Source organism: Vombatus ursinus, unplaced genomic scaffold, assembly GCF_900497805.2.
Source record: "Vombatus ursinus unplaced genomic scaffold, bare-nosed wombat genome assembly UNPS02014784.1, whole genome shotgun sequence".
In the NCBI taxonomy this organism is placed as follows: Eukaryota; Metazoa; Chordata; class Mammalia; order Diprotodontia; family Vombatidae; genus Vombatus; species Vombatus ursinus.
Genome location: NW_020954562.1, coordinates 28,729,701 through 28,873,879, shown reverse-complemented (window position 1 = coordinate 28,873,879; position 144,179 = coordinate 28,729,701). Strand labels below are relative to the sequence as shown.

The window sequence follows — 144,179 nt, the reverse complement described above, 5'->3', positions numbered from 1 at the left end:
TAGCACAGTGTTGAAGAATGCTGACCTGGGTTCTATGGGCAATCAATCAATATACCTCACCTCTGCCTCTTAGAATCTACAGTTTCCTTCAAAGCTGCTTAAATGTTATCTCCAATACAAAGCCTTTCCTGATCTCCCTGAGATCTGCCAGAGCCTACCCCTCACCCCCCAAATTATATTATTTCGTATATATTTTGAACATAAGTAACCCCAATCCCAAAGCTCATCAGTATGAGAGTCTCCTTACTGATGGAGATGAATGCCCTGCCTTGAGTGAGTGCAGAAGGAGTTGGTGAGAGGAGAAGAGAGGAAAACTTTTCAATTTCCTTCCAACCTTTCACAATCAAGAGTCAATTTGGATTTTGTAATCACTTCAGATGCATCTGGCTTCCAGCTTGGAGAGAGAAGATGGACGACATCAACCCCACATCAGGAAAAGACTCTGGGAAGACAGAAGAGGAGCTGGCAGTCCCCTTCATCTCTGTGTCCCCAGCTTGCTACATTAGAGACTGTGGGAGTTTCCCCTTGGGTGAGATCCAGGACAATCTCTCTCAGTTGAGCTGAGTTATCTTGCCCCCAACTGGAGAGCCCTTTCATTCTGTATTGTCTAGTATGTATTCTCCTTTGTATCTCTCTGTATCCCTTCTCTGATTTCTGTTTGGGGTTTTCTTGGCTAAGTGCTATGCATGTTCATTATGGTATTTGATAGGAAAGGGGTCAAGCCTTGGATATAAAGCTTAGGGTCCCGCTTCCCCCCGCAATAATGATTAGACATTATCTTGAACTTGAAACTCTCATCCCCTATAGACTAACAATATTTAAGGGAGGAGAAAGATATCATTTTAGCCTAGTACCTCTTAACCCTTGAGAGGAAAGAGTGGCAGCCTCAGGTCCCTGCCCTCCTGGCAGCAAATAAAGTCTTCTTTGGGAGCATAGGTGGGAGAAAAGGCTAGTGATATCTTTTCTGTCTCCCCTCAAGGCACACAAAGATACCCCCATGCCACTTACGGGGGACAGCCTTTGCCACACTAATATGCACACATACTATCTACCCACTAGACTGTAAGTTCCTTCAGGACAGGGACTGTTTAATTCTTATCTTTGTATTACAGTGCTTGGCACATAGTAGGCACTTAGTAGACTTATTGATTGATTGAAGACAAATATTTTTTAAGTTTTTAGCATGTAAGTTACAGGCAACTGTGATAGAAACTGGGGAATAAGCCCTTTCCTGATTCTCCATTGTTAGTACGTCTATGAATAATAATAATAATAGTAGCTGACATTTATATAGAGCTTACTATATGCCGGGCACTGTACTAAGCACTTGACAATTATTGTCCCATTTGATCCTTACAACAACCCTGGGAGGTAGGTGCTATTATTATTCTCATTTTACAGCAGAGGAAACTGAGGCAAAGAAGTTAGGTCACTTGCCTGGGGATTACACATATAGTAAATGTCTGAGACTGGATTTGAACTTGGGCCTTCCTGACTCCAGGCTTGCTACTCAACCAGGAATGGGGTACCTTCGGCCTCAAGGCCTCATGTGGCCCTTGAAGTCATCAAGTATAGCCCTTTGACTGAATTCAAACTTCACAGAATAAATCTCTTAACTTCTATGAAGTTGGAGACTTCAAGAGCCACATGTGGCCTTGAGCCCGCAGGTTCTCCACCCCTCCTCTAAACACTATGACACCTAGATAGCCTAATGATTGCATATTTATTTTGTGTGTGTGTGTGTGTGTATAAATACATACACACACATATATGCACTTTTATTTACTTATCTGTGAATGTATTATATATTCCTTGAGGGTAGGAAGAATTTCACTTGTATTTTTGTATTCTTGCAAAGAGCATTAATAAAAGCCTATTAATTAATTTACTGGGAATACAAATACAAAATTGAGGTATCCCTGTTTTGGTTTAAAAATCATTGGAAATTAAATTTGGAACTCAAAAAATTTTTAAATGAATGTTAAAAATTGTCTTTACATGTAACAGAGGAAAAATAAATTTTTTTAAATTATTGGAAATTGATATAGAGATTTGGTTCCCAGTGAGATAAGGGTAAAGTTCACCTTTCAGAGTCAGAGGACAGAAGGTTCTGGTGGGATGAAGTAGAGGATGACTGCTGGAGTGGAGGCAAGGTCTGGAAATAACTGGATATTGTAGTAAACAACATTTTCTACTTATTGCTATATGTTCAACTTCATGGTCATTTATTATTTATGGTCCTAGGTTCTGTCATAAAATTATAATTGAGAAAATTAAATTTAATTTTAAATAAAAAGTTATAGAAGTAAAAAGTTCCCTTTTAGTCTTCCTCTGGCACTCTCTCTCATTTTCGTTCTCTATTCTCATTTTTTTCTTCCCTCCTTTCCCTTCCTAAGCCCTCCTGTTAGCAAACTGTCCCTGAAACCGAAAACTTTTGGAATTGCGCCTTGGTGGCCTCCTTGTATTTATCTGGTTCAGAGCTGATTTGTGCAATGCCAGAGACATCAGCTCAAGTGGGCCCTTAATCATGCTAATCTAAGCCTCAGATGAAGCCATCCGGATGCAGAGCTTGCTCAGGAGCTGGAGGAGTGTGGAGAGGAGGAGGAGGAAACAGAGATGTATCATAGCAGCTAATGTTTCAACATGGAATCTTGGACAAGACTTGCGAGCTCCTTGAGAGCAGAGACTGTTTTTTTTTCTTTGTATCCCCACTGCTTAGCACAGGGCTTAGGACACAACAAGCACTTAATAAATGCTTTCTTTTTTGTTTGTTTTATTCAATTTTATTTTATTTTCATTCCAAATTTTGTCCCTTCCCCTTGAATGCTCTGGGCAATTATTGTTTTGTTATAAACATGAATCTAGGTTTCTCAACACCCCTTTTCAAAAAAGGTCTAACATACCAGATCAACTTTGACATGAAATCGGCATCTGTTCTTTCTCTAAAAATGAAATGCGAAGGTTGGTGGTTGACTAATGGACAGGCCTGACAAATATTTGGGGCTATGTGGTCTATTGCCCTTCTGCCAACGTTTCCTTGGCTTTGGGATTTTCTAAAAAACATCAGGCATTTAAAGCTTCCTAGTAGATTGTGGAGTTCATGACTACCCTACAAATATGAAATATGCCAAATTAAAAATATTTACACCTGCTTTTTACTTATAACTCTATATTTTGCCTTGCAGATAAGAATAGTACGGTATGTAGAGAGGATCTCTCCCCTACCTCACCCCAAGTCAAAGCAAACTATCAATAATATTTCATTAACCCTTACTGCCACCCTGTGGTAAGGTGTCGATTTTTCTTTTTTAAATTGAGAACCAAAACACCAGGGAAATAAAAGCAGTTGGTCAAGGTCACAGGCGTATCAAGATAGAGACTGGAAGTAGAATCCTGAGCTAAGGAATTCTCATTTTTCTCCAGCGAAGTCAGCAGCATATGTATTTTTGATTGGCCATATACAATGTCTAGGAAGCTATTATCTGTAAAAAGAAAGGTTACTTTATTTTAGAAGCTGCCACAAAGGTGTGCCTGAGAGAAAGACAATTGCCTCCTAAAAAAATAGCTGGCATACCCAAAGGCTTCAGGTCAGGAAAAGGAAGACATTTCCACGCCAGCTGTATTCCTTTAAGAACAGGGTACCCTCTTGAAATGTTCTTGGTCGTTGAATTACCAAGCACGATTTCAATGCCAGAAATATGTTGTAGGCTGGCACTGGTTTCCTGTATTTTTGGCTGTAACTTGAAGAAGTCTTCTGTTTAAGGCTGCAAAATATGGCTCTCCAGGAGGGTAGAAATGGCTAGGATGGCAGCTCACCCTGTGGAGCCTCTCTTGGGGCATGTGGTGGTGGCATTTTTTGATATTCCAGGGTATGAAACTGAAAACACGAAAGACCCGGGTCTCTAAAGGCTACCTATGATGTAGCCAACCAGTCAACAAGCATTTAGTAAGCACTTACTGTGTGTAAGGCACTATGCTAAGCACAGTTTGTCAGGATAACATGAGGCAGCATCTTATAGTGCATAGAGGAAAAAACTGGGAAAATTTCCTTTTTGCTCTGCACAGTTCATTTTTGATTTCTTGAAATATATAAATCTCCAAAAACAGGCTTTGAAAAAAAAACCATTGTGTTTTGAATGGAGCTACCTGACTACACCTTTAAACCCAAATTATTCTGGCTGTCATTGAATGGCCAATACCAATAATAGCCCCAGTCCAAGCCTCTGTGGCTCATTGTTTAGATTCTGATGGCTTAAAATAAGAATTTTTTTTGTTCTGGACAGAAACTCTGAGGGTCTTCCCCTCTCAGACTGACATTTTTGTGATGGTAAAGTTGGCTATCTTTTGTCTCAACTCTTACCTAGCCCTTACTCATTGAATAGGCACAGCCTCAGACAAACTGAGACCTGGGAAAGGCCTTAATTTAGAAAGACCAAGGTCACCTACTGTCTCCTGGGCCATTGCCAGTCATCTTGACTTTTGTCTTGCCACTGGATTCCAATGGCTCTGGAAGAGAGATTGAGGCTGATGACTTCACACAGCTGCAGAGCCAATTCACTCACAAGCAGAGGTTCCCAAACTTATTTGGCCTACCCCCCGCTTCAAAAAAAAAATTCCTCGGTGCCCCCCTAGAAATCTTTCTTTAACCCTTTAACATTTTTCTTGAAATTTGTATCTTTTCAAAACAATGTAAATTTTTTTTAAATGATGCATCTTAAATTTAATAATTTATTATAAATTTATGGGTTTTTCTGCATTGAAATTTTGATGATACAATATTACATTATGTAACTGCTGTGGAAAATGGTTTTTAATCATTATCTTGCAGAGTTGGAGCTTTCCCCAGCCCCTTCTTCTAAAGTTCAGTTTTTCTTCAGAAGGAATGAGATTGCATTGATTCTCTTTATCCTGGTCAAACTCCACTCATGCTTGCAAGTAATTTAATCTAAGGCAGGGAAGATTTGGTGGAGACAGATTCTTTTGTCTAGATAGCCCAAATCCTGGGGGTAGTCTGATAGAAGAGGCATTTCCTGTCTGGAGACGAAATGATGATGAAATGATATCAGCCCTTGTTGGAAGGGTTTAAAAACTATGTACCCCAACTCCAAAGGGAGCCCAGTTCCAGACTGGCTCCTATGCATGTGTGTCACCAGTTTTGAGAGAAATAAAATGATGGACACAACCTAATCATGTTTGTCCTTCTTAGACCAAACTCTAAAGTTGACATTTTTGGTGCCTTAAGACTCAGATTAGGACAGGGAACTAGAGACTGGACCCTTCCCCTGATAGCACTGGGACTAGGAGCCAGGTCTTCTCTGAAAGAATATCCTCTGCAATTAGGTAGAGGTAATTGGCATGTTCTAAATTTGTTGCTTATGAATTGGGCTTTTAGAAGACTGTGGGAAAAAACTAGAGTAACTACACATAACCCTAAATTTTGTCTGGTCTAAAACTAAATTGGTTTATTTTAAAAACAAACTAAGCCTAAAAAGCCAACAGGAAAATTAGATTTGTGTGCTTTGTTGTTTGTGTCTATCTTGTCTACATGTTTGTGCTGAAAGATTTAAAATGCAGCCAGCCAGAAAACTCCTAAAGAGTTATAGAGAACACTGGGAAAGAACTCCCACCTTAGGTTTTCAGCAGGAGATTAAGACTTTTTTTGGGTCCCAACATTGGACAAATTGGGACTACAAAAAAATAATGCTCCTTAATCAAAATTGTAGAACTGTTAAAACATCTTAGCAGATTCTGGACAAAAGATTATTATAAATATGACCTCTTAAAATCTTTCAGATTATGGATTTAATAGTTAAAAGACTGATATAAAGAAAGTAATAACCAGTAGCAGATTAATAACTGATTTAGGGTGTTAGTATTTTATAATTTCAAGATCTAAAACCAGCTATAGCCTAAGAGTTAGATAATCATCTAGTTAATCATGTCCACCTACCTTTCAGGATAAACCTGTAGGAAGGCCTTATTAAATCTAATACTACATAAATACTGGCTGTGGTAAAGATATTGCTTATTGTGATTTGTGATTATTATGTAAAATCTTAAATGTGTCCTTGTATGTTCAATTATTTAATTATTATATCTGAAAGCTCTAGAGGTTTCTTCCTGGGAAACTAGCCACACCCTGTCAGCATTAAATCAAATTCCTTAGGTCTCTTTGCCTGGGCCAGAAGCAGCAGCACAATTTAGAGTCTCAGGATATTATCCTAGCACATTTTAAGCTAACTTGGTGATAACAAGTGTGATTTCAAACTGTTTGTAAAACTTTATATGCATTTCCTAGTACATACATCCTGAAATTCCCAGGAGGATGGAATAAGAAGCTGAAATGTTTAGGGCAGCTCTTCATCTGATAAGTCTCAAAGAAGATGGGACTCTAGCTTTTTAAGGATGTACAGGAAAAGGTAATTTGGAGCTGGGAACTGTTACCACGTGTCTCAAAAAAAAAGGATATTTATGACTTTATGAATAATAATATTTTCTTTTAAAAAGCTAATGAGTATTAGGCTTTTAGTTTTAAAAAAATTTAATTAAAAAAATTAAAATGTTACCACTAGCAATTATAAATCTAGAGTCTATTTGATTTAAGTCAAAATCTGTCCTGAAGGAAATAAGAACAGCATTTGAGAGTGCTCTCTCTATCAGAATTAAGCACAAAAAGACATTGCTATTTGGCATTAAGAAACTTATTAATTGTATGGCCCCAAGAAAGTTCTATTTACCTCAGTTTACTGTTCTATAGGGAGATAGTGGTGGAACCCACTCCCCAGAGTCGTTGTGGGGATCACACGATTGTCAAGTGCTTGGCACAGATCACATAGGACAAACACTATCTGAATATTAATTGTTTTTATTAGATGTAATTGCTTCATAGTTGGTAACTTTATATGGGGTTTTAGATGTGGTCAGTATACAATGCCAATGGTGATGAAATCAACAGTTTTCTGTGTAAGATAATTTGGAAGCACATCAAATTAAATTAAGGTCACCCGATTGGTAATTAATTGGTTTAAAGTTTTAAAATAATGATGTTGTTTATGGTATTGTTATATTTCTAAATTTTCTTATATTGTGTAATTTGGTAAACAATTGTATCACCTATGTTGTTAGAAAAGCAATTTCTCTTATAATCTAGATGTTGTTAGATTAAGAATTGTACTGTCAGAAAAAAAAAGAACAGGTTAGGAAGCTGTTAGGTCGTTCTATCTGACCACGTGCTGTAATACTCTGAAGTACTGTAATTTAAGAGATCATAAACTTCCAAGTTGTCTATATTTAAAAGGAAGTTTCAGCTAAAAATTATGTGGCTATCACTTATGAAAATTATGAGATTGTTGACTAAGCTATCTGGAGTTACTGTTTTAATCGAGTATTTACAAAAGTGTTTTTGTGAAAGGAAAATTGGTAATTATACAAAGAAAAGAGCTTACAAAATCTCCTTTGTAATTCTTATCAACCCTGTGCAAGAGCTTTCTGTGTTGTGGAATTCTTACTGAGTAAATGGGAATCCTTGCACAAAACAGTGGTGTGATTTTCAAATCTGCTTCATCTAAGGATGTGTGCGTGTCTCTGTGTGTGTGTGTGTGTGTGTGTGTTAATTTGAAGGTATGTGAACTACAACATTCATTATCAATTTGAAATTCCAGAATGTAATTATTTCCTTAATTTCTAGAGATACATTTAAACTTTGTGATTGTGATAAGGCTAATTTAATTATGTTCTTGGCTTATAGAAACTGAATCTCCTCCCCATTACAAACATCTTTTTGACTAGAGAATTTAGGTAACTAGGAATTTTGTGATAGTTAGGTAAACAACATTTTACACCAACTTACTTTTGACAAATTGCAAATTTAAAGATTTATTTTTGCTTTAAGGTTGAATAAGAGAAATACCTGTCATTTTAGAGGTTTTCAATTAGTGATTATTCCTTTAACATAACATAAATTTTTAGCTGTTTTTAAGAAAAGGAAATACTTACAAAGAACTGTTTTGTAAAAATCTTTGTGTGATTTGTAGGATGTGTCCAAATCTACTGTGAATTTCAGAGTTTCATTCCTAGGTTTGTTATGTCCTTGGACCAGCCTTAATTGGGTACTTTCAGAGAAACAGCGTGACAGTCAGCAGCTCAATGGAAGCAATATTAGAGATCTAAGGGTAGTGATTAATGCTAAATCATCTGAATTACTATAATGAGTTGTAAGTGGGAGAGAGCTTGCTATTTTGATATGAATTTATAGTCATTCCATGGCCTAAGCAAGAGTTAAAATTAGCGTTTGAACTTATCATATGTATAAGATTCAATTCCTGAAGTATCTCATTCTTTCAGATTGAGTATGATTAGAGAAGGGTGAACAAGCTTGAGAAACAGTGATGTAAATCTATTGAGTTGGGAGGTTGAAGTCTGGAAACTCTTATGTTTCTGTTTTAAGGAATAGGATTTCAGTATAGACAGTTATGTTAGTGAAGAGCAGTAACTTACGAGCTATCTTGTGTTATCTTTTTTTTTTTTTTTTGCTTAGGCAGTTGGGGTTAAGTGACTTGCCCAAGGTCACACAGCTAGTAAGCGTCAAGTGTTTGGTCTGAGGTCACATTTGAACTCAGGTCCTTCTGACTTCAGAGCTGGTGCTCTATCCACTGCGCCACCTAGCTGCCCCCATCTTGTGTTATCTTAATGGGAAATTTGATTTCTTATGTTTGTTATTTAATTGGGAACTATAACATGTGTAGGAATGTATGCAGACTGCTTAAAACTCACCTTAAAGATGTTCCTATTTTTAAGGGATTCTGAGAGCAGTAGTATTTCTCTATGATGAATGTTTTACTGTTACCAATGTGGAATTATAGTCATATATATGATCCTTGAGAGCTGAACCTACCTGAAACTCTGGAACTTGCTATTTAAGACTTTCTGGGACTGTTTTGTTGTTGTTGTTGTTGTTGTTGTTGTTTTGTTTTTGCAAGGCAATGGGGTGAAGTGACTTGCCCAGGGTCATACAGCTAGTAAGTATTAAGTCACATTTGAACTCAAGTCCTTCTGACTCCAGGGTTGGTGTTCTATCCACTCTGTCACCTCGATGCCCCCATTCTGGGACTGTTCTGAGTCCAGATTGTGATCATCAAGTAATGCTATTGAGCCAGTGATCCATGATGAGAGCAATCCCATGGCATTACATTAATGAACTGCAGAAGGTGTTCTTATGGGAAAGGTTGGGAGAAGGACTATTTGCACGAGCTGAGGTAGGATTCTCCTGACTCAATTTCCTCAACATGACACCTGGCCAACTTTAAACCTGGCTCAATGCAATTGTCCATCTATGTAACTTTTCCTTGGAACTGACATGAAGTTAGGGAAACATTGTTCCCTTACTATAGTTATGTCCCTATTCTTTTATAGAAAATTTCTATAATCAAAAAGTTTTGTAAGAACAATATTAAATCTATTAAATAATTGATTGATTCTGAAACTTCTGAGTTACTATAGTAAGATGCAAGTATAAGATTGAGCTATTTGACCTAGAATTTAGTCCAAACAATTAACTAATTAAGTATTTAGCCTTGGCATCTATTACTAGTTATATATTTCTGTGTAAGTTAAGGTCCTTTAATTCTTCATAATGGTATGGGAATAATTAGGTCAAAGACTTGTGAAACCAGAATATGATTCTGTTATTTAGTTAATATCATAACTGTCTCAGTTCTGTAATAATTAGTTAATTTAGAAGAAGAATGGCTTGGTCTATCTTGTAAATGCCTTAAAAGAAACAACCCCTTTAATTAGGGGTAATTTATCTAAACATGGCTAGAAGTTAGAAATTTTTTATTACAAATAACTTACTTGATACGCACTGTTTTAAAATTGATTACTCAATGTATTTATGTATGCCATCCCTGAATCTTTTGTTACAATTGTAGTTAATCTGGCCAGATTGATGTATGAGATGAGACTTCTGAGTCTTAAATGGAGAATTCTATTCATTGTTTATTTTTTCCCTTTGCATCTTTCATCTGTAAAGTCTACTTACTAAAAGGGGACTTTCAATTTTGTCAATGTGTTCATCAATTTCTTCCCTTTCCCCCTCCACATTGATAGCCATCATAAGTCCCAGAACCCTTGATGAAATGTTGGCCATATCAGTTAGTGATTAATTGAGGAGGCTATGCCTCTCATTAAAACCAGATGGGTGAAAAATTATTTTTAATCATTATCTTGGAGATTCAGAGCTTCCCCCAACCCCCTTCTTCCAAAGTTTAGTTTTTCTTCAGAAGGAATGAGATTGCATTGACTCTCCTTATCCTGGTCAAACTCCACTCATGCTTGCAAGTAATTTAATCTAAGGTAGGGAAGATTTGGGTGGAGACAGATTCTTTTGTCTAGATAGCCCAAAACCTGGGGGTAATCTGATAAAAGAGGAATTTCCTCTGTCTGGAGATGAAATGGTGATGAAATGATATCAGCCCTTGCTGGAAGGGTTTAAAAACTATGTACCCCAACTCCAAAGGGAGTCCAATTCCAGACTGGCTCCCATGCATGTGTGTCACCAGTTTTGAGAGAAATAAAATGGATGGACACAACCTAATCATGTTTGTCCTTCTTAGACCAAACTCTGAGGTTGATACCATAAATGTCATATTGTAAACATGTCATTACACACACATATTCCCGTCAATGCACGCTGAACTTCCCAACAATGCACAACATGCTTGCCGGCCAACACTTGCTTGTTAAGACCTGTCAGTGGACTTGACCACTGGTGACTTATAACTTACATTTTGTGTATTTATTTGGAAAATAATGTAATCACAATGACTTTAACTCTGTTACACAACAGATAAAACATGTACGAATGATTTTTTTAAATGTTCTTATCTTCTTTTCTTTCCTTATGCTTCCACCTCCTCCTTATTTTTAATCAATGCCTCCCAATTGCACCTGAGGCTACTACTGCCCCCCTGGATTATTCCAGCTCCCCCCAGGGGGTGGTATCACCCACTTTGGGAATCTCTACTCGAAAGTCAACCCATCACAAAAGTGATGTTTTTGGTCTTCTTTGAGAGGATTGATATTGGATAGAGTAGAGATTCCTTTTGTTTATAGGTTGGACAAGGTGGCCACTGAAATAGGTTCCAGCTCTCAAAGTTTGTGATTCTGTTTCAAATACTGACTCTGATACTTATTAAATATGGGAACATGGGCAAGTCATTCAACCTTCAGGTGCACCCACTCCATTAAGATTTTAAATTGCAGATGAGTTGGCAATCTGCCTCTGGTGCAGGGACTTTGCACACAAAGTGCTTACTATGCGAATCAAATCATAGGTTTAGACAAATAATAGCTGTAGAACCAGTCCCACAAGGTTACTTTGAGACTCAAATGAGATAATATAACTTTGAAAATTTCAAATCACTGTATTTTAACAACTGTATTTTAACACTGTAATTAATGAGCATTTATTAAGCACCTCCTATGTTGCAAGGATAGTGGTAGGGACAAGGAATACAAAGACAAAAATTAAATAGTCCCAGCCCTCAAGGATCTTATATTCTATCAGGGGAGATAATGCAAATATAAATAAATATAAGTTAATTTGGGGAGGATGAGAAGGGCACTGGCAGCTGGAAGTATCAGGAAAAGCTTCACATGAAAGATAGCACTTGAAATGAGATTTGAAGGGTATTAGAAAATCTGTGTGGAGGAAGTACATTATAGCTTTTTCAAAGGCACTTAGACTGGAAATGGAGTGTCATGTATGAGGAGTGGCAAGGAAGTCAATTTGACTAGTTTGTAGAATAGGTGAATGGGAGTAAAGGATAGAAATGAAGACTAGAGGCAGATTGAAAAGGGCTTTGATTGCCAACAGAGGAGTCTATATTTGATCCTAGAAGGAGCCCATGTTTTAGGACTATCACTTCACAATTATACAGGGGACTGACTGAAGAGGGAGAGGACTTGAATCAGAGAAACCAATTACAAGGCAATTGCAATAGTCTAGGCAAGCATCAGTGAAACACTGAACTAGGGTCATGGCTCTGTGAGTAGAGAGAAAGGGAATGAGAGGAAAGGTATGGAGGTAAAACAGACAATATTTGGCAAATGATTGGATGTGTGGAGTAAGAGAGTATGAAAAGCTGAGAAGGACTTTGAGGTTGTGAACCAGAGTGAGTGGAGGGATGGCAGTGCCCTAGAAAAAAATGACAAAGTTTAGAAGAAGGGCGGGATTTGGGGAAAAGATGAGTTCTGTTATGTGCAAGCCACTGAACTAAACACATTGCAATTATTATCTCATTTGATTCTCACAACAATTCTGAGAGGTAGATGCTATCACTATCCCTGTTTTACAGATGAAGAAGCTGAGAGAAGCACCCCAACCATTCCCTTACTCATTGCCGTGATGCCTAGCATCCTCAGAGCAGTCCCTGAAATACTAAATCAACTGACAGGACCCTTACATCAAAAACCAATTCATCCCTTTGTTAGTGACATCTTGGTTCTGTTTTCTAACTCAGTCAGAGGATGTCCTGGAAGTCTTTTAGGGAAATGCAATCTACTCTCTAATTAATAGCTAATTCCCTATTCAGTACAGTGAGTTTAATCAAACCTGATTAATTTAGAAATTATAGTACTGTAGGGTGTAGTAGCACTGAATGTAGTTCTCACACAAGCTGGGATGCTCCTAGGTCCAGGCATGCTGTTATTTGCAGTCATTGTCTATGTGGCCAATATGTATCAATGATGGGTGGATTATGGTAAAACTTACACACACACACACACATTTAATATATATTTTCAACATTTATTACCAACTTGTATGACCTGATACAGAATGAAAAAAGCAGAATTAAGAGAATAATTTACACAATAACAATACTATAAATACAAACAACTTTGAAAGCTATAAGAATATTGAACAATGCAATACCTAACCATGATTCTAGAGAACCCTTAATGAAACATACTACCCTCCTCCTGAAAGAGAAGTGATGAACTCAGGATACAGAATGAAATATTCACATGTATATTTAATTATAATTTATACACATTATACAATATATGTATACATTTATGTGTGTATGTGTGTGTGTGATTGTATATGACACAGCCAATTTGTTTTACTTGACTTCATTTTTCTTACAAGGGGTTTGTTTTTAATTTCTTTTTTTAGTGGTGGCAATTGGTGGGAGGAAGAAAAAATAAATTTTTGTTCAGTGGGGGGAAAATTTAATATTAAGATGTATTGTTTTGTTTTTACCATATAGAAACATACCTCCTCCCACTCCTTTGCAGAGGTGGGGAAGGAGGGTTCTTAGATTATTGCATATAATGTCAGATTTCTTTTGATGCACTAATTGGTTTTGCTGATGTTTTTTTCTCTTTCTCTTTTTCCATAAAAAAAAAAATCTTTGTGATGAGGGACAGCGATCTGGGAAGAGACATAGAAAGGGAAATTTGGGTGACAAAAACAAAGGATGTTTACAAGACTATTAATTTTTCTTAAATTTTAAAAATGTTTGCTACTTGGTATCCTTGAGCATTGTAACTTCATTGTTTTCAATACTATTAACACACAGAGCTATGAAAGATCCTTGCATAAAATATTTGCAATCTGTTTTTTAAAGAAAGATGCAAAGAGAATTGGTTTGCTTTCCTGTTGATTTCCTTTCTCTTTCAGTCTTGTGTACCCTTTAGTACTTTAAGGTAAAACTAGTGACTCTTGGGGATTCTCAGAAAAAGATCTAGGGATCATCTGTTTATATATTTTATCCCCCTAGTAGAATGTAAGCTACTTAGGGGCAGCTAGGTGGCTCAGTGGATAGAGCACTGGCCCTGGATTCAGGAGGACCTGAGTTCAAATCCAGCCTCAGACACATAACACTTACTAGCTGTGTGACCCCGGGGCAAGTCACTTAACCCCATTGCCTAGCCAAAAAAAAAAAAAAAGTAAGCTTCTTGAAGATAGGAGCTGTTTTATTTTTGTATCCACAAGGCTTTATATATTTTTTATGAGGGCGGTGGGGAAAGATAGGTTGAATGTGTGATTTCATCAGTAGAGAGATCCCTTGTTAGGAAATTCCCTCTACCAGTGCAAATTACTCTTGTTCTGTAATTTATCATCTTAGAGAATTGTCTGGGACACTGATAGGTTAAACGATTTGTCCAGGGTCTCACAGTCAGTATATGTAAGTGGCAGTAATTGAACTCAGGTCTTCTTGACTCTGAGGTGACTCTATACATTTTGCTCTGCTCTCTCTCACATACAGTAGAAATTTAATAAATCCTTATTAAAATTCTAATAAGGGATTGGACAAAATCAGTACAAATAAGAAAGAAAATGGTGGGATAGGAAACTTTGTATCAGATATCTCAGATAAGGGTCTGATATCCAATATATCTGGAAACCGAATGGAAATACATAAGAGAAAAAGTCATTTCCCAAATAAAAAATTGGTCAAAGGATATGAATAATTCTCAAAAGAATGATTGCAAACTATTAACAATCAAATGGATGAATGCTCCAAATCCCTATTAGAGAAATGCAAATCAAAATTACTTCCTGGTTTCACTTCATACTCAGAAAAAATTACAAAAGACAGGAATAGTCCATATTAGAGAGGTTGTGGATAGGCTAACACATTATTCATGAAGTTTCAAATTGTTCCAACCATTCTGTAAATGAATTAGAATCACATGAAGAAAATGAGTAAAATGTCCATACCTTTTGACTCAAAGATTCTGTTGTTAGGCATTACATCCCAAGGAGGTTAAAGATCAAAAAAAGGGGGAGCAAATAATGTACACTAAGATATTTTGAGCATCTCTTTATATGGTAGCAAAGTACTGGAAACAAAATAGATGCCCATTGATTGGTGACTGGCTAAACAAATTGTGGCACATTTATGTAAAGGGATACAAACCCTCAAAAAAATGATCAGCATTTCTCTATGATAATAACAAAATCCAAGAGGCAATAACAAAGGGAAATTCCAATCCAAAAAAGTACAAAATGCATTAAATATCTGTCAATTGATCCATTAAGGTACACAGAGTACTTGTAAGATTCAATTACAAGGTGCTTCCTAAATTAGGAACAACTTAAGTAGTTGAAGGAGTATTCAATGCTCATGATGATATTTGTGCCAAATATTGCCAAAGTTAATTTACAATTTTAATGCTGTACCAATCAAAATATCAAAGGAATATTGTAAAGAACTCAATAAAAAATAGTAACAAATCATTTGGAAAAATTAAAGATCTAGACTATCAAAGGAAATAATAAAAACAGGTAGAGATTATAGAACCCCAATTTGGAACAGAGGCTGTTCTAAGAAAGAGACAAACAAAATTAGGGTGCATGTGTCCACATTTTTATTTTTCTCAAGCTGGTTTGACATGCATTGCATGGGAGTTACAGTCCATAACTAGGCTCCCCTAAGAGGGCCAGTCCAGAACTAGCTCAATTTGGAGGTTGGAGGCACAGGATTATATGCCCTTCGAAGAGTAGGTGTTCCAAAGGGGAGCCAATCTACTCTGATTGGTCTACCCACTGGGAGGTGGGCTATATTAAAATGAGGGTCTTTGAGTATGTGATTTAGGTCCCTTAATCCTGGTCAAAGAGACATCAATGGGGCAGCTAGGTGGCACACTGGACAGGGCACCAGCCCTGGATTCAGGAGGACCTGAGTTCATATCTGGCCTCAGACACATAACACTTACTAGCTGTGTGACCCCGGGCAAGTCACTTTACCCCATTGCCTAGCCAAAAAAACAAAACAAAGAGACATCAATTTCCTTATCACCTGTCTTGACAATAGGGAGGAATTAAGATTTTCCCAGATCTGTCTGGGCAACACAATGAGCAGGAATAGACCCATTTAGATTAGATCTTAAATTCCTTCTGAAGAAGAAACTAAACTTTGAAACAGAAGGGGATGGGGAAGCTCTGAGTCTCCAAGATGCTGGTTACTAAGAAAAATCATTTTTCACATTCCCCCATCTGATTCTAATGAGAGGCATAGCCTTCTCAATGAATCAGTAACTGATATGGTCAACACTTCATTCAGGGTTTTGTAAACAATATGGGAAGGGAGGGAAAGGTAAGAAATTGATCAATGCATCGACAAATCGAAGGGGGCAGTCCCCTTAGTAAGTAAGCCATACAGATAAAAAGACACAAAGAAAAAAGTAAACAATAAACAAATTGTCCATTTAAGGCTCAGGGGTCTCATTTCATACAGCTGTCTGGTTTTTGGAACATCATCTGTTTTCTGTTCTGAGTGTGGTTTAAGCAGTCTCTAACAGTCTGTCTTCTTTAAGACTCCTTGTAGATATATACTCTTTCCTTGTTAAAATCTCCTACAAAATTGATCTTAACACAATTTTAAAATACAGTGCCAATAACCAGGCCAAATAATGAAAGTTAGCTCAACCCTTACATCTTTATTATTATAAAAACAAATTTGGAACCTTGGACAATTGTCATGGTGGTAAGAAACTCAAGTTAGGAAAAAAAAAAAAGAAACAAAAATTAGAACCCAGGTTTTATACTTTGCATTGATTCATTATTCATTTCGCCCTCAGGAGGATCAGATTCCACTAAGGAATTAATAACAGACGCTAATACATACATAAATACATTGAGTAATCAATTTTAAAACAGTACATCTCAAGTAAGTTATTTATAATGAAATAATTCCAACTTCAGGTCATGTTCAAATAAATAACCCTTAATTAAAGTGGATGCTTCTTTAAGGCATTTACAAGATAGACCACAAGCCATTCTTCTTTTAACATTAACTAACTGTAACAAAACTGAGACAGGTATGATATTAACTAAGTAACAGAATAATATCCTGGTTTCACAAGTCCTTGACCTAATTATCCTCATACCATTATGAGGAATTAAAGGACCCTAACTAATATAGGGACTATATACTAGTAACAGATGTCAAGGCTAAATATTTAGTTAGTTGTTTGGGCTAAAATTCTAGGCCAAATAGCTCAATCTTATACTTGCATTTACTATAGTAACCTCAGATGTTCCAGTATCAATTACTATTTAATATTGTGCTTATAAAACTTTTTTATTATAGAAATTTGCCATAAAAGAATAGGTACATAATTATGGTAAGGGAACAATGTTCTCTAACCACTTTAATTCCAGGAGAAAGTGATGGGGATGGTCAACTGCATTGAGCCAGGATTAAAGTGTACCAGGTATCATAGTGGGGAAATTGAGTCAGGAGAATCCTACCTCAGCTCATGCAGAATAGTCATTCTCCCAACTGTTTCCATGAGAACACCCTCTGCAGTTCATAGACTCCTCCCTGCCCAGGGTTGCTGGCATCATGGGATCAGTGGATCAATAGCATACCTGGAGTCAGACTCAGAATAACAGTCAGTTAACAGTACCGTAAAGTGTTGAATAGCAAGTACCAATAATCAGAGTTTGAGATACCTGACTAAAATTTTATATAGGCTGGGAACATCTCTAAAGTGAGCCTTAAGTAGTTTATATACATTCCTACACATGTACTAGTTCCTGACTAAATAACAACATAAAATCAAATTTCCTATTAAGATCATAAGCTACTACTCTATTAGATTTGCATCTCTGTTTCTCAGACTTATTTACCCTTCTCTAACCATACTCAATCTGAAAGAATGAGATATTTCAGGAATTGAATCTCATACATATGATAAGTTCAAACACTAATTTTAACTCATGTTTAGGCTGTGGAATGAATTCAGATCTAAACAGCAAGATCTTTCCCACTTACAGCTCATTACCTCCCATTGAGCTGCTGACTCTGACCCTTGTTTCTGTGAAAGCACCCATTAAGACCAGTCCAAGGACACAGCAAACATAGGCATGAAACTCAAAATTCACAGTAGGTTTGGACATAACTGTCATCAACCTCAAATTATTACTGCAACAAATTAACTTGCAAATGGAAATTTAGTAGGCCTTCTAAAAATCACACAAAAGATTTTGCAAAACATTTCTTTGTAAAAGTATTTCCCTTTCTTAAAAACAGCTTAAATTTATCCTGATGTTGCTATAACAAACTAAATTAATGACAAGATTTTACAAGGTCCTTTCTTTGCATAATTACTAAGTTTCCTTTCACAAAATACTTTTGTAAATACTTGATTTAAGCAATAACTCCAAATAGCTTAGTCAACAATCTCATAATTTTCATAAGTGATAGTCAAATAATTTTTAGCTGAAACTTCCTTTTAAATATAGACAAAACTTGGAAGTTTATGATTTCTTAAACTACAATACTTCAAAATATTATAACACATGGTCAGATAGAATGATCTAACAGCTTCCTGACCCATTCATTTTTTTCTCTGATAATACAATTCTTAATCTAACAACATTTAGATCATAAGAGAAATTGCTTTTCTAACAACATAGGTGATACAACTGTTTACCAAATTATACAATATAAGGAAATTTAGGAATTATAACAATACCATAAACAATTATCAGGTATTTAAACTTGAAACAAAATCAATTAATTACCAATCAAGTGACCTTAATTTAAACAATTAACATTCAAGCAGTAAATTATTACATTCAGATAGCATTTGTCCTATGCCAAGCAGTGTGCCATGCACTTTATAATCATGTGATCCTCACAACATTTCTGGGAAGTAGGTTCCTCTATTATCCCCTTACAGAGCAATAAACTGAGGTAAATAGAACTTTCTCAGGGCCATACAGTTAAGAAATTTCTTAATGCCAAATAACAATATCTTTTTGTGCTTAATCCTGATAGGAAGAGCACTCTCAGATGCTGTTCTTATTCCTTCAGGACAGATTTTGATTTAAATCAAATCAAATCTGGATTTATAATCACTAATAATAAACATTTAAATTTTTTTTGAAGTCCAATACTCTTGACTCTTTAAAAGGAAATATTATCCATAAATTCATACATTGCCTTAAAAAGACACGTGGACTAGGAAATGCATATAAAGTTTTACAAACAGTTTGAAATCACCTGTTATCATCAAGGTTAGCTTAAAATGTTTGGCCCAGGCAAAAAGGACCCACGGAATTTGAATTAATGACAGGGTATGGCTAGTTTCTCCAGGCAGAAAACTCCAGAACTTCCAGAGTTAACAATAATTGTACAGTACAAGGAAACATTTTAAGATTATATATAATAATCTCAAATCACCACAATATCTTTACCATAGTCAATATTTATGTAGTGTTAGATTTAATAAGGCCTTCCTACAGATTTATCCTGAAAGGCGGGTGGACATAATTCCTTCTGCCTCCAAACCATTTTTTCCCTCTACTCTTCATATTTCACTCAAACCTTTATTTCTCTCCTCATCTTTCAAACCCATTACTCAGACTGCCCCCACTTTCCTTTACATTCCAAATTAAAAATTATACTCACCCCAATTTTGTCCTGCTTGTCTTCATGCTTTAAAATCTGGAGGAAGTTAAGGCCTAACAATTTACAAATCAAGAGTACTGCATTTCTCCCACACCCTTCACAAATAGCTTTTATAATATTAATATACATTTGAAACAACTCACTGAAATCCTAAAGTGATCTCTTAAAAGACATAAAAACCTTTATTTTTGCAGTTTAAAACACATTGCCCTGATATCAGATACATTGGCAGGAGGGGTGCAAAGATAGATCTCTAGATTTAATTTAAACATAAAGTACAAACTTTAGCTTTAGGATCTAATTAAATCTGGATTCAAACTCTCAGTTTTCTCTCTCCCAGCTATTTTAGGCTCCCTGGCTTAGATTCTTATCAGTAAAAGGCTGGTTGCCACTCTGATTTCATCTTCCACTAACTTCTGGGATAGTCACCCTGCTTTTTAATTCCATTACTCATTATCTAACTTTATTCTGGTATCCCAACTTGGCCAGTGTTGGGACCCCTCAAAAGAGAGTCTTAATCTCCCACTGAAAGCCTAAGGTGGGATTTTTTCCCCAATGTTCTTTCTAATTACAGAACTTAGAAGTTCCTTAGAAATTTTTCTGGCTGCATTTTAAATCTTTCACCACAAACATGAAACATTTTATAAACACACAGAGACATAAACAGAATGACAAGACAAAGTGTGTATGAATCTAATTTTTTGGTTGGCTTTTTTAGGTTTGGTTTGTTTTTAAGATAAACCAATGTAGAATTAGAATTATACTGGTCAAAATTCATAATTATCCTTTAGTTCCACTTCCTTCTAAAAGCAACCAATTCAGTTTAGAATACAATTTATCACATGCCAATTTACTCTGACTGCCTCATAGCCAAATTACAGAAGCTATCCTTTCAAAGGAGACCTGTCTTGAGGCCCCCATCCCCAGAGCCACTTGGAGAGAAAAAAACAGACTGCAACCTCATATGGGGAGTCTGATAGATAAGGAGCAGGGATAAGACTCACTTCAGGGCTGGGACAAAGAAAGTCCCGTGGACACCCAGTCCCAGCACTGTTGGGGGAAAGAGTTCCCCCAAATCTCAGTCCAAATCTGAGTCATGGCACCATTTAATTGTCAAACCCCAGTTTGGAACAGAGTCTGTTCTAAGAAAGAGACAAATGAAATTAGGGTGCATGTGTCCACGTTTTTATTTTTCTCAAGCTGGCTTGACATGCATTGCATGGGAGTTACAGTCTATAACTAGGCTCCCCTAATGGGACTAGTCCAGAATTGGCTCAATTTGAGGGTTGGGGGGCACAGGATTATATGCCCTTCAAAGAGTAGGTGTTCCAAAGGGGTGCCAATCTACTCTGATTGGTCAACACACTGGGAGGTGGGCTATATTAAAATGAGGGTCTTTGAGTATGTGACTTAGGTCACTTAATCCTGGTCAAAGAGAAATCAATTTCCTTATCACCTGTCTTGACAATAGAGAGGAATTAAGATTTTCCCAGACCTGTCTGGGCAACACAATGAGCAGGAATAGACCCATTTAGATTAGATCTTAAATTTCTTCTAAAGAAGAAACTCAACTTTGGAACAGAAGGGGATGGGGAAGCTCTGAGTCTCCAAGATGCTGGTTACTAAGAAAAATCATTTTTTACAAGACTAAGGGTAGAGAATAGTGTTTCTAGACCTCAAACCATATGATAAAGCAGCATTCATCAAAATCATCTGATATTGATTAAAAAATAGAGAGATAAATCAATGGAACATACTAGACATGGAAAAGTCAGAAACAATGGAACTCAATAACCCAGGGCTGACAAACCAGAAAACATAAATTTCTTAGGAAAGAACTCCCTGACAAAAACTGATGGGAAAACTGGAAAGTACTCTGGGAGGAATTAGCATTAAATTTACATGTTATACTATATTCCATAATACATTCTAAATAGACATGTGACCTTAATAGTAAAGATTATACTATGAAAAAAATTAGAAGAAAAGTAGATCACATACCTCTCACAGTTATGAGTGTATTTATTCTTTTTTATTATTTTATTTTAAACTTAAATACTGAAACTTATATACAAACTAAGAAAAGAAAAATGTATTGCCATGTACACCGCAGAAATGAGAGGATTCAAAATATATAGCAACACATTTCCATTTCAAGAAAGCCTATATAATAATAAATACTACACATTGTGTTCAGAGTTGTCCAGCTTTTCTTTGCTTCCTTGAAAGTTTTCTTTTACTCTCTGCTATGTACTTTTTACTTTGTTTTTTTCCCCCTTTCCTCCCCTTATCCCCCAAGATGGCTACAATTAAGTACAGATACACACACATATATATAAACACATACATATATATATATACCCACAAATACATACATACACATACATATACTTAGATATAGATAATCATGCTCATATATATATGTGTATATATATATATATATGGAGAGAGAGAGAGAGAGTGAGAGAGACATATACATTCATATGCATCTATGTAAGACCGTACTATACTTGTTTGTATTCTATGTCTCTGAGGCTGGATAACATCTTCCTTCATAAGTTCAAGTTTTTCCATATTTTTCTAGGTCTACCAACTCATCATTTCCTATACCACAGCAATATTCCAACCTTATACTGTCTAGTTATTTTAAATGGTCTAAAACAATATTAATATGGCTGACATATAATATGGTTTCCCTACTTTTCTCTTTTGATTAAATCTATTTTAGCTTTGACTTTGTCTGAAATCATGGTTACTACCCCTGTTTTTTTTCCTAATAAATTCTGCTCCTGATCTTTATTTTATGTTTGTGTAAGAGATTTATTCTTAACCAAATGAGGGTTAGAGTCAATTAGAGAAGATAAAATGGGTAACTTTGATTACATGCAACTGGAAAGCTTCTGCACAAATAAAATTAATGCATTTAGGATAAGAAGGGAAGCCTTTGAATGGGAATTTTTTTTTCTATCAAATTTTTCTAATAAGGATTTGGTATCTAAACTATATAAACAAGCAGAAATCTATAAGACCAAAAGTCATTGTCCAATAGATATGTGGTCAAAGGATATGAACAAATAGTCCTCAAAAGAATTGCAAACTATTAACAACTAAATGAAAAAATGCTACAGATCCCTAATAACAAAAGAAATGCAAATTTAAACAACCCAAAGGTTTTACCTCACACTTTGTAAATTAGAAAAGATGGGAATAATTAATCTTAGAGAGGTTGTGAGAAGATAGGCCCACCAGTGTGTGGTTGGTGGAGCTGTGAATCAATACAATTATTTTGGGAAACAATTTGAAAGTTATGCAAATAAAATAACAAAAATGCCCATAACCTTTGAACCAGATTCCTTTACTACTAAATCCCATTTCTACTAGCTTTATGCCAAAAAGAAACCATTATAAGAATGACCCCATATATGCCCAAATATTTATAGCAGCATATTTTTATGATAGCAAAGACATAAAAACAAAGTAGATACCCATCTATTGAGGAATGGCTAGAAAGATTGTGGCATATGAATGTAATGGAATGTTACCATGCTATAAGAATTGACAAATGGGTTGGGGGGAGGAAGGAGGAAGGGACAGAATTTGGAACTCAAAGTTTTAAAAAAGAAAATTATGCTCAAATTTATTTTTACATGTAATTGGGGGAAAATAAAATACTAAATAAACAAAACAAAACAAAAAAAAGAGCTGACAAATGTGATTGATGGGGTAATGGGACCTCCTGACAGGAAAAGACTGAGTCTTTGAAAACAACCCAGGCCCTGAATTTTCCCATACATTTCGATAGCCCAGATGACTGGCACCTCTGTCTGAGGCATCTGGCCCACCCCAGCCCACCTAGGTCACTTAATTAGCTTACTTGACAGTCCTTTCACTATCACTCTGACCCACCCCAGACTACTTAATATTCCTTTCACTAATGTACCTTGCCACTCCAGACTACTTACCACTCCTTAATCCCATCCAGATCCTTTCATTGTCCATTTTGTATATAAGTAACCCCCATTAAGTTGCAGTTTCATTAGGAACCTTGCACACTCCTATTGGCCTTATGGTGAACTTTGACACTGACTAGAAGATGGTTTGAGTGTGTGAATTCATTCCGGGTAGATGCCACCCTGTACCCTGAGATTTTAGGGTTGCATCATGATGAATAAAAAGAAGCATGGAAAAATCTATATGAATTGATGCAGATTGAAGTAATCAGAGTAAAAAAAAACAATATATGCAATGACTGCAACAATGTAAACAGAACTGCCAAAAAAAGTGAACATTGCAAAATTATAAAAAAAAAACAAACATGGCTCAAAAGAAAAGATATGACAAGATACCTACACCTCATCCCTTTGCAGGGGTGGGAGGTCCATGACTTTTGTACATTGCACATCATTTCAGAATTTGTTGATGTATTAATCAGTTATGCCAATTTTTTGTCCATTTTTTTATTTTAAAAAAATGTTATTGGTTATAAGGGATGGCTCTCTAAAAAGGAAAGAGGGAGGGATGCTTGGGGAAATTGTGGTGACACAAAAAAAGACAAAAATAAAAATTTATAAGAAAGGAGTGCTGAATGTGATGAATACAAATATTTTAAAAGAAAAGCAAACTATACATAATAGAGTTTGAAGTTTCATGTTTAGTCTTCTTTTATATTTAACTATGTATATAAAAATGTTCCTTGTATTTAGTGTTTGCAAAGTTCAGAATTTTAAAAGTAAATTAAATTTTAATGTGAAATGAATACAGAGAAGCATAAAATGTATATATTAACTGATACAAAGTGAAGTAAATAGAACAATGAAAACTATATATCATGAGGGGAGGGAATAAATATTTATCTAACACACACTATGGGTCAAAAATATGTGCTAAAATAAATATGACCTCATTTGATCCTCTCAATGTTCCTGCCAAGTTGGTGCTGTTATTAACCCCATTTTATAGTTGAGGAAACTGCGGCTAATAGAGGTTAAATGTCTTGCCCACACAAGGTCACACAACCAGAAAATGTCTGAGGCCAGATTTGAACTCAGACCTTCCTGCTTTCAGGTCAGGCACTCCATCTACTGCACTATCTAGCCTTTAAGTCCAATGACTATAACATTGTAATTAGAAAAAGCAGAACAGTGGAAACTGGAGCTGCAAAATTATAATGACAAGCTTGATCTGAAGGAAGATATAGGAGAAAGTGCCTCACCTTGCTTCTTCGAAGAAGTATAGAATTATGGGTGTGGAACAATGTATATATATCAGACGTTTTGATATATTAGTTTTATTGAACTTCTTTTCCCCTCTTTTAAAAATTAAACAAATCCTATAAAATAAATAAATCCTTGTTGCATTGGATTGAGAAGGCCTTTGAGGGAGAATATTAATAAGCACTCAGCCCAGTACAAATGCTTGTTGAATTAAGGATCAGGTGTTAGTGTCTTCTGCCCTTTCGGTTCAAGATCATTGTCATAGCAAAAAGTGGTCAAATACCTAAGGGAGGTCCCCTAGTCAACCAACTAAACAAATAAAAAGGGGTGATATGGATTTTATCCTCTCTTTTTTGGTATCATTAAAATTATGGAACATTGAATTTAGGGCTTTTTTCCCCCACTTCCCTTTACATTGTTGTGATCATTGTGTATGCATCTTCTCAGTGTGTACTGTTTTCCTAGTTCTGCTTACTTCACTCTAAATCAGTTCACTGGTTTCTTCCCATGCTTCTCTGAATTCTTCACATTCATCATTTCTTATAGTACAAGCATACTATGTTACATTCATGTGCCAACATTTTTAGATTTTCCCCAATCCTTTTTACCTTATGTTTCTTCAGGCTCAAGGTACAGTATTTCTTTAAAATTCCTGAAAGAGAAAGAGGTTGAAGGGATAGGGATAGGGATTGAATCTATACTTTCAAATTATATAAAAAAACTCTCAGATGAGGTAACTCCCTCAAGCAGTGCAGATGGGCACCTTCTCTACAAACTTATTTTCTTGGAGAGATTAAGCCTGGAGTCACACAGCTATATGTGTCAAAGGTGACACTCACAGGATCATAGATTTCAAACTGGAAGAGACGTTAGAGGCTAGGTGGTGCAATAAATAGAGTGCTAGGCTTGGAGTCAGGAAGACTCATCTTCCTGAGTTCAAATCTGACTTCAGACACTGACCCTGGACAAGTCTCTTAACCCTGTTTACCTTAGTTTCCTCATCTGTCAAATGAGTGGGAGAAGGAAATGGCAAACCACTCCAGCATCTCTGCCAAGAAAACCCCAAATGGGGTCACCAAGAGTCAGACACCACTGAAATGACTGAACAACAATAAACATCCAACCCCTCCACTTAGAAGATGAAGAAACTGAGAAACGGTTTAAGTGACTTAGCTAAAGTTACACTGTAGTTACAATACTAATAAATGGAATAATTTGGGGGCATATATTCAAAATGTGCTAACTTTCTCTAGGATACTATGAAGGTCATGGTTTTAAAAATATTTTCTTACTGATCCAAACCAAAAAAAAAAAGAGTGAACTTAAGGTGTTTTCTACACTGCAATCAATCTTTTGCCTTGAATACCCTCTGTTCTTATTTGTGTTGATCAAAAATCATTAAGATGGGAATCAAGCAGTTAAAAATGTAATATTTCCGGGGGGAAAAAATTGCTACCTAACTTCCAGACTTGTTATGTAACCAGATGTTTGTTCTGTAGGCAAACATATTGAAGGATGAGAGTCTGTTAAATTTAAGTGGGATTGTGACCATGATCTGTGTGAGCTTCACTAACTTCTTCTGAGGAATAAAATTGCTAGTATGGAAATGATCTGAGAAATCAGAGTGGAGGGTAATTAGATTTTGCAAACTGCAAGTTTCTATTAATAACTTAAAACAGCTGTATATTGGAAGACTAAACAAGGAAATAGCAGCTACATCTCTCCATTTGCCTTCATTTATGTAGTCTACCAATGAGAGAGAATTTATAAGTGAAAAGGGGAATGCAGAAGAGCCCAAAGGAACTCAAGCATAAATGTCTCATTCTTTCTGCCACATTCACTCAATCTGTGTAGAATGAACTAGCCCTGCATGCTCAGAAATCCTTCAAAATGAGAGGTATTTGAGATAACAAAATATGACTCAATTCAAGCTATCAAATGTTTATTGCCTGCCTGACAAGTAGAAGTGATCGTATCCAACTGTATCTTATAACTGAGGAGACTGAAGCAAATAGAGGTTAATTATTTTCCCAAGGTCACACAGATATTAAATATCTAAGGTGGGGTTTGAACTCAGGTTTTCTGACTTCAGGGCTCCTGCTCTTTCATTGTTTTTTGTCTTAATATTATTTCTCAGGAATCTTAACTTAAAATTCAATTTCTCAGAATTAGAGAATCTCAGAGTTGAAAGGGGCCTCAGAATCTGTTTAAAGTCCCATTCACATGTATCTTTTCTGCAACAATCCCAACCAACAAGTGGTCCTTCCTGAAGACCTCCAATGACTGGCAACTTGTTCTGTCTTTGGATAGCTCCAATTTTCCACAAGTTAGCGTCCTAGTTCTGCCCTATAAGTTTACACGAAACAAGCAAATGCCCTCTCTATTTGGCAGCCTGTCAAATATTGGCAGATAGCTATTTTGTACCCCTTGAGTCTTTTCTTTTTCCAGGCTTAAAGTTCCCACTTCTCTCAACTAATTGCTGAAACTTGATTTTGAATACCTTCATCAATCTGATCATCCTCCCTGGACGTAATCTTCCTTGCCAATGTGTTGTTCAAAACTAGATACAGTAACCCTAGATGTTGCATGGCCAGGGCAGAATAACATAACTACAAACCTTCTCATTTTAGACATTTTTCTATTAATGTAGCCCATGGTCATGATGCGGTTTAGGGGCCCAAGGGTCCTGGGACCCCAAAATCACAACACGTGGGTCCTGCCCAAAAGAATTCGACCCAAGCCTTCTTTCAGCCAAAGTTTATTAGACATCCATCATATTGGGCAGACTCTTAAGGAGACTGAACATGGGTAAGCAGTGGCTAGATTATAAGAATCCCAGCAGTGGCTAGATTTTAAGAATCTGAACTGTGTCTAGATTTTAGGAATCTGAGCAGTGGCTAGATTTTAAGAATCTCAGCTGTGGCTCGATTTTAGGAATCTGAGCCTTGACTAGATTATAAGAATCTAAGCATCTTAATGGAGACAAGATGAACCTTACATACAGAAAAACTGTGGGAGGGATCTAAGAGTGGCCAGTAAACTGGCGTGAACAGAACTCCTGGGACCCAGACCTCATGGCCAAGGGAGAATGGAGCCTTGGAGGGGAGATTGGGTGTAGCCACAATTAAAGGCGAGTTGATGGGATCATAGCCTCAGGCGAACAGAGATTTGGCCATGTGGGAAAGTCCAGGGTTTTTCCTTTCTGGGGCCCAGATCCCAACCCCATCAGTCATACTACCTTTATTGACTGCCATGTCTCCCTATTGATTCATAAACACAAACAAAAACCTGGAGCTGTTGTTTCACTGATGTAGCAAACTCCCAAAGCAGATTAACAACTGGTCTGCAACTGTAGTCTCAGAGCGGTTCTTAGCGCAATAAGAGGCTAAGGGACTTGCCTTTTGTCAAACAGCAGTAGTTATCAAAGATAGGACTCAAACCCAGGTCTTCCTTATTCTAAGGTGAGCTTTCTATCTGATGTAACATGGCTAGCTCCCATGCTGATTCATACTGTGCTTATAATCCACTGAAATCCCCCAATTTTTCCATATGAACTGCTATCTAACCAGATATCCTGCATGTTATTCCTTAACAATTGATTTTTTGTACCCAAGCATGTGACTTTACATTTAACTGTATTAAATTTCATTTAAGTATAGCAGGTATTATAAATGCCAATTGCTGCTGTCAAGTATCAACCTCGGAGTTTGGTCTAAGAAAGACAAACAAGATTTAGGTTGTATTCATGTTTTTATTTCTCTTGAAGCTGGTGACACACACACATGGGAACTGCAGTCTAAAACTGGGCTCCCCAAGGGAGCGAGTCTGGAAATGGGTTCATTTTGGGGTTTGGGTGCACAGTTTATATAGGGTGCATAGGGGTCATCATCCCATCATCATTTGGACAGAGGAAATATCTTTTATTAGACCACCCCAGGATTTGGACTATCTAAACAAAAGAATCTGTCTGAACCAAATCTTCCCTACCTTAGATTAAATTACTTGCAAGCTTGAATGGGTTTTGACCAGGATAAGGAGAATCAATGCAATCTCATTCCTTCTGAAGAAAAACTGAACTTTGGAAGAAGGGGCCTGGAAGCTCTGAATCTTCACGATAATGATTAAAATTCTCCCATCTGATTCTAATGAGAGGCATAGCCTCCTCAATGAATCACTAACTGATATGGCCAACACTTCATCAAGGGTTTTGGGACTTATGAAGGTTAACAATGCGGAGGGGGAAAGGGGAGAAATTTATCAACACATTGACATAATCAAAGGGGCAGTCACCTGTAGTAAGTAGATACACTGACAAGACCAAAAGGGGCAGTCCTCTTTTGTAAGTAGACCTTACAGATAGAAGACACAAAGGGAAAAAGTAAACAGTGAATAAAATTGTCCATTTAAGGCTCAGAAGTCTCATCTCAAGGAGCTGTCTCCTTTGTTCTTGGGACACCCCTGATGAAGTTCTCTGGTCTGGGTGTGCTCTGAAGCAGTTTCCAGCTGAGTGTCTTCTTAGACTCATTGTAGAGATCCTCTTTCTTTACTAAAAATCTCCTACAAAATTGGTCTTAACACAATTTTAAATTACTTTGCCAATAAAGAAGTCAAATAATGAAAGTTAAGTCAACCTTTATGTCTCTATTATTATAAATCAAAATTGGAACATTTTAGACCAGCGAACTTAGATTTTTTAGTTTGGCCAGCTGTCATGTTGATATATCTAAGAAATTCAGATAAAAACAGAAAAATCAGAACTCAGTTTTTGTACTTCTCATTATTCATTCTCCCATTAGCAGGATGAGATTCCAATAAAAAATTAATAACAGAACACCTTTTATAAGAAGATGGACTCTAATACATCCATAAATACATTGAGCAATAAATTTTAAGACTGTATATCAAGTAAATTATTTATAATAAAACAATTTCATCTTCTAGTCATGTTCAAATAAATAACCCTAATTAAAGTAGACGTTTCTGTTAAGGCATTTACAAGAGAGACCACAAGCTGTTCTTCTTCTAAATTAACTAATTGTAACAGAACTGAGACAGTTATAATATTAACTAAATAACAGAATCATATCCTGGTTTCACAAGTCTTTGACCTAATTATCCACATACCATTATGAGGAATTAAAGAACCTTAACTTACACAGGAATATATAACTAGTAATATCTGTCAAGGCTAAATAAATACTTAAGTTAGTTGTTTGGAATATAGAAAGGACTAAAATTCTAGGTCAAATCTTATACTTACATCTTACTGGAGTAACTCAGATGTTCCAGTATCAATCGATTATTTAATAGATTTAATAATGTGCTTATAAAACTTTTTGATTATAGAAATTTGCTATAAAAGAATAGACATACTATAGTAAGGGAACAATGTTTCCCTAACTTCATCTCAGTTCCAGGCAAAAGTTACATAGATGGCCAGTTGCATTGAGCCAGGCCTAAAGTCATCCAGGTGTCATATTGGGGAAATTGAGTCAGAAGAATCCTATCTCAGCTCATGCAAATAGTCCTTCTCCCAGCTTTTCCTATGAGAACACCTTCTGCAAGATCATCAGTGTAATGCCATAGGATTGCTGGCATCAAGGATCACTGGCTCAATAGCATTCCTGGAGTGAGAACAGTCCCAGAAGGTCCTGAATAGCAAGTTCCAACAATCAGAGTTTCAGATGGGTTCAGCCCTCAAGGATCACATATACGACTATAATTCCACATTGGTAGTAGTAAGAGATTCATCACAGAAAAATACTACTGCTCTCAGAATCCGTTAAACAACGGTAACATCTTTAAGGTGAATCTTAAGTAGTTTGCATACATTTCTACACCTTTTCTAATCCCAGATTAAAAAATAAACATAAGTAAAATCAGATTTCCCATCCAGATAACATAACTCGTAAGTTACCACTCTTCACTAACATAACTGTCTGTAATGAAATCCTATTCCTTACAAAAAAAACAAAACAGGTTCCTGAACTTTAACCTCACAACTTAATAGATTTACATCTTTGTTTCTCGAGCTTGTTTACCCTTCTCTAATTATACTCAATCTGAAAGAACAATATACTTCAGGAATTGAATCTTATACATATGATAAGTTCAAACACTAATTTTAACTCTTGCTTAGGCCACGGAATGACCATAAATTCGTATCAACATAGCAAGCTCTTTCCCACTTACAGCTCATTACGGTAATTCAGATGCTTTAGTATTAATCACTAGCCTTAGGTCTCTGGTGCTGCTTCCATTGAGCTGCTGACTCCGACTCCGTTCTCTGGAAATTCACAGCAGGTTTGGACATAAATCGTTATGTTATTTGTTATGTTGCATCACATTATTTTGCAATAATTATCTTGCAAATGAAAATTTAGGAGGCCTTCTAAAAAATCACACAAAGAATTTTTACAAAACCTTTCTTCATAAAAGTATTTCCCTTTCTTAAAAACAGCTTAAAATTCATCCTGATGTTAAAAGAATAATCATTAAATTTCATGAAGTAAATTTCATGAGTTGGAAACCTCTAAAATTGGAAATTATCAAAACTAAGTTGGTGTGAAATGTCTTCTAAGTAACATAAATAAATCCCCAAATTACTATAACAAACTAAATTCCTGATTACCACAAAATTCTTAGTTACCTAAATTCTCTAGTCAAAAGGTATTTGAAATGGGGTGGAGATTCAGGTTATAAGCCAAAAACATATTCAATTAAGTTAATTGGATTATAAATAATAAATTAATTAGCCTTATCACAATGACAAAATTTACCAAGTCTTCAGAAATTTACTCAGTATCTTTTCTTCCCTTTGTCTTTAAATATATCACTAGAAATTAAGGAAACAATTACATTCTGGAATCTCACATGGATAGTGAACATGGTAGTTCACAAACCTCCAAATTAACACATATACACATAGAGATAGATAGATAGATAGATAGATAGATAGATAGATAGATAGACAGATAGACAGATAGACAGATAGACAGGTAGACAAGTATATCCTTAGATGAAGCAGATTTGAAAATCACATTCCTAAGTGATAGCCAAATAATTTTAGCTGAAACTTCCTTTTCAATATAGACAAAACTTGGGAGTTTATGATTTCTTAAATTACAGTACTTCAGAATATTGCAACACATGGTCAGATAGAATGACCTAACAGCTTCCTAACCCATTCATTTTTTTTTTCTGACAGTAATCTAACAATATCTAGATTGTAAAAGAAATTGCTTTTCTAACAACATAGGTAATACAATTGTTTATCAAATTACACAAAATAAGAAAATTTAGAAATATAACAATACCATAAATAATATAAACATTTTTTTTAAACTTGAAATAAAACCAATTAGTAACCAATCAGGTAACCTTAATTTAGTTTGATGTGCTTCCAAATTACGTTACACATGTGTGGAACAAAAGACCCCCCACCCAAATTTGAATCAGAGTCTTGACAAGTTGCAAAAAGGAAAGTTGCTTTATTGGCTTTCTGGAGAAAGGACACCCCCATGTCGCCCAAAATGGCATCAGCCAGAGAGTGCAAGAGTGCTTTGTTCAAAATAGGTTTATAGAGATCCTAGCGCAATAGCCCACCCTAACTCCCTTCCCATTGGCCCACTGGCTGAGCCTCAGGGGCAAATCTATTTGCGTAAATCTTCCCCAGCAGAAGAGAACAAAGGAGTACAGAAATCACAGCATGTTCCCCTTTTCAGGGCCCCATGGTTTCGACAGTCTTCTACACAAGGTCATATAGCTAGAGGATGAGATAAAACAGGATACACTACAGTTCAGGAATTTCTGCTTACATAACTAAAGAAGGGGGGGGGGGTCGTGTCCTGAGGGGTCTTCACTGGTGCTGGTACCCATGTACCACTCACACAGAAAATCAGTCATCTCATTACCATCGACACTGTGTACTGATCACATCTAAAAACCCATATAAAGATACTGAGTATGAAGCAATTACATCTAATTAAAGATATAATAAAAACAGTTAACATTCAGATAGCATTTGTCGTATGCCAAACACTTTACAATCATGTGATCCTCATATCAACTCTGGGAAGCAGATTCTATTATTATTTCCTTATAGAATAGTAAATTGAGGTAAATAGAACAAATTTCTTAATGCCAAATAACATATCTTTTTGTGTTTGTATAATCCTGATAGGGAGAGCATTCTCAGACCGTATTCTTATTTCCTTCAGGACAGATTGACTTAAATCAAATCAAATCTGGATTTATAATTGCTAATGGCAAATATTTTAATTTTTAAAATCTAATGCTCTTGGCACTTAAAAGAAAATATTATTATCCATAAATTCATATATTTCCTTCTTTGTTTAAAAAAACACGTGGTGACAATTCCCAGCTCAGTCCCTCTCCTTTAAGACAAAGAATATCCTTTTGAGTTAAAGAGCTGCCCTGAGGATTCAAGCTCCCCATTCCATCCTCCTGGGAATTTCAGGCTGTATATACACTAGGAAATGCGTATAAGGTTTTACAAACAGTTTAAAATCACATTTGTTATCATCAAGTTAGTTTAAAATATGCTGGGCTAATATCCTGAAACTCTAAGTTGTACTGTTGCTTTTGGCCCAGGCAAAAGAGACCTAAGGAGGCTATAAAAATGTGCATACTCTTTGATCCAGCAATATTACTTCTAGGGCTGTATCCCAAAGAGATCATAAAAATGGGGAAAAGACCCACATGTACAAAAATATTTATAGCAGCTCTTTCCGTGGTGGCAAAGAATTGGAAATTGAGGGGATGCCCATCAATTGGGGAATGACTGAACAAGTTGTAGTATATGAATGTAATGGAATACTATCATGCTATGAGCAAGCGGACTTCAGAAAAACCTGGAAAGACTTTTATGGACTGAGGTGGAGTGAAGTGAGCAGAACCAGAACACTGTACACAGTAACAGCTACATTATATGATGACTAAATTTGTTAGACTTAGCTCATCTCAGCAATGCAAGGATCTAAGACATCTCCAGAAGTCTCATAATGGAAAATGCTGTCCACTTCTAGAGAAAGAACTATGGAATCTGAATGCAGATCAAAGCATACTATTTGCTCTTTTATTTTTCTTCAGTTTTGTTTTGTTTCTTCTTTCTTGTGGTTCCTCTTAATGGTTCTGATTCTTCCTTAAAACATGACTAATGTGAAAATATGTTTAATGGGAATGTATATGTAGAACCTACTTCAGATTGCATGCTGTTTTGGGGAGAAAGGTGGGGAGTGAGGAGAAAACTTCAAACTTAAAAGCTTATGGAAATGAATGTTGAAAACTAAAAATAAATTAATTAATTAAAAAAAAGAGACCTAAGGAATTTGATTTAATGCTGACAGGGTGTGGCCAGTTTCCCAGGAAGAAACCTTTAGAGCTTCCAGCGTTAAATAATAAATAATTGAATAGTATAAGGAAACATTTAAGATTTTATGTAATAATCACAAATCACAATAACCAATGTATTGCAACAATCCCACTCTTCCCAAGCAATGGAGTTAATTTCAACCCAGGGGATTCTCTTCATTAATCTGCATATCACAAAATTTGGGTGTTCTCTAGGACATCAAAGAGCTCCAAATCTTTCATTCTCCCAAAAGGAGATAGAAACCTGCACTGTTTATTCCTAGTCCCAATAAAGGAAGAAGTTTGTGAGACAAATCCTTAAAAAAAATCCATTTAGATGTTTTTAGTGATTACAAAAAAAATTTTTAGGAGACATGCAGTTCCTGTTAAAACACAAGAGGGGGGTTCTGGCTAGATTACAAAAGGTATGATTGCCTAATTAACACAGTTTTCCAAATTAAAAATCATACTTGCCCCCCTGTTTGTCCTGCTTTTCTTCACCTTTTAGAGTCTGGAAAGAGTTAACACTTAATAATTTATAAATCAAGAGAGCTGTATTTCACACCCTTCACAAACATTACACACACACACATATGTAAACAGCTTTTATAATGTTAAAATACATTTTAAACAAATCATTGAAATCCTAAAGTGATTGAATTTAAGGCTATGATATAAGAGACCTGATCAAAGTCTCTTAAAAGAAAAAAAAAATCTTAATTTTGCAGTTTTAAACACATTGCCCTGAAACATAATCTACAAACTTTAGCTTCCGGATCTAATTAAGCCTGAATTCATCTAACTTTGGAGTAACAAAAAACTCTCAGCTTTCCCTCAACAGCCCTTGCTATCTTGGGGCTGCTCAGTCTAGATCTTTATCAGTATAAAGCTGCTGCTAGCTGATTCCACCTCCCAAACTAACTCCTGGGAAAGTCTCACCCCACTTTTTCAGTTCCATTATGTATTGTCTAACTTTATTTTTATAACCCCAACTTGGCCAGTGTGGGGCACCCACCCCGCAAAAAAAAAGTCTTAATCTCATGCTGAAAGCCTAAGGTGGGAGTTCTTTCCCAGTGTTCTCTCTAACCACAGTCTTTAGAAGTTTTCTGGGTATATTGCAGTTTGGGGTGCTGGGAGCCCCAAAACACAAGGGTACAGGGCAGTTCTGCCTCAAAAGAATTCAACCACTCAAGCCTTCCAGTCAAAGTAGCGAGTCTGTTGGTGACACCAACAGAAGTGGGTGAGATTCTAAGAATCTGCCCAATTTAATGAGGGTAAAATTGGTACTTTTATACAGATAAAAACTGTGGGAAGATCTGGATGGGATTAAGAAGTGGCAACTAGCCTGGGGCGGGCCAGGTGCAGATGATGAAAGGAGTTAAGTGGTCTGGGCCACAATGAAAAAACAGTTAAAAGGATTATTGAGCATCTCGGTAGAAATGTGTGGGAAAGTTCAGGGGCAAAAACATGGTCTTTTCCTTTTAGGGGTATAGGTCCCATCCCTCATCACCTGGCTGAATTTTAAATCTTTCAGCACAAACATGTCACAGACATAGACAGACTCAAACAATGAGAAATGTGCAAATCTTATTTTCCTGTTGACTTTTTAGGTTTAGTTTGTTTTTAAGATAAACCAATTTAATTTTAGATTTAGATTTAGACCGGTCAAAATTTAGGGTTATCTTTGTTTACTCTAATTTTTCCCACATCCTTCTAAAAGCCCAATTTGTAAACAACAAATTCAGATTACAATACAATCTATCATGTGCCAATTACCTTTACCATTGCAAAGGATATCCTTTCAGAGAAGAAAGACCTATACAAGTAGTCTTCATCCCCAGTGCCAACTCAGAGAGAAAAATTCAGACTGCACTGAGCAGGAGTCCAATGTTAGGAGCAGGTAGAGAAGGTACCTCTGGCCCTTTGAGGGCCAGAAATTTCAGGAGAATAAGTCCTGGGCACCTAGTCCCAGCACTGTTGGGAGAAAGGCCCAGAAGGGTCTAGAAGTGTCCATTCTCTAGGTCCCTGTCCTAATCTGAGTCTCAAGACACCAAAATGTCAACCTCAGAGTTTGGTTTAAGAAAGACAAACAGGATTTAGGTTGTATTCATGTTTTTATTTCTCTCGAAGCTGGCGGCACACATACATGGGAACTGCAGTCCAAAACTGGGCTCTCCAAGGGAGACAATCTGGAACTGGGCTCATTTTTGGGTTTGGATATACAGTTTATATAGGATGCACAGGGATGATATTATCCCATCATCATTTTACCTCTGGACATAGGAAATACCTCTTTTATCAGACCACCCCCAGGATTTGGGCTATCTAAGGGGGCTGAAAGCTCTGAATCTTCAGGATAATGACTATTAAAAATCATTTTTTTTCACATAAGACTGTGTTCTAAAGATGTGAACTAAGAGTAAACTCAGCTGGTACTCTTCAGGTGGATAGTCTGGATCTGATTTTGCAGTCTGCTCCTCTTATGGGCGCATGCTGTGAAAGGGCTTAGAACCTCCTCAAACACCACCAGCACAATAATAACATAAGAAAAAGATGTCCAGGAGCAAAACCACAGGGCCTCCCATGCTCTTTGGTTCACTCCCCTAGATGCACACACTCTGCTAATTCTCACCAAATTAAGTATGACCCTCTCTGCTATGTCTAATCTATAACATTAGATAAGCACTATCCTCTATATACAAGCCAGACTATCTATATACTAGCAGCATTCTTCTGACATCCTAAATAAAATTCCCATGCCATTAACTTGTGCTTGCTTCAACTATTCCCTAAATGGCAGGAATAACCCTTCCCATACAATATAACTAGCCTCAAAGTGCCCAGGACTATTGATACTATGTCATAGTCACAGGACTTTCTCCTGATCTAATACTATGGTCTAGTAACCCTATCATAAAACCTTGGCATGACATCATTATTATTATTTCAATTCTGAACTTAGACACCCCCCAAAAAAGGATTTCCATACACATAGCAAAATTCAAAATGAAAATTCTAGATGAAATCATTAATCTCCATTCTATACATCTTACTTTCTTTTTGAAATATAAAATAAATTTTACACATTACTTTCAAACTGTCCTACTTCTCTGTGCTTCCTTCTGAGCTTCCTTCTGTTCTTTTCTGTGAATTAAAAAAAAAAAGATTCATAGCATCACTATTGCTATCTCCTCCTTCCTTCCCCCTCCCCATTAAAAAATCAAGAGAAAAGAGGGGAAAACAACCCTTGTTGCAAATAAATATAGTTAAATAAAATGAATATATACAGTACCTATGTCCCAAAATGTATTTCTCTACACCTTGTGCCTATCACCTCTCCGTAAAGTGCTAAGTAACATGTTTCATCATTGGTCTTCTTGAGACATGGCTGGTCATTGCATTGCTCAGAGATAAAAAGTCTTTCAAAGTTGCTTTTTTACAATGTTGCTGTTCTTGCATAAAATTTTTCTCCTGGTTCTGCTCATTTTACTGTGTCAGTTCAAGCTAACAAGATTCTCTAAAATATTTCTTTCATCATTTTTTATAACTCAGTAACATTTCATTATACTCACATACCACAATTGGTTCACGCATTCCCCAACTATCTAAGATGCAATCTAAGGCACTCCTTAGATTATACTTCTTTGATTTTCTTCCTTTTTCCCCCTTTTAATTCCTTCTTCAGGCCAAAAATTTGATTTGCTTACAAATATTTCCTTCCTGGCATTATTTTCCCTCTTAAACACTCCTACTCCCATCACTCCCTATACCCATTTATTTCCCTGTTGAATTGGATGTATTTCCACATCTGTGTGTGTGTGTTCAACCTTCCTTTGTCTATTACAGATAAAAGTGAGGTTCATCTTTTGTTCACTTGCTCCTCCCTTTCTTTCATGTTTGTATGTTCTTTTTAAAAGGCATCCCCAGTTATGAGAAAATGCTTTTTCCTCCTTTCTTTACTTTTTATCCTCCCTTCTCTTTCTCCTCTTCAGACCCTTAGAACAAAACCAATCTACTCCCCTACCAAAAAAAATGTGTTTTTTTTTTCTTATTTAACTTCAACAATATTCTTTGAAGACATTATGGTCCTACAGATGTTAGCACTACATCAACATACACAGCTCCTTCCAATTTCTCAAATGAACATTTTAGGTTTCTCTGGACTCTTGAATTTGTATTTCAAAGTTCCTACTAAGCTCTGGCCTTTCCATCAGATAGGTTTGATATTCCTCTATTCCATTTAAGATCCATGTTTTTCCATATAGAATTTATGTTCAGCTTTGCAGGATATATTATTATTGGTTCTGTGCCCCTGTATTTTACCTTTAGGAATACTATATTCGAAAACCTTTTTTCATTTATAGTAGAAACTACCAGGTCTTATGTGATCCTGACTGTGGTTCCTTGGTACTGGAAATGCTTCTTTCTAGATGCTTACAGTATTTTATCTTTGATGTTGGAACTTTGAATTTTGACTGTGACTTTCCTGGGCCCTTTTGATTTGGTGTGTCTTTCAGGAGGTGATCTTTCTATCTTTATTTTGCCCTCTGGTTCTAATAGATTTGGGCAGCTTTCATTTATGCTTTCTTGAAATGATACCCAGGTTTTTTTTTTTAATTATTGTTTCTAGGAAATTCAACATTTCTTAAATTATCCCTCCTTAGGTGGTGTTTTAGGTCAGTTGGTTTTGATATAAGCTATATTGTGTTTTCTTCTATTTTTTCAGTCTTTGATTTTGTTATAATATTTCTTGCTCTCTCATGAAGTCATTGCTTTCTATTTGAACTATATCAGTTTTTAGGGAGTTTATTTCTTGGGTCAGTTTATCACTTTTTCTTCTAAACTACTTGTTCTTCTTTCACTTCGTTTTCTCATAACTTTTTTTAAAATTTCTTGCTTCATCTTTTTTGGTATTTTATAGGCCTTGTAGAAATCTATTTTTTTTCCCTCTGAGTCTCTGCCTGCAACTCTTATAAAGTTACTCTCTTCTTCTTTGGGGGTATCTTAATCTACTAGTGTGAAGGTTTGTTTTTTAGTGAGTTGTGATTTTTTTTATAATTTATTTAGGCAGGAAATCTTTTTGTGACTTATTTTTCATAGACCCATAGTTGCTTATAGTGATTGCCTTATTACTTTTTGAATGCTCACAAACCATCCCTTTGATAATCTATCTAATTTTTCTAAGAATTAATCTCAATCTCAACAGCTATTTCCATATGGTCAATACTACTCAAGCATTGGAGTTGAACCAAGGAAAAGACCACTACGCTTAACTAGTAATAGATCAAATCTGACTATTTATTAGGCAAAAATGTTCAAGGCAGGAATATGTGCACATGTTGTCTCTATGATAGAGTTTGTTACTTGAGGGTGAAGACTGATTCATTTTGTTTTTGTTTCCTCAGTGCCTAGCACAGTGCCTGACTTACAGTAGATATGTAACAATTACTTGATTGATTAATTTGATGCATCAGTCACAGTCACCTCTAGATCACAGAATTCCTGAATTTGGATACATAACAACCTAGGTGTCATTCGTACATTCACCAACTCAGGAAAAAGGCAGGATTAGGACTCTGAGTGAGGTATCCAAAGGACTGACTAAGAGTGCAGGCTTTTTATAAAGTTTCAGGTAGCATGAGTCAACATAAATTCTCTTCTGGTCAGTCCTCAACTCCAAAGAATGGCTTAATGGAGATCAAAAACATGTGGCATGATCAATAGTAAGCAAACATTAAGGCTCAGCCAGCCAAGACAAAGGAATTCATTACTATCTGCTTAAGAAAGAATAGGGATTACTTGAGCTGAAGAAATGTTTCCAGGGATACAGGGAGGGGCAAACCACAAAAGAGAGACAATCGACAGAAAATAAGCTACACAAACCTCAGCAGTCAGTAGGTGGCTGCAGGGTCACTGGCCTACTATATTAATTAGAAGTATCTAATACATTCCCATTTTTAAAAATTGAAATATCTGAAAAAAATTGGAATATCTGCCCACCTCTAGTCCTATTTATTGAATAGCCTTCAAAAGCTTTGCAGATTCAATAATCACTAAAATATCCAAAATATTTAGGGTCAGTTTTAATTGAATTATGGACTCCATTCTTTTTAGGTATGTTAAGAAAGTCAAACAGGTTTGACTAGCTATTTTCCCTCCAGTGTTGATTCCTTCCTTGTTATGATTGAAACTGTACCTGAACCTGACAGACATTGATAGAACCACAAATAATAATCCTAATAATAACCTAACAGTTATATTTCACCTGAGGAGCACAATCCAAGGCAGCAGGTCCCCAAGATACAAGATATTCTGTGGGCTTGTATCCCCTAAAACCATAGATCACAAGTCCCCACCAGCGTGCTTACCTGTAATAGCCAGATGGCATAATTAGTTCAAAATAACAGCAATCATATATTGCAAGAAAAGTAAGGAAGCAAGTAGCTGAAAAATATTTCCCCCATAAACCTGAGAAACACATCCACAAATACATTAGAACAGACACACATAGGGAAGGTACAAATGGAGAAGCATATGTGGAGGGAACATGTTTGGCCAGAGCTCACAATGAGAAAAGCAACTCGCGCCTAAAGCTGCAGGGTTGCTAATGTCTTACAGGAAGAGCTAATGATGATTTCTAGTGATATCATTACAGTAGTTAGAAGGCATATACAGAGGGCATGGGTGTGAGTTGAATATGATGGGATAATATCTAGAAACATAAAATTAAGGGCTGAGAAAAGGAATACACTGGGAGAAGGGGAAAGGGAGAGGTAAAATGGGGTTAATTATTTCACATGAAAGAGGCATAAAAAGCTTTTACAGAGGAAGGAAGGGAAGAAGGGTTTAGGCAGCACTTGACCCTCACTCTCATTGGAATTGGCTCAGAGGGAATAACATGCATGCTCATATGAGTGTAGAAATATATCTTACCCTACAGGAAAGTAGGGGGGGAAGGGGATAAGGAGAAGGCTCATAGAAGGGAGGACAGATTGTGACAGGCAGTTGTCAAAAGCAAAACACTTTTGAGGATGGATGGGGGAAAGGAGAGAGAGAGGATGAACAGGGGGAAATAGGAGGGAGGGAAATACACAGTAATCATAACTGTGAAAAAAAATTCATAGCAAGTTTCTCTGATAAAGGTCTCATTTCTCAAATATATAGAGATTTGATTTAAATTTATAAAAAGAAAGTCTTTTCCCAATTGAGAAGTTATCAAAGGATATGAACAGGCAGTTTTTAGATGAAGTAATCAAAGCTATCTACAATCATATGAAAAAAAGATGTTCTAAATCACTATGGATTAGAGAAATACAAATTAAAACAACTCTGAGGTACCACCCCACATCTATCAAATTGGCTAATGTGACAGAAAAGGAAAATGACAAATATTGGATGGGATGTGGGGGAAATTGTCCATGAAGTTATGAAGTGATTCAACTCTTCTAAAGAACAATTTAAAATTATGTCCAGAGGGTTATAAAACCATGCATATACTTTGACCTAACAATACCACTACCATGTCTATTTCCCAAAGATGTAAAAAAAAAAAAAGCCAAAAAGGAAAATATTTATATGTACACAAATATTTATAACAGCTCTTTTAGTGGTGACAAAGAATTGTAAATTGAGGGTATGCTCATCAATTGAGGAATGGTTGAACAAGTTGTGATTTATGATTGTGATGGAATAGTATTGTACAAATGATGAGCAGGATACTCTCAGAAAAAAAAATGAAAAAAACTTACATGATGCAAAGTGAAGTGAACAGAACCAGGAAAACATTGTACATAGTAACACCAATATTTCACAATGATCAACTGTGAATGATTTATTTATTCTCAGCAATATAATGATCCAAGACAATTCCTAGGGACTTAAGATGAAAAATATTATCCATCTCCAGAGAAAGAACTGATAGAGCCTGAATGCAGATCAAAGCATACTTTTTTAAAACTTTCTTTTTCTTTCTTTCTTTTTTCTTATCCCCATATTTCCATACCCAACTGATGTTGGGTATGTTATTCCCTCCTTAAGCCAAATCCGATGAGAGTAAAATTCACTCATTCCCTCTCACCTCCCCCCTTGACCTCTCCACTATAAAAGCCTTTTCTTGTCTGTTTTATGAGATAATTTACCCTATTTTACCTTTCCCTTTCTCCTTCTCCCAGTATAATCCTCTCTCACTGCACCACCTAGCTGCCCCAGAGTTAGTCTATTTTTTAAGGTGTTATTTTCTTCAGTATTTTTTGGGGTCTCCTTTAGCAAGCTATTGACTTGTTTTTCATGATTTTCCCAGTTTTTCCTCTATTTCTCTTACTTGCGTCTCAAAATCCTTTTTGAGCTCTTCCTTGGCCTGAGACTGATTCATATTTTTCTTGGAGGCTTTGGATGTAGGAGCTTTGACTTTGTTGTCTTCTTTTGGTTGTATGTTTTGATCTTCTTTGTCACCAAAGTAAGATTCTATAGTCTGACTCTTTTTGCACTGCTTGCTCATGATCCCAGCCAATTACCTGAGTTATAAACTCTTTGTTAAGGTAGGAGTCTGCTTCCAGTGTGGAGAATGTACTGTCCCAAGCTTCGGGGGTTTTGTGTAGCTGTTTTCAGAGATACTTCTAGGGACCTGTAAATTTTCAGTTCTTCCAATGTGGTATTATCAAGGGCAAGGTATTTACTCCTTTCCTGACCTGTGCTCTGGTCTATGAGTGACCACAAGCACTCTTTTCTGCCTTGGAACTGTGAGGAGGATTCTCTCTCCACTGCCACTACAAGCTCCACCACGCTAGTGCTCCTCCTTGCCCCAGGACCGCCACCCAGAACTGTGACCCAGATCCAAGCACAAGCAAAGCAAGAGAATCTTGCCTCAGCACCAGTAAAGAGATCCTTGCAATCCCCCTCTGATCAGTCAGTTGATTCCCCCTCAGTCTGTGGGCTGAGAGCTCCTGAAGCAGCCACCACCCCAGGATTGCACTGGGACTTGGGCTGGGACCGAGATTCTCTCTCGCCGTGGTCACAGATTTTTCCTACTGACCTTTTAAGTTGTCTTTGGTCTTTATGGGCTGAGAAGTCTGGAAACTGCCACAGCTGCCCATGATTCAGTCCCCTAAGGCCTGCTCCAGGTTCCCTGAGGCCTAGTCTTTACCTGCACACCCACACTGAACTGCAATCTTCTCCCAGTCTGGCACAATAGACCTTCCCAATCAACCATCCAGGTTGTCTTGGGCTAGAAATTTGTTTCACTCTGTCTTTTTGTGAGTTCTGTTGTTCTAGAGTTTGTTTAGAGCCATTTTTAGAAATATTTGGAGGGGTTTGGGGGAGAGGTCAAGCAAGTCACTGCTTTTACTCTGCATCTTGGCTCTACCCCCTTGCCAAGATCTTTAGAGTAAAGAGCAGGGTCCTTCCAGATAGTTAATGCCTTTAAGCTTTTGCCTAAAGGATTACAAAAGAAACTAATGCTATTAGAATACAGTTTCAAAATGTATAAAAATATTTTCACAAATACATGATTAAGAGCCCTTCAAATATACCATAGCTGTATATAGAGTGTAGGCCAGTGATACAAACACACATTGGAGACCATTCCTGTTAACTTTTGTCCTAAAGGTGAAAGGAAAAAGTCAATGAAAATACTCCCCCCAGTGTACAATGATACTTCTGGTCTATCCTCTGCATGTCTATGGTGCAACTACATAGCTGCGACAATTCAGATTGAGTTGTTTGCTCAAGGAAGAAAATTTTCTTTTGCCAGAAAAGAAACAAAATCAATGATGAGTTAGCCCAAGAGAAAAACCAAAAGAAATTATAGTAACTTAGAAAATTACAATGTTTTACATGATTGCACATGTATAACCTATATCAAATTGCTTACTGTCTTGGGGAAGAGGGAGAGAAGAGAGGGAGGAAGAAAATTTAGGACTCAAAGAATTAAAAAAGACAAATGTTAAAAAGTATTTTTAAATATAATTGGGGAAAAAATAAAAAATTATTCTAACATGTTTAAAAAAGAAAGAAAATTACATAGCTCCTCGAGGGCCTCTTCAAACTCCAGGTGACTTTAATTTCCCTCTTGTACCATCCCATCATTAAACAATCTACAACAGCAGCAACTGAATGTTATCATTTGCAATAGGTCATTTTCCTCTCTGCCTTATCCCATCATTGTTCTCCTTGACGTCCTGAAACAGGACATTGTATATTTTTAGAGTTAGTAAGGATCTCAAGGGCCACATAGTCCAAATCTCTCATTTTATAGAGGAGGAGCTGAGGCCCAGAGTGGTTAGTGACTTGTCTAGCTGTCTTACCCTCTCACCATTTTTTTGTTCTTTAAGTGACTCGCCCAGGGTCACACAGCTAGTAAGTGTCAAGTGTTTGGATTGAGGCCAGATTTGAACTCAGGTCCTCCTGACTTCAGGGCTGGTGCTCTTATCCACTGCGCCACCTAGCTGCCCCACCCTCTCACCACTTTTGAAAAGGTGGCCCAAAACAAAATGAGTACTCACTGTCTAGAGAATGGCTGAACAAACTGCGGCATATGAAGGTAATAGGATATTATAGCACTTAACAGAAATTAAAATTTCGGAGAAACTTGCAAAGACCTGATGCAGGTCTCTTGGAATGAACTGATGCAGAACAAAGTAAGCAGAACCAGGAGGACAATTTTCACAATGACCAAAATAATGTGAAGGAAAATAACACTGAGCCATCCATACCCTGATCAAAATTAGCATTTTCTAGCATTGAGACACTGAGATGGACTTAAAGTCTGAAAGACCTAGGTTTGAATCATACCTCAGACTCTTTGAGTTAACCTCTCACAGAAGAGATAACACCTAATATGAAGGATTATTGTGAGGATTAAATGACTAATACACTTTATAGCAAAAATGATGATAATCAAACAGTGACTAATCATCAGTTCAAGGGAATGATGGTGAAGTGCGCCTCCTTCTTCTGGACAGAGAGGTGGGGGACAGAAAGGTATAGAATGAGGCATACATGTGCAGTGTGTAACTTTATTTTGCTTACTGCATTTGTTTGTTAGAAGGAATGGTTCTGTTGGTGGAGAAAATTAATTGGGAAGTGTCAGCCATTCTTAAAGGAAAGCAACAACAAAATAAAATAAAAAACATTCCAATGTAAATGCAAATTCTTCAAATTTTGAGACCCTAATTTAGTATTTGGGGAAATAAGTTTTCTCTTTGGCTGCAAATGCAGTCAAATTGTACAGTACATGTTTCATACAATGAATATGGAATGCTTTAAAATTCTCAGTGGTAGATGTTATTCCAGCCCTAACAGTATTATGTATAGTGTATTAAATATTTAGCTTTTGCTGTGCTACACTTTACCTTGATTCAGGTAAAATAGGTGCTTTACAGAGTCAACGTGAAGAAGCTACTATGTTCCTGAGAGTATTAAGAAAAAAACAAGGAAGTCATAGAATTACTAGTCAGAAGATTTGGGTTACAAATCTTACATTTGATTACAAATCAAATTTGAAGCTGGTCAACAGTGGGTAAATTTAGGATGGTGTACCTTTGTCTCTATCAGAGCCCCAAATGAGTGTTTTCTCCCTTCAGTTTTTTGGGGGTTGGGAGAATTCTATGATTTAGCTGACATAAGGTGTAGGGAATTTATAGTGTGGAAAATCCCACCAGTGATGTGGATTGGCAAGTGCTAGTCTTGGGGAGTTTCCTGGGGCACTGAAAAGCTAAGTAAGTTGCCCAAGATCAAACAACTAGCCCAGGTCAGATTGCTCTCTACTTTGCCCAGCTGCTTCTCTAGCTCTGTAATAGCACCTGAAATATCACAATGCCGTGTAATTATTAATGAGCCTCCTTAATGTCCCCATAGCACCTGATCATGGAATCACGCAGCTGAGAATTCATTTAGTTCATCCTTTTGCCAATAATCCCTACTTAAATCAGCATTTATTACCAACAGAATTCTATACATGTGTGGGAAAAGTAAGCAACTCAGTCACTGAGCCAACGTTTGGGAGGAGAAAAGAATTTAAGGTGCTCCTTCCTGGCTGCGTCCGTCTGCTGGAGATGAGTGATCACAACAACACAGCTGATTAGGCTCTGGTCATGAGTAAAGTCTATGGGTATTGCTAGAATGAACTCATCTGGCTTATCCTAAGCTATTTTTTTCCACGTTTTCAGACCTAGTCTCTAACTCTCTGGCTTTTCCTTACACAACCAGGACACTGAAAGTAATTTATTATTAAAGCATTTCAGATTTTCACTGGTACGAGAGTAAACCAGATGGCATAGTGAATAGAGTGTTTGGCTTGGAGTTGGGAAGAACTGAGTTCAAATCTGGCCTCAAACATTTACTCACTGTTTGACCCTGAGCAAGTCACTTAATCTGTGCCTCAGTTTCCTCAACTGTCAAATGGAGATCATAATTGCACCGACTTTGCAGAGTTGTTGTGAGATCAAATGAGATAATATTTGTAAAAGTGCTTGGCACGTAGTAGGGACTACATAAATGTGTGTTCCTTTCCCCTACTTATACCTGCCATTCTTATTTTCTGGGACTTGAAATACAAGTGTGCTATCAGTACTATTCTCAGAAATAATATAACATCAGTAGGGTTTGTTCATCACATAACAGGCAAGAACACTGCTTCTTTAATGGATCAGTAACTTCAGTGAAGTATTTCTTCTATAACCCATTCTTCTATCTGTTCTGCTATCTATTACCTCTGTGACCTTGAGCACAATTTACCTCTCCATCTTATTTTTTCTAATCTGTAAATAAAATTGACTCTAATTCTATGGGCCTCTGGGTTCAGGTCACAGCTTATCCTCAACTTCTCCACCTGAGGGATTTTTTTCCATTTCCTTTTGTTAGTCCCCAACACTATATACCTTTCCCTAGGTTTGGTAATATTTTGTAGATGACACTCAGTACATTATTGGGACTGTCCATGTGTTATTCTTTGTTCATGCTATATAATCAGCCTACCTCTTTTTATGGTCATTCTTACTATTAATAATCCCAAATATTTGACTTCTTGCTCCTAATAATAATGGCTAAATTTTTATGGTGCTTTAAGGTTTGCAAAATCCTTTACCAATATTATCTCATTTAATATAACCCTGGTTGTTGCTGCTATCATTGCAACTCTGCTATCATTATCCCCCTTTTGCAGATAAGGAAACAGATGAGGCAGACAGAGGTTAATCCTAGGGCTTTCCTCCTGTTAATTATTTATTTTTTTATCCTGTATAGAGCTTGCTTTGTATATATTTGTTTGTGTGTTGTCTCCCCCATTAGATTGTAAGCTCCTTGAGGGCAGGAACTGTCCTTTGTCTCTTTTTGTATCCCCAGTGCTTAGCATAGTGCCTGGCATGTAGATGGCACTTAATAAATGTTGATTGATTAACTTACCCAAAATCATACAGCTAATAACTATCTAAGGTCATAACTGAACTCAGGTCTTCCTGACTCCAAACTCAGCAATGATGCAGCCTGGTTGTTTTAACCATATTTTAACCATATTCCTCTCCATTACCCTTTGGTTCATTTACAATTTTGATTTTCTCAAGATTATTGTGTTCCATGATTACCAACCATATAGCATCACTAGGCATATTGGTGTTGAAAAAGCAAACTTTGGTGTCAGGAAATGGCTTAAGATTATGAAAAAAACCAACAGTTTCCCAAAAGCAAATCAGTCTACTATCCTGGATCTAGTCAATTCTGTACTCATGGCAAAGCTCTTATAGCTTGGAAGAATCTGCCAGAGCCAGTGATCTTCTGAGTTAGACTTTAAGAATTTTGGGTGAGCTCCAAGTCATAGAGACTCCTGTGAGTTGACTTTTTGTGGCGGGCCAAAGACTATTAGGTGAGAGGGCAGGTAAAGGATACCAATGAGGGCATAAACAAAGCTAATAAAGCAATTCTCTTAATGCCATGAACACAATTGGACATATGTATGAATATATGTGTATATACAAATATATATGTGTATGAATATATACATAGAAATGTATTATATAGGTATAGACATAAAGATATAAATAGATATGAAGGCCCCTAGTTGGCATAGTGGTTAGAATGTTGAACTTGGAATCAGGAAGGCCTGCATTCAAATCCTGCCTTGGGTGTTTACTAGGTGTGTGAACCTGAGTAATTCACCTAACCTCTCACAGACTTAGTTTTCTTATCTGTAAAATAGTGATAAGGATAACACCTACTGAAAAGCTTGTTGTTAAGGATCAAATGAGATAACATATGCAAAATGCTAGTTGTTGTTATTATTATTATTTTTTTATTATACATTTATTGTAAGCAAGAGCACCTATTGAGTAGAGTACAGAAAGTTCTACCAATATTGCTGAGCCTTTGGAAGGAAGAACAGCTTAGAACAACAAAACAGAGAGCTCCATTAAAGTGTCTTTAGAGTTACCACAATACAGATCCATTCATTACGTCTAAGTGATTAATTTCCTTCTGTTATTATTGCTATTATTATTTTAAAAGCATGAAACCTAAGCAGAGGCCCATGAATCAAAGCGATTACGTATTGTTTCATTTCCTTTTAATCTGAACAAATCATACTAATTGCATATGATTTCACCCTTTACCTGACATTACTTTATACCTCCCCATTTTCATAAACTGCCTACACAGGCAGAAGGGAGAGTCAAGTCCATTATTCAGATAAACCAGGCTCAAAAAACAACAACACAAAACACCCTACCTATACCTAAGCAAAAATACTTTTGCTTTTAACCATATTTTATTATTTGGGCAGAAATACAAAAGGGCAGAAATACAAAAAGTATACAGATTGGCTTTCTATATAGTTCACATTCACCTGATGATTACTCATCCCTCTACTTGTCTTTGTCAGATAAATTACATTCACCAAGCACTCACTGTGTTCGTGATACTATTCTAGGCCTTTGAAGACAAAAATTACAGCTAGAAATACACAAGTAAGATTGAATCAGGGTGAAATGAAAAGATTTAGTCTTACTCATTGGAAGTAATTCTAATGGCATTTGAGCAGTGGAGACCAGCATTTCCTTCTACCTGCCTATTAAGTAAATATTATTGTTGGATAAATAAATTTCAGCAAGACAACTGTTTTGGTTTTGTTTAATTTGTCCCAGTTTTACAGATCCAGGTCTGGGGCCCATTGAATCAAAAAGAGAACTAGAACGAAGTCATAGAGAAAGCTAGCCTTAGCTGAAAACCTAAGAATGTAAAAGTGAGGCTTTGGGAAACTAGAAAAAAAAAGGGGGGGGCAGCTAGGTGGCCCAGTGGATAGAGCACTGGCCATGAAGTCAGGGGGACCTGAGTTCAAATCTGGCCTTAGACCAAACACTTGACACTTACTAGCTGTGTGAACCTGGACAAGTCACTTAACCCCAATTGCTTATTAAAAAAAAAATCAAGATAACAATTTGAATTAATAATTGACACTAAGAAAAAAAGGGACTAAAGACTCTGTGCTGGGGGCAGTTGGAAGATGGGATGAAAGATTACTCCCTAGTTCAAGGGTTCTTTACCCTCTCACAATAATACTTTCAAATTTAAAAATTTTAAATTAATTATCCAATTAATTGGATAGTTTAAAAAAATTTTTTTAAGTTCAAGATTCCAGTTTAAGAACCTCTGCCAGTCTTCTCTCTAGATGAAGACAGGAATTCCAACGGAAAAGTTAAAACACTATTAATTAAGACCACAGGTCATTACATAATTTAGAAAGATTGGTTAGTCAAGAAAGAAGCCTTATGGGACTTGCTTGTAGCTACATCTCAGAACCTGAAAAGAATTTCAGCACCCGAGAGGAAATTGTCTTGAGCCAAAAAGGATTTTGAAATCCTTAGAGACTTGCATTTGTTTGCCAGTTCTAGAAGAAGCAGGATCTTCATGTCATGATAAACTGAATTACTGAGCCAAGAACAAGTTCATAGGAAAAAGAAAGAGATTGATCACTGTAAGCTGGGCCTTCACACTACAGCCTGCTAATGATTTCTAGCCAGTCCTCATAGACCAGATGAGATCAAAGAGAAGAACCCAAAAGTTCTTTTGACTAGCCAGTTGTCTATCTCACTGACCTCCTTGAAACCTTTTCCCAGGCAGAACTGTAGGATTTTTCAGCTATGATTTGTAAAATAATAAGTGGAAACTGAGACTCAAAGAGGTAAGGGACTTGACTATGGTCACACAGATAGTAAATGTTAGTGGTGGGATTTGAACCCAAATCTCTCTTGAATAAAGTCCAATACTCTTGCTACTGTTATCATTCTGCCTTTGATATTTGAGAAAGATTATTCCAGGAACAAAATACAGGACTAATTAGAATAGGAAAAGGCTAACAACAATTAGAGAGAACAACTATGACTGTTACACTGAACTGGGTATAAGATGATAAAGGTCTGGATTAAAGTAATGGCTACGGAAATGTCCAGGAAATGTAGAACTCAAAAGACTCCATGGAGGAGTAAGCATAGAGCTGGTGAATAATTGAATATTGGAGAGTTAATTCAATTCATCAAAAATGTTTTAAGTCCCTTATAGTATACTTGTTGCTCCCTGCCCTCATGGGGCTTACAGTCTGATAGGAAAATATGATACACAGATAACTATCACACCCAATTATACACATGATCCCATGTTTAATGGATTTAATTGCAAAAGATAATTGCAAAATTAAACTACTTAAATTCTGTCTGTGACCCAGTAAGTCCACTCCTGGACATATGAACCCAACAGGGAACATATATATATATACACACACACACACACACACACATATACATATACATATATATACACATATATATATATATATGTAAGATATTCACATGCATTTTTTTGGTACCAGCAAAAATAAAATAAAATAAAATAACCTGGAAACAAAACGGACACCATTGACTGGAAAATGTCAAAGTAAACAGTGATACATAAATGGTATAAGCAGTAAGGCGGCACTATAGCGCACAAAGCACCTGGCCTACAGTCAGGAATACCTGAATTCAGATCTTGCCTCAGATACTTCCCAGCTGTGTAACCCTGGGCAAATCACCTAACCTCTGTTTGCCTCAGTTTCCTCTGCTGTAAAATGGGAATCATAATAGCACCTACCTCCCAGGGTTGTTATGAGGATCAAATAAGATAATCATTGTAAAGCACAATGCCTGGCACATAGTAAGTGCTATATAAACATAAGCTATTATTATTATTTTAAAAAATTAAATGTAATGGGATATTTGCAGTAAGAAGCAATGAATATAAGGTATCATGATAAACAAGAGAGTACAAACCAAAGAAGGTAGAATCAGAATAGTATACAGTACATTTTTACAATAATGTTAATAAAAGCAACCCTACAAGAAAGAAGAATTTATATTAAGTGTAATAATCACTATTAGGTGCAGTGGATGATGAAATATACTTCTCTCCTATTTGCTATTCTTCACACAAAATGCTCCATCTTCCCATGTCCAAGCCTTTGCACTGACTGTCCCTGATGCCAGAAAGGTGTTCCTTTCTTTTCCCCAATGCTTAAAATCTCTGAATTTCTGCAAGACTCAACTCAAGTGCTACATGCTACACAAAGCCTTTCCTGTTCTCCTCAATCACTAGTGCTTTCCCTCCCAAAACTACGTAGTATATCTAGTACAGTGGCTAACTGGGTATCATTTGGTAGAAACCACAATAGCTGGTAAACTATCCTTTACTTGCCATCCAGTTTTACCCTGGGTTTACTGCTCCATGATTGTCTGACTTCCTTTTTTCTTTTTTTAAATTTATTTTTATTCTGAACTCAACAAAATTAAATAAGTATCTCCAGACGAAGAATTGAATAGAAAAAGAGGATTGCCCATGAAACTGTAGATTATGTACAACTGGCTTTTCTTTTTAATTATATAATAAATTCAACCCCTAACTTTCAAAAGTGACCTGCTTGTCTGTACTTTCTAGTTTTAATTCTACTATCTTCTCTTCATTTTTAAAAGGGATGCTTCTTCTTTGCAGCAAGATTCTCCAATGTCTCATTTCCAAGATATACAAGGAACTGATTCAAATTTAAAAGAATAAAAGCTATTCCCCAATTGATAAATGACCTAAGGATTAACAGGCAGCTCTCAGGGAAAGAAACCCAAGCTATAACTATATTTTTAAAAAATGCTTTAAATCCCTAATAATTAGAGAAATACAAATCAAAGCAACTCTGAGATTCTATCTCGTACTCATCAGACTGGTAAAGCTGATGAAACAAAGAAATAAAGGAAGAAAGGAAGAGAAACAGAAAGAAAGACAGAAGGAAAGAGAGAAAAAAATGACAAATGTTGGAGGGGCAGTAAGAAAATAAGCACTTTGATGACTGTTAGTGGATCTGTGAACTGATCAAGTCAATCTAGAAAGCAATTTGGAATTATGTCCAAAAAAGTTACTAAGCTATGCATAGCCTTTGACCTAACAACAATATTACTAGACCCATACCTTAAAGAGATCATTTGTTTTCCTTTTAAATTCTTTGTTATAAGGGATGGCTTTCTGAAGTAGGAGAGAGAGATCTAGGGGTAATTTAGAGTTGTAAAAACAAAATGTATCAATAAAATTTTTTTTTAGAAAGACACTTTGGTGGATCAATGGAATACAGCAGGTACATAATATACAATAGTAAATGACCATAGTAACTTCATGTTTTGTAAGTGCAAAGATCCAAGCTTTTGGGATAAGAACTTACTATTTGGCAGAAATTATTGAGAAAATTGTAAAGCAGTCTAGGAGGCCTTGAGGCCACATGTAGCCGTCTAGGTCCTTGGATGTGGCCTTTTTTTTGACTGAGTCTAAGTTTTACAGAACAAATCCTTTTATTAAGGGGATTTCTGTAAAGTTTGGATTTAGTCAAAGGGCTGTACTTGAGGACCTAGAGGGCCACATATGGCCTTGAAGCCACAGGTTCCCCACCCTTGTCTTACAACATTTACCAAGATATGGTCAAAATGGATATATGACCTAGACATAAAGGGAGATATCATAAGTAAATTAGAGGAGTATGGAACATATTATCTGTCAGACTTAAGAATAAGAGAAGAATTTATGAATTTATGAATAGACAAGAGATAGAGAGAATTGTGGGATTTTAAGTGGATAATTTTGATTGTATTAAATTAGAAAGTTTTTGTACAAGTAAAACCAAGAATAGAATGAAAGCAGAAAACTGGGGGGAAATGTTATAGCTAATTTCTCAGAAAAAGGTCTTATATCTCAAATATATAGAAAAGTGAGTTAAATTTGTAAGAATATGAGTCATTCCCCAATTGATAAATGGTCAAAGGATAAAAACATGCAGTTTTTGGAAGAAGAAATCAAAACTCTCTATAGTCATATGAAAAAATGCTCTAAATCACTATTGATAAGAGAAATACAAATTAAAGCAATTTTGAGACATTTCACACCTACCAGCTTGGCTAAAATAATAGAAGGGGAACTGACAAATGCTAGAGGGGATGGTGAAAAATTCAGACACTAATACACTGTTGGTGGAATTGTGAACTGATCCAAACATTTTGGAGAGCATTTTGGAATTATGCCTAAAGAGTTACAAAACTGTGCATACCTTTTGAACCTAGCATTACCACTATTAGGTCTGTTTCCCAAGGTGATCAGGAAAAAAGAAAAAGAACCTATATGTTCTGAAATGTTTATAGCAGCTCTCTTTGTGATACAAAGAACTGGAAATTGAGGGGATACCTATCAATCAGGGAATGGCTGAATAAGTTTTGTATATGATTGTGCTGGAATACTACTGTGTTGTAAGAAAAGATGAGCAGATAAGAAATGATAAGAAGGCAGATTTCAGGAAAACATGGAAAGACTTACATGAACTGATGCTGAGTGAAGAGAGCAGAACCTGAAGAACAATTTTACACATTAACTGCAACATTGTACAATGATCAACTATGACTGACTTCGTTCTCCTCAGTAATACAATGATCCAAGGCAATTCCAAAAGATTCATGATGGAAGATGTTATTCTTTTCCATAGAAAGAACTGATGGAGTCTATATACAGATCAAAGCATACTATTTTTACTTTCTTCATTTTTTGGTAGTTTTTTTTTCCTTTTGTTCTATTTCCATAAACCATATGGAAATATGTTTTACATGATTGCATATATATAACCTGTAACAAAAAGAAAAAAAAAAACACTTTGATGACTCTTTTTTCCTTTTTTTTTAACCATTTTCTCCCCACTTGCTCTCCCAACTCCACCATTAGAAAAAGGAAAAGGAAAACAAAACCCTTGCAACAAATATTCATAGTTGATTGATTTCTCAATAGGAGAGTTAGGCTCCCCAGTCTTCCATTCCAACTCCACCTCAATTCTTTCTTTAAAATTTGCCATTTGCCTTTATTTAATTTTTTTTGGATAATTAATTTATTTATTTTTAGTTTTCAACATTCACTTCCATAAGATTTTGAGTTTTAAATTTTCTCCCACTCCTACTTCTTTGTACAATCTGATATAGGCTCTGCATGTACATTCATGTTAAGCATATTTTCCCATTAGTCATGATGTAAAGAACAATTAAAACTAATGGGAGGAACCACAAGAATGAAGCAATAAAACAAACAACAAAGGAAAAGGAGAGCAAATATATGCTTCCATCTGCATTCAGACTCCATATTTCTTTCTCTGGGTGTGGATAGCAATTTCCATCATGAGTCTTTTGGAGTTGTCTTAGATTCTTGCATTGCTGTGAAGAACCAAGTCTATCAAAGTCAGTCATGCCACCATGTGACTGTTACTGTGTTCTACTTCAATTCTTGAGGGGGAAAAATCCTTATTGTTTCTGGTATAGAGTTTGTTTCTTACCCCCAAATGGGGGAAGTAAAGGAAGTAATTTACATAAACAGGTATGGAGTATAGAATAGGCTCTTTTATTCCTACACAGAAGGAGACCACATAGAGACCACAGCACACATTAGGGATAATTAGAACTTAATTCTGTAAACTAATTTATCCATACTATTACAGTTAGCTGGGAGGTGAGTACTTAAGCCTTTTCCTAACACAGTGTTTGGAAGACAGTTAATTAACTCTTTTATATTTTACTTCTGAATAAGCATTATCTAATGAAACTGCCAGGCACAATCTCCTGGTGGTCTCTCTCTGCTGGCAATTCTTTCCCTTGTGGCCTGTCTGCTTTTGCTGCTGTTGATTCTGCAATTGCCCTAGTAGCCACCACCTTGGCACCAGCTAGTTACTGTTGATGCCAGACACTTGAGTGCTCTGGAAGGGGGTCAGAAGTGCTTTTCAAGGCCCAATTCAAAGTAAAAAAAGAAAAAAGAGAGAGAGGGGCAGCTAGGTGGTGCAGTGGATAGAGCACTGGCCCTGGAGTCAGGAGGACTTGAGTCCAAATTCGGTCTCAGACCAGACATTTGACACTAGCTGTGTGACCCTGGGCAAGTCACTTAACCCTAATTGCCTTGCAGAGAGAAAGAGAGAGAGAAACAGAGAGAGAGAGAGAGAGAGAGAGAGAAGAAGAAGAAGGAGAGGACTCCATCTCAAGTAGGATATAAGCTCATCCAGTTAGGGTGAGAATGAGAGGGGGTTACCCTCCCGGATAAGACTCTCCAGCCAGCCCAGACCTATAGAAATGATAAAACAGATGATAATCACAAAGGATGGGGAGCCGTGGATGTGCTGTGAGTCTCATCAGAGGTGAGAACGCCACCATTTGCAAGATCATGGATCCAGGTAATCTAAGTATCAAAATTAAGAAACTGTGACCATTTTTTTTTTAAAGCTGAAGAGCTCAAAATGTATAACAGAAAAAAAAAACATGCTAGAAAGGGAATGAATGAGTATGAAATCAAGGCAGAACATGAGAGGGGAGAAGACTGGATTTAGAGCACAAGGAAAGGGTTTGCCTCACTTCGGAGGGGCTGAAAAACCTTTAACACTGAAGGAAAGGAAGAGAGGCGCTCATAGAGATGGGTGATGTCAAAGAGGGAAATTCAACTCAGACTTTCTTGTCAATAAAGCAAGACGCAAATTTGTCAGCTGTAAGGAAAGGAGAGGTGGGACAACAAGCTTTAGGACTAAGGAAAAAATTCCAGAGTCATGAGCTAAGCAATGAGTGGAAATGTTTTACATGACTTTATATGTATAATGGGTATCATGTTTTACTCTCCATGTGTGGAGGAGGGGTGAAGGAGGGGAAAATTTAGAACCAAGTATCAAAAAATTAAAATGCTAAAAAAAATTTAATTTTTTTAAAAAATCAATGAGTATGTAGCAGTTAGGTCAAAGAAGCCACTGAAAAAAATAAATCTGCATATGTATCATTTAAAGCCAAATGCTTCTATGAACAGTGTTCTCTACCCATATAATTCAGTTAATTGAATCCATTCCTGCTGCTTCTTTTGAGCTATGTAGATGGGGCAGAGAAAATCTTTGTTATGACCTTTAAGTAAGAGAAAACTACTAGACAAAGAGTAGTGACTCATTGATGAGGTATATGCAATTTTGTTTTTTGACAACAGCAAAAGCATTTAATTAAGATATGAAACAGCATAAATAACAAGGAAGGGAAATAAACAAAAGAAGTATCCTCTGTACCTATACACAAATAGGTATAATCTTTCTGTAGGGAAATTGTAACCTATTTAAGTCTATTTTACCAAACACTCTACATGCAAACCTATGGCACAGCGCTTTATTTTTGGAGATTAGAACATGTCCAACATGTGTCATCACAGCTCTTTTCAAATGTTCTCTTCAAAGTCAGAAACACAATATGGTCAGGATTAGAAACTAAATAATTTAGATCATTTCTACTAAGTTAGTGTTTGGAAACCAAGTGTGAAAGAAAGTCATAACAAAGTAATTTGTAAAGTCATTCTAAGTTTGTGCACACAGAAATCAAGTTCATTTATAAGATATGCAGCAAACTTATGCCTTAGTAACTGGGAAAAAATGAAGTCCTTAAAGTTAGATTTAGCTGTAAGTGGCAAACTATGCAAAACATTGTCAGTTCAAAGCCAAAAAAAAGTGTTTCTTGCTGGAATTATCTGGATGATTGCCACAATCATCTATTTGCTTATTTTCCCCTTTTAACTCACATACATTCTTTCAGTTTGCCTTGAGATCAAATCACATATAAACAAAAAAGACCAAACACACACACACACACACACACACACACACACACACACAAGAGATTAGGTCATAGGATCATGGGATTTAGAGATAGACAGGACGGTGAGAATCATTGATAGATAAGGAAACTGAGGCCTCAAGGGTTGAAATGGCTTGTGCCAGGTTATACAAATGTTAAGTGACAGAGTCAGGATTTAATTCCAAATTCTCTAATGCCAAACCTAAGGTTCTACCCACTCTCAGTCCTAACCTTCATTAGGAAAAGGGATGAAAAGGTCACCCAACCTGCCTACCATCCAGGAGGAATACCTGTTGAAAACATTTTCATAAGCCTTCTAATTTTCTGTCTCATTCAGGGCTTTTGTTATCGGTGGTGATCCTTTGTATTCAGAGGACCAATGACATCACAAGGTTGGGATCAAGGTGCAATGTATCTGACTGGCTGATCAGACCAATACAAGCTCAGAAGGTCAGGCACAAATAGTCCATTTGAACATTTGGGATGGAGATGTCTCTATTTGTGTACATCTCATGTTTCCTTTGTGGTGCTGCAATTTTGCTTCACTCATGGAGCACAGCACCTTCTCTGATGCAGGTACACCATGCTAGGTGGTCCTGTGCCCTCACTCAATCCATTGGTGACTGGGAAACAGCAACAGCATCATCCTTTACCCAGAATTCATGCAAGCATGCCGCCATCAAACTGATGTACAACACTGATGAACTTCTCCAGGCAACCAAATTTCATTACGATCTTCCACAAGCCCTCATGACTGGCAGTATCAAAGGTCTTGGTTAGGTTGACAGGTGTTGTGTACAGACTTCTGCTCTGCTTGAAGCATTTCTCTTGGAATTGTTAGGCAGCAAACACCATGCTGACCATTCTCTAGTCCTTTCTGAAGTCACACTGGTTCTTGGGTAGATGATAATCTTCCAGGTGAAGGATCAGCCAATTAAGGAAGACTGTGGCAAGACTCTTGCTAGCAATGACTAAGAGAAAGATCCCTCTGTGATTATCATAGGACGACCTGTTTTCTTTTCTTTTACAGAGATGGACAATGGAGGTATCCTTGATCTCCTGGGGGATAAACCACCTCTTGCCATGTATTATAGGAGTTTTAAGTCAACTTCTGTATAAGTAGTGGACCCCTGCCTTGTAGATCTCCACTGGGATAGAATCAGTACCAGGCACTTTGCCACACAAGAGGAGCCTAATGGCATTCAAAGCCTTTTCTTCAGTTGGAAGTTTGGCTAGAGAGGGATTAACTTCAACCTGAAGAGGAATACTTGTCGAAAAAAAACACATTTTAATAAGCCTTCTAATTTTCTATCTCACTCAGGGTTTATAGTCAGGTAATAGAATCATCTGGCTTCATTCTTAACGGTGCTGCATTATTGAAAAGATGAGGATGGAAAACCCCAGCAAACACACTGATGCATTTCAGTAACAGAACCTTTTGTTATCTTCATAGCACTGTTTCCTCATCACTATTCACCCAGAGTTCACCTAAGGGCCGCCTCCTATGTTTTATATTAGTCTCCTACAGTATGTGATAAAGTATTAATGCTCCCTATCTCTCCTCTAAAAACTTGAAAGAGGAAATAGGGAAGCATTCTTAGTGTTATAAATTGGGTTAATTTCTAAAAAAAGCAATGTGAAGAGTTCTATATCATCTGCTGGGAGTAAGGTTGGAGAATTGTGAGAACTTAAACCAGGAACTCTCTTCAGTAGAGAAAAGAGGCTTTAAGTCACCAAAAGTTTCTTTGTTTCTTTGTTTGTCTTTTACTCTGCGCATTATCCTTCCAAGGAATTAGAAATGACAGCTACCACATTCTGAACTGATGGGGAAGCAGCTACGGCTTCTCCTTTCTCCCCTAATGCTTCCATCAAATACACTGTCCTACCTTGAGCGAGCTCAGAAACCTTGCAAATTATTTTCTTACTGATCTTCACTATGTTCCTGTGACTTAGAAGGCAGAAAAAACACTGGCCTTTGTAACTACTTAGCTATGTGAACTTGGGAAAGCCATTTAACTCAGGGGTGTGCTGAAGCCAGCTCTAACCACTTAGAATTAATTGTTAAATTTTCAGTAGGAGCATTTACATCTAAGAAATTAGTGGGGCAGCTAGACGGCTCAGGGGCAGCTATGGCTCTGGGGCAGCTAGATGACTCAGTGGATAGATCATTGGCTTTGAAGTCAGGAGGACCTGAGTTCAAAATCCAACCTCAGACACATAACACTCACTAGCTGTGTGACTCTGGGCAAGTCACTTAACCCCAATTGCCTCACCAAAAAAAAAAAAAGAAAAAAGAAATTAGCAAACTCCACAAACCAGGGCTTGAGTTATTGTTTTGTTAATTGTCTGGGCTTAAGAAAGTGTTACTAATGCAGGGTTTGTTTTTTGTTTTGTGGCAATGAGGTCAAGTGACTTGCCCAAGGTGACATAGCTAGTAAGTGTCTGAGGTCGAATTTGAACTCAGGTCCTCCTGATTCCAGGGCTGGTGCTCTATCCACTGTGCCACCTAGCTACCCCTAATAACGTAGATAAACTTAAAAATGTGCCCCTACGTTCCCCACTCCCCAGTCCCCTTTAAACATTTACTACCATAACTTTGTAATGCTCTATAAACATCGCTTAAGTTCAACCAGAGGCAGTAGAAGGTTCAGAGAAAGAGATCATCACTAGACTGGAGGCCTTGTGGCAGTAAACTACTAATAATGATCATAACTGGCATTTGTAGAGAGCTTTAAGATTTGTAAACTGCTTTACAGCCATCATCTCATTTGAATCTTACAACACCCCTGGGCTTCACAACTACATCTAGTGCTAAATTCTGTGATTTTGTGGCAGGTTTTCTGCTTGCCTGCAGGAAGGAGCTGTTCGTTGAGACACTTTGTTGTTGTTTTTCAGTCCTGCTGGACTCTTTACGACCCCATTTGGGATTTTCTTGGCAAAGATAACTGGAGTGGTTTGCCATTTCCTTCTCTAGCTCATTTTATAGGAGAGGAAACTGAGGGAAACAGGGTTAAGTGACTTGCCCATGGTCACACTGCTTCTAAGCGTCTGAGGCCAGATTTGAACTAATGAAGGTGAGTCTTCCCGACTCCAGGCCTGGCACTCTATCCACCTAGCTGCCCTTTAATAAAAGTTAGCCTATTATTAAACAAAAGGATTCTACATCTTCTTAGGAATTCTCCAGCAGGTTCCTCACATCTAGTTTGGTACCCTTTATTTTACTGTTGAGGACATTCAAGCCCAGAAAAGTGATGAGATTTTCCTGGGGTTACCCAGGCACACTATGGCACAACTGGGGATTTGAACCCAAGTCCTCTGACTCAAAAATCACACTCCAAATTCGGCATTCTTTCTATAGTACTGTACAGATTAGCTTCAGTGCCTTAATAGGGCTCTAAGGGAATAGATCCTAGGAAAGACTGATTTAACTGGGGACAGCATGAGCAGGTGGGTGGTTTAAATGGGCTGAAATGAAGAACAGCCTCAAATGTGAATTCCTGAATGGTCAAGAAGCCCTATATGTAGCGGTGTTTCCTGGGACCTGAGCAGCCAGTGAATACTAACAGGTTTGGGGGTGATTGGAGTGAGTGGAGATGAGCATCAAAACAAGGAAGGGAGTGCTGAAAAGAACAGTAAGAGGGCATCAAAGAGAAAATTCGCTTCCTTTGCACTTGCCCGACTGCCCTCTCTATCTGTGCCCTCCATTCTAGGATTCGGTACTTTCCACCCATGAAAATCAATAACAAATCTTAATACACTGCTAAATTATTTATGGTCCCTAAACAAAATGGACTTTTTATATCTCTGACAACATATTAATTCTTTTCAGCTTGTTCACTGCTGATCACCAGGCTCACATTTCACTGTGCTCTCTGAGGGATATAGAGAGAACCTTTAAACTTTTACCATGTTACAGAATGGGAGGACATCGTTTCTGAAGTGGTGGCATGGTGGATTTCTCTTTATTATGTACATGACCGAACACTAAAGTGTTCATGGAGTCCACCCCTGTTCTTCCTAACCCCAACAAAAGGCACTACTTTAGGATGTTACTGGTTATTTCTGAACATAGTTTTCAAAATCTTAATAATATAGCCTTAGGCCTGGGTTTAGGAAGACCTGAGTTCAAATGTGACCTCACAGACTTAAGAGCTGTGTGATCAGAGTCAAATCACTAAATCTCTCTGTGTCTCAGTTTCTTTACCTGTAAAAGGAGAGATGTAGAAGTAATAGCACTTACCTCCCAGGGCTGTTGTGAAAATAAAATGAGACAATATTTGTGAAGGTTTTTGGAAACCTTGAAGCACTATATAAATGCTAACTAACAGTATTCCAAATGAGAATGAGTCTGCTCTCTATGACAAAGTAAAATAGAAAACTGAACAATGACATCAAACCAGATAAAAAAAATCTGGTTAATTTGGACTGAAAATCTATTAATTCAATTAAACAATTATTTATTAGTGCCTACTATGTGCCAGGCAATATGCTAAGTGCCAGAGAGATAGAGACAAAAATCAAAATGATTCCTACCCTTAAGGTCCTAAGTAAATATAAAATAGACACTCAATCAACAAGTATTTGTTAAGAGCCTAATATATGGCAAACACTGTGGCTGATACTGCCCATACAAAAGCCTTAAGGAGGTTACATTCTATTGAGAAGACAAAATAAAATACAAGCTCATTTTGTGAGCTTTGGGGTGGAGGAAGAAGCCCAAACAACTTCGGGTGGAGGAGTTAAAAGGGGGAGTACTCATGTCAGAAAAGGCCTAATGTAAAAGGTGACACAAGCTAAATGCTGGAGGAAATGAGAGATTCTAAAGAGCAGAGGTCTGGAGGACAGCCTGTGCAGAGACAGTGAATGGAGTGCTTTGTAGGAGGAAGAGCAAGGCCAGATTGCTGGAAAGGGGATATAAGGTTGGAAAGATAAAAGGGCTTTAAACATTTAGAGTTTGGATTTAACACCAGGGGTTAAATCAGAGTATTAAGTCCCTACTATGTGCTGGGGCAACTAGGTGGCACAGTGGATAGAGAGTTAGGCTTGGAGTCGGGAAGACTCATCTTCCTGAGTTCAAATTTGACCTCAGACACATATAAGCTGTGTGACACTGGGCAAGTCACTTAACCCTGTTTCCCTCAGTTTCCTCATCTGTAAAATGAGCTGGAGAAGGAAATGGCAAACCACTTCAGTATCTTTGCCAAGAAAACCCCAAATGGGGTCATGAAAAGTTGGACACGACTAAACAACAACTATGTTCTAGGCACTGTGGGAACAAAGACAAAAGTGATATAATACCTGTCCTCAAGCTTACATTCTATCACAGGATATATGTCTCCACACAAATATACATAATATAATGTAACATAAATAGCATTTAAAATAAAAATATATAATAAACACAAAAAGAAATCAAAGTAGTTTGGGGAGAGGGGACACCAGTACCTTGGGTAATAAATAATAGGAAGCCATTGCAGCTTATTTACTGTGTAAACAATAATAAATAATATGTTTATAGTAAATAATAATAAATAGCTTAAAAAATACTATATATTAATTGTATAAATTTTCCCCAGTAAATACAAACTAATTTCAGGGTGATAGGAGAAAAGAAAATGTTAACAACTGGGGGAATCAAGAAAGGCCTTGTGTAGGAAGTAACAAAGTATTTTGGTGTTAATTTTCTGAAAAAATTCTATCAACATTTCGCATCATTTTTTCCATGTAGGTACAGGTGCAGGAAGGCTTATGGAGTAGTAAATTCACTGGTCTTAGACTAATAAGATCTGCTACTTAATAATTAATTATGTTATCCTTATCCTAAGTAGATACCCTTACCTGTAAAATAGTTAACCAAAGGTAATGGGTAAAAATAGTAATAATGGCAATAAAAACAACAATCACCACCATACATTGGATACACTTTTATGTTTAATCTGTATTTTTAACATTTTCTTCATCAATTTCTTAAGTCTAGGCAATGACCAGAATAAATCAATCCCTTATTTATAGCATTTACTGACTTTTGAGGTGAAAATGTTCACAGTGAACATTTAACAATTGGCTCTTACTAACCGATTAGAGCTGGTTCCAGGTCACCCCAGTAATAATGTTTGTATTGTTTATTTCAGAAGCAGCCTAGCTCAGGCGATGAAGACTGGACTGGGAGTTGAATATGAATTCAAATCCAGCCTGTGACACTGACTCAGCAAATGACAAGCCTGTTACTCAATCTCTGTGTGCCTCAGGCAACTCCCTAGAAGTTATTTATTTATCTATTTACTTATTTATAATTTATCTATTAAATTATGAACTGGCTTCCATTTGCTGAAGAAGGGAATTTCCACACTTACTTTAAGGAAATCACAGATCTTTCCCTAATTCAAATACTATTTATCTCACAGGATTGTTGTGATAAAATTTTTTTTTGAAAACTTGAGAGTACTATTTAAATTTATGCTATTACTATACAGTCTACAAGAAAAGGCTATCAGTCAGTCAATAAACATTTATTAAGAGATTACTATGCGTCAGGTACCATACTAAGTTCCAATATACAAAAAAAGAAAAGGCAAAAACACCTTCTCTGCTCCCAAGGAGCACACACACACATCCTAATGGGGGACAACATGCAAAACAAAACAACTTTGTCCATACAAAATAAATGCAGTGTAAATGATAGGTGGTCTCAGAGGAAAGGCTGGGGAGGCGGGGTGGTATCTGATGAACTCAGTCTTAAAGGAAACCAACAAAAGCAGGAAGCAGAGATGAGGAGGAAGAACAGTTCAGACATGGAGAACAGCAAATGAAGACATAATTAGAAGATGAAACAGCAAAGAGGTAAGTATTGCTGGATTAGAGAATGCAAGGAGGTAAAGTGTAAGTCAAGTGGGAGAAGACTATAAAGGTAAGGAAGGGCTTTAAAAGCCCAAAAGAGGCTCTTTGATTCTATTTGATTCTAGAGATAATAGGAAGCCACTGCAGCTTACTGAGTAGGGTGACATGGCTAGACCCATGCTTTAGGAAGATCATTTTGACACCTCAGTACAAGACAGATTGGAATGGGAAAGATGTGTGGTAGGGAAATCAACCAGAAGGCTACTGTGATAGTCCAGGTGATGAGGGCCCACATCAGGATGGTGGCAGTGTCAGAAGACAGAATATGTTAAGAGAACATATGAGAAATGTTACAAGAGTAGAATTATCAGGATTTGGCAAAAGATTAGATTTGAGAGGAAGAGAATAAGTATTTCTTTAGTATATACTATGTGCCAGGCACATGTGCTTAAGCAAACACTTTACAAAGATTTTCTCATTTGATTCTCACAAAAACCGTGAAAGGTAGGTGCTATTATTATCCCCATTTTACAGTTGAGGAAACAGTGAAGCAAACAGAGGTCAAGTAATTTGCCCAAGGTCACACAGTTAGGAAGTGTGTGAAGCTGCAACTGAACTCAGGTCTTCCTGAGGAATTGCAGATGATACTTAGGTTGTGAACCCAAATGAATGGGAGAATTGTGGTGTCCTTGACAGTAATAAGGAAGCTAGGAAGAGGGGAGGATTTGGAGATAAAGATAACAATAAGTTCAGTTTTGGACATATTGTTTTTAAGGTATCTATGAGATATCCTGTTCAAGAAGTCCAATAAGCAGTTGGAGATATGAGATTGGACATCAGGACTGCTAGCAAAACTGGAAAAGATATCAGCAGAAAATAGGTTTAAACCATCACTTACACCATATGTCACAAAAAGCTCCAAATGGAGATGTTGTCTTAAATACAAAAGACTGCGACATTTTTTTAATTGGAAGAAGGTACTTTGCACAACTATGGCTAGCCTGAGCGACTGGGAAGATGGCAGTGCCCTTGAAAATGACAGAGAAGACAGTACCACCATGGCCTTGCACAGTGATATCCCAAATAGTCCATCATCCCAGTGAAGAGGAGTGAAGAAGGCAGCATTGGAGGCTCCAGGAGTGGATAAGTACTTGGTACTTCTCCCCACCTACAATGAACGAGAGAACTTGCCTCTCATCATGTGGTTACTGGTGAAGAGCTTTGGAGAAAGTACAAACAACTACAAAATTATAGTCATCGATAATGGATAATAGAAGTCATGATGGAACACAGGAAACTTCCTGCTGACTAGTTGGAAAAGATCAGTTGGGCAGATAACATCTTCTAAGGCCCAGGGCTAAAAAGCTAGGACTGAGACCAGCATAGGTTCATGGAATTCAACATACTATAGGAAATTTCATTTTTATGATGGTTGCTGATTTCTCACACTATCCAAAATTTATTCTAGAGTTTATTAGGAAGCAAAAAAGATGCAATTTTGACATTATTCCTGGAACTCGCTCCAAAGGAAACAGAGGTGTCTATGGCTATGATTTGAAGAGAAAAATTATCAGCAGAGGAGCCAACCTCCTAACTCAGATTTTGCTGAGGCCAGGAGCATCAGACTTAACAGGAAGTTTCAGGTTATACAAAAAAGTTCTACAAAAATTAATGAGAAAATGGGTTTCTAAAGGATATGTCTTCTGGACAGAGATGATTAGTTAACCTAGGGAACTGAACTATACCTTTGGAGAGGTTCCTATCTCATTTGTGGATTGTGTTTATGGAGAATCCAAGTTGGGAGTAAAAGAAATACTGTAGTCTTCTTTTTGAAAGCATTGTTGACTCTGTTTGCTATTTCATAAGATGACACTATTCATTTTATATTTAAATTAGCATGTTCATTTCATTTTAAACATCAGACAAAAGATCTGGTTACTGATTTTTAAATTATACTCTTAAACCATAAACAGTAAGATAAGGTAATTTCACATAAATCTTAATTTTTTTCTGGAGGTCTATGTATCCTAAAGTAGATTTCATATTAAAGAAACAAGGGATATTCTTTATGTCTGTTTATAGTTGTAATAAGATTATAAATAAGTTTTATGAGATTTTTGGTTTAGATAAAGCATTGTTGCTAACTTATACTAAATTGGATTATCTCATGTGGAGAAGTTCAGAAATAATTTTTTAGTAAAAGCTAATTTTCCAGCTTTGGGTACAGTATAGACTGAAGAAAAAGCATGCATACATAACTGGGATATATTCCCAAAATGTTTGTAGGAGTTAGAAATCATTCACCATCCACTCTTTGGTTTAAAATATCTTCTCTTAAACTAATAAGGAGAGCAACAGACCTATTTAAATGAACACTTTAGATTCTCTGGGTCATTGTAGCTTGTATAAGTAAATCTAACTGCTGAATTTGTGAAATACTACATTCTAATATGAAAAATCATAGTAACAGCTAAATCAATTTACTAATGAATATATTAAATGTATGTTTTGAATGTGGATAAAAGTTGTATAGATATAAATTACATAGACATGTTAAGCAGTTGAGTACTCAATAAAAAATCCAATTCTAGGGGATTCAAACTGCTATTGTAGATATTTTTTTAAAAGTTTTTTTTCTAACAAAACATGTTTTAACAATGAATTTACAGTTATTGTTGTTATGATCAATTGTTGTTATTTGTTGTTGATGTTGTTGTCTGTCCTTCATTCTTGAAGAAAATCAATGACATCAGGAAGGTGATGTCTTGACTTGCAAGCGAATTGGATTTAAATGAAGAAGGGTTGTGTAGAGTCACTAGCCTCACTCTCTCCTCCAGAGCTATCTGGGTCTAGTGGCAAGACAAAGATCAGGATTACTGGAGATGGCCCTAGATGCAATGGGAGACCTTGGCCTTTTTAAGCTAAGGACTTTCCCAGGTCTCAGTTTGTTTGAGGCAACACGCATTCAGTGATTAAGGCTAGGTAAGAAATGTGGAAGATGTTTGCCCATAATTCTTTTTTTTTTTTTTTTTTTTTTTGGTGAGGCAATTGGGGTTAAGTGACTTGTCCAGGGTCACACAGCTAGTAAGTGTCAAGTATCTGAGGCCAGATTTGAACTTAGGTCCTCCTGACTCCAAGGCTGGAGCTCTATCCATTGCACCACCTAGCTGCCCCAGTTGGCCCATAATTAAAAAGCAATTGCTTAAAAGCAATTAAGGAATGTGTGTTGGAACCAAAAGGGTAGTTTAAGTTACTTGACAGAAGTAACGTGGCTGTTCTATATTTATCTCTCTTGTCTGTATATGAAGAAGTTTGATATTTTATAAAAGGCAAGTAAATTCTACATGTGGGACACTTACTAAATATAGGTTGGGTCATTATGTATTTAGCCAAAAGTTATTAAAATAATGGTATTATAAAAAATTTAAAAACAAAGCTACATACCCAAATTTCTAAGTAATATTATTTTTTTCCTTAAGAAAATAAGAAGTTTTAGATGATTCTATACAGGAATAAAAATGAATTTTTTTGTTTGGTATGACCCTATGATTTCATTGTAGGCAGTTCTTAGTGAGGAAACTCTTTCTACCAAATTCCCATTAATCACAATGGTTTGGAAACTTAACTGTCCTAAAATTGTCCAAGCCACTGAGAAGTTAATGACTTACCCAGGGTCACACAACCAGGTCATTGAAAACTTGAACCCTGAGTCTTTTTTAATTGGAGATATGCTCTCTATCTACTACTTTACTGCCTCTCAAATTATGCTTTCATGATTCTGTATAAGAGTAGAAATGAATATTACTAAATAAAGACCTAGTGAGCTGAACAGAGAATTAAATGTTGATCATATAGACTAGAATAGACACAGTAACGAAATGGGGGGGAAGCAATAAATTTTTTTAAGTTTAAAAAGTTGCGCATAGCAACCTCATAGAAGTTGAGAACCTTTAAAGACCTTAAAATAAAGACTTTCAAACATCTTTGTATATTCATTTTTACTTTTGCTTTCAATATACATAGTCAATACTTACATGAACTGGTGCTGAGTGAAATGAGCAGAACCAGGAGAACATTGTACACAGTAACAGAAACATTGTACAATGATCAATTTTGAATGACTTGGCTTTTCTCAGCAATACAATAATCTAAGACAGTTCTAAAAGACTCATGATGGAAAATACTATCTACATCCAGAGAAAGAACTATGGAGTGTGAATGCAGATCAAAGCATACTCTTTTCATCATTTGTTTTCTCTTTCTCTTGGTTTTTCCCTTTTGTTCTGATTCTTCTTTCATTATAGGACTAATGTGGAAATACATTTAATATGATTGTACATATATAAACTATATTAGATTTCTTGCTGTCTTGGAGAGAGGGGAGGGAAGGAAGGAATGAGAAAAAAGTTTGGAACTCAAAATCTTATAAAAGTGAACGTTGAAGAGGGCCCAGGATGTAGTCTTGGTGAGACACCTATCATTATCTAGTATGACCTGGAGAAAGATCCAGGAAAGGAGACTGAGAAGGCATGGTCAGGCAAGCAGGAAGAGAACCAGAAGAGAGCAGTGTTATGAAAACCTAGAAAGGAAAGGGTATCCAGGAAAACAAAGTGATTGCAGAGATGTCAAGGAGGATGATCACTGAGAAAAGGTCATTAGATTTGTCAAGCAAGAGATCACTAGTAACTTTGGAAAGTGGTGTTTCCATTGAATGATGAGGTTAGCAGCCAGACTCTATGGGTTTAGAAGACAGTAAAGGGAGAGAAAGTGGAGAAATTTATTGTAGACAACTTTGTCAAGGAATTTAGTCATGAAAGGGAAGAGAGATATAGGAAGATAGCTACTGAAGGAGGTAGGATCAAGTGAGGGTTTTTTAAGGATGGAGAAGACATGGGCATGTTTGTAGGCAGCAGAGAAGCAGGCAGTAGACAGAGATTGAAGATTAGTGAGAGAAGGAGAAAGGACAGTTTGTAGGAGAAGGGAAGATAGAATGAGATCACAGATGCATGTAGAGGTGTTTTTCTTGGTAAAGAAGAAGGGCCACTCTAAGATAATGGGGGAAGATATCTGAATGATATGAGATAAGGAAGTGGGGAGAAGAGGGAGGGAATTATTTGTGAATAGCCTTAATTTTTTTTTAACGAAGTATGAAGCAAGGTTTTCAGCATTTAGAGGAAGGATGAAAAGTTTTGGAATGGCTACAGTGGCGAGTGGATATGGTGAACTGATGAGAGAGATATAAAAGGATTGCCTTGCTGCAGTGACGGCACAGTTGAGATTATGAAATATAAATCTGTAGTAGATCTAGTCACCATGATATCATGTTTTTCTCTAGCCCCATTCAGCAGCACATGACTAGGAGCAAAGACCGTGAGTGGATGGCGGGAGTCATCCAAGGCTAGTTTGGCAAGGTATGATCAGTGATAGGATAAGGGAGCAAAGGGACTCCAGTATAGAGGACAGTGTAGAGTTGAATTGATTTACCAAGGGTTCAAGATAGTGAAGGCAGGATAGTATAGTGATATCCTAGGAAAGAACTGAGGGGTGGAGGAATAGGAGGTCACTATAAGGACAAAGAACTTAAAGGCAGAAAGAAAGATAGAATAATAAAAGATTATGATCAGATAAAGGAATTTTGGAGTTCATGAAATGAAAAATTTGTGGATGATGGCAAGATCAAAGGAATGATCACGCATTAGGAGTCACATATGTATAATGTATAGATATGCATATAAATGCATACATATTTATATAGGTATACCTGCACATATATATTTGTGTCTAATATGTGTATGTTCTCTCTATATATATATATATACATATACACATAAAACATATGACATATATTTGTATGTAGCCATTGAGAGAATTTGTTTTGCCTGATTGTTTACATATTTGTTACAAAAAATTTTCTTTTTCTTTAAAAAGTATGGGGTGAGGGTAAGAGGAAGAGAAAATAGATTTCTATTCATTTACAAAATAGGGACATGGGGGTGCTATATATATGTGGAATTTTGTATACACTTTCAGATGAGATCATTGTATTTTAACTGTTTTACTTTACTACAAGAGATCTCTCAAGAAGTGGGAGTAATGCAAATATTTGTAATGCAAACACAAAATATTAATGAAAGTTAAGAAATAAAAGCAATAACTTCAATGCAAAAAAATCCCAACTCTGGCACTTATATAAGCAAGTACATCTACAATCCTCAGTATGCTTATCAGTAAAATGCGCATCCACTTTGTTTACAATTCTTTGCTGAACACAATGTTTACCCTACTTCATTTGGTTGCTGTGAGGAATACGTTTATAAGCCTTAAAAGGCAGTCATGGCAGAGAGTACGTATACACATATGTATGTATATATAGATTTAGAGAGTTATATATAGAGATTAATATATATCTACATATGTGTACTTGTACATATATAATGCATATAGGTACATATAAGTCTCACGTATGTGCATATATGTGTGTGTCTCATTTTGCATCCTAAATCTATTGTCTCTCTTTCATGGATAGCCAGTTTGATCACAGGTCCTCTGGAATCTTGGATAATCATTGCATTGTTCATAGTTCTGACTAACGTCAAAGTTATTTGTTTTTACAGTATTGTTATTGTAAATCCTCTGACTACAAGTCTGGGGCTCTTTCCACTATATCATCCTACTTTGTGCTACAGAAATTCTCTACAGAAAGGAGATACCGAGCCGATGTCTTAGTCACAGCAACTACAGACTGCCTCCTGGGGGTGCAGGTCTAGACAGAGAAGAAAACACTGTACACGAAAGGAGAGTAAGAAGTTACTATGGGTCCATTCATTTCTCCTTAATACCTGGGAAAGAACTTGACAATTACCCTCTTATAGGTAAAGACAGAAATAGAGCCCACTAAATAACAGCATTTGGAAAAATAGAATATTTGCTGAACTTTATTTTTTTAAATGAAAACATATATATTTAATATATACATATAAAACATATATTTAATGTTTTTAATTTATAAAAAGCACAGGTCATCTGCAGATCATTAAAAATTTTCCACACACTGTACTAAAGCACAAATGCTTTATTTATTTTGTTAAGCAATAAGTATCCACCTCCTAGAACTCAGCATCAAATAAAATATTTGGCTACTTCACAAAAAATAATTTTCTAAGCATCCCATTGGTGAAGAATGATACTTAGCAAGGTATGTCCTTGAAATAGAAAAGCAGCACAACCTAGTGGACAAAGAGAAAACTGCAGCTCTGCAATCGAAAAGCTGTTCTGGGGTTCCAATTTACATAGACTCAGGTGAGTCGGTTCCCCTTAGAAGTCTGGGTCTAATTTCTATTTCACGGTAGTATTTTGAAGAATAATTAACATCTGAAGATAAATTACTTTCTAAAAATGAGCCAAGATAAACCAGAATGCAGTGAGTGACCAATTGTTAATGAAAAAGTAATTGAGCTATCCTTTGAGCTCCAGGGTGAGAAAAGACAGTTAAATTCGGGCAAAACAAAGAAAAAAAAATCATAGCATCACAGACTTAAAGCTGGAAGGAACCTTAGAGATTTATTTCAGCCAATCCTTTCATTTTTTGGATAAAGAAACTGAGGCCCAGAAAGATTAAATGACTTGAATGTCTCATAAGCAATCATTTGCAGCATTTTTATCACATTAAAGTTAAAAAAATTTAATTATATATCTATGTTCCAAAATGTGCTAGAAATAAAAATGTAAGGGGATGAGCAGAAGAGTTGCTGATCAATTTAGTGAGTCCCCCAGTCAATTCAAAGAAATTATAGATCATGGGCTTTTGTTAGAAAGGCACCTCTGACGTGGTACACACATATCTACTCCCTTGTTGTGAGAACCCAAGGTACTCCTCTGATTTGTTTCTTGCCTGAAAGGATGATTCCTGGGAGTGAGGGGTATGTATGTACGTGTGTGTGTGTGTGTGTGTGTGTGTGTGTATGTGTGTGTGTGTGTGTGTGTGTATGTACTGAACTCTCGCCAGAAGAGTGGCCCCATAGTCTCTAAAAGCAAGCTGTGGACCACTAATCCCTTCTTTTGTTCTTTACTCTCTCTCTCTCTCTCTCTCTCTCTCTCAAACTCCCGGACCAGAATGCAACAAGGGGTGGGGAGGAGACTTCACTTTTCCCTGTCCTACTTCAAGGAATAGCAATAATGACTTGCCAGAAAAGTACATGGCAAACCTCAGGGGAGAGCTCCTGGACCACCAGGAGCTTTCTTCTGCCTTTGTTTCCTTTTCTTAGAATGGAGTAGAGTTTCTGAGAATGGACTTCCCATGCAAGTTTGAGAGTTCCTAGCCTGAATGTTCAGATACCAGATCTCCTAAAGGGAAAAACTTTACTCGGCAGTATGCGCTGCATGGTGCAAGTCCATGGTGAATGGGGAGTATTTTCTCAGTAGTAGTATCCTCAATCGTCTATTTGAGTACTTTCTGTTGCTGTATTTGCTCACAGGTGAGTCCTTTGCATCTTATACATTTTCTGTGACAGACAAAATAAAGGCTGTCCCATGTCTGATGGATTGGAATGAACTCTTTGAAGGCAAAAACTGTTTTTGCCCTTCTTTGTATTCTCAACACTTGACTCAATTTGATTTGATACTCATATTTCACATTGAATATAGAAGCTAGGTACATTTGCCCCCACTTTTGGGGAAATTGGGACATAAGTCATAACTAAGCTTCATTTTAGAGATTTTCCTAGAGTAAAATTCTGAAGTGGGAGTGGGAGCCAAAAAGTTAAACTGACCCCTTTGAGGTCATGCCCAAAGACTGAACCAGTTCCATGAGAGCCTTGAGTCATTGGAAGAGGAGGCCCTGGGCCACAGTTGATACAAAATTTTTTTTAAAAAGGCACAATCTTTGCCTTCAAGAAGACGCTCATAGGTTTGGAATTAGAAGGGACTTTGGAGGTCATAGAGTACAACTCTCTTATTTTGCAAATTAGCAACTGAGGCCTAGATCAATAAAATTACTAATCAAAGTTCACACAGACAGTAAATGGCAGAATTGGTTTTTGAAACAAACCAAGTTCTACTGACTCCAAGTCCCACACCCTTTACACTCTAGGGGAGGGAATGGGGAGAAGGGATATGACCTATACATCACTAAATGAGATAAGATAAAGTGTGATGGAGTCAAAGGAAAGATGCAGACAAAGTGCTCTAGAACAGCACTTCTTAAACTATGGGTCATAACCCCATATGGGATTGTGAAAAATTTGGCAATAGTAAAAGGTTTCTGAATATGCAATGACCAAAAATGAATTCAAAATCAAACGCATAATAAAACCAAGGTGTTTCTGACAGCGCCCCCCCTTTACTTTGCACTGCATATGCCCTCAGGCCACACATTGCCAACTGGTACTGCCAACATGCAAAAGCGGATCCCGAGAGTGGAAAAAGTTTAAGAAGCCCTGCTCTGGAAGATTTCAAAGAAAGACAGAATACTTTCAAGTGAGAAAATCAGGAAAGGGATCATGGAAGAGGTGGTGGTACCTGAGCTGAGCCTTAAAAGGAGAAAGGAAGGGTCAGCTAGGTGGACTGTACTGTAATACTATCGTAATATAAGAAATAATGAAAGAGAAAACAGGGAAGATTTATATGAAATGATGCAAAGTGAAGTTAGCAGAACCAGAAGAGTTTATATAAAGACAATAACATTTCAAAGACAAACAACTCTGAAAGATGTAAAGTCTACTAACCACAGGGACTAACCACAGCAGATAGATGATGAAGCATACTACCAATCTCCTGAGAGAGAGGTGATAGACTCAGGGTACAGAATGATACGTAAACTTTTTGGACCTGGCCCATATGGGAATTTGTTTTGCTTGAGTATGCATAATAATATTATATCTAACACTTGCAAAGCACTTCAAGGTTTGCTAAGTATTTTTTACATAAATTATCTTATTTGGTCCTTACAACAACCCTAATAGTTATGGGTACTTATAATCATCCCTATTTTACAGATAAGGAAACTGAGGCTCAGAAAGATTAAATGATTCTCCTAGGGTCATGCAGCCACACAGTGTTAGAGGCAGAAATTCAACCGAGGTCCCCCTGACTCCAATTCTTTCCATTACACCCTGCTGCCTCTAACCAGGTAAGAATCATTCTCAACGCTTTGTATGTAGCACATAATCACATACAATTAGCTTCTGCATTTAGATTAAGATCAATCACCATCATTACTTCAGGAGAAACCACTGTGCTAAATATCCCTGGTTAGATACTTTTCCTTGAAAAGGGCTGATATGTCACTAACTGTTGGTTACTGCTTATGGTTTAATTTTTTTCCTCTGCAAGATGGGATAATAATCCTTGCCACCTGTCACACAGCTATCCTGCCATGCTATAAAATGGTCAGTCAGCTAGAATTCAGGGGTTCACTGCTTCAGTCCTTGGCACATTTACCCAGTTATTGATAGAGACTGGAAGGGGAAACTAAGAAGGAAGGGCCAGGGAGATTATGTTTGGAGGATTTCTTGTCAACGGCTCTGCCTATTTTTCTTCCTCTTCTGACTGTAGTTATTACCATCACCACCACAGCAGTCACTCCCAATAGTTAGTTGCACAATGGGGATGTTCTTTTTTTTTCTTTTTAGGCAATTATGGTTAAGTGACTTGCCCAGGGTCACAAAGCTAGTAAGTGTCAAGTGTTTGGTCTGAGGCCGGATTTGAACTCAGGTCCTCCTGACTTCAGGGCCAGTGCTCTATCCACTGCGTCACCTAGCTGCCCCACAATGGGGATATTCTTGAATGTCATTAATACTTCCTTCTGCAAGTCAACTGTAAGAGCTCCTGCTATGAGTCTAGGATAGGAAGTATTTTAGCAATGCTGGTATCACTCAAGATGATGGAGTGATACCCAGCAACACCACCATCTGCACTGGTGACTATATTTTTTTGACCTGATTGACAGGGTCCTCCAAAGTCTGGAGAAATTCTGAAGGTGGACCTACCAAACTACGGTAAGAAATGTAGCAAGATGGAGAGAAGCTGCTTTTGTCCAGAGTTTGGTTGGCTGTGGCTGCTCAAAGTTTCTCCATTAGATCACTTTTCAGGAACAACTTTCCATTCACTTTTAGCAAGAGAATGTTTGGCTATAAGCCTGCATTTATATAAAATGGTGAAGTAGACACCTGCCCTGGCCCACTCTGCCACAGGGAATAAATAACCTGCCCTTTTTTTTTCCAGTAAAAATTAATACAATAATTTGACTGTGTCAGGCAGAATATGAATTTTACACTACTAAAACCTGCAATTTATACAGAGCAGTCATAGAGATGTCAGCAAGAGAGTGAGCAAAACAAGGCAGGGACATCTCTATGCCCCTTGCCAGCCGGAAGCAATTTCAGAAACCAAGACCTTTACCCCTTACCCCAAAAGATTTTGGGTCCCATTTGTTTGAGGGGGGAATGATAGGGTTATGGGACCTGGACCCCTAAAAGGAAAAGACCATGTCTTTGCCTCCGAACTTTCCCACACTGGCATTTTACCTGAGGCATCTCACCCATCCCAGTCTACCTAGATACTCAATAATCCTTTCAATAGTCCTTTCACTGTGGCCCTCCAACCCAGCCCAGACCACTTAACTCCTTTCATTTTCTGCACCTGGCCCACCCCAGGCTATTTACCACTCCTTAATTCCATCCAGATATTCTCACTGTCTTTTCTTGTATTTAAGTACCAATCTTGCCCCCATTAAATTGGTCAGATTGTTGGAATCTCACCAACTCCTACTGGCAATACAATAAACTTTGTTACTCTGGCTAGGAAAAGAGAGAGCAAAATTCCTGGGGAAAGCAAGCACAAAGGAAATGGTTATGCTGCCTTTACTCAAGTCTCCAACCTTATTCATGCTAATAGGTCTTCCCTTATTGATGTCTTAAGTTAGTTTATACAGAGATTGCACAGAACTACTGCTAATAGGGACACCCCTCAGCATGAGGTGTTGTACCTAGTGTTATTCCTTTGATAACTTGGGCTCAGATATGAGTCTTATTTCTGTATTCTATGTTTATAATAAATGTTTTGTTAAAAAGAAAAATATTGCGGTTAATGGCCTCCTTTATATGGTATATATTTATAAAATAATGGAAATTAAATATTTTTATTCATTTTTATATTTTATTTTATAATATTTTTATATTTTATTTATATCTATGTAATTCTGCTGCCCAAACAACCCAAATTCTGTGTTTGATTCAGAGAATTCTCAAAATTTGTTCTGTGGTTTTATTGGCTGTGTCAGAGTTTCTCCTAGAAATCTAGGTATTACTAGGGATGCAAAACAAGCATATGATGCAACTTTTGTCCTGAAGGGGCATAAGATCTGACTGAGAACATGACACAGATGTTTCACAAGTAGGCTGGTCTCTAATGCTTACTAGACAACACAACATTGTGCAACTCATTTTAACTATTTCTTCACCTGAAAAGGGGAATAATAGATGTCCTTCCTAGTTTACACAGAGTTGCAGTGAAGATCAAATGAGGAAATGAATATTAGAGTATTTTGTAAATTCCATACACCCAAGGTATTATCATTACTAAAAATACAAGGACCAGGACTAGATCTGATTTCACTAATTTAGGAATTCCCTGGTAGGTAATCTCCTGCTACCACTGAAGTTCAGGGCCGTCGCTTCAATTAGCCCCCTCCTACCTTTTCAGTCTTCTTACAACTTTCTCTCCAACACATACTCTTCCATCCAGTGACACTGGACTCCTGGCTGGTCCACAAATAAGACAGCTTATCTCTCAGCTCTGTTCATGCTCTCTGGCTTTCCCCCATGCCTGGAATGCTCTCCTTCCTCCACTCTGACTACTGACCTTTCTGACTTCCTTCAAGTCCAACTAAAATCTTACTTTTTACAGGAAGCCTTCCTGTAATTCCTGTAATTAAGCCATCTTAATTCTAGAACCTTACCTCTCTTAGTTATGTCCTATTTATCCCATATATAACTTGCTTTATATATATTTGTTTGTATGTTGTCTCCTCAATTTCATTGTAAACTCCTTGAGGGCAAAGATTGTCTTTTGCTCTTTTTGTATCCCCAGTGCTTAGCACAGTGCCTGGCTCATTGCCTGTGCTTAATAAATGCTTATTGATTCCCCAATTGATAAATGGTCAAAGGATATGAACAGGCAATTTTCAGAGGAAGAAATTAAAGTCATCTATAGTCATACGAAAAAATGCTCTAAATCATTATTGATTAGAGAAGTGAAAATCAAAACAACTCTGAGGTACCACATCACACCTATCAGATTGGCCAACATGACAAAATAGGAAAATGATAAATGCTGGAGAAGATGTGGGGAAATTGGAACACTAATGCATTGATGGTGGAGTTGTGAACTGATTCAACCATTCTGGAGAACAATTTGGAACTATGCCCAAAGGGCTATAAAAATGTGCATACCTTTTGACCCAGCAATAGCACTTCTAGGGCTATATCCCAAAGAGATCATAAAAATGGGAAAAGGACCCACATGTACAAAAATATTTATAGCATCTCTTTTTGTGGTGGCAAAGAATTGGAAATTGAGGGGAAGCCCATCATTTGGGGAATGGCTGAACAAGTTGTGGTATATGAATGTAATGGAATACTATTATGCTATAAGAAATAATGAACAGGCAGACTTCAAAAAAACCTGGAAAGACTTACATGAATTGATGCAGAGTGAAATGAGCAGAACCAGGAGAACATCGTACACAGTAACAGCCACACTGTGTGATAACTAACTTTGATAGACTTAGCCCTTCTCAGCTATACAAGAATCTAAGACATCTCCAAAAGTCTCATGATGGAAAATGCTATCCATATCCAAAGAAAGAACTATGGAGTTTGAATGCAGATCGAAGCATACTTTTTGCTTTTTTTTCCTTCTGTTTTATTTTGTTTCCTCTTTCTGGTGGTTCCTCCTATTGGTTCTAATTCTTCTTCACAACATCACTAATGTGAAAATATGTTTAATAGGAATGTATATGTATAGCTTATATCAGATTGCATGCTGTCTTGAGGAGGGAGAAGGGAGGGAGGGGGAGAAAAATTTAAAACTCAAAAGCTTATGGAAGTAATTGTTGATAAATCAAAATAAATTAATAAAAAAAATGTTTATTGACAGAGAAAAGTTCCATGAAGGATTCGTGGAGGAGATGGCACCTGAGCTAATCCCAAAAGGAAGATATGGATTCTGAGGGGCAAAAAACCCCAAACAAACCAGAATGCCAAATATAAAGAACAGTTTGTCTGGAACCCAGAGCAAATCTCCTTCCAGGGAGAGATAAGGGAGGTGAAGGAGATTGATGAATATCATTTCTTTATCCTCAACACTTTTACCCTTAAGTGGACGTCACTAATTCAGTCTTTGATTTTGACTTTTTATGCTTCCATTTTTTCAATTTTGGGTGGTGTGTTTGCACGTGTCTGAATGGAAGCATGTATTCTGGTTAATTATGTCTACAAATGTGAATATGTATTTTCTTCCTTCAAATCTCTGAATTTATTGCTTCCCTTCAAAGTTTTCTTTTTAAAAAGTAATTATTATAAACTTAGTAACTGTCAACAATAAAAAAATAGAAACCCAATTTATTACAGAGTCTGCTCTAAGAGAGAGACAAACGAAATTGGGTGCATGTGCTCACGGTTTAATTTCTCTCAAGCTGGCTCGACATGTATTGAATGGGAGTTCAGTCCAAAACTGGGCCCCCCCTAAGGGGGGCAGGTCAGAACCTTCTTGAAAGAGATTTTTGAGGTACAGCATTATATGCTTTTTCATCAGGGGCTCATATCAACCCACCATCATTCCACCAGATCACTCCCAGCCTCTGTCTATCTGGGCAGTAGTATCTGTCTCCACCTAAGCATCAGTAGGATAAAATCAGTTCAGGTTTGGGTTGGGTTTGACCAGGATAAGAAAATTCAATTCAGTCTCATTATCAGTGATGTCCTTCTGAAGAATTTTGAAGTAGAAGGCTGGGGGGCAGAGGGATGGAGTGGAGCTCTGAGTCTCTAAGACATAGATTGCCAAGAGAAATCATTTTTAACAAAATACAATGGCTAGGAAAAAATAAATGCTAACCCAAAGTTTTAAAAACAAAAGTAAAAAAAATTGTTTTCACATACAATGAGAGAATAAGACATACAGGAAATGGGGTATAGAAATCTATCCTGCCCTGTAGGAAAACTGAAGGGGAAGAGGGTAAGAGAAGGGGGGAGAGATGGAAGGGAAGGCAGATTAGGAGAAGGGATATTTAGAATGCATGCCATCTTGGGGTGGGGGGAGGAATGAGATGGGGAGAAAATTTGGAACTCAAAATCTTGTGGAAGTGCACGTTGAAAACTAAAAATACATAAATTAATAATATTGTAATTAAAAATATAGTGAAATTAAATAAAGAGACATGAAAAGAAAAAAAATAAATGCTTATTGAATTGAGTTGTATTGAACTTAGAGTTGCCCAGTTCCTTCTTGCCATCATTAGCCTATTGTTGCCCAGTTCCTCTGGGGTACTCCTCTTTCCACCTCTCTTGGCTCAGAGCACAGCTCCTATACCAGGCTGGGCATCCAAAATTCCATACCTGAAGGATTCCCTTCCTGCTCCTTTTCCCCATTGGGCCAGGAAGGCAGCATCACGGTGGGCCAGGTAACTGTTGAGGGTAGTATGCCAGATGTTTAACACCTCAAGCTACTACATTTAAAACATCCGTCAAAATGACATAACTACATACTTAGCCAAAGAGAGCCAGTCTTCGGCAAAAACAATAATTCTGCAGGGCTTCTCTGATATCCTCATCTGAAAATTATGTCATAAGTATTCAAACCTGTTGACTAGTTAAGTACATGCCCTGAGAAGCAAAATAGGGTAGTGGATAGAGAGTCACCTTCAGTGTAAATTCGACCTCTGACAAACACTGGCTGTGTGAGCTCAGGGAAGTCACGTTACTTGCCTCCATGAAGCTTTTCAAGACTGGAAATAAATTCCTTCCCCTCATCTATCTATTAAGCCATACACATTGGCCATCTCTCTATGCCCATGTTTTCTTATTACCCACCTAAATGAAACTCGCTAGGTGTGTTATATTATCCTGTTAGAATATAAACTTCTCAGCAGCAGAGTTGTTTCTTTAATAAAATATTTGGATCCCTAGCACTTAGCATAATACCTGGTACATAGTAATGATGTGGATACAAATAGTGCCCTAAGGGTTAGGAGAATTACTCTGTAACTTGAAATTAATCTGTACCAAAAGAATTGCTTTTGTGTCCCTTATCCTATGTTCCCCCTGTTCTTTAATTTTTTATTATTTTTAATTTTTTTTTTTTTAGGCAATTGGGGTTAAGTGACTTGTTCGGTGTCACACAGCTAGTAAGTGTCAAGTGTTTGGTCTGAGGCCGGATTTGAACTCAGGTCCTCCTTACTTCAGGGATGGTGCTCTATCTACTTTGCCACCTAACTGCCCCTGTCCTTTAATTTTTAACCTGTGTCCTCATGCCCTATCCTTTAATCCTTAAGCCATGAAGAATTCCCTTTGTCTCCTTCATCCCATGTCATAAAATCCTTCCTTGACCTGTCTCTAATCTTTAACCCCCATAAAAACTTCTAAACCTATCTTGTAAGCAACCATTTTCCTCATCCTGTCCTTATAAAACAAGCCCCTCCTCCTCTTTAAGTTGTTAGTCCTCCTTCCAGGGCTAGTCTACTGCTTTTGCATCAATAAAGCCCCCAATGGTTACAGAGAATGTCTAAGTGAATTCTTTCACACCCGAACCAGCTCTCCCAACTCTAAATCTCAACAGTTAAGTGCTTAATAAATTTACGTTCATTTATTTAACAGAACAAATTGAATGTGTCTTCTAGGTTACAGTCTCCTCAAGATTGGACTATACAATATATTTACTGATATCCATTCGTAGAGGGAGTTTTCTCAGATTTTTGTACACCAGTGAAATCATAGGCCTAGATTAAAAAAAAAGTATTTCTCATTTTTTTCATTTAAGACAATCAGAGTTAAGAAATTTTCCATTCACTTTTCATTTTGCAGTGGAAATTGAAGGAAACCTCTCATCTTCCTACTGTGAATGTGAATAAACTACACTCTGAGATCTTTAGTTATTTTCTGAGGTAAACTTTCGATAAACTAAAGAACCTTCCTTCTGTCCAAATAATTCATGAAAGTTTTATTTATAAGTTACATTATGTTTATTTCTAGGAAGCATGGGGAATTTATATAGCCTATGGGAAGAAGTATATATCTGAAAACAAATGGCCTTTTCGTCATAGGGTATAAAATGCCTTGCTGACTGCTTTCATGCTTCATTGTATAGAAAGGATTCAGTGCTCCTTATTTAAAATGACTGTAATATACACCAGCATTCTGCCTCCTCATGCTTCAGAGTATTTCCATTAATTCCTTCAGCCAAAAGTTGAAGATATAGTGTTCCTCTTTATGACCGAGAGTACTTGAATCATTACTGGTCATATTCTCCCAAGGTGATCATTGACAGAAAGAAAGGCTTCATTGACATCAAAATATCTGTAGTAGAACCTTTTTGTGTGTGTGTGTGTGTGGTAGCAAAGAACTAGGAACAAAGTGGATGCCCATAAGCTGGGAAATGATCAAGCAAATTGTAGTAACTAAATATAATAGATTTGGAAGTATTTTGCATGACTGCACATGTATGGCCTATGTCAAATTGCTTGCCTTCTCAATGAGGATGGGTGGGGAGGGAAGAGAATTTGGAACTCAAAGTTTTAGAAACAAATGTTAGAAATTATTTCTGCATGCAACTGGGAAATAAGATACACAGGCAAAGAGGTATAGAAATCTATCTAACCCTACAGAAAACAGAAGGGGAAGGGGATGGGGGCAGGGAATAGAAGGGAGAACAGATTGGGTGAAGGGGGAAATCAGAATGCATGCTTTCACGGGGTGGAGGGAGGGAAGGAATGGAGAGAAAATTTGGAACTCAAAATCTTATGGAAGTGAATGTTGAAAACTAAAAATAAATAAATAAATTGGGGGGAAAGAAACTCAAAAAAAACCCCCACAAAAAATGTAATAGAATATTACTACACTCTGTTAACAGGATTTTTACAGAGCCAGTTTCTAACCTGAGAATGCTCAGAGCCGTGCAAAGCAGGCCTAGAGACAGGAGAGCCAGTAATCAAGTAGTTTAATTAATAAGTTTCAGAATGAGAAATGTTCTCTTAGCTGAAGGAAAAGCACAGGTTATATACTTAAATCACAACTGGCAAAGGAGTTGGGGGTGGGAGTGAGGGGGAGGGTGGATTACAAACATAGTGTTTTCCTAGGAGAAACCCTTAAATCCCACAATCAACAATTCTAGAGTCAAGTCTTTGGGGGTTGTGACCAGCTCCCCTAAAGTATAGAACCAGAGTTCTGTGATGGGACTAGGTTCCACAATTTTTGATTTGCTTCATTAAGGTCCAGTGATTGTAAGCATTGTCAGTTTTGATTAATCAGTTCAAGCTGCATTGTGAGTTCTGACTCCTAAGCCAGAGAGGCAGCTCTTGAGAAAACTAAATTATTAGCATATTCATTAAACTTATCATATCGATTAATATGAAAATTATAAATTCTCTTCTTAACTCTAAGAAAAAGATCTCATTACTACAGAAAAGAATAGAAAGACTTATATGTTCCAGTTGTAAAATGAAGAAAACAGAGCCCCTGAAGAATATACATAATTACAATAATGTAGATGGAAAGAACAAGCACTACAGAACAATTGAAATCTTTAAATCACTTTATATGTACTCTGTATTTATATATATATTTTTAGACAATTGGAGTTGAGTGACTTGCCCAGGGTGACACAGCTAGTAAGTGTCAAGTGTTTGGTCTGAGGCCAAATTTGAACTCAGGTCCTCCTGACTTCAGGGCCAGTGCTCTAACCCAGCTGCTCCATCTGCATTTATATTTGTATACATGTTTTATCCACCACTATCCCATCCCCCAGTAGAATATAAGTTCCCAGAGCATAGAGAAGATTCCAGTTTTATCTTTGTATTCTCAGTGTCTAGCGCAGAACTTTGTACATAATAGGTGCTTAATAAATATTCGGTGACACATGTATAAAAATATTTATAGCAGCTCTTTTTTGTGGTAGCTAAGAATTAGAAATTGAAGGGATGCCCATCAATTGGGGAATGGCTGAACAAGTTGTGGTATATGAATGTAATGGAATACTATTGTGCTCTAAGAACTGATGAACAGGCAGACTTCAGAAAAACCTGGAAAGACTTGTATGGTCTGATGCTGAGTGAAGTGAGCAGAATCAGGAGAACATTGTATACAGTAACAGCCACACTGTGAGATGAGCAACTTCGATAGACTTAACTCTTTTCAGCAATACAAGGATATAACACAATTCCAAAAGACTCATGATAGAAAATGCTATCCACATCTAGAGAAAGAACTATGGAGTCTGAACGCAGATTGAAATGTACTATTTTCTTTTTTTCTTTTTGTTTATTCTTTTTTGTGGTTTTCTCCTTTGGTTCTAATTCTTCTTTACAACATGATTAATGTGGAAATATGTTTAATATGATTGTACACATATAGGCTATATCAGATTGCATACCATATTGGGGAGGAGGGAATACAGAGAGGGGGAGGAAAATTTAGAACTTAAAATCTCATAGAAGTAAATGTTGAAAATTAAAAACAAATAAATAAAATTTTAAAATATTTGGTGAAGTGAAATGAAGTAGAAGAATAGATCAATCAATAAATCAACAACAGTGACCAACCATTAATTCCACAGGACTCATGATTAAATATACTACCCACCTAAGTGCAACAGAAGTAATTAAGTAGTATGTCGGCCAGAGCTGGTTCTGAAATAGAAATGAGAACGTACCTCCCTCCCTTCTTTGCAAAGGCGGAGTACTATGGATATAGTATATTGCATGCATTGTTCATTCAACTGATGTTAGTTAATTTTGATTACTTTTTTTGTTATTCTTAATTATAAAGGGATGGATCTCCAAGCAAGGAAGCAGGGAGAGGCCATACTGGGAAACAAATACTATTTGGAAGCAAACTATATTAATAAATATCTTAAAAATAAAAAAGATGGGGGGGGTAGAGCCAAGATGGTGGAGTAAAAGCAGGGATTTGCTTGAGCTCTCCCCAAAGCCCTTCCAAATACCTGTTCAAAATTACTCTACACAAATTCTAGAGCTGCAGAACTCACAAAAAGACAGAGTGAAACAAATTTCCAGCCTGGAAAGTCGACAGGAAAGGTCCATCACAGGCCATGCCAGCAGAGATGAGGCCTCAGCAAACCTGGAGCAGACCTCAGGGTTTAAATTTCAGACAACTGTGACATTTTTCAGACTTCTCAACCCACAAACACCAAAGACAACTTAGAAGGTCGATAGGAAAGGTTTGTTGTACCTGAATGAGAGAGGAGCGCAGCCCAGCCCCAGCCAAGGCATGGCCCAGGGCTGCAGTAGCAGCTCCAGCAGCAGCAGTAGTAGCTGCTGCTTCCAGAGCTCTCGGTCCACAGACAGTAAGGGGATCAAACAACCAAGCCAAAGGAGATTACACAGATCTCTTTGCTGGCACTGAGGCAGGATTCTGTTGCTTTGCCCATACTTGGATCTGGGTTGCAGTCCTGTGTGGCAGTCCTCAGGTGAAGAGGAGCACTGGCATAGCAGACCTTGTGTAAGTACTGGGCGGGAATCCTCCTCATAGTTCCAGGACAGAAAACAGTGCTTGTGGTCACTCACAGACCAAAGCACTGGCCAGGAGAAAAAGAAACACCATTCCTTAGATCATACCATCTTGGAAAAACTGAAAATTTACAGGTCCCTAGAAGTATCTCTGAAAACAGCTGCACAAAACCCCTGAAGCTTGGGACAATATGCTCTCCATACTGGAAGCGGAGCTGTACCTTAACAAAGAGTTAAAAAATTAAGTAATTGGCTGGGAAAATAAGCAAACGGCAGGAAAAAACTCAGACTATAGAATCTTACTTTAGTGACAAGGAAGATCAAAACATACAATCAGAACAAGACAACAAAGTCAAAGTTCCTACATCCAAAGCCTCCAAGAAAAATATGAATTGGTCTCAGGCCACAGAAGACCTCAAAAAGGACTCTGAAAATCAAGTAACAGAGACAGAGGAAAAATTGGGAAGAGAAATGAGAGTGATGTAAGAAGATCATGAAAAATGAGTCAACAGCTTGCTAAAGAAGACTTCCAAAAGTACTGAAGAAAATAACACCTTAAAAAATATACTAGGGGCAGCTATGTGGCACAGTGGATAGACAGAGCATTAGCCCTGGAGTCAGGAGGACCTGAGTTCAAATCTGGCCTCAGAAACATAACACTTACTAGCTGTGTGACTGGGTAAGTCACTTAAACCCAACTGCCTCACAAAAAAAAAAAAAAGACTAGACCAAATGGCAAAAGAGGTCCAAAAAGCCAATGAGGAGAAGGTCTTAAAAAAGCAGAACTGACCAAATGGAAAAGGAGGTCCAAAAGCTCACTGAAGAAAATAATTCCTTAAAAATTAGAATAGAGCAATTGGAAGCTAATGACTCTATGAGAAATCAAGAAATTATAAAACAAAACCAAAATAATGAAAAAACAGAAGACAATGTGAAATATCTCATTGGAAAAACAATTGACCTAGAAAATAGATCCAGGAGAGATAATTTTAAAACTATCCAACTACCTGGGGGAAAGGGGATGCAAGGTGCCTAGGGAGGACACACCTGCAGGGTCTGTACGTCCTAGGAAGGGGACCCTACAGCAGCTGTGCGCTGTGGTGAGACCACGATTTAAAAAAAAGGAGCCTAGACATCATCTTTCAAGAAATTATCAAGGAAAACTTCCCTGATATTCTACAACCAGAGGGTAAAATAGAAACTGAAAGAATCCACCAATCACTTCCTCAAAGAGATACCCAAAGGAAAATTCCCAGGAATATTGTAACCAAATTCCAAAATTCCCAGGTCAAGGAGAAATTATTGCAAGCAGTCAGAAAGAAACAATTCAAGTACTGTGGAAACACAATCAGGATAACACAAGATTTAACAGCTTCTGCATTAACGGACCGGAAGGCTTAGAATATGATATTCTAGCTCAAAGGAGCTAGGATTAAAACCAAGAATCACCTACCCAGCAAAACTGAGTATAATCCTTTAGGAGGAAAATGGATATTCAGTGAAATAGAGGACTATTCTTGATGAAAAGACCAGGGCTGAATAGAAAATTTGACTTTCACATACAAGATTCAAGAGAAACATGAAAAGGTAAACAGGAAAGAGAAATCATAAGGGATTTATTAAAGTTGAACTGTTTACATTCTTAGAAAGATGATATTTTTAACTCATGAGACCTTTCTCATTATTAGGGTAGCTGGAGGGAATATATATAGACAGAGGGAACAGGGTGAGTTGAATATGAAGGGATAGTATCTAAAAAATAAAATTAAGGGGTGAGAGAAGAATGTACTGGGAGAAGGAGAAAGGGAGAGGTAGAATGGGGTAAATTATCTCACATCAAAGAAGCAAGAAAAAGCTTTGACAGTGGAGGGGAAGAGGGGGGAGGTGAGAGGGAATGAGTGAACCTTACTCTTATCAGATTTGGCTTAAGGAGGGAATAGCATACACACTCAATTCGGTATGGAAATCTGTCTTACCCTACAGGAAAGTAGGGGGGAAGGAGATAAAAGTGGGTGATAGAAGGGAGGGCAGATTGGGGAGGTAATCAGAAGCAAACACTTTTGAGGAGGGACAGGATCAAAGGAGAGAATAGAAAATAGGATAGGATGGAAGGAAATATAGTCTTTCACAACATGACTGTTATGGAGGTGTTTTGCATGACTACACATGTATAACCTGTATCGAATTGCTTGTCTTCTCAGTGAGGGTGGGTGGGGAGGAAGAAAGGGAGAGAATTTGGAGCTCAAAATTTTAGAAACAAATGTTAGAAATTGTTTTTACATGCAACTGGGAAATAAGATACACAGGTAAAGAAATCTATCTTACCCTACAGGAAAATAGAAAGGGAAAAGGTTAAGAGAAGAGGGGTGGGGTGTGTGAGATAGAAGGGAGGGCAGATTGGGGCAAGTGGTAATCAGAATGCATGCTTTCATGGGGTAGGGGAAGGGGAGATATGGGGAGAAAATTTGGAACTCAAAATCTTGTGGAAGTGAATGTTGAAAACTAAAAAAAATTAAATTTAGAAAGAAATAAAATAAAATAAAAATAAAAAGATCCACTTTTTTTTCTATTTTCCTTTGTGTGATTTGTTGTGTTGTCAGCTACAAGGCAATAGGACCTTTGGAGCACTTTATGATGCTCTATTGTTGCTCTGGGCCCTGGAAGACACTTTGAGAGTTTTAAGATCTCCTATCTAAGCACTCAGGTGATAGACTCAGAGTACAGAATAAGATATACTTTTTGGTTATGGATAATGAAGGAATTTTTGCTTAACTATATAAATATTTGTTAGGTGGGTTTTGTTTTTCTTTTCTTTTTTTCTCCAATGTTGGGGAAGGAAGAGATGGGAGAAAGTAGATTTTTGTTAATTGAAGAAACAATTAAATTTTAAAAGATACTTTTAAAGAAATTGTATGTCATGCTTACTAGCTGTGTGATCCTAGGCAAATCATTGCCTCAGTTTCCTCAACTGTGAAATGGGAATAATAATAGCACCTACCTAGAAGGGTTGCAGTGAGAATCAAATAAAACAGTATTTGTAAAAAAAAAAAATGCTTAGCATAGTGCCTGGCACATAGTAGGCACCATATAATTTGTTCCCTCCCCTTAGGACAAGAGGATAAACCCTGGGGGAAATTCCCAGGCGACTGGTGGAGGAGGGGAGAGAAGAGAAACCAGCTGAAGAATTAAAGAAGTAAGAAGAAATAAGTGAACCTGAAGATGGAATGGTAGCAGAAGATAACCAATTAAAGAAGTTTCAAAGCAGGAAGGAAGAAAACTGAGACCTTTGAATTTGACTAGAAAGAGACCAGTGGCAGGCAACCTCAGACAGATCTGTTATCGCGAAGCAGAAGTCTTTTGGCCGGGGTGTCAAAGACTGAGTGGGTGGTGAGACTATGAAAGCATTGAGAATAGTCTACCTGCCTGAGCCTCAGGTTGTTTGAGGATGATAAAGATGAGCAGAAGCTTGAGAACTCTGATGGAGAAAACCAACCACAATTCTGAAGGACTGGTAAGTAAGAATGCCACTCACCCCCTGAAGAAGAGTGATGGACTCTGGGTGCAAAATGAGATACACATTTTTTATATGTGGCAAATGCAGGAATTTGTTTTCTTTGACTAGATATATTTATTAAAAGGGTTTTATTTTTTAATCAGTTTTTTTAATCTTATCTTTAACGCTATCATAATTTCCCCCACTATCCCTCATGCTGCCCCTTCCAGAAAATGCCATCCTATATAATATTTTTAAAGCAAAAAAAGGAAAAGAAAAAGGAAAAAAAATCACCATAACTTTTAATACATCCATAAAAGTCTGAAATGTGTACAATGTACAACATGTGGACCTCTTACAAGTGGGTGGGAGTATCTTCTCATATCTCTTCTTTTGAGCCACACTTACTCCAATTTTGCAGCTTTCACTTTTTGACCTTTTTTGTGGTTGTTCTTTCCATTTACGTTGTAGTCATTTCTTAGCTCTGCTTATTTCACTCTGCATGAGTCCATGTAGATCTGTCCATGATTCTCTGTGTCACATTTGTTACTTCCTATAATATATTCCATTACATTCATGTACCACAATTTGTTTAGCTATTCCCCTATCAATGGCATCTACTTTGATTCCATTACTTTGTTCTCTAAAAATGCTGCTATAAATATTTTGGTATATATGTGGACTTATCAATGGCCTACTTGGTATATAATCTCTGGATTCAAAAGACATGAACATTTTAGTCACTTTATTTACATAATTCCAAATTCCATAATTCAAATCCTAGCAGGGGTTTGGGCTTTAAGTAATCCTCAACAACCGTTTTAATGATCAGGATAATGGAGGTGCTACCCTTTTTTTTTTCCCGTTAAAGCTGCATTTCAGAATCACAGACTATTAGAGATGGAGTAACTCATACTTATATCACCCTCATTTTCCAGATAAGGAAGATGAGGTTAAGAGATGTTAGGTGACTTTTCCAAGGTCACATGGGGAGTATCTAAGCAAGATTAGAACTCAGTTCTTCCTGACTCTTAAATTCAGCATTTTATCTACTATGCTTCACATTTTCCCCATAACTGAATCAGATGACCTCTGAGGTCCTTTCAAATTCCTGATCTATTGTCCTATGATTTTGGTTATATCATTATTTATTATTGTCCTTATTTAACAGGTAATTAAACTGAAGCTCAGAGATTAGCGGGATGGTTATTGCAAGTGTTACACTTTTTTTAAACAGGTGATAAAAATGAAGCTCAGAGAGTAAGCTCAGAGTTTGTCCAAGTTTGCAAAGCCAAGAGTACTAGTATTTGAACTCAGGTTTCTTGACTCCAAGCATACTCCCACTTCATCTTCTAGAAGGGGCATTTTGGTACTCTTTTGTATCGTGGACCACTTGGCTGTCTGATGAAATCTATATGCCCCTTTTCAGAGTACTGTCTTATACTGAAATAGTTACCAAAACATTTAAAAATACATTAATGGGACCCCAGGTTAACAACCCTTAATTTCTAGACTAAACCCCTCATTTTACCAATGAGAACACTGAGGCCCTGAGGTATTATGTAATTAGGTAAAAAAAAAAAAAAAGTCACAGCCGGACCTTGTCAGGTGCAGTGGAAAACAGCTTTCTATTTGGAATCAAAGAAGCTAGGTTTAAATTCCAGGTCTGCTACTTCCATCCAGCCGACCTTGGGTAATTCGCTGAACCTCCCTGGGCCTCGGTTTCCCCATTTGTAAACTGAGAGGGTTAGACGAGGTGTCCTCTGAAGCTCAGCTCTACATCTAGCATCCTCAAGCCCTCCTAGCCAGTACATACACAGCCAGGGCTTGGAGACACAGGAAATCACGCCCAAACAGAACATCTCTGAAAGGCACATAAATAACAGGTGCGACGGCTTGGACATCAGGCCACCGAAGGCTTAGGAATGCAGCCTACGATGCTTTAGCCTTTCGGGGTCCAGAACCTTAGAAAGGAGAAAGCAGGGTGCCAAAGCAATGGGTCAAGATAGGAGAGAAGGGAGACCCGCAGCAGCTCCGCTGCGAACGTCCCCCCCCTCCCTCCGGGGGCCGGCAGCGTCGGGGGGAAGCCTCTCGGGCTCCACCAATGAGGGGTTTGGAGGAGGAGCCGCGAGCCTCCCACGGAGGCGGGGCCTGCGCCAGCGTGGGCGTGCCCAAAGTCAGGGTGAGCTTGCTCGGGAAGGCGGGCGGGGCACGGAGGGTTTTTTCCTCCTCCCCTCCCCCTCCCTTTCCGGAGCAGCCGCGGAGAAGCGCAGGTGGAGGGTGGAGATAGCGCGCCCCGGCGGCGGGGGCTTCAGCCTCGGGAGCCCAGGAGATGGCTGCGGGGACCCGGCTGGAGGACGTGAGTGCGCGTGGGGTGGACGCGACCAGGGGCTCCCGGCGTTGCGGGGCGGGGCCTGGAGAAGCAAAGCCGCCTTCCTTCCCACCCCCCAACCCCCCACCTCCGAGCGCCCCACCCCACGTGGGTACCCCGGAAAGGGGCGCGGGGGAGAGGAACGTCCCTGAGAGAGGCACACCCGCTGGGACTGTGCGCCTTGGGAAGGGGACCGTTGGAGGGACTGCATCCTGAGAAGGGGGAAAAGGGGATGCGAGGCGCCTAGGGAGGACACACCTGCAGGGGCCGTGCGCCCTGGGAAAGGGAACCGGCGGAGGAGCTGTGCGTCCTGGGAAGGGGACCCCTGCAACAGCTGTGCGCCCTAGGAAGGGGTCACCAGCGGGTCTTGCGCCGTGGGGATGGGACGCTGGCTGGCCATGAGAGGCTGAGCTTTGGCTGCGGGGCCGCCGCAGGGCCAGGTGCCGGAGCGTGTGCGCGGGGGTGGCCCAGTGCGCCGCGCCAGGTGCGCGGCAGGCCCTCAGTTCCACGCTTTTACTCGGAAACGGCTTTGCTTCTTTCTAGTCCTGGAACTCGGTTTTTTCACGTGACTGCGCGTCTGGCCCACGTGTGGTGCAGCCGGCCTCTGGCTCGGCTTGAAGCTGGTTCAGATCGCCCGGAACCCGGGCTGGGGCTTGAGGACTGGACTAGGGCAGTCCCTAGTGGCGGGGGCCCGCCCCGGCTCCGCAGCTCTTGCAAAGGCCGAAGCTGCACTGAACGCAGCAACCACGTGAAGCCTTGTCATTGTCGGCGCCAGGAAGCATAGCTTTAAAATGAAACGGTGATGCACCAGATTTTTCAGGAATAAGCAATGCTTCCCTTACCCATTGAGAAGACAAGCAATGCGATACCCGTCATACATGTGAAGTCATGTAAAACACTTCGTTATTAACCATATATTGGGGGGTGAAAACGAAAGTAAAAAACAATATGCTTCAGCCTGCACTCAACGCTCTCTCCCTCTGGAAGTGGATAGCATTTTTGATTATGAGTTCTTTGGAATTGTCGTGAATCGTAATTTTGATCAATGTAGCTAAGTCTTTCACAGTTGATCTTCGTAACAACATGACTATTACTGTGTACAACGTTCTCCTGGTTCTGCTCACTTTGCCTTATTTCATATAATTCTTCCCAGGTTTTTCCTGAAACCATCCCCCTTGTCATTTCTCAACACAATAGTATTCCTTGGCCAAGTTTCATAGCCTCTCTAGGCTGCAGTTTCCTCATCTGTAAAATGAGGAAGCTGGACTAAAATTCTTCTAAGGTTGCTCTTGGGGGAATATAAAACCAGAAGGAGGAAGAGCTAGGCTCTGTTATCTGCTATGAATCGTTGAGTCCACAATAGATGATCAAACTTCTATTTCTAATGGTTTTGTGAATTAAAGGGCTGGGAGACAACAGGCATAGCAAAAGTAAAACTGCCTGTTCTTCTTTCTGTTCCTCAGAATCTTCTCTCCTTTCCTCTCTTCCCTCCCCAGCAAAGACCACAGACATTTCATGGGGGAGTACCTACACTGGATTATACTGTTCACATCTGGCTCACTTCTGTGCTAGGTTGGCCTTTCCTTTCTTCAGAGCACTGATTACTCCTGAAAAAGGAACACAAATACTATTTTCCAGTTCTCTCCGGGTATAACCTGGCAGTGTAGAATCTGCCTGCCTTTGGGGGAGGCACATTTGTTGTTATGACTCATTGCCTGACAACATGCCACCTTGATCTTTGTACCCTTACCCGTTTTCACTGTGCCCAAGGCCATAAGTCACACATACTTCCTAAATGAGGTGAGAGGCATTTTACTCTTTGTTTACTCCATGATAGGTGGGTGAGATGAATACCCTCTTCTTGTCCCAGATAATGCTTTAGTCTATTAAAATAAACATGAATATAATCTCAGTGTATGTTAACTAATACTATAAGAATATATAATATGCTTCTATTTTTGTGTAATCATTGTCTGGAAATGATGTTTTTTTAACTGCAGATTAATAAACTTTAAAAAAAAAAAAGGAATAGCCAATGTTGGGAGGGAAGTGAGGAGAATGGAAAGGTATGAACCTTACCTAGCAGAGGTCCAACCAGGTGCCTTAAAACTCAGAGGCAGAGTTGCATTATATGGCGTGATGCCAAAATTTTAGTACAATAAAACTTGTAAAGTTTAAAACTGTGGTAAGACATTTGGGGACACTCTGTATGTGATCAACAAACATTTATTAAACCATTACTGTGCCAATAATAGAGCTCTAAGCTGAAGCCTTTCACATCCATTATCTCATTTGAGCCTCACAACAACCCTTTGAAATAAGTATTTTCAGAGTCATTATCTCTTTTATAAATGTGGAAATTGAGGACCAGAAGTTGTAAGTGACTTGCCCACACTAATAAGTGTTAGGTAGAATTTAGCTTTCTGTCCAGCTCATCCGTCGTGTTTAGAGTGGTAAGGCTTTTTTTTGGGGGGGGGGGGCAAATGCATAAACTGAATCCCAGAGGGACGATACAACTTGCCTGTTTTACTTGAAAAATCGTCTTTGTCATTTAACATTTTTTAAAATAATATTTCCCCCAATTACATGTAAAAACAATTTTTAACATTTTTTTCAATTAAAGTTTTTAGTTCTAAATTCTGTTTCTCCCTTCCATTTTGCAGGGATGTCTAGACCTGTGATTTCATTATCACTGGGAGCTTCTGGTGTGGAATCTTCTTACACAGATGCAAATAAGTGCATCATCTGTAACTTAAGTCTTAGAAAGTTGCCTGGATGGGGCAGCTGGGTGTCAAAGTGGATAGAGCTCCAGCTTTGGAGTCAGGAGGACCTGAGTTCAAATGTGACCTCAGACACATGACCCTTACTAGTTGTGTGACCCTAGGCAAGTCACTTAACCCCAATTGCCTCACCAAAAAAAAAAAAAGAAAGAAAGTTGCCTGGGGCCCTGAAAAGTTAAAGAACTTGCCCATGGTCATATACCTAATACATATTAGATGTAAGACTTGAACCTAAATTTTCCTGAGTCCATAGCATGCCCTCTGTTAAAACACAATGCTTCTCTATTGAACTCTTACCATTATTGAACTTTTCATTTGTTTATTCCTAGACTGCCAGTTAGATGGTAAGCCCTTTGAGAGTAGGAGACAATTTCTTCTGCTTCTTAGTATGCCTTCAGTAGCTGAAACTAAATGATTTTTCGGAAAAAATATTCTTAGAATGGAGTAAGGCCTTTCATTGTATAAAACAACTTTTCAAACTTTATGTTACATAACTGATTTTGTGAATATTGTCTAAGAATATCCTGATTTTCGATTTTATCCCCCTTTAGGGTTCATTGGATCTCACACAAAGTTTAGAAGATGACCCTCTCCTAGAAGCTCAGCTTCTGCCACAACATCCATTGCATGTTCATTTCAGACCTAGATTCCATGCCCTTCCTACTGTCATCATTGCAAATCTTCTCTTGTTAATACATGTAAGTCTGTGGGGACTATTTTTTAAATTTTGGGTGTTTGACAGGAGAAAGAGTGCTAGGCTCACCAAGTAGTGTGTCACAGACAAAGTTGTAACTTTTCTTGCTTCAGCTTGTGAACACTGGAGAATCTGGATCAGAATAAGTATGCTATTTCTGCTGTAAGGTCCATTAGTATAAAAAGAAACAGCCTAGTGGACGGAGAGCCACTTTAGAGACCTTGGTTTGAGTGCCACCTTGATGCATACTGACTGTGATCCTCGTCTGAGCACCTTAGGTAACTTGTAAAGCATAGAAGGCTCAGAACAGGCCCCAGTCTGAATTGGTTGAAAGGTTCGGAAATTCTCTGTTATAGTGAAATCACAAATATGGAAAAAAATGCATACTCGCATATACATACATGTACGTATTCATATATATGTACATACATAGCCCCCTAAAAATTAACTATTATACTGTCAGTTACTCTAATGCCCATCCCCAGATGAGGGAACATCTGCCTGGGCCATAGCACCTGAACAAAAGCACTGTTAGAAAATGCTTGCCACAGTGGAGCCAAAAATTATAGTACTTCCTCCAACTTCTGCCATGGTACTTGTTGCAATGATAGTGGTCAGAAGAGTAACTGTTACCTACCAGACCTGTTGACTGTTTTAAGTGTATTCAAAGGAGTTGATTAGTTAGTTTGTTTGATTTTTCAAAGGCATATTACCTCATATGGTCTAGGTTAGGGATTCTTAACTTTCTCTGTGTGTGTCATATACCCCATTGACAGTCTGGTGAAGACTGAAATCTTTCTCAGAATCATGTTTTTAAAATAAAATACAAAGGATTACAAAAGGAAGCCAATTACACTGAAATACATGATAGTCCAACTATTTTAAGATTCGGGGAGGGGGCACCTGAGACTAAGTGTTGAGAGTATTAGTCTTGTTGCTACTAGAGAAGCAGGTACGTGGGTGATAGAATTATGGAATTGAAAAGGACCTTGAACATCATGTGGTCCAAATTTCTTCTTTTACCCATTTTGAAACAAATGCAGAGGGGTTAAATTACTCAACCATAATCACACTTGGGGAGTTGTGGAGCCATGCAAGAATTCTCTTAAACTGTGCTGCTTCTTAATTAGGATTAAGAATGCCCAGTATGAATTTAATGTCTATGAGCCTCAGTTTCTTCAACTGTAAAATGAGGGGTTTGGATTAGATGGCCTCTAAAGGTCCTTCCAACTATAAATTTGTGATCCTATGAACTCATGAAGAAAAGCACTTTATAATGTACTTCTTAATTTTAAAAAGTTAAAGTTTTAGCCATGGGCAAGTCACTTAACACCAATTGCCTCAGTAAAAAAAAAATTTTTTTAAATTAAAAAAAAAAATAAAAAGTTAAAGTTTTAAGCCCTCCTGTATTACACTATTTCTTAAGAATTGTAAATTATTTGAACTAGATGCCTTACAGATTGTTTTTACAGATCTGAATAGCTAATGTTTTCACTTAAATAACATTCCAACATATCTTTGATCTTATCAAAGTGGGCATTCCATAATGATGAATTTCCCCATTTCCTCAACTCATCCTGTGTAACCATAGTTGTTATCCTCTCACAGATTCACCCCTGCCGGCTTATCCAACATGCTGAGAGTCTTCCTTGTTGAATTCTCTTAACAGAGCAGTGCACGTGGGTCATCTGTCTGTCAATACTACCCCTCCCCTGCCTTTTTTCTGCAGACTTTTTTTTTTTTTTTTGGTGAGGCAATTGGGGTTAAGAGACTTGCCCAGAGTCACACAGCTAGTGAGTGTTATGTGTCTGAGGCTGGATTTGAACTCAGGTCCTCCTGACTCCAGGGCTGGTGCTCTATCACTTTGCCACCTAGCTGCCCCCAGATGTTTTTCTTATGGTATCCTTTATACCACCTTTCCTACGTAATTTGTAATGTGTTGCTGCTTGTTCATGCCCCTGTGCACCCTCTCCATTGCCCTTTGGGTGGTCATAGATTTAGAGCTCGAAGGGACCTTAGAGGTTTAGTGTCCAGATTTTACAAATTTGAAAAAAAATTTTTTTTTTTTTTTTTACAAATATAAAAACTGATGGTCATGGAATGTTACATGCCCAGGGTTAACTAGTGTCTGAGACAAGATTTGAACCTGGTCTTCTTCAGTTTCAGTTCTTTGGAAACTATTGACTTGAAGCTATACAAAATAGTGTAAAATATAAAATTATTTTTATTTTAACTATCACAGTTTGGAAATAAGCTTTCCTACCTAGATGACTAAGTGCATAGCGAGCAAGCTACATTCTATTCTAGAATTATATTGCATTTGTTTGATAAGTCTTGTGACCAAAATTGTATGGTATGGGAACGTAAAATTCAATTCAATCTGTCATCTTCTGTCCTTGCATTCTAAAAATTGAGAACAGTGATTGAATGTAGGACAGTAAAAGTGACTTCTGTGTTTAACCTCAAAGTCCTAAAACCTAATCTTGATACTTTTTTTCCCTTTTAGGTTGTATTTGTTGTTTTAGCATTTTTAACAGGTTTGCTTTGTTCTTATCCTAATCCAAATGAGGACAAATGCCCGGGAAACTACATCAGCCCATTTAAAGTTCAGACTGTGGTCATCCTCGGAAAAGTGATTTTATGGGTTCTTCACGTGCTTCTTGAACGTTATATTCAGTATCACCATAGCCAAGTGAAAAACCGAGGCTATATCATCATCTATAGATCCACAAGGCATCTTAAAAGATTGTCGTTAATGATACACTCTACTGGTGAGCCTACCTGCCTCTCTTAGCTTTTTATATTTTAAAAAATGTGGTTTTGATGGCTTAGGTTTTTTAGACCACAGTCCTTCCCCGGTGTATTCTTCTTTGTCCTTTTCTTAGTGATAAAGGAAAACAGCTAGGCAGTACTAAAGGACAAGATTGGTAACATTTTTTATCTGAAATGTTTTAGCTCTCTACTGAGAAGAGGCAAATGTTTTCAGCATCTGTCCTTCAAAGCCAAGGTTATTTTTTTTTTTAATCTGAGTTCAACTGATTTTTCATAGTGTTTTTACTTCTGTTATTATAATCATCTGTCTGTTGTCTTGGCTCTGGGCTTGTTGGGATTTTTTTCTGCTCACGATCAGTTCATGTAAAATCTTCTATGCCTCTGCATTTTCATATCCATCATTCCTTAGGGTGCAGTAATGCTACATCACAGTTAGAACAGTTTTTTCATTCTATCACACTTTTTTGTTTCTTGGGGTTTTTTTTTGGCTGCCTTTTCAAAAGTCTGCCTCATAACTTGGGTAGAACTGGTGTGAGGATCTCAAGCTTTAAATTGGGTTTGCTAAGGTTTGCTTATTCCAAACCCTACAATAATGTAACTTCTTGACCCCATCTATTGTTGGAAATGTCAGATGATTGTGAAAGATTGGACTATATAGTGCATTTTGTTTCTGTAAATTTCTGGTAGAACCTGGGAAAGTGACATCAGATCACTGGATTTTCCTTTCCTGTCAAATGGATGAGGTAGGAATGCTATAATTTTTCCCAGATCATTCTGGTTTGTGGGTCACCTTTACCAAGTGCTTCATAGTTTAGGAGAAGCTTTTCTCGAAGTAGTCCACTGGGGTGAGGACAGGTATTGTCTCCTTTCTTTTTCTTTTTTGTAAGGGCAGAGAGAAAGTAGAAGTGAGAGAAAGTGGATTTTCGTTGACTCGAAAAAAATTAAATTAAAAAAATAGATTAGTGGATTTCCAAACCCTTTTACGGGCTAACTTTTGGCCCATCAACAAAACCCTGAATAGTTGGAATGCTTTTCCCAATGACTAAATCTTAAGAGCTCTTGAATAACTCCAGAGCCATTTGTGTATTCCTATAATTCCACATTCTTTCATTTAACAAGAATTTATAAGGTGCCTACTATGTACCAGGCACAGTGCTAATTTTAGGTGGTTGGATGATCCCAGGATATAAAAGTGGAGCTTGGAAAATCTGTCCCTGAACAACCAGCAAAACTTTATAATTGCTTTTTCTAGGGTCAGTGCTGTGCCTTCCATGGAAGAAGAGATGTGAGTTGGAGGAAATAAATTATTGCTTTTTGACTATTCTTTGGGAGTGAGAAGTAGAAAAAACTTATTTTTTCAAACGGATAAATTCTTCCTCAGGAAGTAGCTGCTTCAAAGCAATTCTGGTCAGACATTCAAGTGGAGTGAGGGTTAGAACAAGCTCTCAGGAAGTGAGGAGAATGGGTGGTGATCAAGACCAGGGGTTAGTTCTTCACCTTTTTTGTATCCTGGATCCCTACGGCAATCTGGTAAAGCTTTTGGACTTTTCTCAGGGCCATGTTTTAAAACAATGGAAGAAAATGTGCTACATTTAAGTGAAAATGTGCTACATTTCAGTTAGAATTTAGTGAAAAGGAAGGTAAATTTGGTTTTTTTCCCCCTACAAGTTCACAGACTCCCTGAAATGTATGTTCTAGGTCTTTTTTTTTTTTTTTTTTTTTTTTTTTTTTGGTTAGGCAATGAGATTAAGTGACTTGCCCCAGGGTCACACAGCTAGTGTCAAAGTGTCTGAGGCCAGATTTGAACTTGGATCCTCCTGACTCCAGGGCCAGTGCTGTCTCTACTGTGCCACCTAGCTGCCGCTAGATCCTTCTAAAGGGGGATAGTTGAAGCTGTCCCTGTGGACTCGTTCCTTAACTCTGCCTCTTAGTATTTCTAGTTTCTTTGAAAACTCAGCTCAAAAGCTACCCACTACGTGAGGCCTTTCCTGATTTCCTACCTCCTTTCCGAATTTATCTTGAATTTTTTTTGTATATACTTAAATGTGTGCCTGTGATCACTCCGGATAGACTATGAGCTCCTTGAGGCCAGGCACCATTCTCATTTTTGCTTTTGCATACTGAGTCAGTGGCACCTGGTTGGTTCTTAATAGTTGTTTATTTTTTGATAATTCTTTGAGCCTATATTTTGGATCTCAGGATCTTAACAAAGGGTTTCATGTGGATGAGAGCTGGCTTTTTTTTATTGGTCTGGGAATTGAAATGAAATTAAACAGACCTAGTTTAGATTGTTTGAAGTCTTCTGTGAGAATCCCATGTTTTGTTTTATTTTTTAGTTTCTCTGCCTTTCTATCATAGACCATCCTGAAGTATTTTTAATCTAGATTAAAATTGTTGTCTTAGAACATCTGAGAACACTGCAACCACAAAACTGAATAAAGATAAGTGAATTAAAAAAAAAAAAGTCATGTGAAGAGGCTCCCTCTCTAGGAGACCTTCAGAACCAGCTGTGACCTATGGATGGCAGTGTGTCCAGTTTCTCCATTGGGATGAGACTTGGCAGTTAAAAAAAAAAGGCTCCCATTGTCTGGTCTAGATACAAAATGATATAGTCTCTGCCTTCAACCTCTTTTTTTTTGTTTAATTAATTAATTTATTTTTAGTTTTATCAATCACTTCCATAAGCTTTTGAGTTTTAAATTTTCTCCCCCTCCTTCCCCACGATGGCGTGCAATCTGATATAGGCTCTACATATACATTCATGTTAAGCATATTTTCCTATTAGTCATAATATAAAGAACAATTAGAAGTAATGGGAGGAACCATGAGAATGAAGCAATAAAACAAAACAGCAAAGGAAAAGGAGAGCAAATAGTATGCTTCCATCTGCATTCAGACTCCATATTTCTTTCTCTGGGTGTGGATAGCAATTTCCATCATGAGTCTTTTGGAGATGTCTTAGATTCTTGTGTTGCTGTGAAGAGCCAAGTCTATCAAAGTCAGTCATCCCATAATGTGGCTGATACTGTGTACAATGTTTTCCTGGTTCTGTTCATTTCACTCTGCCTCAGTTCATGTAAGTCTTTCCAAGTTTTTTTGAAGCCTGCCTGCTCATACTTTCTTATAGCACAATAGTATTCCATTACATTTGTATACCACAATTTGTTCAGCCATTCCCCAATTGATGGGTATGCCCTCAATTTCCAGTTCTTTGCCACCACAGAAAAAGGTGCTATAAATATTTTTGTACATGTGGGTCCTTTTCCCATTTTTATGGTCTCTTTGGGATACAGCCCTAGAAGTGCTGGGTCAAAGAGTATGCACATTTTTATAGCCCTTTGGCCATAGTTTCAAATTGCTCTCCAGAACGGTTGGATCAGTTCACAACTCCACCAATAATGCATTAGTGTTCCAATTTTCCCACATCTCCAATATTTATGATTTTCTACCTCTTAAGAGGGTGAACTTGGTAGATTCTAGGGAAGCCTACTTTGATTCTTGCACAGCATCCTTTGGCCATAAGGGGGTCACTGTATCCTGCATGGTAAGAGCAGAAACCCCGGTGTTAGTATTGAAAGGGTCTCCCCTTGCATCCTGAGTTATCCCAGTAGTCTTGATGAATATCTGGCCATTGGACCCAGATGGTTCTGGAGGAGAAAGTGAGGCTGGTGACCTTGAACAGCCCTCCCTCACTTAAAACAAAGTCAATTGCAAGTCATGTCATCATCTCCCTGATATCATGGTCCTCTTTGAGAAAACACAACAACAGCTAACCAAAGCAGAATATCTATTTTTCAAATATTAGTCCAGTAATTATACTTTTAATTTAACTTTTATTTTACTTTTTAAAAATTAACAAAGATTCTCTTCCACTTAAAAAAAAAAACCATTATTAATCCCCTGTATTTTTTTCCCTCCCCTTTCCCAGAGAGCCATCCTATATAACAAAATAGTTTTTAAAAGAAAAAAAAAGATGAGAAAAAACAATTGGCAAAACAAATCAATAATTTTTTTTTAATCTGAAAATATATGAAATGCCCCATACTCATGAGCCTCCTAGTTTCTACAAAGGAGTAGAGGGAGGTGTCTTTGCATATCTTTTCTCTGAGGCCAAGCTTTCTCTCCCCGCCGCCCCCCCCCTTAAACAAAACCCTTTCAGCAAATATGCATAATTGAAACAACAAGAAATTTCCACATTGGCCAAGATGGAAAATATATGCCTTATTCCATTACTTGAGTCCATCATTTCTCTAAAATTGTAGTTAGTAATTGCATTGATCAGAGTCCTCATCAAAATTGTCTAGTGATTGTATTCTCTTAGACCATCCACAAAACTATTTGATTTTAGTCATTGAAACTTTATAACTACAATATGGAGAGATGCTCTCTGTGAATTTTAGATTAACTACTGACTGGTTTAGAAGCAGATCAAGTCACTTGATTAACCACCATGAGGGAAGGAGGAAGGGAAATGGAGGTTAAGTGACTTACCTGAGGTCATATAGCTAGTATCTGAGGTCATATTTGAACTCAGGTCTTCCTGACTCCAGGCCCAGAACTGTAACTAGATACTGCATCTCCTAGATGCCTTCTATACCAGAAATTGCAAGATGTCCTAGCATAGTATAACCTATACTCTTGACATAGGTACAGGCAGCTTAGTTGAGTAGGAGCCCCCTAAACCAGAGCTTTCTTAAATGTCACTGGTGGGAAACCCAAATTAATTCTCTGGGTCATATGGATTGGGAGTGTGGCCACTTAATTGTGCCTGTTGCTATTAAGCACAATAAGGAGAGGTGAGTTTGGGGTTCTTTATTATTAGTAAATATCAGTGAATTGCATTGATGAGTTTTAGGGGTTCCTAGGTGCTAGGTGTGGCAGGTAGTAATTTTGGCTCAATGCGTGGATGCCTATCATGAAACAGTCCTGTAAGATTTGTTGTTATTGTTTAAGTCCTTTTTTTTTTTTTTTTAGCATGCGTTCATGTCTTAAGCACATTTCAGTTAGTCAAATGGAATAAACATTACCAGACACTTCTATGGATTAGCTGGAGAGTTTGTGGAAATGGCCACTAGGTGGATCTATGAGCTTATGTCATTTTGAAATCCATTTGTATCTTCTATCCAGCTCTACTCTAGAGTCATACTATGTAGTCTTGTGCAGTAAAATTGAATTTACTATAGAACACTTTTTATTCTTTTTTTCATCTTTTTTTTAACCGCCTTAATTTGTAAATAATCCCTCCCCACTAACCTACCCAGTGAGTTAGCCTTTGTAACAGATTTTGAAAAGAGGAAAAGGGTAGGTCAGCAAAGTCCAATCAACATATTCACCGTATCTGACAGTATATGTAATATTCCATAGCCATAATTTCCCATCTCTTCATAGGAGAGAGAGAGGTACATTTTCTCACTCTTTTTCTGAGGCTAAGCCAGATCTAATGACCTAATTACACAATATTCAGTCACTTTTCTTTTGTGCTTTCCATTGTTGTAGTCATTGTATGTATTGCCTTCTAGATTATGCTTATTTTACTCTGTCAGTTCACAGAAGTCTTCTGTGCTTCTCTAAATCCTTCTAATTCATTGTTTCTTCCATTCTTCCAATATTCTATTACATTCATGTACCATAATTGCTTACTATCTCCCAGGTTGATAGCCTCCATCTTTGTTACTATAAAAAGGGCTTCTGTTATAGAACATCTTAAAAATTAAAATTCCTTTGAAAATTATATGTAGTCCAGCATCTGTATGGTACAATCACATTGTCTATGCAGAACAGCCTCTCTCATTTTTTAAAACTTTCCTCCCCCAATTTTTAAAAGTGTAATTGTTTTGAGACCGAGTACCAATTAGGTCTCCCCAAAGCTGATTTACTAACAGCATGATTGCATGTTAATATGATTTTCAGCAGAATGGGACATGTTAGAACAGAGCTAAAGTGCAAAGTGACTTTTATATGTAATTTAAACTTGGCCTACTGGTTCATAGTCATTCTGCTTGCACCAACAAGTAGGAGATCCCTTCTCTTCTTTGGACTAAGGAAACATTTTCCAGATCTAGAAAAACACTAGGAAAAGAAGGAACTTGGAAATCACTTCCTCTTTGTACATTTTCAATGTTTGCCAAGTTCATCAAATTAGCAATGTAAAATGTAGGTTTAAAAACAACACTGAGAAATATGTCATAGGCTTACTGGGAGAGTATCACCATGGAGGGATGATTAAGGGGGAAATGGCATTCACCTAAATGAGCTACCTTAGCCATTACCGTCCTGGATGTTTCTGTCTTGTGCAAGCCTATCTATCTTGGGTACTGCTAAAAAAAAAAAAATGTATATTAATGTGATTTTTTTGGATTATTTTAAATATATAAAGGGATATTGCTGTTTATGGAAATCCTATTTTGAAACTTTTTTTAAAACAGAATCATGATCCAAGACAATCACAAAGGACTAAAGATGAAGCATATTATCTGCCTTCAGAGAAAGACAATGTGCTTCATCATTAGTCCGTTGTGATTGTCTTGGATCATTGTATTGATGAGAATAGCTAAGTCATTCACAGTTTTTCATCGAACAATATTGCTGCTACTGTGTATGATGTTCTCTTGGTTCTGTTCACTTCACTATGCATCAGTTCATATAGGTCTTTCCATTTTTTTTTTCTGAAATTATCCTGCTTGTCATTTCTTATAGCACAATAATATTCCGTTACAATCATATAAGTTTGTTTAGCCATTCCCCAATTGATGAGCATCCCTTTGATTTCCAGTTCTTAGCCACAACAAAAAGAACGGCTATAAATATTTTTGTACAAATAGATCCTTTTTCTTTTTTTTTGCATGTCTTTGGGATATAGACCTAGTAATGGTATTACTGGATCAAAGGGTATGTACAGTTTTATAGCCCTTTGAGCATAGTTCCAAATTGCTCTCCAGAATGGCTGAATCAGTTTACAACTCCACTAACAGTGTATTAGTGTCCCAGTTTTTCCCACATACCTCCAACATCCAACATTTTCCTTTTCTGTCATAACAGCCACTCTGATAAGTGTGAGGTGGTACCTCAGAGTTGTTTTAATTTACATTTCTCTAATAGTGATTTAGAGCATTTTTCATGTGACTATAGATAGCTTTGAGTTCTTCATCTGAAAACTGCACGTTCAAATGCTTTGACCATTTATCAATTGGGGAATGACTTGTATTTTAATAAATTTGACTAAGTTCTCTATATATTTGAGAAATTAGGCCTTTATTAGAGTTACTTGTTGCAAATTTTTCCCCCAGTTTCTCCATTCCTTATAATTTTGGTTGCATTGGTTTTGTTTGTGCAAAAAGTTTATATAATTTTATATAATGAAATTTTATATAATCAAAATTGTCTATTTTACATTTTGTAATGCTCTCTATAATTTGTCAGATATTACATTTTGAAGGGCTCTAGAAAGGTTTATTTGAACATTTGAAGTACAAAGGGGAATGTTTCTGGTTACTGGACTGAATATATATATGTTAAATATACTTGATAATTATCTCACAAGGTCATTACAACTCTGGCTTAAATACTTTTCTTTATCATTTGCCTCTCATGAATAGTTTTATTCTGATACAGATCAGAAGGAAAATTAAAATTAATCCATTTTCTATTTGAAAAAAAAAATAGAATCATTCTCTAACTTATTTTTTGTGTTTAGATTTATACAAATTGGATTTACTTCTATTATGATACATTGTACAAAGTACTTTGAGTTTTTTTATCTTTAATATCTTTAAGCTTCGAGTGATAGTAGCTGACCTTTATATAGACATCGCTTAAAGGCTGTAAAGCACTTTCTATCCATTATTTGGTCCTCATTGCTGTAATGTGAGGTAATTTGTTATCTTCACTTTAAAGGTCCAAAGAATTTAAGGTAACTAGCCTATGGTCACACAACAGAGATTCCAATATGGGATTTTAACTAGGTTGCTCCTGACCCCAGGTCCATCATTCCTCCCACATACCACCCTGCCTCTCTCCTGTTTTAGCTTTTCTCAGAATGTCAGTGGCTTTGATCAGATGGCCTAAGCAACTGCACTTACACAATTTTGCTTTTGGCTATAAATTGTAACTATAATGCTGGAATGTCCCTGGAGCCTTCATAATATTAAGAAACTTGTTCTGCCCTTTGCCCCAAGTGGTTGGTACCACTCACTTTGGTTTTTATCTTCAGCTTTGTTATATGCTACCATTTTGACTAGGCTGTTGCTTCCTCTTTTGACAGCAAGTGCAATGCTTTGGCTAATGCTGGATTTGTGTTCCTTTTGTCAGGCAATGCAGCCCTGCTCCTCATCCTGTGTATACAGCACTCCTTCCCTGATCATGGTCCCCTCTATCTTGACTTCATCCTGGCAGTCCTGGCCTTGGAACTGATTTGTTCCCTGATATGTCTAGTCATTTACACAGGTGAGAATTACCCATTTTGTCCACCTACCAGGTCTGCCCTTCTTACGTAGCCTTTTAAGTATTCTATTTCCCCAGTTCAGGCTATAAAGCCCATTACTTTTCCATTATGGTTCCATAATTCCATTACAATCAGATCTCAGACCTTATTGTATACCAGAAAATTCATACGAGAAAGAAGGTTTTAAAATGTAAAGAATATCAGAAAGCATTCTTTTGTAACTTAGACCTTCTTCAACAGCAGAAGATTCGTATTAGAAAGAAGCCCTATAGATGAAAAGTGTGGTATTGTTCAAATAACACTGAATCCTTGAATATGAATTCCAGTATGAAAATTCATATTGGAGGGAATTCAGAGAAATGAAATAAATATGAGAAATATTTTCATGCATAATACAAATCTCACTGAATATCTGAAAATTTATACCAAAGAAAAAATAGTTATATATAATTTATCCATAACTCATTGAATTAAATATATTACTATAAACATTGTAATAATTTTTGTTTTGTTTCTTGATCCCTCCTATAACTTTTTTATTTAGGGGGAAATTCAGACCATTCATACTCATTGTTATAAGTAATAATTTAATTCATATTCTGAAAAAAGTACAATGTATAACAACAACAAAAATGCAGCATACAAGTAATTATTTCTCTTCAGCTGTGACCTCGAATTGGCTCTTAGTGCCAGCCTCTTTGGTGCTCCCATTTTGAAATCAGCAGGAAAGTGTTACCATGACTAGCAGCCATGATTTTGAACTAATTGTAAAGCTTTTGTTGACTTGAAGAAGCTTTTCATGAAATTGGATAATATCTTCACCAAATGTTTAAATAGAAAATGATAAAGTAAAGTAGTTTCACGTACATATGTGTGTTTAGTACTGATTTACTGTTGGGTGGGACATTTAGTATCTTGCTATTAATTAAATTTTGGGTTTTGTCTCTTCTTTGAATCAGTCCTAAAATTGTGATCAAAGGAAGTGTTGTATGTTTATGTGAAAGATATTATAGCAGTACATTTTTTAAAAAGTATTTTAAAAGTCCATTTCTAGTGACTGGAATAGATGAGGGTGACCATATTAAATTCTTATAAGTTTTTTCTTAACTTATTCTCCTTAAGTATTTGATTATATTAATAACAAGCATTTATATAATACTTTAGGGTTCACAAAGCATTTTTAGATATGTTAACTCATTTGATTTTCATTTCATTGTGTGGTAGGCATTATTATTATTTCCATTTTACAGATAAGGAAACTGAGACACAGGTTAAATGACTTGCCCAAGTTTATGCAACTACTAAGTGAGTCAAGATTTGACCTGTCAAGTCTTCCTGACTCCAAATCTGACACTGTATCCACTATGCCACCTAGCTGCCCATAACAAGTCCTTTATGAGGTAGATGATAGTGATGTAAGTAAAAATATCACATATGCTCTGAAGGTTATTAAATTTTTAAAATATGCTATGAAGAACTTCAGTTTCGAGTTTAAAAGTAATTAGGCACTGACTTCCATGGGTAAGAACAGCAATTATTTTTGTAATTCTTTGCTTTTATAAAATAACTGACTGCAGTCTTCTTGTAAATCACAAATTCCTCTGTACAATTAGAATTTTTATTTGGAAAAAAATTATCTTTACATAACCCTGCAGCATCATGCCTGTTGTGTAAATCACAAATTTATACAAATTGTAAATTGATCTAATTTCCAAAAGGTGAGATATGAGCAAGAGAGACATTCAGCAAGTCAGCAGACATTTTCTTAGTACCTACTCTTGTGGTGATCCCTCTGCTGAACACTGGCGAGTGGACAGAGGAGGAAGAATATTCTGTGCCCTCATAGAATTTATAATCTGGTCAGGGTGGGGATATGTCACAGACAAGTGACCTTAATGCCAAATAAGTCAAGGGAAAACAAAGGGCAAAATTCGATATGAGATGCAAAGAGAGATCACTTCCAATTAGAGAGGAAAAGGGAATTTTTATTGTTAGTTTCTTGCTGTGTTTGTGGTAATCTAGCAATTAGTATGGTATTTCTATTAGAGTCAGTTTATAATCCAGTGTACTGCTCTTGAGGCATATTATTTAATAATAATAGAGCACTTTAATTTCTACAGAGTATTTTACTTCCATTCTCTTCTGAATTTCACAACCCTGTTAGGTTCCACAGATATCATCATTCCCATTGCCCCTATCTGCTAAGAAGCAATCTCAATGGTTTATATTCCTTTTGTGGAATATTACCCAGTTGGGCTGGCCCAATACTAGTGGAACTAATAGATGAAAATCTTTAACTTACACTCATAAACCATTAACCATGCAGCAAAAAACAAAAATATGTGCATAATGCTAAATTTATATCTTATTGGCTCTTGGAAAAAAGGAAAGGGAGGAGGGGAAAACTGACTAGCGGTGGGGCGGAGTTGGGGGAGGAAGGGTGAGCATCAAGGTAGAGCAGTGGATAGAGCTGCTGGGACTGGAGTTGGGAAGACCATTTCATATCTTGCCTCAGTTACTTAATAGCTATGAGACCCTGGGCAAGTCACTTAACCTTTCTGTCTCAGTTTCCTCATCTGTAAAATGGGGATAAATAACAGCACTTCCCAGGGTTGTTGTGAGGATTATATGAATAATAATTCTGCTTAGCATAGTGCCTGGGACACAGTGAGCGTTATATAAATGTTAGCTATTATTATAATGGATTAATCTGTCATTCAGATTACCAAATTTACTTTAGTAAAATGATCCCGGTCTCTGGAGTAAATATTTAATCACTTGTTGCCTGGGTTAGTTCTATTCCATATCTGACCAATTACCTGAAATGACTGAAGATTATGGTCTGAGCTTGAATGCAGTCATTTAGTTGGGTATATAACAGGCTCTCTGGCACTTTTCATGGCCGTAGAGGTGAGTGTCCACAGGTATACCATGAAGCAGGGGGAAAGATTTAAGCCCAGGCTTAACATTTTAATTTTATATCAGCTTTCAGAGCAGCCTTCTTCACTTGGTGAAGTCAGTAACTCTGCTTTTCTGGTTTATCACTTTGTAATTAGGAAAATAGTATTGGATTAGTCACATTTTGACTGCAGTTGGATCTGCCCCGTTTAACTCTTGGTGGTGGGTGGGGGACAGAGGGGGTTCTGCCCAAATTTCGGTGCCTCTGCTATGGCACCCAGGAAAATCACTGTCAAGATCACTAGCACGAATGAGATTGTTTAAACTGTAAGAAGTTCCATCATGCTAAATTTGATCAGTGCCTTGTGCTTTCTTAAAATTAAATCTACCCAGTTTCAGCATCCCGTAAAGTTGTTGTAGTCATCATAGCTCCCTAATGAAATGGAAGAAGATTTGCGTGGCACATAAGGCCACCCAATTCTTCAGAGAGTTAATGTTTTTGAACACACTCCTCTTTTGGCTAATGATCTGAAAGAATAGTGGAAAACACATTCTGGGTGGTCTAATTTGACACCAGTATCGTTGTAATTACATGATGTCTTTGAATTACAAAACTCTGAATCCGTGTGATTTGGTGTTGGAAACTCTAGTGCAGGTATGTCTTAACCTTTTTTCGTGTAATTCCAGTCTGGGAAAGCCCATGGAACCCTTCTCAGAATAATGTTTTTAAATGATTGAAAGAAATTTCAATTAGAGGTGAGCAAATATAAAGCTGTCATTTTTTTTTCCTCATCCAAGTTCATGGACCCTCTGAAATCTTAACCCTAGATTAACAGCTCTTGAAGTTGAAGTAGGTCATTTACACAGGGCAACCTTGATTACTTAAAATGAGTCTTTTGTTTTAAACTGTGACATTAATCAGATCATTGCTGCTTATAAAAGAATTTTACAATATATTAAAATGTTGCTGTCCTAAAATGTAGCACTTTTATAGGAGAGGCCCCTGGGATAAACATCCTTTTACCTGGTTGTCATTTTGCTTTTTTTCTTAAGTTTTTAACCTGGGAGTCTAATTTAGAAATCAGTCTTAGAAAATATAGGCACCCTATTGTTTGCCTACTAAGAATGAATTTGAGCTTTGTTGAAACAACTTTAATAAGCCTTCCAGAATTAGCAAATTGAGGATCTGCTTTTAGTTCTTACCTAGTTACTCTGCACCCTGTATTTGGGAATATGGTATGTTCCTTTATCATCTGGCCTCTTAATTTAAGCTGGGCTAACAGCCATTGGAAAGTCATATCGTCTTTGAAGTTGAGATGCATCCTCTCCAGCGTACTGACTAAATGAAAGTGTTCCTTTCTTTAATTGTGAAACTGTATACCTGTTCACAGCAGGAGGGCTTTGTACAGGACCTTACAAATTCATCAGGTTTAGATTTGGACCAACTGACCAGTTGGTCAAATTTTACTGCAAAAGCTGAACATACTCAGTTCTATCTTTTCATTTCTTCAGGGATTCTATTGGCTCTAAAACATTTGTTTATTCCATTTACATATGACAGAAAGGGATGTTTATCATAACGAGGAGTGAAAACTGGCCTTCTATGAAGGGGTGATATCTGAAGAATAAGGGGTGAGAGAGGATTATACTGGAAGAAGGAAAAAGGGAGAGGTAGAATGGGGTAAATTATCTCACATAAAACAGACAAGAAAAGGCTTTTACAGTGGAGGGGAAACAGGGGGAAGGTGAGAGGGAATGAGTGAATCTTATTCTCATTGGATTTGGCTTAAGGAGAGAATAACATACACATTCAATTGGGTATGGAAATCTATTTTACCCTACAGAAAATACGAGGGGAAGGGGACAAGAGAGCAGGGAGATGATAAAGGGTAGGGCAGATTGGGGGAGGGGTTAATCAGAAGCAAATAATTCTGAGGAGGGACAGGGTCAAAAGAGAGAATAGAATAAATGGGGGGCAGGATAGGATGAAGGGAAATCTACTTCGTTTTTCACAACATGACTACTATGGAAGTGTTTTGCATGACTACACATGTATAACCTGTATTAAGTTGCTTGCCTTCTCAATGAGGGTGGGTGGGGAGGGAGGAGGGGAGAAAATTTGGAACCCCAAATTTTAAAAACAAAAGTTAAAAAAAAATTTTGTTTTCACATGCAACTGGGAAATGAGATATACAGGAAATGGGGTATAGAAATCTATCCTGCCCTACAGAAAAATTGAAGGGGAAGGGGATAAGAGAAGGTGGGGAGAGATAGAAGAGAGGGTAGATTAGGAGTATTCAGAATGCATGCCATTTTGGGGTGGGGGGAGGGATGAGATGGAGAGAAAATTTGGTACTCAAAATCTTGTGGAAGTGAATGTTGAAAACTAAAAATAAATTAATTTTTAAAAAAACCAAATATACCATAATTTATTTGGCAATCCCCTAAAAAGAGAACAAAAAACAACAAAAACTGGCCTTCTGGCAGGTATCCCCTCTCTGGGGAAGTTGAGGCCTAATTGACCAGCTGTCTAAAACTCATTGTAGGCATGGAGTATACAAACTCTCAAATATACTTTTTGGTTGTCAGGTGTGAAAGCTGTAGACATCTATATCCTTCTCTTTGTTTTTTTGTCAGTCACTGTTGACAAGAAATGCAGTTTTTTTTTCCCTTTATTTCTTCAGGATGAATACCTATTACCGTCTTTTCTGGGCTTTCTTGGTTTTTTACTCTGTGGTACATGGGGTCTGTGGATAGATTTTGGGGGTGGGGAGAGGGACCTATGAACTTGGATGGGAAAAAAAATTGTACATCTTTATTTTCACTAACTTCTAACTTAGTCTTCCTTTCAATTATTTTTTAAAACATTATTCATTTTTTCCCACATTTATTTGTTCTGTTTTTAATTTATGAACAGGCTATGGTATAAAAACATCACTCTGAAAAGGGATCCATAGGTTTCACCAGATTGTCAGAGATCTGCAACTTGAAAAAATGTTAGGCCCTATCCTTCAACATTTTTGGTCCATTTAAGTGTTAGAGAGGAGGAAGGAAGGTGGGAGTGGTGTAAATAAAATGTCCAAAAGGTACAACTTTTCATTCAGGTATTTTTGGTTTAAATTACTATAGCCTTCAGCAAACTTGAATCACTTCTGTGACTTTTACACAACTGCCTGGGGCCCTGAGAGATTATGACTTGCTCAGGCACAGATGTGTCAGAGTCAGTATCTGAACTCAGGATATCTTGACTGAGACTTGACCTCAATCCACTTAATACTTAGTTGAATAATTCTCAGTAAATCAGGAATTTAGTTTGGGAAGGCCTGTGATGAAGGATAATTACAGTTGATCTGCATATTAAGTTCTAATATTCACATGTATTTAAAAATATGACAGGGGCAGCTAGGTGGTGCAGTGGATAGAGTGCCAGCCCTGAAGTCAGGAGGACCTGAGTTCAAATGTGGCCTCAGACCAAACATTTGACACCTACTAGCTGTGTGACCCTGGACAAGTATGACAATCTTTTGGTTTGTTTTCCCTGAAGTACAAAAGTAATAGAGGCTATTTTTAGAGGGTTGAAGCTTTATGCTACCAATGAATAATACTTTTTAGGGAATAATACTATCAGGTGACTAATATAAAAATATCTTAGAAGTGTGGCACCAGAAGAAATTATCAACTCCTGTTTCTGCCTGATTGGATGTAGTATAAATATGATTATTCCCATTTTACAGATGAGGAAAATAAAGTTGAAAGTATGCTAGGGCTGAGACCAGAACCCAGGCTTTTAGACTCCTAGTCAGTCCTTTGCTATCTCATATGGCTTTTGCTTCCTAACACCACACTTTTTTCCCCATGACTCATTTTTCATACTTTGAAAACATAGGGGCAGCTAGGTGGCATAGCCAGTAGAGCACTGGCCCTGAAGTCAGGAGGACCTGAGTTCAAATCTGACCTCAGACCAAACACTTGACTAGTTGTGTGACCCTGGGCAAGTCACTTAACCCCAATTGCAAAAAAATAACATAAAATAAAATAAAAAAGAAAACATAAATCATGACATCAGCGTGTTAAATGTATAGTGGTTTCAGCACTTCCTCAGTGTGATGTGTCATGATTGGAGGGGCAGGGCAGACAGTCCTGTATAATCTTATTTTTTTAAGTTCTGTTTTTTATTTGGTGGTTTTAAAATGTTCAGAAGAAGAAAGCATGGCTTTTCCTTGATAAATAAACCAAAATAGAAAACTGCTTGCTAGAAGGGAGAGCTCTGCATTGATTCAGAGTCCCACAACAATCAAAGGCAAGTAGCCTCCATTTTGAGAAGGGTATTTTGTAACTGCCTGGCAAAAAGGCAGCACATTAATAGTTACAGCTCTGGAGAGGAGATTTAAGAATAGTCATTGCTCACTGAGTAATGGCAAATTGGCATACCATCATCACCTGCTCTAAAAAGTCCAAACTCCTTAGTGTAACATTCAAAACTTTTCTACCTACATTGGAAGAGACCCCAGAGGCTATCTCATCCAGCATCCTCATTTTTCTCTTAAGGATACTGAGGCCTAGGGAGGTTATGTGACTTTGCCAGTGGGGTCACACAGTAGCAAGTATCAGGTAGGATTTGAACCCAGCTCCTCTCACACTAAGAACCAGGGCTTTTTCCATTGTACTACATTGCCTCCATTCTGACTCCAATTTAATTTTATTTTTTTCTTAAAATGGGTCTCCTTATGTTGTTCAAGCTAGAGGGGTGGGAACTACTCACAGGCCAAAACCCAATGCTGAATGGCACAGAAGCCTTGACTTGCTCTGTTCATAATCCATTTGCCCCCTTTTAGACAACCTGGTCCTTCTCCCAGTTCTCACAGCCCACTATGTATCAGAACTCAGGAGTTCAAGAGACCTGCCAGCCTCAATCTCCCTTGTAGCTGGGACTACTGGCATTCGCCACCAGACCTGCTGCCTTCAACTTAATTTTTCAGCCTAATCTCTTGCTGTGCCCCTAAAAGAACCTCTTTTTCAGCTGCCTTCGCTTCCTCAGTGACCTCTGCAGTCCCTGTGATTTCCCACCTCTGCTTTTGCTCATGCTGCCTACCTGGGTTGCCCTCCTTCTTTGTTTCTGCCCATCTAAATCCTTTGCTTCAGAGTTCTCCCTGAGGCTTTCCCTTCCTTTACCCATTTTGCCAGGCCAGAAAGTAATGTTGCCTTCTTCCCTGACTTTTGTATACGGTATGTTTTTCCTACAACATATGTTCTAAACCATTTCCATATTCCTTCTCATCATAATAGTTAACATCTATATAGTGTTTTATGGTTAGCAACATGCTTTAGAAATATCTCATTTGATCCTTGAGACAACCTTGGGAGGTAAGTGCTGTTATTATCCCCATTTTACAGATGAGGAAACTCAGGCAAACAGTTTAAGTGATTTACCCAGGATAACATAGCTAGTAAGAGTCTGAGGCCAAATTTGAATTCATTTTTAGGTGTGACATTATCCACTCTGTCGCCTAGCTGCCCTTAACCCTTTTCCTAGCTCTTTTAATCTTGGCTAATGACCTTCCTCCTATATTTTGCTTTGCTTTGATTTTTTAAACTTTTCTTTATTTTATTCTGAACTTAAGAAATAAAACTAGAATTTTCATAACATAATAGAATAGGAAAAAAATGATCACACATGAAAATGCAAATCTATTATGTACAACTTGCTATTCCTTTTAAATATATAATAAAGTTATCATGCAACTTTATTTTTTTCCCTTTTTTCTTCCCTCCTCCCCCTAAACACTACCCACCCCCGCCCTAGAGATAGTTACATTAGAAACAAATATTTATACATATATAAAACCATTCTATACATAGTTCTATTTATCAGTTTTTTCTTTGGATGCAGATAGCATCTTTCTTCATATGTCCTTTGTGGTTAATTTCTTCTTATCTTTTGCAGCATTTCTCATTGTATAAATTAACCTACTAGTATATGTATCTCTTCTTTCCTATTAGACTGTCAGTTTCTTCAGGGCAGGGGCCATATTGTTTTACCTATCTTTGTATCACTCATAGTACCTAGCACTGTGATTTGTCTGTAAGAGGCACTCAAGTGATTTTGTTCTTTTTAGTCAAAAGGTCATATGTTCTGTATTTTAAAATTTTTTAAAAATGCAAATCTCAGTTATAAGAAGGGTGGGGAGGAGGAGGAATCTGGAGGTGATGCAAAAACAAAAGATCATGTTAAAAATTTATCTTTAAAAAATGCACATTCTTATCTGGACAAGAATAACTATTATTGCTTTGTCATTTTAGTGAAAATAAGAAGATTTAATAAAGCCAAGCCAAGACCTGATATAATTGAAGAAGAGAACATGTATGCGTATGCCAATAATAGTACCTCAGAGACTGGATTCAGGTAATAATGAAGGGGGAAACAGGAGGAGAATGGAATGAGTGTTCAGGAGAAGAAGAGGTATTTTCTTTGAGAATTAGAACTCTTCTTAAAATCCATGAAAAAACACTTGAATACTTAGTATTTATGAATGTTTATACAGCTGTATTTCTGAGATCTAGTCTAACACCCTTATTTTACAGATGAAGAATTTACTGCTCCAACCCTTGAGGTTTTCTGATCCAGAGGTTTCAAACATTCCTGGCATTGCCCACTGCCAGAAGCAGATTAACATGGAATTCGGAAATATTTAACAAAATAAAAATACAGTAGAACATAGATAATGTTAATATGTGGTTTTCTAAGTCATCATGTGGCCTGCAGGGATCTTCATGTATGTGTAATGGTCCTTGTTTCTATTTGAGTTTGATAACCACTAATCTAATCCAACCTCTTGATTTTGCAAATGAAGCTAAGTGACTTAGTGGACAAGGCAGGTGACAGAGGCAAGGTCACAAGTTTGGTTCAGTTTCTGTCTCTGATCCATAGTAGCTTTGTGACCATGGGCCAGCTGTTTAATCTTTCAGGCAACGCCCTAGGACTCTTAATCCCTTGCCAGGTCCTTATTTTGCACCTACATCAATATCGGGAGTTTCTACCCCAGGTTCCTCTACACTAAAGAAATCAAAACTGTGGACCAAAACAACAAAAGCAAAAACTTAGTGAAAATGAGGATTTCCCCAGCCTTTTTCCCGAGTGTTTTTTTGATACTGTGAAAGAGGGAGAAAGCATGAAGACAGTGGATGTTAGAGGAGGAGAGAAGAAATCTTTAATTATGAGAAGAGTACAGAAAGAGTACACGTCCCTGATGACCCTTTAGCAGGCAAAAAGTGTCCTGTTGGTGGTGCTCCTTGGAATGGATTTAAGCATGGAGCTCCACCAGTGAGTTAGCTCTTTGATGGATTGGGAGCCAGAAAAACTCTTTGGCCTCAGTTCTGTGTGTACTTGCAGACATGCCTTTGGGATGATGCTTTGACAAAGCATTTGACAGACTTGATTGCATTTGATCTCAGGGAGTCATGTATTAAAAAAAATTTAGATGAAGCCAAGCCATAAGATGGGTAGAGGAGTTTGCAAATGTGCAAACTTGTTATTTAAGTTCTTACTTTTGAATTCCTTTCTCTACTATCCAGTTCAAAGATAAAACAAATTCCTTTATATAAAGTAGCCTTTACCAAATTCTTTCTATCATTGTACTTTTCTCAAAGGTAATTCCTACATGATAAATCTCTTTGGATTACGTGGTTTGTAGTTGAGAGTAAAGGCAGAAACTTAAATCAGCATACAAAAGCTAGTTCCATATTTCAAGAGATGGTCCGTGCTTGTGCCATTTTACTGATATGGTTATATAATAAATTCTGTAGAAAGAGAAATTCTGTGTAATATTTGACATATTGTATATTTAGTTATCCATTAAATACTTTTAGTCCAGTGTTTATGCATCATGATACTTAGTGAAACTTGGCACATTCAAATGATTGAGTGATGGTTTTGGGAATTTTGTGTATATGCATTGTGGTTTAGAGTGTTGGGATGTGGTTAGAGCTAAGCCACAGACAAACTATTATAGATCTATGATTTATCCTCAGTTGTATCGCAAGTTTGGCATGGATGTGGTCATTCTTATGGAGAAAAATCAGCACTTCAGCCTTTTTTAGCACCCTTTTAACACCCGGCACTTGGGAAGTTTGTTCTATATCTTGAACCAGTATTAACAGCCTCTTGGCATCTCCCTGAGAGCCCCTGATTTTTAAACCTATAAATTCTAAATAATCACTGAAGCAACGTTTTTCAAAAATACATTAATTTTCAGAATTCTCTGTTCACTTCCAACATGATTACTGCAAAAAGGACAAATAATCAAGATTATTTATACTCTTGCTTTGTAACTATAAAAAAAGGCAACCTTTATTTAAAAAGAAAAAAAAAAGTACAGCTAGATGGATAGATCACCATACCTGGAATCAGAACACCAGAGTTCAAATTTGACTTCTAACACTTACTAGCTATGTGACTCTGGGCAATTCACGTAACCCTGTTTGCCTCACTTTCCTCATCTGTAAAAAGAGCTGGAGAAGCAAATGGCAAACCATAAATCTACCAAGTAAACCCCAAATGGGGTCATGAAGAGTTGGACATGACTGAAAAATGACTGAACAACAACAAAAAGTTGTTTTTCGTTATAATGTTGTATTTTGTGTGAATTGTTCTCCAGGTTCTCCTCACTTCACTCAGTATCAGTTCATATCAGTCTTCTAGGTTTCCCTGAAATTGACTCCCTTCCATCATTTCTTATGGCACAATAAAATTCTGTTACATTTATATACCAAAATTTGTTCAGCCATTCCCAGCTGGTGGGAACCCCTTAGTTTCCAGTTCTTTGCCACTACACAAAGAACTGCTATAGAATATTTTATATATGTGTGTCCTTTTCCAATTTCTTTTATCTTTTCGGTATAGAGGCTAGGTTTTCCTTAGAAATTGGCTCAGATGGCACTCTCCAATTGCTAAATAGTCAGAGGATAGGAATAGGCAAGTTTCTAAGGAAGAAATACAACCTATCAGAAAAATGCTACAGTAATAATTAGAAAAGTGCAAATTAAAGCAACTATGTGGTTTCCCCTCACACCCCCCAAAAAATGGAATATAACAGAGATAGGAAAAAGGGCATGTTAAATTACTGTTGGTGGAGTTGTGAATTGATCCAGCCATTCTGGAAAGCACTTTGTAAATGTGCCCAAAAGTTACTGAATGATGCATACCATTTGACCTAGGGGATACTGCAACTAGATACTTACGCCTAAGAGATCATACTGGTTTAATTGCTAAATAAGACCAGAATCTTGTACTTTCAGACTATCTTTCTTATAGTTTAAGGTAGCTTTTTGTTATTTTTGCTCGTAATTAACTCCAGGTATCCTTTATATTGATTAGTTAGGACAGTTATATTATTGTAGCAAATTCTGACAGTGCCACTGAAGTGAAGCAGTAGCAAACCTTATTTCTTTTATTTTTTTAATTAATAAATTTACTCATTTTTAGTTTTCAACATTTACTTCCACAAGATTTTGAGTTCCAAATTTTCACCCCATCTTGCCCCCTCCCCCCACCTCAAGATGGCATGCATTCTGAATACCCTTTCCCCTAGTCTGCCTTCCCTTCTATCTTCTTCCCCCTTCTGTACCCCATTTCCTGTATTTCTTAGCAAACCTTATTTCAAAGGATTACAGGTTTTTATTTTTCAAATTTCCAAGTTAATAAAGTGAATGAATGCCCATTAAAGGGAAGAGTACCTAGTTTACAGCTTCCCAAATGGGCTTGTTAACAAGCCTGTGTACTTCTGGAAATTTTCACTTGGAGAAATTCTGTTCTTAACCATATAGAGCTTAGTAGATTAAGAAAAACTCATTCCAGGAGGGATACAGGTATTCTGCCTAATAGAAACTGCTGAGAGGCTGCCAGGAAGCACCTTGTATCAGGCGGGCTTTCTTTTTGTTTGTTTTATAACCTTATGACTTATTTATTTGCAGGACTAGTTCCAGTCTAGAAGAAGTAGTTGAAAAGCAAGGAGATATAATAGAATACCTGAAACGACACAATGCTCTGTTAAGTAAGCGACTACTGGCCGTCACGTCCCTTGCTTCGGCTTCTCAGCCAAGTAGAGAGTGAAGTCTCCCAAATTTTAGCATTTCAAGAATAATCCAAAAGAAAACATTTCGCACTGGACCTTTGGACAAGCTGCTAGAATTCAATTAGAGCTTTTGCTGACTAGTTTTTTAAAAATAATTTATGTTGGAAACTTGAATTTTGTTTTCAGGTATGCTGAACTTTTTCTTCTTTTGCTACAACTATAAGACTTCTTCCATATTTGAAAAATCCATTTCTATAATTATTGTTTAAAAACATACAGACTTATAGCCACCCATTTTTCCCTAGCCTTTGACATAATAGGTTTGAATTGATTTAATTGAATTGAATTGATTTAACTTAGTTTCCTTAAAGGTGTAGTTTCAACTTCTTCCTTGTTAACCATCCAAATTAACTTAAAGCATCTTGTTCTTAACAGCTTGCTTTTTATAGAGGTAATCATTCCAGAGAAATTTCTAAATGAATGAGCCCAATATAAATGTGTTAAGTTTGTTGAAGCAACCATGATTGTGTAAGACAAAAAAGGACCCTCAGAACATTTCTACATACCTGCCTTGTGTTGGGCAGAACTATTACTCAGTTCACTCACTCTAAGGCAGTCATTAGAAAATTTACAGCATTGTTGAATTGATTTGTATGAAAGGGACCTTGTACAGCTGAGAAAAAGTAAACTGAATTTGTTTCTCCAGTCTTGTCTTACTTGGAAATTTAGAGATAAGGCCAAATTGTGAACCTGACATATTCAGTTACTAATAGAGTCTATGAAGGATGGTGATTAGTTAACTGCATTATTTTCCCTCTGCTGGATATAATTTTAGTTGACACATTTGCCATGGGTACATTAAATGCTTCTTTAGGAAAACCTGATTTTTTTTTTTTAGTATTAGTGATTTGTTTTGTTGTTTTTTTTGACAGGTTAATCCTGTGGGTAGGAAGAATGGGTTTCTTCATTGTGTCGGAATATATTTATACAAACTTGTGTATATAATATAATATATTTGTATACATGTATATTTATCTTTTATTTGAAGACTCAAAATAGTTTAATTATACATCACTTGCAAGATGTGCAGTATTAAGCTTATCACTTTCATTACTACTTTTTAATTAGTGAATGAAGTGATGTCATCTCCAAACAGTTCAGAGAGAGAGAGTGTATGTGTGTTTGTGTGTGTCTGTTTTAGGATGGAAATATATTCTATATGTAGCTTCTGACAGGTTGAAGTGTGTCTGGGCCCTTTTTTAAACTCTAGGTTTTATCTGGGTTTCCTGCCTTGTATTCATCAATGTGTATCTTAATACCATGTCATTTCAGGAAGTCTCTTTCTCCTTCATTGTGAGAAGTTATTATATTCTGCCCTCAACTTTCCCACCATTCTTTTAGGTGTGTAGGAGAAGACAGATTATTTTCAAATCAATTTGGTTATGCAATTGGTCTGCTATTCCATTTTAATTATTTTGTAAGAATTATGGAATATGTTTTGGTTTAAATAACAGGTATGTTCTGGAGATTTTTTTAAGGATACTCAGGTTTTGACATATATGTGTGTATGCCTGTCTGTACTTCGTTTCTAACAGAATAATAAATACTTTGAATTGTTCAAACAAATTAATACTACTGAAAAAATTGACAGTCTTTGTTTTTATTACAAACTAGTTACGTTTAGTGTTTGTAATTCTAATTAAATATTTTGTAATGGATGGTGCCTGAGTAATGGCCAAGTGTAACAACATGTCACATAAGGACTTGGAAGGAAGCATTGAATGGTAACCGTTCAGTTGGAATTTGGGTAAAAGAACCTTTAAGCGCAGAATATCTCTCTGTCTTACTGTCAAATTTAACTTTCTCACCTCTATGCCAACCCTAGGCGTCTACAGGGGTGTAGGGTGCGTTCAGGGAAGACTAGTACCTCTGGTGTGATGGCTGCTGAGCCCTTTTTAGGGCTGCTTTCCACATTTGGTGTCCCCCTGTTTCACCTAACTCTCACCTGTGACTCCAAGAAGCTGTAGCATGCCCAGTTGCCACACTTGAGTAAACCATTTCAGCAGACAGGCTAAACCAGGTTGAGGGAAACTGAGGGGTCTCAAACCCGTTGGCAAGTTAGAGGGTATCTACCCCAAGCATGCGAAGACTTCCCCTGGTGGAATGGGCAGATAAGAACAATTTGTAGTCAGAGCTAATCTAGTCACCAAGCTTGTATGCCTACCAAAAGGAGTGAATAACAGGCTTGTGACAAAGCGATTGCCACTTGCAGAAAACATCATGCCACCATGTGCTCCCACATGATGAACCTTGATGAGATCGAAGAAAAGTTTGATGAAAACCTAGAGACTCTTATCATTAATGTTCCAAAAGAACACAAGCTTATAATTCTGGGTGACTTTAATGCTAGAGTGGGCTTAGACTACCAGATGTGGCAGGGAGTCCAGAGTTGGAAACAGCAACAGCAGTGATTACTCACTATTGAAGACTTGTGCATATCATGACCTCATCACCAACACTGTCTTCTGTTTACCTAAATGCAACAAAACTTCATGGATGCACCCTCGCAGCAAACACTGGCATTTAATAGACTATGTGAGTGTAAAAAGAGACAGGATGGTCTAATGTGTGGTGCAGAGTGCTGGACTGATCATAAACTTATCCTCTCCAAGCTAAATACTTGCATCCAACAGAAGTGGCATTCCCAAGGCAAAATGACTACCAGAAGAATTAACGTCAACAGATTAAACTTTTCTGAGTGGGAACAGTTTGTTGCTAATTTGGAAGGGAAGTTGAGCCAACACACAGCTGGCAACAGGGGAGCAGAAAAGGAGTGGGCAGCTTTCAGAGATTTGGTGTACAGCACTGCATTTGCTCATCTGGGCCAGAACACTCGCAAACACCAAGACTGGTTTGATGAAAATGATGGGAAATTCAGAAGCTGCTAAATGAAAAACTAGAAGTTTATAGGGTTTACCAGCAGTGCAGTTCATCCACTCCTAAGAAGGCAGCATTTAATTCCATCAAAAGTGAAGTACAAGCAAAGCTTAGAGAGATGTAGGATTTTTGGCTCAGTAAGAAGGCATATGAAATTTAATATTATGCTGATAGTAACAATCCAAAGCACTTTTATGATGCCATGAAGGCTATTTATTGGCCAAAGACCTATAATCCATCTCAATTACTCAGTGCTGATGGAGCCACATTGATTAGTGATAAGGATATGATCCTAGAGAGATGGGCTGAACATTTCTTTACCTCAGGTTGAAGTCAATCCCTCCCTAGCTGAAGTTCCAAATGAAGAATAGGTTTTGAATGCCATTAGGTGCCTTTCATGTGGCAAAGCACCTAGTGCTGATTGTATTCCAGCTGAGATTTACAGGGTAGGGGGCCCACTGCTTATACGTAAGTTGACTGAAGTTTTCCAGGTTCTATGGCAAGAGGAGGTTATCCCCCCAGGAGTTCAAGGATGTCTCCATTGTCCATCTCTATAAAGGTAAAGGAAATAGATTGTCTTGGGACAATCAACCGGGGGACGGGGGTGTCTCTCTCTCTCTCAGTCATTGGTGACAAGATTCTTGCCAGAGTCCTCCTTAGTAAGCTGATCTTTTGCCTGCAAGATGGTCATCTACCTGAGAGCTAGTGTGGCTTCAGAAAGAGCGGGAGGAATGGTCTTTATAGCATTTGCTGCCCAACAACTCCAGGAGAAATGCCACGAGTAGAATGGACGTCTATACACATTTGTAGATCTGACCAAGGCCTTTGATACTATCAGTAAGGAGGGCTTATGGAAAATTGTCAAAATTTGATTACCTGGAGAAGTTCATCAGCGTTGTACATCAATTTCATGATGGCATGCTTGCCGAGGTTCTGGATAATGGAGTGAAGCAAAGCTGTGTGCTTGCTCCCATGCTTTTTAGCATGATGTTTGCAGCCATGTTGTCAAATGCTTTCAATAAAGATGAACATGGCATGAAGGTCAGCTGTCACACTGATGGTAAATTCTTCAACTTGAAAAAGCTACAAGCCAAGACCAAAGTGAAGGGAGCGTTGGTGCATGATTTTCTGTTTGCAGATGATTGTGCAGTCAATGCAGCCTCTGAAGCTGAGATGCAACAAAGTATGGGTCAATTCTCTGCTGCTTTGCTAATTTTGGCCTAACAATTAACACCAAGAAAACCAAAGTGCTCCACCAGCCAGTACCACATCATCCATATGTAGAACCATCAGCTACAACAAATGGAGAAGTTTTGAATGCTGTGGATAAGTTACTTTGGTAGTCTACTTTCCAGGGATGTACACAGTGATAACGAGGTTGACACATGCAGTGCCAGAGGCTAGCTTAGTGTTTGGGAGGCTACAAAGGAATGTATGACAGAGAAGAGCTATTAGACTCAGTACCAAACTGAAGGTCTACAGAGCCATTGTGCTGACCTCATTGTTGTATGCCTGTGAAACCTGGACAGTGCCATGCCAGGAAACTGAATCACTTCCATTTGAATGTCTTAGGAAGATTCTGAAGATCACCTGGCAGGATAAAATACCAGATGCTGAGGTCCTTTCTGAAGCTAAACTGCCAAGCATTCAAACTCTACTTCAGAGAGTGCAACTCCAATGAGCTGGCCACTTTGTTCGAATGCAAAACATATGCTTGCCAAAAAAGACTCTTTTATGGAGAACACACAGGACAAGCATTCACATGGTGGTCAGAAGAAGTAATACAAAGATCAAGATCTCTCTTAAGAACTCTGGAATTAGGGGGCAGCTAGGTTGCACAGTGGATAGAGCAACGGCCCTGGAGTCAAGACGACCTGAGTTCAAATCCAGCTTCAGACACATAACACTTACTAGCTGTGTGACCCTGGGCAAGTCACTTAACCCCAACAGCCTTAAAAGGGAAAGAAAAAAAAAAAGAACTTTGGAATTGATTGTGTGATGTGGGAGACACTGGCACAGGACTGCTCAGCAGAGCATGCCCACATCAGAGAAGGGGATGTGCTCTATAAGCAAAGCAGAATTGAAACAGCTCAAAGGAAACCCAGAATTTGCGAATTTAGAAAATCCACCCCAAATGTTCACGTGGACTATTGTGCCCAACTTGTAGAACATTCTGAGCTCATATTGGTCTGATCAGCCACATATTACACATACATGTCATTTTGGTCCTCTTTGAGAACAAAGGACAACCACCACCATCATCACCAGCCATCTACAACCCACCTGAGTCTTTACATATGTCATTCTTCCTGCCTACGACATCCTCTATCATTTTCTACCTTTTCTATGCCAAGGATGTCCCTCTTTTTTTTTTTTTTTTTTTGTGATCCTTAAGATTAACCTCTTTCAAGGGCAGCTAGGTGGCGCAGTGGATACAGCACTGACCCTGGAGTCAGGAGGACCTGAGTTCAAATTTGACCACAGACAATTAACACTAGCTCTGTGACTCTAGGCTAGTCACTTAACCCCAATTGCCTCACCAAAAACAAAAAAAAAAGATTAACCTCTTTCCTGACCACCACCACTTGGTTCTGACAGCCTCTTACCAATACCATATCTATAAATTAATAATCTTTGAGAGGGTTTTCATATCTGTTTCACTTTATCCCAAGTGTATCTTGGCGTATGAGGCACAAAGGAGTTACATTGACATTTCTAAGGTTATACAGCTCACTGAAGGCATGCCCATCATTAAACACTGTGAGCTAGTTGCTGGATCATAGAATTCCAGTCCATGAAGCTGAGCAAGGGCTATTCCTTAATTAAGAAGTCCTGATGAAGCAGAGTGGTTCAGTGGAAAAAAACTGATTTGGAATCCTAGGCTCTGTTAAGTGGTTAAGTCATTTAACCTTTCTAGGCCTCAGTATCCTCATCTAAAAAATGGTATTAAATTAGATGATTTGTAAGACTATACTCCAAAAAGTCATTCAACTATTCATACTCTTAGACTCAACAATACCACTACTAGGCATAAGCCTCAAAAAGGTCAAAGAAAGTGGAAAGCACCCTCTTATGTTTAAAAAAAATATATATATATATATATATATATATATATATACACATATACATATACACACAGACGTATATCAGCTGTTTTTGTAGTGATAGCTGCTTGTGAAGAGAACAGCAGAACAAATTCTGGTACATGAATGGAATATTTTTATGTTCAAAGACATGAAGGGGATGGTTTCAGAGTAACCTGGGAAGACTTGTATGAACTGAGTAGAAGCAGGAGAATGATTTAGACAATAATGACATTATAAAGATAGCTTTGAAAGACATAAGAACTCTACTACAGTAACCAACCATCGTTCCAGTGGACTGATGATGTCATCATCTGACAGGTGGTGTATACAAACTGTAGAATGAGACACATTTTGAGATGTGGTCAGTGGGGAAATTAGTTTTGCTTATTTGTTACAAGGTTTATTTCTTTCCCTTTCATTTGAGAGAGGAAGGGAAAAGTAATGGAAAGAAAATAAAGGCTTGACTTAAAAAAAAACAAATAGTAAGAAAACCTCTAAGATCTCTTTAGCTCTCATTTTTACTTTATGTGTTAATGACACTTTTATATTTAGATTGCATTAATCACATTTTCCCCTCAATATCTTTTTTTCACTTAATAGTATTTTATTTTTTATCAATTACATGTAAAGATAGTTTTCAACATTCATTTTTGTAAGATTTTGAGTTCCAAATTTTTCTCCCTCCCTCCCTTCTCCCTTTCCCAAAACAACAAGCAATCTAATATAGGTTATACATGTACAATCATGTTAAACATATTTACACATTAGTCATGTGGAAGAATCAGAACAGAAGGGGGAAAAAAAAACACGAGAAAGAAAAAACAAACCAAAAAAAAAGGTGAAAATAGTATGCTTTGATCTGCATTCACACTCCATAGTTCTTTCTCTGAATGCGGATAGCATTTTCCATCGTGAGTCTTTTGGAATTGTCTTGGATCAGTTTATGTCTTTCCAGGTTTTTCTGAAATCTGCCTGCTCATCATTTCTTATAGAATAATAGTATCCCATTACATTCATATACCACAACTTGTTCAGCCAGTTCCCAGCTGATGGGCATCCCCTCAATTTCCAGTTTTTGCCACCACAAAAAGAATTGCTATAAATATTTTGTGTGTATGGGGAAGGGGTAGAGTTTAGTGAAGGCAGAATGAGATGATAGAACTTGGGTAAATTAATGCATCTATAGAGTTATTCACATAATTGATATATGCAAAGCTGTTTAAGCTTAATGAGGTCAACAAGATCCTAATAAAAGTAAAATATTAATAGATAATCAAAATTACACAGTAAAGCAAACAAGTTTGGGGTTTGTATATTTCCCTTTAAAAATTCTGAACTTAATATTAAGATGAGCACTTCTGCACTATACAGTGGAACAGAGCTATATATGAAACTGCAAATCTCTACTATGTACAACTCTTCTTTTTCTTTTTAAGTATATAGTTCAACATGTTACTTTCAAAGCTGTCCTATTTGTATGCATTTACTATAGAGTGCTAGCCCTGGAGTCAGGAAGACCTGAGTTCAAATCCAGACTCAAACACTAGCTATGTGACCCTGGGCAACTCACTTAATCCTGATTGCCTCACCAAAAAAAAAGCAAAAAAATACTTAAGCTTAAATACTTTGGCCACATAATGACAAGATGGGACTCACTGGAAAAGGCCTGGAAATTGGGAAAGATTGAAGGGAAAAGGGGATGGCAGAGGATGAGATGGATAGATAGTGTCACAGAAACAATGAACATGAGCTTAGACAGACTTTGAAAAATAGTAGAAGATAGAAGGGCCTAATGTGCTATGGTCCATGAACAACGACAAAACTTGAACAAAAACAACGCAAAGTATAGTGCAAAACGTTGCAAAATAAGACTCAAGATTAATAAACGAGAGAGGCTTCATTTTCTACAGTCTATTCAGAAGAATCACCTAAATATTATGAATGTTTTGTGTAAAAAGAGAGCCAGGAGACACTGGACATGGTGAATAGCAAATACTGTAATAAAAAATGAAATCAACTAAATCTTAGACCAAAACAGCACTGATGTTTATGTGGCACATCAATGTTATATGGTACTTTCCATGTCTCATTTGACCCGCATCACCTTATGGGATAGATATGATAGGTAGTATTATCCCTACTTTACAGGTAAGGAATTTGATTTTTTTTTTTTTTTTTTTTTGGCTAGGCAATGGGGTTAAGTGACTTGCCCTGGGTCACACAGATAGTAAGTGTTGTGTCGGAGGTCAGATTTGAACTTAGGTCCTCCAGACTCCAGGGCTGGTGCTCTATTCACTTTGCCACCTAGCTGCCCCCAGGTAAGGAATTTGAGGCCTAGAGATATTGTGACTTGTTCATGGTCACATAGCTAAGAAAGTTAGAGATGGCCTTCTCTGGCCAGGCCTTCTCTGTCCAGCATTCTATGCACTGAAAACTGGATCTTTCTCCACTTCCAAACATTGCAAATACCATTTTTTTTATTCTTGAAATACCAATCCTGTTCATTTTCTTTGAAACTAACCTCATTTATAAATTATCTCCAGATTCGCTTCACTTGGACCAGATACCTCCTTCAGGTCCTCCTATGGGCATCTCAAATTCAACAATTCAAAACTTTATTATTCCTCTCCCACTCCTACCCCTGCTATAGAAGGAAACACTATCATTCTAGTCTCCCTGGTTGGCAACCTTGGGTCATTTTTGACTCTCCCCAACCTGCACACTCTCCATAGCCCATCAATCACCAAATACTGTAATTTCTTTCTTTCTCTATACCAGGGTGTCAAACTCAAATAGAAACAGATCCCTGCTGCACATATTGACCTAGAAAGCTAATTAACATTACCTATCCTGTACTGTATTTTTATTTTGTTAAATATTTCCCAATTATGTTTTAATCCAGTTCAGGCTGCATCCAGGGGTATTATGGGCTGCAAGCTTGACATCTCTACTCAATAGATCTCAAATATGCCCCCTTCTTTCCACTCATATAGCTACCACCCTAGTTAAGGGCCCTATCACCTCTTCTATAGTTCACTGAAATAGCCTTCTAATTGAACTCTGCCTCAAGTCTCTACACATTCTAATTAATCCCAATTAATACAGCAGCCAAATTTTCTTAAGGTAGAAGTCAGACCACATCTTTTACCCTACTCATTAAAGGCCAATGACAGCCAGTTGCCTCTAGGATCAAAAATAAAGATGTTTGGCATTTAAAGCTTGTAAAAACCCAACATCTATCTTTCCGGTTTTTTTTAATATATCACCCCCTTCTAACGTGTTGGAGGTCCCACCAGTCTGTTTGCTATCTCTGTACTTTTGTCCTTTGCTGTCCCTTACCACTGGGAAACATTCCCTCATTAACTGGATCACTAAGGTTGACTTTTTTTTTTAATGAAGACAACAGAAGGATGGCCAGAAAGAAGCACAGCTTTGAAACCTGCAAGTTGAACTTAATACAATTTTTTTTTTAAAGCAAGAAATGTTTTCAGTTTCACACACTCCCATATCCTACCGGCTGCACTGGTTTTGGATTTCTTTGGATCTCTCCATCATGCCTTCTTTCCCCTGGAAACTCACTGGGAAATATTATTCTTTGAGATGGAATCCTGTAAAATGAAATGTCTGGTCCTCACATTTCATTGATACCCTTTGCCCCTCTGACTAGACCCTGTAACTAGAGGGCAAGGCCATGGGCCCTGGGAGCTAAGCAGTTTTTCTCCACATTTCCCACCAGCTGTATACACTGATTTGGGACTAACATCTTTGGAACTCTCCATTATGTCTTGACACCTCTGTATCTTCTCTCTCCTCCTTTCCTACCTTTTTAGCTTTCTGAAAGCTTCCACTAAATTGTAAGCTCCTTGAGAGCAGGGATTATTTGTATGCACTTCCCCTGCACTTAGCATAGTGACTGGCACATAGTAGGCATTAATAAATGTTTGCTGAACAATCCCTTTTTTATGGAATCCCTATTATATGGAAATGCTAATTTCATCTTAAATATTTAAGTTCAAAATCATTTGTCTTCTAAAACTCAACTCCAGTACCACCTCCCAAAGGAGAGCTTTTCTGGTTCCCACTCCTGCTATAAGAGTCTTCTCCTCTAAGACTACTTTTCACCTACTCAGTAATGTCTAATGCCTTTGCATGTTTATTACCCGTTCTACCCCTACAGAGTTCACACTATCACTAGTAAACAAGTTCACCATAACTTAACACAAATTAGAAAGCTGTACATTCCCCATCTCTGCTTCCCTAAATCAGTTCTACTGAAATTGTGAGCTCCTCAAAGGCAGCGACTGTTTTGCTTCCCTTTTTATTCCCAGTGTTTAGCAGAGTAGGTGCTTAATGTTGATTGAAATTCCTCTTAAATCAATATGCTATAAGGAATTCGTAGCTATCTAGTCCTTAGCTGAGGTAGAGTACCACACATTTGGAATATCTTTCATCTACCTTTTTATGGCCTACAGAAGGTCAGTGGAAGGTCAAATGATATAACTTTTTCCTTCTCACATCCTCATTATTTTACTAGTCCTAATAGGAAGAGGACAAACACTAAATATGTTCTGAAGTTCTGTGGAGAAGTCTGAAGAAAATTTTTTAAGCTTAGAACATGAAAGCAAAACAAAAAATTCTTATTTCACTAACAGCTGAACTGATCTTGTATTTAAAATACTAAATACAACATGAAGCGTGGTTCTGTGTATATACCTGGCACTTAAAATGAAAGCAACCTAAAATTCACTACCCTTTATCATTATTGTTGCAATCTTTTCAAAGTCAAGTTTGGATTCCCCAGTTATATGGCTGTAATCACAGCATTCTCATTTGAGGATGAGAAGTTGGTTATAACTTAGTCGTAACCTGCTAACAGAATAAAGATCACCACGCTAACTGAACCCTTGATTGAGACCACCTCCCATAGCCTCCTTTCCCCTCTGATGGAGGAGTGGGGACAGGAGGGCTGAGTACTAATTTTTCCCAATGCCTTCCTTTATAGAAGGAAGAAATCAGTGTTGTCCTCCCTGCTTTTAACTCAGATTGCTTCCAAGCTGGTACTTTCTAGCGTCTCTGCCCCGAAACTGCTTTCCTCTTCTTTTCGTGTGTGGTTTCCACCTTTAGACAGTAAGCTCCTTTAAGGCTGAGATTCTTTAAATTTACCCCTAGCACTTACCACAATGTCTCAAACATAATACTTAATGTATATTGGACTGGAAATGTAGAATATCTTTGTGATTGAAAATCTAGGTTTCCAAGAATCAAGTCAGATTTGCAATGAAGCATTTCATGTCCAAACTGAGATGAAAGACATCAGAAAATTAATGTATACTCATACTATAATGTTTATACAAAAAGAGGCCAATACAAGAACTAAATCCCAATAGTATCAATAATTTCTTCTGGCCAATTGATTTCAACTGCTGCAAATACTCATTTCTAAACTACAACTGAGAAACCCTAACTAGTTGCAGCAGTTTTTGTTATATACTGCATTGATGGAACCTAAATACAAACACTTGAAACTGTAGTAAGATTGTACCCCAAAGGTGATAACCACATCTAACGTTTTTCAAACACAGCTATGGCCATATATACTAGTACTCTCACTATACTAGTTACAATCCAAAGAGCTGTAATCAAGTGTATTTATGATAGGTTTTCCTTTTTATAAGTTTTCAACCTGCCCTTGCCCCAGACTTGCTATGGAAATAAAGGTGAGGCAGTTTGATGTGAAATAAGTGCTGGGCTGGAGTGAAGATGCCTAGCTTGCCACCTACTATGTCATAATAGTCCTGGGCAGCTAGATAGTTTAGTGGATAGAGAGTGCTGGACCTGAAGCATATCTTCCTGAGTTCAAATCCAGCCTAGGAGCTGGAGAAGGAAATGGCAAACCACTCCAGCATCTCTGCCAAGAAAAACCCCAAATGGGGTCACGAAGAGCTAGACGTGACTGAAAAAGAACTGAACAACAAAATCCTGAGGGTCCAAAGGCAAGTAACAATCCTTCCTTCTCCTAGCTCTGTTTACCTATTTGTAAAAGAAAAGTTGGACTAAATGACTCTTCCATTTCTAAATCTATGATTCCATGAAGGAGTTGTGATTAGCAATTATAGTTTAGAAAAAGTTTATCATTTACCAACCTTTTCATTTTTGGGATATTTAAACTACCATAATAGTTAATTCACATTTATCTACAGATCTTTAAAGTTTACTTAACATTTTCTTCACACCTCTGTGAGGTAGGTAGGGTGTTGTTATCCTCATTTTACAAGGTCAGAGGTTAAATGACTTGCCTAAGTCACACACATGAAGTCAAATACACTTCCCACTATTTTGTGCTCCACTTAACCATATATTTGTTCCAAGGACACATCACCTTTGTTGTTCAGTTGTGTCTGACTCTTCACGACCTCATTTGAGGTTTTCTTGGCAGAGATACTACAGTGGTTGGTTTGTCAGCTCCTCCTCCAGCTCATTTTACAGATGGGGAGACTGAGGCAAGCAGGGTTAAGTAACTTGCCCAGGGTCCCACAGCTAGTGAGTGTCTGAGGCCAGATGTGAACTCAGGAAGATGAGTCTTCCTGACTCAAGGCCTTACTCTATACTGGACTGTTCCTCTACCATTCAAATTCATTCATATGCTGAACAGCCAGCCCAGTTACAATTATTTTAGTCTAGAAATAGAAAATAATTCCACAATCATCATCTATGGATGGCATTTTGATTATTTTGAATACATACAGTAAAAGCCCTTTTTCACAATTAAGTATAGTAAAACATCAAGAAAATAAGAAACAGAATGGTCAGTTTACTATCAAAATTCACATGTAAGACTGCACTCAGATCTAAAAATGTTAGACACGAGAAATAAGTAAATAAGATGGAAGAATGTAGCTCCATGGTAACAATGAAAAGAAATAACTCATTAAAACTTCAAGGTACAGCAATTACTCAACTATTAGAACTAGCAATAATAAAGAGAGGGAAGAGGGACAACATGGCTGGTGTTCTCTATATTGGTCCAGTCTTTTCTAGAAAGCAAATAAGAGCTAGAGTTGTACCTTGTTCCATTTCTGAGAAGGTACCCTGAGGAAATAAGCCCCACTCAAAAAAGAACAAAAATTATACAAAGCAGTTTATAAGCAGAGCTTAAGTGAAAGGCTAGAAGTAACCTAAATGCCTAATAGCAGGAGGATAACTAACCAAATCACAGTTCAGGATTAAATTAAAAATTTTTAAATTATGATGGTTGTTGATACATAAAGATGTTTATACGAAGAAAATTTCAAAAAATATTATGTGCAGATCATAACTATGTAAAATATACATGAAGATAAGGAGCGAATGTAAATGTTAATAATTTATATTATTTTTATGTGTATCAGATTGCTTCAGTTACTAATTCTAAAGTGACAACAACCTTGCAGCTTAGTGAGGTAGCTGGTATGCTCCCTTTTATAGATAAGCAAACTGAGAGGCTCCAAGTTAACTTACCTACATCCACACATCTAAATGTCAAGAGCTATCCATGCTTATAACCCAGATCCTTCTGGATCTTCTGTCCAAGGCTATTTTCTAATATGCAAACTCATTTTATCTGCCTGATCTTACAATTATATAAAATATTACATTTCAATGCTGAGAAGTGAGACTAAGGATAACATTGATTTCTGCTGACAATGCTTCTTTAAAACAATTCCAACAGTTTAGACAAATCAGACCAAAGAATGCACAGGCATGCTAGCAACTGAAGAAATGCAAAATAAAACTATGGTATAATCATGTACATTACAAACAGCAGAGATAAATGGACTGAACTTCAGTTCCTACTGCCAGTTTTAAAGGTTGTGTCTATGTTGCAAAGAGTAGGAAGGAGCCATAAGGGAAGGTTCCAAGACTAAAATTCCCACAGAAAGAGACACTTAGCTCTGAACCACAAAATTAAGTAATCTTCTCTCTGGGACAATCAAGGGAAGGGGGGCAACCACTATTACTAATTTTTAGTGACAAAACATATTGACACTATGTATAAAAAATGGTAAAATATTTTGACACGTCACACATCCATGAGTTCAGAATTTTGCAGGGAAATGAGGAGGAAAGGAAGGGTGTTGCCAACCCATAAAAATGAACAGCACAGGTCAAATGAACAGCTCAACACTTTTTTTTTTCAAAATCATGACAATTATTACTGCAAAGTAAGGTAGTGTCCTGGAATGCCAGTTAAAAAAACAAAACAAAACACATTTGATGTTTATTAGTGGTGTGTTCCAAGTCACATCTAAGTTCTCAGTTTCTAAAAATGTAAAATAAGCATAATATTTTTTCCGAACTACCTGAGAAAAGGATTTAGGTGTTTTCTATTAAAGCCTCTCTCCTCTCCAATCCTCTTTAGCATCCAGGTAGGTAGGCAGATAGATAGTGACTACTAAAATGGAGGGGAGTCCTAGGGGGGAAGAAATGACTCGGTTGGTTCGTGATAAAACTATGAAAAAGACCCCGAAATACTGGCATTATCCTACCCTAGAAATTAAAATAAGAAAATGAAACGCAAAATAGGAAGTTTTCCAGGTTCAGTTCATCATTCCCAGTCTGTTACTGGCCGTATGATAAGAGGCGATGAATGGATCCCAGGGTAGAAAAAAGGCCTAAGTTTTTCTGTAAAAGTCTCAGTGAAGGTATAAATGTGAGACCTGTCGTTCAGATTGTAAAAGGAGACCTCCCCCAAGTCATAGTCCAGAAAAATCCCAATTCGCTTGGGCTTTATTTTTAGGAGTAGGGGGGTCGGGGTTCTTGTCAGGGCGGTATATTCATTCTTATACCACCTCAGTCTCCAGTAGCCATCCTCAGGTGATACTTGAATCTTCCCTTTCCTGGTAACGGAGTCTTTGCAAATCCCCAGAGTCCACTGAGTCTTATCTCCGACCTCCACCTCCCAATAATGCCTGCCCGACGAAAACCCCTCGGAACCCAGGACGAACGGGTAAAAGGTAAATCTCTCCGGGATGTCCGGTAGATCCTGCTTTGTCTCCACAAACCTCACGCTTTTCCGGTCCTCCGAGAGGACCAGGTTGGGGTGCGCCGTCGAGGGGTCTAGCGTAATATCCACTTTGAACTTCTTGATCATTTTCTTGAGCGCAAAATGTTGCAGAGGGAAACTGCAGGTGTCCTTCTTCAGCTCCAGGGACACGGCAGCAGGGATTTTGGCGTTGTCGCACCTGCTGATGATGTGCTTAATTCCCCTGAGCGCCTCCACCGCTGGCCGCTGGCATCTCTCCTGGATCTCGCCGATGAGCTTGTGCAGGGTGGTGCCGTGGTCCGACAGCTTGGCCACGTTCTCGCTCAGCTTCTGCAGGATCTCCTTCTCCTCGTCCTCCAGCCTCCGCAGCACCGCCTGGTGCTCCTCGTCCAGGAACTGATGCAGCTTCTCAAACTCCGAGTGGAGCTTCTGCCGTCGGTTCTCCACCTTCTCCCGCAGCTCGCCGGGCTTCCTCTGCTCGCACGCCATGAAGTGGCGCAAGTCCTCCACCTGCCTCTTCAGGGGCCCCAGGTAGGCGCGCAGCTTCTTCTTGTAGCACGCGGCCGCCTGGTCTACGGGGCCCACGCGGTGGTCGCGGTGCTCGCAGGAGATGCAGCACACCAGGCACACCACCTCGCGCTCCTTCTCGCAGAAGAGGCTCAGCGCCTGCTGGTGCTTCTCGCACACCGCCTCTTCGTGCCGTCTCCGCTTGCTGCGCTTGGGGATCAGCTTCCGCGCGATCTCCGCCACGTTGCCCAGCTGCCGGTTGGTGCGGAAGGTGCGCAGGGGGAAGTGGCGGCGGCACACGGGGCAGGGGAAGCGCTCCTCCAGCTCCTCCCAGCAGCGGAGGATGCAGGTGCGGCAGAAGTTGTGACCACAGTCGATGGTCACCGGGTCGTTCAGATAGTCTAAGCAGATGGCGCAGCTCGCCTCCACCTGGAGGCTTTCTAGGGCGCTCGCCTTGGCCATGACCTTGAGGGGAGGAGGGTAGCCTGGAGGTGAGCGGCGGGGCTGAACTCAAATTCAGATCCCTTCCACTATCCGCTTCCCAATTAAAGAACTGCCTCAGCAGCCACAGCCTCTCTCTCTCCCGGGACACCTCTCTTAACTCCTCGTTCAAGTGCACGGCTGTGGAGCGACTCCGCACCGTCTAGCCAATCAGAAAGCTGCGAGGCACCGGTCCTTCCCGCCTCTCCTGCGCAGACTACTGGGCTGGGAGCGGCGGACACCGACGGGCGCACGAGCCAGCCTCTCCCGGGGTGCGCAGAGACCAGCCACTCGTTAAGGAACGCCACTCCGCCGGCCGCGGCCTTGCCCCCCACAGCCAATCACCCCGCGGATGTCCTTACCGGCTAGAGGCTAAATTCCACCACCTGTGCGGCAATCGCTCGCCCGACCTTCGGGAGCGCGGTAGCCGGATGGTCTCTGCTGGGGGGCCGGGAGACTGCAGCCAGATGGTGGAGCGGGTGGAGGGCGAGGCTCCTTCCCCGGCAACTGGAGTAAGCGTTGGGATTGGCTGCTCTGCTCTGGAGCCCCGCCTCCCTCCCCCCTCCCACTCAGGCGGGTGGGGAGGGGGCTGTTTGGATAAACTGTAGTGATGCAACTGGAGAACAGCTCCCCATTCTTGGGCCACCACAGCACAATGATACCAAGAGTAGCAATAAAAGTAACAAGTGACATTTAAATAGGTCATTAAACTTTGCCAAGTGCTTAACTTTGGGCTTTTACAGGTGAGAAAATCGAGGCACACAGGGTTAAATGACTTGCCCAGGGTCGTAGTGTCTTCTGTCTGGCACGTAGTAGGTGCTTTGTGCTTATTGACTGACGTAGTGAGGTAGCTACGTTTATGAGAGAGCACGTTTGTACCCCTGCTTTTTACCAGTAAGGAAATTGAATTGCCTCGGTGTCAGAGAGTTAGTAAATGGCGGAGTAGGATTCAAACCTGCATCTTCATGTTTCAGATACACCTTTTTGTAAACTTTGCATGGTCATATGATCTAAAATCCAAAAAGAATCTGTCTAGCCCAACACTCTCATTTAACGTAGGAAGAAACTGAGGCCCAGAGAGGGTAACAAACTCCCCAGGAATCACACAATGGAAACTTGTAGGGTCCTTTCTGGAAGATTCTAGAAACCCTCCAAGGCACCTAGAGAACGCTGGGCATGCGCACAACGTTTGTTCTATGGACCCAAAAGACTTTATTTCTCTTTATAATTTGTGCCCACATACCCAAAGTTCGAAGGACCCTGCTGTAATGAGTGGGAGGAATTTGAAACAAAAAATCACTTATGTCTCACCCCTCCCCCCATCCAGAGAGGCTGTGATCTCTCTAGGTGCCTCGAGGCTGCACCACACAGTGAGGACCGCTGCCCTTAAGGCATCTTATTACTTTGTGTGCGGGTTGGGTGAGGTGCTGCTAATTATCAGTGCTCAAGTCTAAGGTGATAATGTGTGGAGGCAGCTCATTGTGGAAGTGGACAGAATGCCGTGCCTGGTGTTAGGAAGACTCCATTTCCTGAGTTCAAATCTGGCCTCAGATACTTAAAAGCTGTGTGATCCTGGGCAAGTCGCTTGACCCTGTTTGCCTCAGTTTCCTCATCTGTACACTAAACTGAAATAGGAAGTGGCAAACTACTCCAACGTCTTTGCCAAGAACACCTCAAATGCGGTCATAAAGAGTCAGATACGACTGAACAACAACAGCAAAGGTAATGTGTCCTTGGAACTTCTCTTTTACCTGTTTGTGGGAGCAGAGTTGTCCTGTAAAGGGAAACCACATGTATTCTGACCTCCAGAGGAACCAGTTATGGCCTTCTGAAATCCCTAACAGTTACAAAACAACAAGCCTACTGTGAACCAAGCACAGTACTAGGCACTTGGAGTACTAGCACTAGTACTAGTAGGTACAAACTTTTCTAAAGACAGGCGCTGCCCTTAAAAGGTTTCATTACTGTCTGGCAGGAGGTTGACAACACCCAGACATCTATGATACACACCATTACCAGATAAGAAGTTCATTAGGGAGTTACAAAGGAATTTTTTATTTTATATTTATATATTTTAAAGGAATATCAATTTTGTAACTGTGGAGGGTGAATTGGAGATAGAAGTGACCAGATGCAGGGAAACCAATTAGGAAGATATTGCAGTAATCCAGATGAGGTAATGAGAGCCTGGAGTAGGTTGGTTGTGGTATGAGTAGAGAAGGGTTGAGGAAGATGAGAGTTGAATCAGAATCAACAAGATTTGGCAAATAATATGGGAGGGAGTAGATGAATAAAAGTGAAGAGTCATAATTCCTAGATTGTGAGTCTGCATTACTGGATGAAAGGTAGTGGTCTTTAAAAAAAAAAAAGAAGAACGGTAGTGGTGTTGATGGAAATAGGGAAGTTGTAGCATTGGATTGAGGCAAAAGATAAGAATTTGGGGATTTGAGATGCCTGTGAGACAGCCAGGTGGAATGACAAAGAAGCACTTGTTCTGGAAAGAGATAAGAGTTGGTTATGTAAATTTGGGGTAAGGTGGGGTTCTACAAAGTAATAATAATTAAATCTGTAAAAGCTAGCACTTAGGGCTGAGACTAAGGGGACGGCTTCCAATAGGAAAGCCAGGTAGATTCTAGTACTGTTCTCTCTGCTGAAAATCCTGGAATACACCTTTGAGCTGGTTTTATGTTTTAACTTCTATTTTAGTTTTACTTATTAGATTCCTGATGATTATATTAGGAAGCCCTACTGTAGTGGGAAGAGTACTGGAGTTTAACAGTTTTGGAATCAGACATGAATCTGAGTTGGGGCCTCAGAGTTGTAGGAATGGCTTTTAATGTTCTTGGTAACACAGGCTCTGCAATCCAATGACACGTTGCTGTTATTTTCATAAGATACTTCCCTCACAGGCCCTTCCACATGCTCTGCAATCCAATGACACGTTGCTGTTATTCTCATAAGATACTTCCCTCTAGAAAACCCCTCCAAATCCCTGTAAAAAAAATGACTCTAAACAAAAGATACTTCCCTCTTCAGACTCCATGCATTTTCACTGACTGACCCAAACCTAGAATTCTTCCTCTCCACAAATCAAGGCCACAAACATTCATTAAATGATTACTAAGTGCTGGCATGTGAAGTATAAATAGAAACATCTTGGTCATCAGCTTATAGTCTAGTAGGGGAAGATAAACTCAAAAGGGATTGGGGGTGGGGGTTGGGATAGGGATATCCAAGTTACCTGGCCTGGAGTGATAGAGAAAGTCTGTTGAGTAAACAGCAACCTGGGGAAGGAATGAAGACATGGCTGGCCTGGGCATCCTCCTTCTTAACATGGAGATTCTGAGAGGAACCAGCCAATCAGAGAGAGAGAGATCGAATGGGTGCTTCCAGTGTAAGAATTAGTCCGGGAGTAGAGTGAACTTCTAAGTATGGTGAAGAAAGTCCTGTGGAGATGTATCAGAAGGACAGTCTGGAGAGTAAAAAGACTCATCTTTGTCTCCTGACCACCTTTGGATTCCTTCAAGTCTCAGCTAAAACCCTAACTTCTGCAAGAAACTTTTCAATAATAATAGTAACAGCTAACATAGCTTTTACTATGTGCCAGGCACTGTGCTAAGCACTTTTCAATTATTGTTTCATTTGATCCTCACAACAACCCTGGCAGGTAGGTGCTATTATCTTCCCAGTTTTGCAGATAAGGAAGAAACTGAGGCAGAGGTTAAATAACTTGTTCAAAGTCAATAAGGGTCTGAGGCCACATTTGACCTCAGATCTTCCTAACTTCAGGCCCAGAGTCCACTGCTAGTATTTTCTGTGTGAGGTGATCTCCATGCTATATTGTATATGTCTTGTTTGTACACAATCGTTAGCGTGTTGTCTCCCTGGTTAGATTGTAAACTCTTTGAGGACAGGAACTATTTTGACCTTTCTTTGTATCCCCAGTGCTTAGCACAGTGCCTGGAACATAGTAAGCACTTAATAAATGTTCCCTTCCAGGTCAGGAGGCCTCTTAATTCTAGTTCACTTGGGCTCAGAGATAACTGATGGCTTACCTGAGGAAGGGACATGCTAATGATTTCAGTGAAAACAAATGAGGATTCACAGCTCTTTCTGCAGAAAATCTGGAATGCTCCTTTGAGCTGTTTTTATGTTTTTAACTTACATTTTAGTTTTACTTATTAAATTTCTAATGATTATATTAGGGAGCCTTGTTGTAGTGGAAAGAGTACTGGAGTTTCACAGTTTTGGAGTCAAAAGACATGAATCTGAGTTGGGGCCTCAAAAACTTCCTGGCTTTTTGCCCCAAAGTAAATCACCTAAACTCTGGCAGCCTTAGTTTTCTCATTTGTAAAATCAAGCTGATGAGAGACTTGTACTACCTACCTACCTCACAGCTTCGTTATCAGAAAAGCACTTTATAAAATAAACTGTAAAGTGCTTTATTATAAGGTAATGTGAAGTATTAGTTTTTGAAATGCAGAGCAAGTATAAGTTGTTAATAAATTAAAATCAGGATGTAAGAGGAGAATGGTCTAGCTTTAGCAATGGTTACCTAGATCTCTAATGAGCAAGGGGCTTATAACCTGAGTAGATACCAACACCTACAACAACAAGCATTTATTGAGTCCCTTTCCATATGTCTGGCCCTGGGGGACATGAAGAGAAAAAAAAATTAAACATACTGCCCTCGAGGAATTTACATTCCGTTGGGGGCACAGGGTTGGGGAAGGAGGTATATTGTTTACATATGCAAATATATATGATATACATTTAATAAAATAATTGGGAGGGGAATGGCATTAGCAACTGGGTAGATCAGGAAAGGGATTATGTAGGAGAAGGTCTTTTGAGTTGAGACTTCAGCAAGCTGGGGATTCTAATTTTTGTTATTGTTCTCTTTTGTTTTTACATTGCCTTCATTCCCGGAGGCACTTCCCTTCTTCCCTACCCCTCCAGTCACTCCTTTTTAACAAAACCCAGAAAAGACAGAGAAAGAAGAAATAAAGCAGTTCATCAAAATTAATCAACATATCAATTGAATCTGACAATATTTTTCATTCATAGTACCCCAGCTCTGTAGAGAAGGGAGGAAGGTACATTTCCTCATCTCTTCTTAGGGAACTAGCTTGCCAACCTCTCTCTTTAAATAGATTGTGATTCTGATCATTTACAGGACTTTGGGAAAAGGTTTCTTCTCTCATATCCATTAAAATAGTCAAAGATATCTTTTTCTTTTACTTTGCCTAATTTTCCTACCATTCTCCTCCCCTCCCAAGAGAGCTATATCCCTGTAGCACAGGATTAAAAAGAAAAATGAGAAGAAAATTCTGCAAATGATCAATGAATAGACAAATCTGACATTATATGCAGTGTTTCATACTCCATGGATCCCCCACTTCTGCAAAGGAGTCCTTATCTCTTCTTTGAGGAAAAGTTTATTCTTTGTTATTTTGCAAGATTCATTTTTAATGGTTTTGTATTCTTTCTGTTTACATTATTATAGTCATGTGTATTGTTTTCTTGGCCCTGCTTGCTTTGCATCAGTTCATGAAGGTCTTTCTGTGCTTTTCCTTATCATATTTGTCGATTCTTGTAGCATAGTAACATGCTATTACCTTCATGTACCGTCATTTGCTTACCCCATTGATGAGTATATACTTTGTTTCCCTTTCTTTGCTACCACAAAAGTGCTGCTATAAATATTTTGACCCTCACCTATTCTTATTAATGTGGAACACTTCAGAAAAGAGGAAAAACAGAAGAATTGAGAAACAAGTGGAGAAAGTCTTATTGAGCTACTTATGAACATACCTGGTCATAATTCGTGGAAGAAAAAAACAACACAAGCAAGTAGGTTTTAGTCAAATGCAAGGTAGAGTAGAAGGCTTAAAAAAACGAGTGTTTATCATTTTTTAGTTATTAATAATTTATTGTTTATTTTTGTGCTACTCAATTCTTACCAGAGGGAGGACCTTTGGTGATAGAAAAGAATTGAAAAATATAAAATACTCATGACTAAGTACTCTAAAAGCGAAGAAAGAGTCATTACCCCCAAAATATGGGGGGATTATTTTCCTTTTGCCTTTAATACCTTATTCTCAGAGCAATATAGTGGCTCTGAAAAAGGAAATTAAAATTCGTAACATGTAACTACAAAGCATAAAATTGACATAAGTTATTTTGTTAATTTTATCTTTGGTGAACAAGTGGGCGGGGCAGGTAGATGTACTTTTACTGCCTGCATTGGCGATTGGGGAAGAAATGCATAACCATTTTCATTTTCAGGTAAAATTCTAGGGCTATGATGGGGGCAGCTAGGTGGCACAGTGGATAGAACACTGGCCCTGGAAACCTGAGTTCAAATGTGGCCTCAGATGTAACATTTACTAGCTGTGTGACTCTGGGCAAGTCACTTAACTGCCTTGAAAAAAAATAAAATTCTAGGGCTATGAATAGTTAGGAACGGGAATATGTAAAGAAATGAAGAGTGATACTAATGAAAGGAAGCTGAGTAATGTTACCAAATTTATATCATAGTAATAATGCTTTGCATTCAGAGAACTTTCATCTTCAAAGCTCTCTCTGTATCTGTGCATCTATGTCCAAGGTGTCCACCCCTCTTGTACTCTGGGACAATTCTTACTCTTTACTAGGCTTTTTATTTTTTATCTACCAGATAATAGTTTGTTTCTTCTTCTATTCTTCCCACTGGTGGGATGTTTTTCATGAAGGTTTGTGTTTGTTTGATTTATTTTGTTTTGGAGAAGTCAGGGAAAGGGAGACAGAGAAAACCTCCTCCTTGATTCATTCTCCTTTTCAAGGTAAGGATGGGCTTGGGAAAATAGCTAGTCGTTAATTAATTCTCACAACACCTCTGTGAAGTAGGTAACTATTAGTCTTATTTTAGAGATGGGGAAATGAAGGCAAGGGTTAAATAACTTGCCTAAGGTCACTTAGGCAATCAACATCAGAGCCAGGATTAAAATAAAAATACTTTATATAGCACTATTTCCCCAAGAGCTCAAGGCACTTGGCATTCACGAGATTTTTATTTTTTTCCCCTTACTTAGTCCCCATGCTTGGACTAAATGTTTTAATTATTTTCAAAAGGTCTATTTTTAATTATAGGACATTTCTCTTGGCACTACTTAAAATAGGATTAATTTCCCAGATGTGGCATTGAATCCTGAAACACACACACATACACACACAAGAAAATAGTTTTTATTATGTGCTTTTAATAATAAAAAAACATCTCTGAGTCTTTCAGATCAACCTGAAATTTACTTTTGTCTTCTGGTAGATACTGAATTCGAATTGGTATATTGATTTTCTGTGAAACATTCCTAAATTCTACACTTAATTTTTCCTAAGGAGCCACAAGTCTTAGATGGAGTGTTATTAGTGGGGAATAATGTTATAGAACTTACAGAGCTTGGGTCATTTATGTTAAGGGACTGATAATAATAAAGGAGTGGCATCTAGAGAACAGACAATTGAAACATTAATTAGTGTTATTGATAAATGGGATCTACAGATGATTAGATTTTTTGTTTCTAAACTATCCTTTTTGGCTAAATGTAGTCTTATCAAATTTGTGAATGACTCAAGCTGAGATAGATAGCTAATAAGGTGGGATGATAGAATTAGAGAGAGAGAGAGAGGGAAGGGGAGAGAGAGACACAGAGAGAGAGAGAGAGAGAGAGATTGAGATTGAAGTTGAATAGGAATAAGTAGAAAGACCTGTATTTAAAAGTCTTTCTAATCTCTCCTTTCTAATCTCTGCTCTGCCACTCTAGTTTAGAACCTCATCTCCTTTTACCAGAACTGTCTTGATGTCCCCTTTCTGATTATGGCTTTCCTTTCTCCAGTACACCCTCCATATTGATAATCTCTGACCTTGATAAAGCCTGACTTGCCATTTCCTTGCTCAAAAAAATCTAGCGTGACTTTCTGTTTTCTTTGGGCTAAAATATAAATTCCTCTGTTTGGAATCCAGAGCCTTTCACCCTCTGGCTATTCAAGTTTATTGTACTTTACTCCTACTCAACAGGCTGCCCTTCATGCCTGAAACCCTCGATTTCTCACCTCTGCTCTTGAAAACCCCAAACCCAGCTCACTTGCAAACTTCTCTATTTCTCTTAAGAGTACCACTATTCTTCCATTCTCCTAGATTAGTGATCATGGCTTTCTTCTTAACTCCTCATCCCTTATATCCAAACAATAGTCAAATATTGCTGTTTCTACTTCTATGTCCCTTTTACTTACCCAACTACCACCCTAAGCCTGAATCACCTGTCCTAGACTATTGAAGGATCCTCCTAATTGCTCTCCTTTCAAATCTTTCCCTTCTCCAATCCATTCTCCATACAGCGGCTAAGGTAATTTTCCTTAAGGTGTATGTCTGACCTCATAGCTCCCCTGGGTGTCGATAAACTCCTGTGGCTCTCAATTGCTTCTAAGATAAAGTAGATACTGTTTTCTTTGGCTTTAAAAGCCCTTTATAAGCTGGATCTTTCCTGTTTTTCCATCTTCTTCCCCCATACTAGGAATGAACTCTTTTCTCACCTCTGCATTCTCCACCTCTAAAAAGCAACTACTACCTACACTAAGACTTTCTTGACTCCCTCCCCTACCTGTTAGTGGCTTCTCTAAGGATCTGGTATTTAGTCTGACATATGCTAGCTATGTAGTCTATATTTGCTTATATGTCATTAGAATATGAGTTTCTTCAGAGTAGAGATTATTTCATGCCTTTGCATTTTTCTTGCTAAGAGCCTAGCTCAAGGCAGGTTGGTTGATTTGGTTAAATTATTCATGGGTTGGCTGTGGCACTATATCTTTTTTTCCTTCTTTTTTAAAAAGTAAATTAATTATTTACTTATTTTTTAATTTTTTTGTTTTTTCTGTTAAATCAGAGTCTAATTTATTTATTTTTATTTATTTTAATTTATCAACAATCACTTCCATAAGCTTTTGAGTTTTAAATTCTTCTCCCCATTCCCTCCCTGCCTCCTTCCCCAAGACAATCTGATATAGGCTATACATGTATATTCCTATTAAACATATTTTCACATTAGCTGTTATGTAGAATTAGAACCAATAGGAGGAACCACGAGAAAGAGAAAATAAAACAGAAGAAAAAAAGAGCAAATAATATGCTTCGATCTGCATTCAAACTATAGTTCTTTCTTTGAATGTGGATAGCATTTTTCATCATGAGACCTTTGGAGATGTCTTAGATCCTTGCATTGCAGAGAAGGGCTAAGTCTATCAACGTTAGTCATCGCACAACATGACTGTTACAGTGTACAACATTCTCCTGGTTCTGCTCACTTTACTTAGCATCAGTCCATACAAGTTTTCCAAGTTTTTCTTAATATTTTTAACATTCTTTAAAAAAAATTTTTTTGGAGTTCCAGATTCTCTCTCTCACATTCTACTCCTTTGAATCCCCCCCCCCTTCTCTATAAAGTTTCTTCTCAGATATCTATTTTGGGGCCGAATTTGTTTTTCATAATTTTGCAACATTCCTTTCCAGTTGTTTTGTGTTTGTTAGTCTTTCTATCTACATTACTGTAGTCATTATATATATTGTTTTCTTAGTAATATTTCACTTTGCACCAGTTTACATACAGTATGTCTTTCTATGCTTCATCATAGAGTACAATAATATTCCGTTGCATCCATGTATCACAATTTGTTTATCTATTCCTCATTCTATGAGTACCTGCTATCCCAAAAAGTGCTGCTATAAATATTTTTGTCAAGGACTTCTTGGGCCAAGCAGTGGAATCTCTGGGTCAGAGGTTATGGATGTGCATTTATTTAATATTTATTTGTGTGTAAGGACGGTTGATGGGGGTATTCCCCTAGAA

General features: G+C 37.8%; 1 protein-coding gene and 2 pseudogenes across 3 annotated transcripts; 2 read left to right on the top strand and 1 right to left on the bottom strand.

Moving 5' to 3' along the window:
- Positions 1-65,072: 65,072 nt before the first annotated feature.
- On the top strand, positions 65,073-65,879 carry LOC114046453 (annotated as a pseudogene).
- Positions 65,880-90,483: 24,604 nt separating this feature from the next.
- Positions 90,484-119,885, top strand: TMEM192 (transmembrane protein 192). 3 transcript variants are annotated; one of them, XR_003569513.1, is made up of 7 exons: positions 90,486-90,600; positions 93,944-94,090; positions 96,593-96,857; positions 105,166-105,300; positions 114,497-114,599; positions 118,166-118,452; positions 119,199-119,885. XR_003569513.1 is itself a non-coding variant. In XM_027866790.1 (6 exons), the coding sequence occupies exons 1-6, from the start codon at positions 90,574-90,576 to the stop codon at positions 118,302-118,304; spliced, it is 816 nt and encodes a 271-aa protein (XP_027722591.1). In that variant the 5' UTR covers positions 90,486-90,573; the 3' UTR covers positions 118,305-119,885. The 3 variants fall into 3 exon arrangements, 2 of the variants coding, with proteins under 2 accessions (XP_027722592.1, XP_027722591.1); XM_027866790.1 differs by having other exon boundaries at positions 118,166-119,885; XM_027866791.1 differs by lacking the exon at positions 105,166-105,300 and having other exon boundaries at positions 90,484-90,600; positions 118,166-119,885.
- Positions 119,886-131,676: 11,791 nt separating this feature from the next.
- Positions 131,677-134,420, bottom strand: LOC114046603 (annotated as a pseudogene).
- Between the last annotated feature and the right edge of the window lie 9,759 nt (positions 134,421-144,179).

Bases quoted from the DNA above. Each gene is read 5' to 3' on its own strand.
- TMEM192 (XM_027866790.1), top strand. From the start codon at position 90,574: ATGGCTGCGGGGACCCGGCTGGAGGAC. The intron at 94,091-96,592 runs GTAAGTCTGTGG...TTTCCCTTTTAG, and splicing joins ATCTTCTCTTGTTAATACAT to GTTGTATTTGTTGTTTTAGC. The intron at 96,858-105,165 runs GTGAGCCTACCT...TCCTTTTGTCAG, and splicing joins GTTAATGATACACTCTACTG to GCAATGCAGCCCTGCTCCTC.